The sequence below is a fragment of the Lathamus discolor genome, chromosome 18, assembly GCF_037157495.1.
Source record: "Lathamus discolor isolate bLatDis1 chromosome 18, bLatDis1.hap1, whole genome shotgun sequence".
NCBI classification, from domain to species: domain Eukaryota; kingdom Metazoa; phylum Chordata; class Aves; order Psittaciformes; family Psittacidae; genus Lathamus; species Lathamus discolor.
The window spans coordinates 2318810-2441617 of record NC_088901.1 but is presented as its reverse complement, the minus strand read 5'-3'; the positions used below and the strand labels follow the sequence as shown (position 1 = coordinate 2441617).

Genomic DNA, 122808 nt, shown 5'->3' with positions numbered 1-122808 from the left:
CAGGAGACCCCTCCGTGTGTCTCTGCTCCTCTTGGCGTACCCCTCCTTCCAGCCCATCTCCTTCCATGCTCCCCACCTTTCGCCCGGGACACAGCCGGCTGCCTGTGCATTTTGCTCCCATGCTTCTGTCCATGAGGAAGGGCAGCCCTGGGAAACAGCTCCATCCCTTCTGTCCGCAGTGCCAGCAGCCGCATAGCCCGAGGATGGTGTCCTGGGGTAGAACGGACACCCTGAGCGGTGCGGGAGGTGAGCAGAGGCGTGGGGGTACAGGGGAAGAATGTGGTGAGGAATGAGCCCTTGTTTCCTCCAAACCAAACCCTTCAGAACACAACCCATCCCCATGCACCAGCTTCCCCCCTCTTCCTGACGGACGGGAGGGCCCCACAGTCCCCTGGGACACTTCTCTATTTAAACTCATCAAGTTTCTCCGCATCACCCAATTCCTGCCCATCCTCGCTGATTCCCATCCAAGTGATGTGGCCACATCCCTGAGCACACCACTTCCAAGGCACTTTTACACTTCCTTTTACCTCCCAACCTCCTGTACCGCAGCCCCTCAGCAGCGACAGCCCCACGTCGTATTTCCGTGTGTGGTGTATTTGTTTTGGGGGGCCTGTTGAATGGCAAATGCGAAAGGGAAGGGGACTCCTTCCTGTTCTTTCAGAGCCGGGTGCTGCGCCCTGCTCGGCTTCAAGGGAATAGCCGGCGGAGCGGCCGCTTGCACGAATAATGGCTTCATTAGATTGAAAGAAGTGGACAGTGACCTCACCGAAATGGACTTTCTGACCCCTGCTGACCTCTGGCCCCGGCTCTGACAGCCTCTAAATCTTCCCCCTTGCGGCACGGCCGGGGCAAGGGCAGGCAATGCTCTGCCAAACCCAGCACCGGCGGTGCTGCCCGCGGTCCAGCATCACGGAACACACGGTGCTGCCAGGGAACGGCCTGGCCCCAGCCAGGTCCTGAGCCTGGCAGAATGGGGCCCTGAGCCTGGCAGGCCCAAGGATGTGCAAAGCCTGGGCACATGGGTCACAGCTTTGGCAGAGATGGGGGCTGGTGTCCTCACTGCAAACCCCGTCCCTGGGGAGCTGGAGAGCCCTTGGAAATAGCGTTACTGGGGCTGTGGCTCTGCCACCATCTCCCATCTCGGCACGGTCACCATCACCACATGCCCATTGAGAAGGCACGGACCAGCTCTAAAGCAGCCTTCAAGCCCCTGCCAGGGAATGCTGAGCCCTATCCCTGTGCCTCCCGCAGGCACAGCTCACCTGGCTGCACACAAACCCCCTCCAGCCCGCACTGAGCCCATCTCTACCTCCTTCCCATGGGCAAAGACCCTTCCCTGCAGCCTCCACAGCGCAGGGCACTGCCAGGCACCCAGCGCCCAATCTGCAGGTGGGGAAACTGAGGCACAAAGGGGGTGCCAGAGGGTGCCTGTGCAATGGGAACCCACGCCAGGGTCTCCACAGCAGTGCTCCCCAAGGCTGGCACTTGCCTCCCATGGCACAGCCCCAGTGCTAGCAGTAAGCCCCTTGCATCCCAGTGCCACCACCTCCCTCCTCCCCATCCTTGTACGCTCACTGCTGACCTTTGGCTATGAAGCAATCAATAACAGAAGCCATGGTGCTGCTCCTCCCTCCTCACCAGCTCCCTACACCCCACACACCCCCCATGCCTTTAACAAGGCTCTTCGGGATTGAGGGATGCTCTGGTACCTGCCAACACTGGGGACACGGGGCTGAGGGTGCATTAACCTGCTGGAGACACAAGTGTGCTTGCAAGGATGCCCTCATTGGGCACCCCATTCCCAACACTCCAGGAGTGCTCTCCTGGGGCTGCTTTCCAGCTCCAGGGTGTCAGTGGAGCCCCACGCTTCTGGGTTTGGGGCTCTGAGGTCCCTACAGTGAGGACCATCAGAAATGGGGCTTCCCAGAGCATTGGCACTCACCAAGGGAAAAGCAAAGATTGTGCCTGGGTGGTGACCTGCCAGGATGCTGCCTGGGGCCAGGATTCCCCATGGATTCAGTGCCTTTTGGGTAAGGCAGGATGGGATAAAGACCGATAGGGACAGTCCTGGCCTGGAGCGATGGGCTGTGCACTCCCTTTGATAAAAGCCCTTGGGCAGCAGCTGATTGATCAGCTGTAAAGTGGGGATTGATCAGGATTTCAGCCCCATAAATATTCCAGCTCCCTGATAAAAGGAAATCGATAGCTGAAAGAGAGATTCCCCCGAGGCAGCAGGCTCCGGCAGACCAGGGCTCACAGGTTTTCCCTCACCCCTTAAATCCTCCCACCCCGGTTCAAGCCTTGCTCCTCCCAACAGCGAACTCAGGCAGAGGGAGACAAAATTGCTTTGGGGCAGCTGGGATGGGGAGGGGGCCGGGCATGGCAGGATGAGGATGCTGAGGAGAGGGGGCAGAGCCTCCCCTCCCACCCCTGAAACTCACCTCCCACAGCATCACCCTTGCCCTGCAGCTTCCTCCTCTCCCCGGTGGTCTGGCCCAAACCCTGGGCACGGTGATGCCACCAGCACCCTCTGCTGCCAGGAATCCTGGTTCCATGGATGGTCTGGGGACCAGCGCTGGATGCTGCTGCTGGGAAGTCAGCAACTTCTCTGGGTGCTGGAGGGATTAAGGGGGCTGTGCAGGTCACACACAGCATGAGCACGTCAGGTCTCAGCTCCGGCCCTGTGCTGCTGAGCTGCAGATCCCCAGGAGGACTCGGGGTGCCGTGGGGCTCCCTCCAGGTCTGTGTGCCCCTCCAGGTGCTGTGGCTGAGCCTGTCCCTATCCCTGCAGCCTGCCCCATCCTGCGTCCCTCCCTTTGCACACAGTGACTCAAGGCCCAGGCTTGCCCCAGTGTCTCCCCAGTTGCCCCAGTGCCTGGGGAACTGGTTTGCCCTGGGGAGGACTCTCCCCAGCACTGACTAAACCCTCCCCAGCCAGCCCCGTCGGTGCTGGGGGACGGGGCAGGGAGCTCCCGGTCCCACGGAGCCGTGGCCGGCCGGCTCACCTGGTTCAGCACGTACACAGCCTTGCACGCACTGACACACTGCAGACAGCCCCGGGGCTCCCGTGACCCCACATTGCTGCCCCTTATGGGAGCCCACAGTCGCTGGAGGGATGCAGGGGCTGGATCTTGCTCCTGTACCGGGCACAGGAGGATGGGCAGCTGGGTACCACATGGGTGTTCAGTGCTGGGGCTGCTGGGGACCCCTCCCCGCACTCTCTGTCTCTCCTGCTGCTCCCAAGGGGACTCAGCTGCTACCCACTGGTACCACCATGGAAGCAGAGCTGTGGTTCCGGGCTGTCCTCACCTGATGCCAAGGCTGGGGCCGGTGAGCGGCATCCCTCCGTGATTATATTCAATGAACACTCCTGTCGCCACGGCTCCTCAGTGACACTCAGCTCTTTCACAACCGCATCCCACCGGCTCTGGCAGGGAGGGACAGGGCAAAGTCCATCCAACCCTCTCCAGCTCCCACCATGACCTGGTGCTGCTCCAGCACGTGAGTGGTGGCACCCGGAGCTGGGTGGCCCTGGGCACCCCAGCAAGGACCGAACTGTGGCCACTTGTGCCGGGCAGGTGGTGGCCGAGGAGGCTCCAGGGCTGGGCCAGCAGCCAGGAGTGGTGGCTGCGGGGTGAGGCTGGTACCGATGGGTGCTGGGGAGCAGCGGGAGGGCAGGGCGAGGATACAGGGCGGGTGCTGGCTCTGCTGTCACCCCGAGCCCTGCCCGAAAAGGGCCCTGTGCCCCGGGGTCAGGTCTTCTGCAGTGGCCCAAGGCTACCGTGACCCCCATTGTCCCCCAGGCCAGCGCAAAGCGCTTTGAGAGCCACAGCTCTCTGAGCCCTGGGGCACCTCCCAGCATTAGGAGCCTCCAGGGAATGCGCTTCATTGCTGGGGCTCCACGTGGGACCCCCATGTAGATGGTGAACTGGGTGCAATCACATCCCTGGGGACCCCCAGCCACTCACTGCAGGGTGCTGGGACCCCACCAGCCCCATGGCCTGGCCGATGCCGTGTCCCAGCTGGCTGGAGGTGCAGCCACCAAGCTGGGCACTGATCCCCTCCGAGGTTACCATCACCCTCACCGAGCTGGCTGGAGGGAAGGGGTGGCCGGGCAGGACTCCGGGGGGCCCGGAGCCACCCAGGCCGGCCGGGTTCCCTCCCGGCGCTGCTGACTCGGAGGAAATGGAGGAGCCGAGTGCTGGGGAACCAGCCTGACCGGCTCCCCGGCTGTCAGCACCTGAGGAATGCCAAACCTGCGTGCGCCAGGGCTGGGTGCTCAGGGCTGGGTGCTCCGCGGGTGACTCTGCCGGTCCGCCCAGCCGTGCTGTGCAGGCAGCAGCACCCCCAGCCCCGCTCGGCACGGCTCGGCTCCGCACCCCGCTCGCCACGGCGGGACCCTTGGCCGCAGGTACATGGGTGCAGGTCGGGGAGGGGGGGCACTGGGTGCTGTCTGGGCTCGCCTGCCTTGTGCGGGTGTTGGTGGGGTGGTGCTGGGAGCAGGAGGGCATCGGTGCTCCCATCCCGGCTGCCATCCGTGGGGGCTGCCCCGTGCTGGGCCCCGTGCCCTGGTTTGGTGGATGCTGGGATGGGTCCCTGCTTCCCTTGGGATTGACACTGGCCAGGGAGTGGGGACAGGACCGGGAGGCAGGGGCTGAGCCCAGCTCTGCCCCTCAGACCTCCAGTCCCCAACTGCGGGGGGCTGCTGGGGTTGTAACCCTGCTCCTCCCACCCAAGTGCATCCCCAGAGCCAGCGGGGCGAGATGGGGCAGGAGCACCTCTGGTGGCCTCACGACTCAGGCTCCCCTGTCCCCCCTGTCCCCCTCCGTGCAGGGAGCGGAGCCACCCTGGCACAGCTCAGCAGGGGGGAGGCAGGGGCAGCGAGGGGCCGTGGTGGTTCCCCTGCCCTCCTCATGAACCCCGGGTGCCGCAGCCCCAAAGCACGCACCCGGTTTTCCTGGAGGCGGCAGGTCCGCTCTCACCCGCGGTGATAGGGCTCAGCCCAACGTGGCCGGAGGCTCGGCTTAATCTGTGGTCACCGGCTCAAAGGCAGCCGCAGCTGCTGCCCTCGGCCCCTCCGTCTCTTCTGAATATTAAAGAGCACCCTGTGCCTTTTCCTCGGGTGCTGGGAGACCCTTTGGGGTGATGGGAGGCAGTGAGCAAGCTGAGCGGGTTGGCTTGGTTTGGCCAGCGGGGATTAGTTAGCCAGGCAGCGTGCTCCGGTGTGGCAATAGTGCTGAATCCAGCATGGCATGGCCTGGCGGGCAGGATCTGCAAGGTCTCATCCTTGTGCCCTCATGTCCTTGTGTCCTTGACCTACTGTTGCAGTAGGAAATGCAATAGGTGCTGGGGCAGAGGAGGGCTCCGGGGTGAGCTCCTTTGCCAGGGCTGGTGTGGTGTGCCAGGACCCGGGCGCTGGATCCAGCTGCAGGGATGGGATGGGAAAGACAGACATGGAGACCTTTGGAAATCCGGCTCTGGGCGAGAGGCAGCCTTGATGCTGAGTCAGCACCTCCCGCCTGCCCCCAGCACCCCGGTGCTGCACGGAGCCGGCGTCCCCATCCCGGTGCCACCCCGGGGCCACGGGCACGGCGGGGCTGGGCACCGCCACCGAGTGCTTGAGAAACCGGCGCTGAAGCAAGGGCAGGTGCCTGGCGGCTCCAGATCCAGTGGGATGGGAGCACTGCAGGGCAGAGAGGGCCACATCCCCATGCAAACCACGCTGCCCTGGCACCACTGCCCTGGGCAGGAGCTTCCATGTCACAGGGGTTCCTATGTGCCCCCATCCTGGGGTGCTGGGGCTGCTTCTAGTCTGACCTTGCTCTTGGCCATTCGCTACTCCACTGGTGAGTGCTGTGGCCCTGGGGATCCAGCTGTGGCCCTGGGGATCCAGCTGTGGCCCTGGGGATCTGGCTGTGGCTGAGCCCATGCAGATGTGTGGCCCCACCTATGCTGGTCCCAGCCTGAAGCGGCGCTGGCTGCCCCAGACAAGGTCTCATCACCTCCTGGAAAATGACACAAACTCTTCCTATCTGTACTGGAAAGACCTGCTGGGCCGGGAAGAGCGAGATGTGGAGGGCTGGCAGAAGGGGCAGGCAGCTGCCTGCACCGGCGCCTCTCTGCCTGTCCCCAGCCTCCATGACCCCTTTTAGGGACGGGTGAAGTCCAACATGAAGCTATTAGAGGGAGCCCAGCCCCCGGTGGTGCAGGATGAGGCCCTCTCCCAAGGGGTCCCCCAGGAAAACCAGCCCTGGGGGCTGTGCAGGGAGGTTTCCCTGTCATCAGCAGTCCCTAAACTCAGCTTGTCCTCCAGCTGAGCCCTAAGCCCCATCCCTCCGCTGTCCCCAATAGCTGGGTGGTGACACCAAGCAGCTCCTAATTGGGAGATGCAGAGATGCCGGAGTGCTTCCGGCTCCTGCTGTGTCAGCTGCTTCCCAAACCCAAACCCAGCAATAAAATCCCTTCTGGGGCAGGGACGCAGCTGCGGCACAGCGACGCCTCCACTGGCATCCCCCCCCAGCCACCACCAGCACGGGTGTCCCTGTCCCCTGCCCTGTGCCACGGCGATGCCCACCCTGCGTCCCTGGGACCACAGTGATGCCCACCCTGCATCCCCGGGACCACAGTGATGCCCACCCTGCATCCCCGGGACCACAGTGATGCTCAGCCTGCAGCACCCAACACAAGAGGCAGGAGCTGAGTGCTGGGTACCAGCTTGGATCAGGCTGATCGGTGTCAATGGGGCTGAGAAGCGGATGGAGCCATCCCACCTTTGCCAGGCAGCAATAGGGAAGGCTCAAGAGAAGATGCTGCTCAGGTCCCCACCTCCTCCTGCGAACTCCGTGGCTGCTGCAGCCCCAGCCCTGGTCCTGACCAGGCCCTTTCCCCCCCACCCCCCCGGAGCAGCTTCTCTGTTGCTTTCTGGGCTTGTTTGTTTACTGCATTTGCTGACTCGGCGCAGCCCTGCTGCCCGCCTGACTCATCCCGCAGCTTGGGGCACGGCACCGCTTGGGGCACGGCATGGCCCGGCCGCATCCTGCACACTCATCCCCGCTGTGCCGGCCTGAGGGCTCTGTTGGAGCCCACCTTGGCAGCGTGGCAGAGCTCCCCAGCTGGCTGCGGAAGCAGTGGCATGGGCAGCCAGAGGGGCTCTAGGTTCCTGCTATGCTCTGCACACGCCAGGATGGATGAGATGAGCACCCCGAGAATTGTCCCCAAACCACTTCCTGTGCTCATGGGACCCCCCCTGTAACGTCCTGCAGGGTCAGAGGGATGCCTCGGGGGTGGCTCAGGGTCCGGGGTCGGTCCCTGCTCAGCTCTCCCTGTGTCTCCTTCTCTCCTTGCAGCTCCACCAGCGCCAGCGTGGCAGCGGCAGGGGCTGATCCCGGCAGTGTGGGGTGCTACGGGGCAGTGCCCTCCCTGTCCCCCCGGCATGGATTCATCGCTCCGGCACACCAAGGCCAGGGGCTTCGTGTCCAGCGCAGAGCTGAGCATGAAGCAGTCGGCAGCGGGTGCCGCAGGGCCCGAGGGCAGGGCCCGCTTCCAGAAGGTCTCGCTGGTGTCCCGGCGGCTGGAGAGCGCAGGGAGCGTGCGGGGCCGGGAGGGGAGTCCCTCCCGCGTGTCCCTGCTGCTGCAGGCCTGGGAGCGGGAGATCGTGGAGAAGACGGCGCCCGGCCCCGCCGCCCCGGCCCGCTCGAGCTCCGCCAGCCTCCCCAGGGACTGCGCCGCGCACGGACCCATCTTCTCGCAGGTCTATTCCCCCGCGCAGAAGCCGCGGCGCCAGGACGAGCGGGGCAAGGTGGGCGCTGGCGGCGGGGACGGCATCGCCCCGGCCGGGGGTGCCCCGCGGGACGTGCCCGTGCACAGGGAGAGCTACGTGCACGGCACCCTGCTCCCCACCCGCGCTGCCGAGCGCAGCGCAGCGGGGCCTGGGCCGGCTCCTGGTGCCCCGTGCGCGCCCGGCTGCGCCCCTGCCCTGCCCAGGGCCCGGCAGGTCACGGTGCTGCGGAGCGGCAGGGATGCAGCCGGGCCGGAGCCGGCGCTGGCGGAGGGGAGGGAAGCCCGAGGCGGGGTGCACGGCGCTGCTGGTGCCGCAAAGACGGCGCCGCAGGAGCAAGCGCGCAAGCAGGACAGCAATGGCTCCGCGGCGGCCACAACGGGCAGCGAGAGCTCACCGGGCGCTGTGGAAGCCACCAGGCTCCTGGCTGAGGGATCCCCCGGGGAGAAACGCTCGCTGCAAGCCCAAGCCACGCCAGTGATTGCAACCTTGAGAGGTGGCGACAGGCCTGGGGACCCACAAACCAGTATAACCAGCTCCCCACAGGGTCCTTCGGCCGGCGCCGGGGGCCAGGCTGGCCCGGCTGCTGCGGGAGAGGGAAGCTCAGCAGACAGGGATGGCACCACTTCAGCAATGCCACCGAGGACAGAGAGCCCCCCCGGAGCTGGTGGCATCCCTGAAAACCCCTCCTCGGAGGCAAGCGATGGCCCAGAGCCTTCATCCAAAGCATCTCCAAAGGCTGAGCTGGACTTGGATGGGGGCAAGATGACAGAGGACCCCCAGGGCACAGCCCAAGAGCCCAAGAGCAGCCCAGAGCTCCCTGCCAAGCCCCCCGCCCCTGATCCCCCAGCTGAGACCCCCGTGAACGCAGCCGAGGAGGACCCCGAGCTGCTGGTGGACATGGAGATCTTTGTGGACACGCTACGCAACATGGAGCCCTCAGAGATGCGCAAGGCACCCAAGACCCTGCGCCCGCCCCGGCCGTCGTCGCTGGGCCGCTGCGCTGCTCTGCCTCCCATCGAGGAGGACCGCGTGGCCCCGCGAGCCACCATCTCCCTGCCCGAGGCTCTGCGGGAGCTGCTGGCCCGGGGCCCCGTGGGGCGGCAAGAGGAGATCCCAGAGGAGGAGATTGTGAACCCCTACCTGAGCCCCGATGAGCAGGCGCCAGGAGGGGCCGTCAATGGGGTGCCCAGGGACAGCGCGGGCTGCAATGGCCGGGTGGAGGGGGGCTCGCTGCTGGGGACACTGAGGCAGGTGGGGGCAGAGGAAAAGGGTAAACCGGTGGCTGAGAGGAGCCCGCTCTTCCGAGGGAACGTGCTCAAGGGCATGGCGCTGCTCTCCCACTTCTTGGAGCACCGGGCGGCAGCGGCTGATGAGGGCAAGCCCTACTCGCGCCTGGACAACAGCGTGCTCTACAGCCGCTTCGTCTCCCCCAGCACCGCCCCACTAGAGCTGCCTGGCAGGGATGGAGCGGTCACGGGCTCCTCCAACCCTCGGGACCACAATGGGCTGGGCCCTGGTGACCACCCCAGCCCGGAGATGGCCGTCCTGGAAGCCCCAGGTCCTGTCATTGAGGAGCCAGAGAGCACCACGGCCCTGTGGCCTGCTGATGTCTTGGTGAGTGGACCTCGGGACGCGGAGCCTGGGGAGGTGGTGGGGGTCTGAACCTTGGAGCATCTTTCCCTGTTCCCAGCATATGGCTTGAACGTCCCATCAGGGAGGCCAAGGGGTGAAAGCCCCTGGTGCGACAGGAGGGTACCAGGATGGGCAATGGAAGGGCACCAGGTCAAGGGATGGGAGGGTGCCAGCACAGGTCACAGGAGGGTCCTGGGGCAGGCAGGAGGCCGATCCCCAAGTGCAGGAATGCTCAAGGTGTGGCTGCTCGGGGCGGTGGGAGGGTTTGGCAGACGCCAGACGTGAGGCTGCAGCCACAACCTCCCTGGGTTGCGGCGAGATGGCTGCTGCAGCCGACGTCCCTCGGTGCTCCTCATGCGCCCGTCTCCTTGGCTCTTCACAGCAGGAGGACAAGGAGGGCTTGGAGAAGATCAACACCAGACCCGGCAAGGTACAGGGAGCGCGATGGGGCTGGGCTGGATGGCGACGGCACGGTCGGTGTGGTTTGGTGGGCTATGGCAGCACCTCTCTGCTGTGTCCCCCCCTCCCAGATCATCCTCTTCTCCGAGGCCGGCTTCGCGGGCAAGAAACGGGAGATCTGGGGCGATGTCCCCGATGCCACATCCTGGGAGCTCTCACACACCATCTCCATCCGGGTCATCCGAGGCGGGTAGGGGACAGCTCTGGGGCCAGGACGTGTGGCGAGGACAGGGAGGGAGGGTTTGGCCGGGGCTCCTGCATTCCCTGTGCCAGGAATGGCAGCCAGCTCCCAGCCTGGGGTTCAGGAGTGACCATCGCACCGGTGCTCATTACTGCAGCTGCACCCCGGCATCGCGGCGGTGGCAGGGTGGTGGCGGGATGTCCCAACCCATGCTGTGCCTCGGGGCTCCCGATGGCTGCAATGGGTAAAAGCAGGGTTCTCCCCCTTCCTTCCATCCTGCTCCAGGTGGGTGATGTACGAGAAGCCGCGGTTCCACGGGCGCAAGTGCGTGCTGGCCGAGGGGGACGTGGAGATTGACAACCCCTGGGCAGCCTATGGGCAGAGCGGGCAGCCCCACCGGCCCTTCCGCATCGGCTCCTTCAAGAGGGTGGTGCGGGTGAGCAAAGGGATCCCCCCCGAGCTTTGCGCTCACCCCACACCTCCCAGCACGCAGCCAGCGGGGGGTGCTGACCCCATAACGCTGCTCTGCTCCACGCCAGGATTACCGGACCCCCGAGATCAGCCTGTTTGCGGAGGAGAACGGCGAAGGCGCCCGGCTCAGGTTCACCGACTCGGCTGAGGATACGCGCACACGGGGCCAGGCGCTCACTGCTGCCTCCATCATCGTCCACTCGGGCCTGTGAGTGGGACCATGGGGCTGGGTGGGTGCTGGGTGGGCTCCAGCAGGGGCTGGAATGAGCTGTGATGCTTTCCCCCCTTTCCCCAGCTGGCTGGTTTACTCCAAGCCTTTCTTTGATGATGATCCCTATGTTCTGGAGCCAGGCGGCTATCCCAATTTAAAGGCTTGGGGAGCAAAGGACCCGTCCATCTGCTCCATGCACCCCATCAGGCTGGTGAGTCCCGGTTGCTGGAGCGCGGTTATTGGGGTGCCGGGGCCGTTTCCAGCCCTGGGCATGACAGGCAAGAGCATCTCCTGGTGGTTTGTGACTCACGTCAGTGAGAGCTTGGTGTGGAAATGTGCTGAGCGAGGCTCTGGGAAGTGCCTCTGTGGGTTAGAGGTGAAAGAAAGCAGTGAAGCCAAGTCCGAAAGAGCTTGCTCTTGAATGAAATGGCCCCAAAAGCAGCTCAGGCTGTAAAGGAGGAAATCAGTCCCTGTGCAGCCCCCTCCTGCACCACAGCCTCATGGGGGTCCTTCTCCTTCCAGGGCTGCCCCGTGGTGGAAAGACCCGGTGAGCCGCAGGTGAGCACTGGGCCAGCACCCCAGAGGGACATGGGACCGGGATGGATGTGGGACCCCATTCACCCTGCCCTGTCCCCAGGTGCTCATCTACGAGGCTGTGGGCTTCCAGGGTCGCAGCTTCACCATCAGCAGAGATATCTACGACCTCAAGTGCCTGCCCGGGCCCGCGCTGCCCACTGTGGGCTCCCTGCACGTCCTGGGTGGCTGGTGAGTGGTGTGGGGCCGGCCGGGAACGTGATCCTCACCCAGGGGAAAAGGCTCGGAGAAGCTGCCTGGGGATGCGGGATGGACACAGGCAGCCTGGGGGACAGGGCGGCACTGGAGCAGCGTGGATGGTGTCCAAAGACCTCACTGCCTGCGTCTGCTGTGCCACAGCTGGGTCGGCTACGAGAAGGAGGGCTTCCGCGGCCACCAGTACCTGCTGGAGGAAGGGGAGTACCAGGACTGGAGGCAGTGGGGTGGCTACAGCAAGGAGCTGATGTCCTTACGGCTGATACGGACGGTGAGGGCAGGGCTGGTGGCGTTGCTTGGGGATGGACCCAGCGTGGGCAGAGTCAGCACCCCTGGTCCCGTCGTCCCCCAAAGGGAGCCTTCCCTGCCTGCATCAGGCATGGCCTGAGATCCCCCCCGACTCATCACACACAGGGGTCCAGGTGCCCAGAGCTGCTCCCTGGGGTGCCTGAGGCCGGGCAGAGCCCTGACTGCAGGTGTGGAGAGCGCCCGTTCCCCATCCCCTTCCCCTGACAGACCGAGGCTCGCGGGGGGGCTCCTTCTCCCTGCAGGACTTCTCTGACCCGGTGCTGGTCCTGTTCGAGGCCATGGACTTCGAGGAGGGCCCAAGCGTGGAGCTGAGCGAGGCGCTGCCCGACACGCAGCTGGCCGGTTACGGCACCGTCACCCAGTCCATCCACGTGCTGAGCGGGGTGTGAGTGGGGAGCAGGGGGAGAGGGGGGCCAGGAGGGTACCGGGGGGTGCAGAGCCAGCACCCACGCTCTCCCCGCAGGTGGGTGGCCTACGAGGGCACCAACTTCTCGGGGGAGCAGTACGTCCTGGAGAAGGGGGTGTACCGCAGCTGCGAGGACTGGGGAGCCACCGACTGCCGCATCGCCTCCGTGCAGCCCATCCTGCAGGTGAGAGCGGGACCCACCGGTGCCACCGGGCTGGTGGGGGCCAGGCTGGAGACAAGACCCCAACCAGCCCCATTCTGTCTGCTTCCAGGTTGGGGAACACAACCTCCATTTCGTCTCCAAGGTCGGAAGTGGCAGATGGGGAGGGGGACGTGCCCTCCCAGGGGACACGGACCCTTATGGGGTGGTGACGATGCTTTGCCCCCCTCACCGAGCCCCTCTGCTCCCCTTCCTCAGATCCTGCTCTTCTCTGAGCCTGACTTCCTAGGGGAGCACATCGCCTTCGAGGAGGACCAGGATTCCCTGCCCGCCGCCTTCATCCCACGCTCCTGCAGAGTCCGTGGAGGCAGGTAGGATGTCCCAGGGCCTCTCTGCCTCCGTCTGGGATGGGAACAGGGATGTCACCCCGGCTGGCAGCCCTGCAGGCACCTCTGGGAGCTCCGCAGGAGGGTGGGCAGGATGAGGGTGCTGGGCCACAGGAGGGACGGACGCCAACCACGATGGCCACATCAGCCCGGGCGCGCTCCTCCCCGCAGCTGGATCCTGTTCGACGGGAAGGCCTTTGCTGGGGAGCAGCACGTGCTGTCGGAGGGCGAGTACCCCACGCTCAGCGCCATGGGCTGCCTCTCCTCCACCTCCATCCGCTCCTTGAAGAAGGTCCCGGTGGTGAGTCCCGGCCTTTCCATCCCTTCCCACCGGCTTCAGGGCAGACGCACATCAGGCCCCATTTTCCCCTCCCATGGGGACCTCCACTACTGGTTCTCCAGCCTTGGATCCATTCTGCACCCATGGGCGCTCACTCCTCTCCCGGTCTCTTCCCCCCACCCGCAGTTTTTCTCGGAGCCCTCCATCTTCCTGCATGGGCTGGAGTGTTTCGAGGGGAAGGAGATCGAGCTCAACACCGAAGTGCGGAGCCTGCAGGCAGAGGGCTTCAACAACCACGTGCTGTCGGTGCGCGTCAAAGGCGGGATGTGAGTGAGCCCCAGCCCTGCTCTGCCCTGCACTGGTGGGTACCAGTGGCCCATCCGGGGCTGACCCCGCTCTGCCCATCCTGTCCCTGCAGCTGGGTGCTGTGCGAACACGGCGACTTCCGAGGGCGCCAGTGGCTGCTGGACTGCACCGAAATCACCAACTGGCTGACGTACAGCGGGCTGCAGCACGTGGGGTCCCTGTACCCCATCCGCCAGGTGAGCCCCGCCTGCCGGAGGGGACGGGGCACTGCCAGGGTGAACCCCATAACCTGGCTCACGTGGAGCTGGAGCGGGGTGAGCTCCTTCCACCCAGCGGGGGTACCTGGGGCTGGAGCAAAAAGGGTTTCTCTCTTCTCGGGTGCGAAAAGGGTTTCTCTCTTGGCAGAGACGCATCTATTTCCGCATCAGGAACAGGGAGCTGGAGCTCTACCTCTCGGTGCCTGATGATGTGGAGGACATGAAAGCGGGGCGGGTGGTGGTGTCCAGCCTGAGCGAGGAGAGCAACTCCATCTGGTTCTACGAGGATGGGCTGATCAAAAACCAGGTCAGGGCTCGCGCGTGGCAGCCAGCACTGCGGAGGGGACCAGGGGAGCCCCTGTCAGGACTCCAGCATCTGACCCCAGCCGTGTCCCCAGAGATCGGTTGATTCTCTCCTCTCCGAGTCTTCCTTGGAGATGTGAAGGTGTCTCTGCCTTCCCTGGGGAGTTTGTGTCACCCTCATCATCCCCACCTCTCACTGAGGGTTTTGTCCTGCTCATCCCATGTCCCACGCCAGAACCAGCTGCATTTCCAGGGACACCCCTCTGAGCCCCAAGGCTTTGCGCTGGGTGGATGCGACGGAAAGGATGGGACTGACCCATCCACTGCTGCTCCTTGCAGGTGGCCCCCAACATGAGCCTGCAGGTCATCGGGCCGGCCGGGAAGGGCGCGAAGGCCGTGCTGTGGTCCAAAACCCGGATGCCACGCCAGACCTGGAGCATCGATTCCCAGGGACGAATCCGCAGCCAGATGTTTGAAGACATGATCCTTGATATAAAGGGTGAGACCTCAGCACCAGCACAGGAGCCACTTACCCAGGGACCCCCCAAAATGGGGGGTTTTGCCTTAAAATGGGGCACCCACCCCTTCAGCACCTTCCGGTCTGTGCCCTCCTAAACCCACGCATTGCTCCGCAGGTGGCCGATCCTACGACCGGGACCATGCCATTGTTTGGGATGTGGCCGAGGAAAGACCCACGCAGACCTGGGACATAGAGGTGCTGTGAGGAGGTGACGTGTGGCCCTCGCACCCGGTGTCCCTGTGCCGGGCTGGGTGGCCTCCTACGCCCCCCCCCCCACATCCCAGACTCTGCTCTGCTGGCATTGAGGGACACCCTCATCCCCTCCATCATGAGCAGAACCTCCCGGCTCCCTCCTGGAGAGCCCCGTGCGTGCTTCACGAAGGACCCCATGGACATGACCCTCTGGAGAGCGGCTGAGCCCCCTCCGCACCGGCTCCGGACTGTATTTATGTACGTGTGTAAGATACAGCCCTCCTCCGGGGCCAGCACTGCCTGCGGGCTTGGTGTCCTCGTCCTTGCCACAGCCGGGCAGCGCTCAAGCTGGGGAACTGCCCCCCCCAAACCAGTTCCGGACCTAATCCTGCTCCCAGGACGGGAGCCCGGTGCCCTCTAGTGTTCATGGGCCATCAACAGCACCAGGGCCCTGGGGTTTGAGGAGGGAAGCAGGGGCCAAGCTGTGCCCCTGGGGGCTGCTGGACCCCACCAGCTCCAGGCTGTCCGTGCTGCGGGCTCGGGGTGCTGCTCTCGTGTCGCCCCAGGGTGAGCGCTGCACCAGCTGAAGGGCTGGATCGTGGCTCAGGTCGCTCACGTCTGAGGTCTCTCGGTCGGGTCTCTTCCACTCGGGTGAGGTAGGAGCTCCCCAGGAACGTGACTCAGAGCCAGAAGGGACACGGGGTGAGAAATCCACTCATGGAGCACTCCCATCCTTGCTGCTGGGGAGAGGAAACGGCTGCGGGCAAGGGCCTGGTTTGCTGAGCAGGTTGAGCCCAGTCTGGGAGAGTCACTGACTGCATCGGGGCAGTGACCCTGCCGCAGAATTGGGCAGTTCTGGCAGCGACAGCCTCCCCGGGAGGCTTCTGCAGCAGACTCACGGCACCAAGGCCCTTGCATCAGGTGTCTGCAGCGAGCCAGCGGCTGCTCCGGCTTCCAGCAATGGCAAACGTCCACCCTTATGCTGCCCACAGACCTGCCTGGGCAGCAGGACAGGAGAGCGGCCTGTGCTGCTCAGGGATACGGGGCTCCGATGCGCTCCTCTGCCAGGCCAGCGGGCACGTGGTTACCGTGGGCCTGAGCCCAAACCCCTGCCTGCAGGCAGGGTGGCAGGCACACAGACACCAAGTACCGCAACCCCGTTCCCTTCCCATGAAGAGGTGGTGCAGGGAGGAGGGAACCTCCAGAGAATGGGGCAGGGAAGATGCTGCCACCCTGCATGGCCTGAGCTGGGCCTGTGGAGCCGCGGACGGACATGGATACACACAGGCTCTGTGGGCAGGGATACTGCCGGGGGGGAGAAGCCTCACAGAGCCCCCGGCACCAGAAAGACCCAGCCCGGCTGGGAACAGCTTAACCCCGTCACCCGCTCTTATATACCCACAGCCAGCCCGGGATTGGCCAACACGGGGCTCATGGCAGCGCCGGATTGGTGGGGAGCACAAGCCCCTGCGCGGGATTGGCCAGGACTCGCGGCGCGGTTGAGAGCAGTGCTGCAAGGGGCCGCCCGGCCGGCAGGGGACGCTGTGTCCGCACCGGGCCCGTGTCCCCCCCCTCGTCCCCCCGGTGCCGAGCGGCCCGAGCCCCGCGGCGCAGCGAGCCCGGCGCCGCTACACAAGCGCTTTATTGCTCGGAGCCGCCGGTCCCGAGCTGCCCCCGGGGCCTCGCTCCCAGCCGGGGCAGCGGCGGGGCTTGGCTCCGAGGCGGGGGAGCGCGGCAGGGACCGCGGTCATGGCTTCATGTGCGAGAGGCCGTGCGGGGCGCGGTGCGGGGCGAGGCGGGCGCTGCCCGCTCAGTGCAGCCGCAGGAAGAAGGCTGCGGCCAGCCCCAGGGTGAGGCAGAGCAGGGGCGCGGTGCCGCAGGGCGGGCTCAGGCTCTTCGCGGAGGGGTTCAGCGTGGTGTGCGGGGTGATGCTCAGCCCCTTGTCCACCTGGCTCAGCGCCTGGAACAGGAAGCGAGAGTCAGGCACGGCTCCAAGGGGCAGCGTGGGGTTGAACCCAACTAAAGCCCCCCCCTCGCCCCGGCTGCCCTGGGTGCAGAAGGGAGCCAGGGCGCTCGTCCTCCTGCCGCCAGCAGCCTCTCCTCCGTGCTCGCGTTTGGGGAGCAAAGGGAGCTGCCCCTCACATCAGTGCCCTGCCTCTAGCCACGGGAGGGAAGCAGAAGCTGGGGTGGTCTTTGCCCCTGAGACAGCTGCTGGGAGGAAGCCCTGCACAGAGGATGTAGAGCTGGGAAACACCCGTGCTGGAAGCCAAAGGGAGGAGGAAGGACCCTGGTTCCCCAGGGGTAGCGCAAGTGGGGAGATTGCAGTCAACGTGTGAAATGTAATAGTCGGGATGGTGATTTCAGAGCAGTTTCCTTTTGTTCAGATCAGCACCTTCCAAACTAAGATGTTTGTTTGAATCTCTCCTGCCCCGGATGCACAGAACCACTCCTTTCTAGGGACTCCTGGTGTAAGCAGTTAAAGGTAACTGCAGTGGCAGGTACTGCCCTGCCCGGCTGGAAAAGGGACAGCCATACCCCACCAGGCTGCTTCGCTCCTTGGGTCACTGCGGAGCGGGGACAGGGCCAGGGATGGGACCCCAAGGCCCAGCTCTGCCCCTTCACAGGCACCCTTGTGCAGGGCAGGTGTTAGGCTGGTTTGCCCAGCCGCAGATCCGGACTCTCAAAAGGCAAATGCACATTAGGTAAATGTAAAGCAGCAGGACACAGCCGTGTGGGGTTTGAGAGTGAAAAATTAGCACAGATACATCTGGTCCCGTTACCAACACACTATGAAACAAGCACATCTCCCACCTGCTGCTCTGAATAGCAAGCACCCTCCCCGAAAGCACCAGCACCTTATCCCTCCCACAACACAGTCCTCACTGAGCAGAGAGCTGACAGCCACCAGCTTGGCACTTGACCTGAGCCCCATGGAGGGAAGGAAACTACACCCCAGTGTGGAGAGGTGAGAGGAAACCACACAGCTATGTGCCCACCCGGCATCTCCCCACAGCCATCCTTGGCATCCCCACACCAGGCACAGGCTGGGGCCAGCAGGCAGAGAGGCTGCAGAGTGGGTGGAGAGCAAAGTGCAAAGGTTACAGAAATAAGTGATGCTCTTGAGTAAAAAAAAGACATTTAAAAAAGCAATCTATGGAAATATTTAGACCTTACAGACCACAGCGCAAAGCTGATGGTAAGACAGCGAGACTTGAAGTCAAATAGAATCATAGAATGGTTTGGGTTGGAAGGGACCTTAAAGATTCAGTTCCAACCCCAAACACTCAGGTTGCCAGCTGAAGGCAGAAATTCTCCCCATGGTTGAACCCTACAGCCCCCAACTGCCATAACAGCCCTGGGACAGAGCCAGCTGGACCCTGCAGCTTCTGTGTGCCCCACGCCATGGGGTTTCTCTTACCATGCAGAGGAAAAGCAGGGTGAGCAGGAGGAGCAGGAGAGCGCGCTGGAGGGGCTGCATGGTCAGGGCACGCAGCTCGCTCTGTGCTGTGACACTTCCTCCTCTGCTCGCAGTGATGGCAGTCAGAGGCTTTAAGCACAGTGGTGGCCCCGTCTCATCAGTCACACCTCCTTCCCTGCACCAGCCCCACCACCTCAAAGCGCTGTTTGAAACCAGGGTGAATTGGGGAAGTCACATCTGCTGCCGGCGCTGCGAGGAAGAGGGTGGAAGTCAGCGGGGGGGGGGGGGGGGGGGGTGCTCCAGGCAGCCACACCACCGTACAGCCCTTTCAGCCTCAGTTCTCCGCAGCCATCGATCTCCATCGCCCAGCACAAGAGCAGCTCCTGCTCCACACCACGGCCACGCAGCCACCAACTCCAGCACAAGCAGTGAGCATCTGGCCCTGCCTTTTGCCACATCACGAAACACCACCTGCAGCATGAACCCCTGTGTCCGAGCTCTGCTTCTCCCTGTCCTGTGCCCTACACCCACGAAGGACTGACAGTGGATATGGGTTAAACCCCTTCTGGATCACTGGGAGGGTTCTGCAAATTGTGGCCAACATTTCAACCACAGAACAAAGCTCTTTCCATGCAACTGGGGCAGGAGCTGGGTTCGAGCTCTGAATCTCAGTTACATGCGTGGGGGTGGTCTGATCTGGGTAACAAAGAGGGAAACGCTCCATTGCAGCCCCACAGTATCCATCTCCTCATGAGCAGGCCTCGGAGCTCCCTCACCCACTCAGCTGCAGTAGCAGGAAACAGATGGGATCTGGTTATTTTAAGATGGTTTGAACTAAGGTAGTGAAATGCGCCAGGCTCATCCGGCTGCTGCCGGGTTTTGCGTTGCTGAAGCACATCACGGCGCAGAGGGGAAGGCTCCTCTGCTGCAGAGCCTCACGCAATGTCGTTATCTTTGCAGCTCATGAACACATCAAAAGGAGCCTCAGGAGCAGGCAGCATCCCATCGAGGAGCGATAAACGGGCCTGCTCGCTCCGGCGGGGGAGCCTGAGCTCTCCGGAGCAGCACGGACGCGCTGGGCAGCACCAGCGAGGCAAAACCAGCGTGCGGGGAGCGGGCAGCGCCCGGAGCAGCGGGGATGGCAGCAGAGCGTGCACAGCGAGCGGCGCCCCAGGCCAGGCCCTGCCGCACTTGCGGCTGCGAGCTGAGGCCAAGGGCGTGCAGAGGGGGCTGAGGGAGGGGAGCGCGGTCCTGCCCCGGCACTGGGGGACGTTTGGAGCGCTCCGGGTCCCCCCCCTCAGAGGGGGCACCCCCGGGGCTTGTCCCTACTCCAGGCCCCGGCACGGCGGTGGCGAAGGGGCCCCCGCGGAGCTCCGTGCCCGACCTCAGCAAGAGGGAGGCAGAGCGGTGCATGCTGGGATGTGTAGTCCCCGTCCTGCCTCGCCCTCCACGTGACCAAGGCTGAGCCAATCGCAGCGGCATTCCGTCGCCGTGGCAACCGCCTGTAAACAAGATGGCGGCGGGTGAGTGCTGCGGGGAAGCGGGGGGACCCCCATAGAACACAGCGGGGTGCTCCGGGTGCTGCCACCCGCGTTGGGGCCCCCAGGACCCCCCCACAGGGCGGTACCTGGTTATCCCCGTCGTTTTGAGACCGTTTTTGCTAACGATCCTTCCTACCGGCCTTCTGGGCCCCACAGGGCTGCCCATGGCAGTGACAGGATCAGAAACAACACCGGCACGAACAGAACTCCCCCAGTTCCTTACCTGCTGCCTCCGGGCCGGCATCGATCCCCAGCGGGTACCAGGGGTATTGGGCGGTCAGGACTCACAGCACGTTTGTGCTTCCTCAGGTTCAAGCAGAGCAAAGCTGCTCTCTGCAGCTGCAACAGCGCCTTTTGAACTCCAAAAAGTTACCCCGTTGAGCAATCCTCACGAAGTTCCTGAAGCTGGGCTTTATTTTACATGTTATCCCCTCATACAGAGCTGGCCAAGTTCTTTGCTTCCACTGGGAAGGCTTTTCTTGCCATCCTACATGTTCTGCAATGGTTGTAGCTCTTTTTCTCCTACACGTGTCCAAAATCAGATAAGAAACAAAAGGTTTCCACATCCTCAGCAAGACCTAGAGCACATTAAAGCCTCATCTATTTTTACAACTCTATTTTAGGTCACATCCTTCCTACTACATTTTAGAGCAAAATCCCTCTTTCCACTGCCAATGAAGCTTCTGTTAACCCCAGGGTGTTGGGCTCTTTGTTAGAATAGCTCAATATTACCACTCGGTGCCTCACAGTGCAGGCAGGATGCTCTGTACCAGTGTCACAGTCTCTTTCTGCAAGCCCCATTTCATGTTCAGATTGCACCTTCCCTTGGGTCCTGGCTCATAACAAGCCCCCACATACACTCACTAGGTTCGGAGTGCCTATGGGACTGAATGGGCCACCCTGCTTTCTCCTGCCATCTCCTCCCCTCAGCATAACCCCAGTATTCCTTTACCTGCTTGTGAAGAAGTTGCAGCTGAAACACTGACCTGTTTTCCTTCCTTCATGCTCTTCGTGCCTCTCCTCAGAGGATGCCAGCCTGCCTCCTAGGACAGAGAATCCAGAGCAAGGCAGCCTCCCCTCATGCTCGAAGGAGACAACACTGGAAAAGAACACTCAGGGTAAAAGTCCCTCAATGATCAGGGGTTTCTGGGCCATCACAGTCTGTCAGTGACAGTGTGGGGGGCTCAATACCCCAGGCCAGGGCTAATTCCCCCCCTGTCACATACACTGTCAGTGATACAGCCATCTCCCTAAGGAATTCCTAGCCAGTACCCCCCAAAGGGACCCTTGTCCTACCTGCTCTGGCAGAAGAGGAGTTCTTGCATGGGGTCCCCTGTGGTGCAGAGGATTAAATAACAGATTTGTGTTTCAGACACAGCTCACACTGACATGGAGCTTGAATCCTCCCTGATGCAAAAAATCACTCTGTTGGAACAAAAAATAGCGGAGCAGGCGCAAGAAATCCAACTGAAGGTAAAAATCCTGCCCTTACTGAGCCTGTTTTGTGCCCTACTTTGACGGTAAAGCCACAGGAGCATTACACCTCTCAGACCTAGTTTGCCTGAACCAAGCTCATCTGCAGCCTGCTCTGTTACACAAACAAGCCTTTTCAAAGCACCAGAGCAATTGTATTGGTCCTTGGGTTGGGAGAACAAACAGTCCCAAATGATGACTCTGAGCACGCTGTCACTGGTATCAGCTGTTGGAATTCAGCCTGGGTTTTCCTTTCGCTTTCCGAGACAACAGCTGCTCATACAGCAGAGCCAGCCTGGGGCAGACCCCTCTGCATGAATGCAGCTTCCAATAAATACCCTTTTGTGTTTGGTTTTAAAGAGGGGGCTGCAAAGGTGCTGGTTTCATTTCTAGATCAGCTAGTTCCTATAGGTCAGAGCACGAACCTGAGCAGGAAGCAGGGAGCAGGAGCCTGGGTGTTTCCCCACAGCTCTTGTGCAGATGAAGGAGGGGGAGATCGGTCAGTATTCCCTCACCTATTCTTGGAGCAGTGTATTTATATCCCACACCCCATTTGAGTCTAATTTGTGAGGTGGTACAGCCTTTCTGACCCTGACTCTGCCTCTCTCTGAATGGGGTGAGAGGATGTGCATCACTGACTCACCTAGCCAGGACTAATTGTGCAAACTGTGCCTCAAGGTCTTGAAGGCCAAGGAACTAAATAAGGTCATTATCTGCTCTGGTCCTGAAGGATAGGAGGATTGCTGAGCTTGAAGAGAAGATGAAGACCCTTCAGAAAGAAGAAGGTAAAGATTATTCTACCCTTGGTGCCTTGCTCCTACCTGTGGGAGAGTACAGAGCTCCTGGTACTGCAGCAGAGCAGTGGAGATCTGCTCTCTGAGCCATCCTTACCTTAAAAGCCCAAGAGCCTCTTCAGTGAGTGGTATCAGTTACACAGACGTGGTGCCTTCTGCCAAAGCAGATCCACACTTTATACCCACATCAAGGCCAGGTTGGACGGGGCTTGGAGCAAGCTGCTCTAGTGGAAGGTGCCCCTGCCTGTGGCAGGGGGTTGGAACTGGAGGAACTTTAAAGTCCCTTCCAACCCAAACCATTCTATGATCCCCTGCTCAGCTTTTCTGGTGCAGTGCAAAACACTATTTCCTGACCTATTTTCTGTGGGTTGCTAAGTTTCCATGAGCATAAACCAACCACACAGGAAAACAGCCAAAACAAACCAGTAAATACTGCAGAGTTCAAACAGGCTGGAAACCAGAGCTACTCACAGCTGAGCAAACACAAAACTCTGCTTGGGATCCCAGGGAGGATTCCAGGTCCAGGCTCACTTGTCCTGGGAGGCAGCCTAACTTCAGATTGAGGCCAACTGTGCATGAGTTACTGGAGGTCTTTTCCCCCATTCAGTTCCTTGGAATCCAGCAGCTTCTCCAGCTGAGCCCAGACGTGTTTCCTACAATGGCTGACCTACCTTGTAAGCACGAAGCTGGAGTAAGCTCTCAATTTCCTGAGCAGAGAACACAAATATGCCTGTCAAACCACAAGTATGTGTTTTATACCTCATTGTGCATTGTTCTAGCCATTCAAGCCCAGGTTTCTCAATCCAGCTTTAGTGGGCACCTGCTAATTTTCTTAATAGGTCCCTTAAGACTGAGCAAGCAGAGCAGTTCTCATTGTTTAATTGCCAGCAGCACCACTCACGTCAACCTCCTGCAGCAGCAAGCTTCAGCAGTACCACCCACAACTACTTTAGTCTGGCAGCATCTTTATCAAACTGCTGCAGGTTGAATTGTCAGGGATCAACATGCAGAGTTCATGTTCAGCTCCTGTGTCTGATGGACTTGAGTAGTGATGGGTATAGTCAGGTACTGCTGGAGCATCCATGCCATGTGACACAGGTTATCTATAGCTCTTCTTTAAGGTTGTACATATTAAAACCAAGACTTCCTTTTCAGATGCTCCTGACTCATTCACAACAGAGGAACTGGAAATCAGGTGCCTTCAGCTGCAGTTCCAGGTCTGGCAGATGGAGGTGAGACACCTGCTTCACTTGCTCTAAGCCATCTGCACCTCTGGTTTGAGATCACTGCAGTCCCAGGCTGCACAGTCTTTTTCAAGCTGCCACTTCTATCACCACAATTCACCACCTCAGCCCTCTGAAAACAAAGAACAAGTTGGATGGGAGCTACAGGGCAGCAGGAAATGATATCCAAACATCTGTGCCTCCTGCAAGCCTCTTCATTTTGATTTCTAGGACTATAGAAATACTCTTTGCAGCTACTACAGCCCTGGGAGACTACTGTGCACTACAGATACTTTCATTCTCCCTTTTGCCTACTACTAGTAGAGCTGCTACTACTACTGGCCCCTGCCAGGGCCAAAGAACCCCAAGAGAAACCTTCTCTTTTACCTCTCCTTCTGCTTCTCACGATCTTAGCTGACCACTCTCAGGCTTCCATTTCTAGTTCCGTGAAGCTCTGGTCCACAACACTGCCTTGTGCTTTCCTCTCACAGCGGTTTCTGAGTGACTATGGTCTGATATGGGTTGGAGAGAGACCTGAAGAACTGGAAGATGTGGAATTCCTCAAGGATGAAGAGGAGCTGCCAGGAAGGAGCTTCTGGAAGCCAGGTAAAGCACCAGCACTCCTTGCTGAAGCAGTTATCCTAACCCCCATTGCATGCTTAGAGAAGTTGTGATACTCCCCAGAGTAGATAAGCAGCAAAGACCCAGAATCTGCATCTTCAGAATCTGTGATCCTGTGCTGAGGTCTTCACCTCAGCCCATCTCAGGGACAGAGACACAGAGCCATTGAACAGGAGCTAAGCCAGGCAGAACACTAGTATTTTATACATCTATATTTTGTAAGCCTCACTTCAGGGATGAGGAGAGAACCCAATGACTCAGCCATTTGGAAGGAGACCCTCAAAGAAGGGTCTCCTGCAGAGGTCACATACCCTGAATATTTGAAGCTTGATTGCTCCAATAACACTGACATAAAGTGGGTGGAAAATGGAATCACTTTGTGTATATTGTAGCTCTAGTAACCTACCCATATTGTCTGGTTCCATCAGAGATTACTGTTTGCCTTTCCTCCCAGCCAACACGTGAGTGGTTTAATAGAGACCTGTTTGTGGAGGATGGGGTCCAAGCATATTTGGCAATGGCTTCTTAGGAAGTGGTAACAGAGGGGGGAGAAAAAAAGAATACTTGGGCTGTAGAGCCAATGATACTTCCTAACTGCTATGCAAATATCAGCAAACTGCATCTCCCTCAGATGCAGGAGGGGAGAAAAGGGGGGAAGCAGCAGACATTTTCACTGTTTTCAGCTCATGCTTTTCAAGGACTATACCCCAGCCCTCCTTTATCAAATTGTAAAAAAGCAGAACAGAAACCACCAAAGGCTTCACCCTCTCATTTCCTCTTCTCTGATGTCATTCTTCTGTCCCATCACCACTCTTACTTCTCCACCTTCCCCGAGAACACAGATAAACATCCTCAGCAGCATCCCAGCAAGAGAGTGCAACCTGCAGGTGGCAAGCAGTAAGCACCTGCTCCTGTTTACACTGGCATTTCCCCAGGGAGTCTGCCCTGATCCATTTATCCATCCCACTTAATCCAACCAGTCTGTTCTTCACCGTGTATTTTACAGCACCACATCAAGGGACAACAAAACACTTCGGAAATTACAACCAAAGACAAGGAGCTGAGCGTGGTCTCTAAAGAGCTGCTCTCATCTGGAGATGTATTAGCTGGCAGCAAAGGGCTGTTTCCTTGCTGCCCTGCCCCTGCTGTTTTGCACACACACCCATGTAAACCTGGCACTGTTGTACCACAGCAGCTCAGCGTTGTACCACAGCAGCTCAGCGTTGCACCACACTTTGCAAAAGCGTGAAAGGTAAAGCATGGAGAGGCAGCAGAGACGGCACCACAGTGTCAGGGCTCAAATGCACCTCAAATTCACATAGAGCTGAAAGCTGCTGAGCTGGTGTCCCGTTCCCCATGTAACTCTGGTCCCTCTGTTGCAGGTGAAGCAGTTGTTCCCCAGCACCACATTGATTTTGATTTACTCTTGGAGAAGGTGAAGGATCTGAACTTGTTGGCTGGAGAGGGCATCTCTCACATTGAGCACAAGCCTGGGGGAGCTCGGCTCAGGCAGCCAGAACCCCTCCCTCTCACGCTGTATCAGAATGGGATTGTCATGTTCAGTGGACCCTTTCGGCCCTATGAGGACCCATCCACACAGGTATGGAAGGGGCTGTAGGGGAATTAGACTTAGAGCCATCCTGTAATAGTGTTCACTAAGCACCAGGAAAGGGAACCGATAGGAATAAGACTTGTGAGTTCATCTCAGTCCTAAAGAGGAGCATCTAGCAGAGACCACCAGCTTCTCACCTGCATCCCTTTAAAGGCTAGTATGTCTTTGTGGGGTAGTTTTTAAGAGATGAGATTCTGGGTCTTTTATGTAGACTTTTCTGCACAGCAATAACACCACAAATAGGAACAGCCCAGAAGGAATGTATCAGCCATGAGATAAACAGAAAGCCTGAGGTATGCCCACAAGCTCTCATTTCGTTTCAGCAATGCCTACAGGATATTATGGATGGCTATTTCCCTTCGGAGCTGCAGATGCGTTACCCTGATGGCATCCCATTGCAGGTAAAGCAGTGCAGAACTTGTTCAGGTTTTCTCAGCAGTCTGATGGATGCTCCCCAGAGCAAGTTCAGTTTGAGGTTTCTGGAGGCAGTAAGACTATATACATCAAGATTAACTCTGTGCAGGAAAAGGGTGGCTGGGAACACACCTGCTAGAGCCGTTACAGGAAGTGAGTTTTTCTACATCAAGAGTCAATGATTGCTCTGCCTCAGTGAACCTTGGCTCAGAACAAGACTTCTGAGAGCACAGCAGGCTCTGTAGTAGAGAAGCAGCATGTGCATGTGAAGAGCTGTGTAACAAAGAAGGGGAGAAAAGTTCTCAACTAGTTCCCATGGGAAAGCTTTTAAAATAAGATTGAGCAAGTATCCATCAAGGAGGATGTTAGAGAGTTCCTTTTGCCACAATTCCAATGGGTTTGGCCACCTGAGGTTCTTCTAGGTCCCACTTTTTGATTTCTCAGAAATGGCAAAAAGCCAAGGCCACCTTTCCAGGCAGGAAGCAGGCAGAGAGCCTGAGAGGACTCTGATCTTGGTCTTTACGTGCATCTAGCCAGAGGGGTGCACATACCCTCTGCCACGAAGAAAGCAGGGCAAGGATGAGGTCAGGACAGGCAGGGTGAGCTGTAGGTGCAGTAGGTAGAAAGTCAGCTGGAGTAAGGATTGTGCAAAGCTCTCAGGGCTGTGGTTCCCTATAATCCATGCATAGCTGGCACATCTGGAAGCCACAGGACACTACAGTAATCTGATGTAAATACACACACAGAGTGCACCCACCTGTGGGTTGTTCAGCCAATGTAAGAGGAACAGAAGTGGAACCCAGACACACAGGGCTGGTATTTACACAGCCTGCCCCACTGCTGGGTGCATTCTGCCTGCCTTGGTTCATTGGAGCCCCCTGACACTCCCCACTACAGCCTCTCACTGCCAGATCCCTCTCCAAGCCCAGCCTGCTGCTTCCACAACACTTTCCACCTGCAGAGCCTTTGCAGGTGGGAAAAGGTCAGGTCCAAGCACATTTCTTATAACTGGTGTAAGTGCCTGTGGAGCTGGATGAACAACTACCCTGCAGTCTGGGTGGGCCATCCCAGGAACCTGGGGGATACACAAGGATTTGCTTTGTTAGAGAGCCTATAGGAGCTGAAAATGCATTTCACTTGATCAGCTGGAGCAGCTTCCAAGGAAGCAGCTTTCACAGTTTCACCTGGGGTTTACAGCTCCTGGTTCTCATTGCTGTGGTTTATTGTGCTTTGATGCAGTAAGAACAAACTTGTCCAACTGTTAAGATCTGCTTATGGCAGCTGGCCTTAATTCAACAGGTCACTGACAGAAGGGACATGGTATTTCAGGAGAGACACCCTCCAGGGAGTTTTCCTGGTCACGGCCAAGTGGTTGGCCATTCAAAATCAAGTGAGGCGCAGGAAACCACCCAGATCCCAGGTAAATTCTTAAACCTTTGGTTCTCCTACAAGCTCATTCTGTAAAGGTGGATATCTTCAGGCCAGACTGATCTTTAACTATACTGAATATGGGATGATTCCTCTTCAGGCTTTCATAAGAGAATATGGGACATAAGATCAGGTCCCAAATTCCCTATTTTGCTTCTGGACTCCAGAAGTCTGTAAGCAATACCTGGCAGGGCTTACATCAAATGCAGTCAAGTCGTACAGACAGAAACGAGTGGGTTTGTGCATGTGTAACTAAACAACCCAAACACGTGCACTGCCCATCAGCAACATCTTCCTGTTTATACGAAACTGTACTACTTGCTTGCTCATCTCAAGGCACTCACAGACAGAAGCTGTGCTAAATGTTTCCTTTATCTGAGTAGTAAAGAAAACACAACTGTCCATTGGCACACCACAGAAAAGGGAACAGACACCTACAAATACACCCTCACGAAATGGAACATTTTCCAAGTCTAAAACCTGGCATAGTTTCAGTTTTCCCTGTTCACAGCAGGGAACTGGGTTTCAACCTGTTGTGCATCCCAGCTGTGTGCTGCACATGCTGCACAGCTGCTCACTGCTGAGGTTGACAGTGGAACATTTAATGGGTCACAAAGTGGGACGAACTTCAACAAGGGAGACAGAACCAGCCCCAGCGTGGCTAAGGGAGGTTAGAGCTCTCTCTGTCGGCTGTTGCGCTCTCTCATTGCAAACCCAGCCTGTTCTGAGGGCAAACTGTTTGTCATAAAGGTCACACATGGACACATCTCTCTGCTTCACTAGGTCCCAAAGCCTCCCTGGAACAGCTTCTCAATGAGCTTTCCAAGCCCTTGAAACACACAGAAGAGGCAACTGGTGCCCACAACTCAGCCAGAGCAGCACAGCAGGTATGAGCAGATCCCCCAAACACCTAGAGAAGGTGCCAGCAGTGATTCCATGGGCTCATCACCCTACACAGCACCAGCACCCCTTTCCTTGGGCCCCTCTGAGCTCTGCATAACCTCCTCCTCCCAGAGAGGCTCCATCAGAGCACACGTGGCACCCTGGCACCTTCTCGTGGCTCTGGCTGCTCTCTGTGCAGAGCAGGCAGCAGTGACACTCACCTGCTTTGGTTTCAGGGCTCTGAAGGGGTGCGCAGCAGCAAAGAGATCCTGGTGGAGACACCCAGGCTGCCTGCCCTGGAGAGGTACAGGAACAGCCCCTGCCCTGTCAGGCTCTCATCTTCCTCCTATTATTTCCTACTTCCTCCTCAACACTGTGGGTTTCTTTCAGGGGTTTCAGTTAAGGAAGTATATGGAGTCATCCCTTTTCCACCTTAGAAATAGAAAGAAAGGTCAAGGTTGATCTTTTGGGAAGAGCACTAAATTGTTCATGGCAAACTTGCCATCTTTTACAACTCCAACAAAAAGCTTCTGTTGTTCAGACTTCTACTTGCTGCTGTGAAATAGCTTTCTCAACAGCAAACCAAAGCCTCAGAGTTTGAAATTATCTAAGAAACTGTTTGTGATCAAGTTAAATGGGAGAATGCTGCCAGGAGAGTGATGCCCAAGTGGGAGGTCACACAAACAGCACTTTTCCACTCAGTCTTCTGGCAAGACAAGACCCAAATAGCGAGTGAAAAAAAATAACAACCCAAGCAGATTATTTTTAACCAAAGAAGTAGGGCAAGGAACTTACCAGACAGCCTGATCTACATTGAAAGAGCTAAAAAAGGTCAACAACCCTCTTCTCAAGGCACCTTTAGGCAGGGAAAGCAAAAGCAGTGGTTTGCTCTGTGGGTTGGTCTGCTCGCACACAGTCATCTCAAGGACATTCCTAGATGTGAAGCACCTTCTCCCTGTTGAGGTGACCCAGGCTCTGCCACCAGCACAGCACTTGCTCCTCAACTGATGAGGTTCTCTCACCTCCAGGGTGAACATGGCTGAAGAGGCTGAAGCTCCTGCCCCTGGTGTCTGCACTCTCCGCATCAAATCAGAGAGCGGGGAGCAGACGTACATCGTAAAGATGCTGTTCACAGAGACCATCGGGGACCTGCGCCAGCACCTCGCCCGTGCCAGGTAGGCCTAGGGCTTGCTCCCTTCCTTACCCAGCTCCATAGAGCCCTAGGGAAGGTTTCCAAGCTGCTGCTGAAGGCCCTGGAGCTGTGCTTCAAAGACATCAGCCCTAGCTGAGCAGGGCTGAGGGTTACAGCCCCAGGAGCTGCTGGCACCCCCTGAGACGCTCTCTAGGCAGCACTGCCAGGGTCACACTCAGCTCACAGCATTTAATACCCACCCTTGCCAAAAAGCTGACACAGGCACAGATAAACCTCTTCTGTTCTCTCAGAACTGCCACCTGACCCAGGTCCATCCCTGCCTTTGCCTGCTTCCAGCCAACTATTCCCACCATTCCCAATGTGGTGGTGCAACCTGGAAGCTGAGCTGCAGCCTTCAGTTTGGCTGATGGATCTGCTGCTGGATAAACACCCCACTTTGCTCAGCCAGCTCTATATCCCAATGGATTTAATGCTGCCCAAGGGCTCTCACACCCCTCTGGGAACAGTTCCAGATGTCTGGGGAACCCCTTTGCTCTCCTCTCTTCCCACTCCTGTTGCAGGCCATAGCCCTGGCCTCAGCCTGAGCCCAGGATGAGCTCACTGCTGTTGAGATGCAAAAGCCTTCTTACCACTGCAGCTGCGCAGCCTGGAATGGCCACTCTGTGCCTGGCTGTTGCATTTTGGGCAGGAAGCCCTTTTTTCTGCCCAGCTTCTGCTTATGAAATGGTCTCTCCTCCTTTCATAACCACAGCTGGATCAGCCAGAGGATCCCTCAAAACCTTGGGGATCCTGCCTGTAGGAAAAGCTGTGCTGTTCTTTCCTAGGGGTGGAGACTCCGACTCATATGAGATCATCAGTACCTTTCCCTGGAGGGTGTACACGGACAACTCACAGAGCCTGCAGGAATGTGGCCTGACCCCCAACGCCTGCTTACTGCTACAGAGACCCCTGCCAGCAAGAGGGCTGCAAACAGCTTAACAACTCCTAGCAAGAGCTGCTCACCTGAATTCTGCAAGGGGAAGGAGCTGCCTTGCACCTTTAGCTGTGTTATAACCTCCCCTGGCTGGGAAAAGAGGAGAGGGATGACTTTCCAGACTTAATTTCATTGTGCTGTTACCTGGGACAGACAGAAGTGCTCAGAGGCAGTGGGTGGATGCTCTTCCCCAAGACCACTGGGCTCCTAATGCAGGGGCATTTCCATCAGCTCAGACCCAAGCCCAGTTTCCTCATCTCTGCTGAAGGTTACACAGGTTGATGCCAGCCCAGGGAAGGCAATCAGCTTTACACTGGTCCTGGACAGTGGCTTAGCTCAAGGATTCTCTACCACAGCAGGACAGACAAACAGCCAGGGTCAGTTTGCTTTCCACACACAGCTGCTCCCCAGCGATTTCACCTGCCTTTACACCACGAGATAAACAGGCTCAGTTATATGGTCCCTGGCGAAGCTGAACCAAGAGGCTTTGAGCCGTTGCAAGGTTGGGTCTGAGCCAGGCGCTGCTCAGCCAGGAGATCCTGCTGCTGGGTTTCCTGTGCGCGAACAACTCCTTCCCTTGGACAGCCCCCAGCTCCGGCGGGGCCCCGGCTCGCAGCCACACTGAGCTGCCAGCCTGGCTCCCTCCCTCCCTGCTGCAGCCATGGGCTGGATGCTGCAACAGGACACCATGTCATTGGAGAAGAGCATAATCCCGTTGCTGCTTCCCTGCTGAAGCATGAATAAAGCATCTTCCTCCCTCTCCCGTGGGCTGGGGCTGTGCTCTGCAGGCCCTTTTCCAGGCACATTCTTCCCTTTGCAGCTGTGACAAGCTCCCACTTGACTCCCAGCTGACAACACTCCCACTTGCATGAGGCAGCACCTCCTAGCTGGTTCCCTTTCAGCAGAGACCCAGCCCTCAAAGCTCCCATAAAACCACTGATTTCAGTTGCAGTTTCCAGTCCCATTCTGTTTCAAGGGCACAGCTGCTGGAGGAGGGGACAGGATACACAGAGCTGTTCCCAGACCACTCCAACCAGAGCCAGACCCTGCACAACTCAAGCACAGGAAGCTTCACTCCTCCAAAGCAGCAGCTTCCACAGGTTCCCCATGGCTCAATCCCCACAGCTCCAAGTCAGTTTCCTTCCTTTTCCACCTATAGCAAATATAGGAGCATACAAGGACTCTCCTATAGGGCAGCCTTTTCCACTGCCCCTCTAAACCCTGGTATGTAATCAACTAGGTCATCTTTGTGCCTGGCTAAAGCTGTTCTCCTCTGGGCTGCTGCTCTCACCACATAGAAAAGAACACTTGAGAGAGGTACCTGTCACTACCGTGCTGCAGGATATTCAGACAAGTCCTGTGAGCCTTTGATTAGCAGCAGAGAACTAAGGTGTTAAGATGTTTGTGTCAGGCTGCATCAGTGAGCTCAACTGACTCGACTTCTCTGAGCTGGAAATGACTCAGAATCATTACGTAGGGCGACGTTTAACCTGTAGTCAAAATAAAACCAGATTTAAAAGAAACCCACCAGTAGCAACATGAAAGGTACAGTAACATTTAATAGCATCTCGAAAGACAACACTGGTTATAAACTTCCTTTTGGCAGGAAAACAAAATGCACTTGGTCCGGGTTGCAACAAAAGCCAACTTAAAGAGGAAAGATAAGACAGCAGAGCATCAGCTGTGCTGGAGCAGCCCTGAGCCATTAATTCTCACCAGGGACCTCTGGCACCAGAGCAACACAGGTCCCACCTCTAGGCCCATCCATCCCCCAAGGCAGCCTGCTGAGCAGCTCCAGCCTTCACCCCAGCCCTGGGCTTCTCTGGTGGATGCTCAGACCCCAGCTCTGTGCAGTATTTTTGCATTAAATTAAGACAAACCCCCCAAAAAATGGCTTAGTTGCCATAATCTGTGCAGTTGAGATGAATTAAACAAAAGTAAAATAAAAAAAGGGAAGTGAGGCAGCAGGGTTTACAATTTAACAGCAACTGGGAGAAGTGGGAAGTAACATCAACCCTAAGCCCTTCCCTCCTGAAGCAGAAGCTCTCCCTGCAGAGGCGAGGGCTGACAGATGGCTGCACTTCACACAGCCCTAGAGGCTTTGCTGTGTACAGAGGCACTGGAAGCTGCCGTGAGCCAGGCCCAGCTTTGCTCACAGGCCATGCGCAGCGAGCGTCAGACTTTCTTTGGATCCCTCTGAGATGACACCAGGGTTAGGCAGGAGGGAATTGCAGGCAGCTGCAATGAGTAGATTTGGTCATGGGTTTCCCTGTGCTGGGATATAGGTCATGGTGCCAGGACAGCGCTGACAACCTGGAAGTGAAGGTGGTCGGAGATGAGGGTGCTCAGGGATGCAGGTAGAGTCCAGGACGAAAGGGAAGCCCGGGGCTCAGGCCAACTTCAGGAACTCCTGCAGGGTGTTTTGCTCCACTGCTTCCACAAAGAGCTCATAATCCTGCAGGGAAAAGCCACAAGTCACTCACAAGGCAAGAGCAAGGGGGCTGCTTGCACCAGTCCCCTGAGCACGCAGCGCAAACCAGCTCATGGCACGGGTGCCATCAGTTGTGTGGAGAATGACAGGGTGACATGAGGACAGCCCCACACAGCACAGCCCCACTGCCCACCAGCACCCCAAGTCCCCCTGCCCAGGACCCCTTTTCACAAGCTACTGTGCTCCACTGACCCTGGCAGCACCTTGTCCGTGTGCCTCACAAGAAATGCTTTCTGAAAGGCACCTTGACACCATTTGTAGCAAAAAGAAGGGGACTGGACTGTACCCACCACCACCCAACCTCCACGGTGCTGAGCACAAGCCTCACCCCGCAGTAGTGGTCTCCGTTGACGATCTGGGGCGGGATGGCTTTGGGGTTACCGGCCTTTGCCCTCATCTCCTCCCGCAGAGCGTTGTCCTGGGAGATATCCACCAGCTCGTACTTGATGTTTTTCCCATCGAGGATTCGGGTTACTTCGCTCTGTTGGGATTTGATCTGGAAGCCGGGCGGGAAAGGCGGGTTATGGGGAGCTGGAGAGGAGCCCGAAGGGCGCGCACGCACCCCAGCGTGCCAGCCGCACTCTGCAAGCGCTCCTGGATCCAGACCCCACCCGGCCGCGGGGCTCGGCCCTGCGTGGGGCGAAGGGGGACACCCAGCGCGGAGGGACGGATCCGGTGCGGCGAGAGCAGGGGAGGGGACTCCGGGGATGGGACCCCAGGGATGGGTCAGAGACGCCCACCCCAGGGAAGAGGGGCCCCGGGACGCGCAGCCCTGCCCCGGCGGAGCCCGGGGCGCCGCCGCCGCTCACCTCCCGGGAGCCGGTCACCGAGGTGCTGTAAACCTTGAGGGTGCTCATGCTGCGATCGCGGCCGCTCCCTGCGCTCAGCCCGGCGGAGGGAGGGAAGGAGGAAGAGAACGGGCGGCCCCGCCACCGCCCTGCATGTGACTGCGGGGACCAATGGGGCCGGCGGGCTCGGGCATGCGGCATCGGCGGGGCCCGGCCCCGGGGAGCCACCGTCGCACCGCCCCCGGAGCAGGACGGGTTCGCACGGGTGGAGCCGAGCAGCTTTATTTTATACTCAAAACACTCAGTACAAACAAGTGGGCGAGACAAAGGCCGGTGGAACTACACAGCGCCCGACGCGATGGGGGAGACGCAGGGAAACAGGCAGACGGGGTGAGAATGCGGTCCTGCTGCCCCTCTCTGGGGTGCTCTGTAAAGAAAAGGCCCCGAATTTCCCCTGCCCGGAGAGCAGCAGCCGTGTACAGCAGACAATCACCACCTTAGCCAAACGGGTCCAGTCTGCAGGAGGAGGAGTGAGGAACACACAACCATGGGTCCCCCCCAGCTGCTGGGGCAGGGCCAGAGAGAAGGCTCTGAGCATCAACTGAGCTGGTTTCAGCCACGATCTCATTGCACAGAGGGCAGTCGTGTCTCCGCACAGCACCTGGGAATTAGATCTTGCACCCTACAGCAAGGAAAGGGGGTGGTGCCAAACAGCACCCTAGTGAGAGAGTGACTCACAGCTGGTGCTGCTCTGTACCCCAGTTCCTAAAGAGCTCCCTACAGTCAGGACAAACGACCTTAGGAAATAGTTTTGGCCCACATTTAGCTCAGTACATGGCAGCAGCATCCTGGGAACAGAAACAGCCTGAAAAGTAGTACACCCGATGCAGACAGAACAGGGCAGACACCACTGTGCTCTCTCCCTGTGCCATGCAGAGGGTGGCTCAGGACAGCAAACTAACCACTTCCCTGCCACCATCACCCATGGTGGCCAAACAAAGAACTAAGAACAAAACAGATTTGGTCTTAAAGACAAAAAGAGGAACACCAAAAGCATTTCTCCCAAACCTAGGGCCTGCAGCCCCAACATGAACCAAGAAACAACCAACAGAAGTTTCAGCAGTATTTTCTCTCCTGCAGTACAGCTGACTGACTATCCTGCTCTTAACTCAAGCTGAAAACCAAGTAAGTTCCACCCACAGCACTGGCACAAGCAAGTGCTGTGGAGTTGTCACTAGGTTGATGAGGGTTGTGATAAAACAGATCACATCTCATACAGGTTTATTTAGAAATCCCATTATTTAGCAGAGGAGCAGGGAATTCCCAGAGATCAAGGGGCATGGCTACAACAAAGCCCAAGTGGTCACTGCCTTGCAGGCAGCAGGATGAGCTTTCAGATCCAGCTGCGCCATTCTGCCATGGTAGGACTAGAATGGCTTTCTCCCTAGCAAGCTGAGGGCCAAGCAGAGATGCACATCCCCACTGCCCTGGGCAGGTCCTCCAGCATGCAGAGCCTCTGGATGGTTCTAGAGGCTGCTACAAGAAGCAGCAGTTTCTCCCCTTGCCAGCAGATGCATTAGCATGGGGATAGGAGGTTTCTCATTAAGGCACTTCATCATCAATCTGCTTGCTCTGCAGCCTGAATCATACCCACAAACAGTGTGCTATTTTGGGGGGATAAAAGGCTTAAGGCTTCCGGGGTATCAGTGCCCAGAGGGAGCATTTTCAGAGTCTTCCTTTAGTGTTGCTTTATTCCCCAGCTCCTCTTGACTACTGAAAGACTCCAGATGTGTTTACGTGAGGAAAGCAGGTCCTGCTCCACAAATAGTCCCTGAACACCCCAATAATCCTCTAATCTTTGTAGTCACACAGGATCTGCACAGAGAATTTATCAGGAAAACTGGGGCATACATTTCCTTTTAGTGATCATTTTAACTGTCACATTTGCATGTTCAGCATTTGACATGCCTGGAAGGCAATTCAGAATTCATCTCCCAGCATCAGAGACCACACCAGCTCCAGCAAACACAGCATAAACACATTCCACAAGATCAAAGATACTGCAAAGCCTGACACCAAAGCCCTGAACAATTCCAGTTCAGCAGCTGAACACTTCTGGCAAACAAACCCCCTGGATTCTCATGGATTGGAAAAGTCACACATCTTGTACCCGAGCAAAGGGATGGTAAAGTGCTGAATAGGTTTTGAGCTGTAGGAGCTCTAGACTCCTGAGAGTTTCAAGTCTTCATTTCCTGTCTTACTTTGGGAGTAATTCTTTACTGGGTGATGCAGTTGTCTCCCATGTCCTGAGCATATCTGTCAGATATTGCCGTCCTTAAGTCCTCCACCTCTTTGTGAAGCTGTTTTACCTCCACCAGTTTCTTTGCAAGTCCATCAGGGCTCAGTAAGTCATCCTTCTCCTTAGCAGAGTACTGCACAGCTGTGGAGTCAGAGAAGGGAGTCACCTCAATATGCAATAGTGACCAAGGATAACACACATTTGCAAGTGAGGCAGAAAAAACAATGCAGGTTTGCAAAAGAGGTGCTACTTAACATTTAGTTCTTACAACATGCACCTTCAGAGGCAGCTAACCACAGAAAGAAGGTTCAGAACTCTAGAAAGATGAGAACCTCTTCTGTATTGTGGAAGTGCTATATTCCACACAAGTTTAATTCTGCCACAGCACAGGAGCTGAGGGGTTTGCTCTGTCATCACTCCACATACTTACAGCGAATTCCCAGGAGCAGAGAGAGATTGGGATCCTTGCCCTGGGCCCTCTGAGTGACAATGCTGTAGACAGACTGCAAATCCTGCAGACAACTGGCCAGCTCGCTGTGCAGGTCTTGGGCCAAGCGGGCTGTCTCAGCAGGCAGTGGCTGGGTTATTAGCTCTGCCTGACGGAGCCGTTCCTGAAGGGTCAGGTTCTTCTCAATGAGATCCTGGTTCTGCACTGAGAGCTGAACAAATGGGCACAGCAGGTTAGTGGTGACCTAGTTTGGAACTAGTACACTTAGAACAACTTAACACAAGTGCTCGATGATGATGGGAGCACTGAAGGCAGAAGGATCTGGTTTATATCATGCCCTCCAGACTCTTGCCAGGTAAGCAAGAGTCAGTCTTACAAGGTCTAGGGGAAAATTCTTCACCTAGACAGTGATCAGGCATTGGAACAGGCTTCCTAGGGTGGCAGTGGAATCACCATCCCTGGAAGTGTTAAAAAACCCCCCCAACAAATAGATGAGACACTTAGTGCCACGGTTCAGTGGTGACCTTGGCAGTGCTGGGATAATGGTTGGACTTGATGATCTTAAAGGTCTTTTCCAACCTGGCTGATTCTATGATTCTATTCTAAGGTGTGAGCATTCAGCTTTCCTGGCTCAGACAGGAAGCACCCCATGACACTGCACAATCCCTGCTGGGGCATGATGCAACAAAATAAGCTTCCAGGAGGTTGTTCACCAGTTGCTCACCCCAGCACTGGCCATCCCTTCCCTCAAGGGCTGCCACTTTGCTTGGCTTCCTTCAGGCTTGAGAGTAGGGCTCAGCCCTGCCCTTTAACCGGGGCTGTGGGCCAGGTTGGAGTGCTGCTCACTGCCGTGCTGCCCCCAGCTGGCAAACTCAGCAAATTCAAACCCAAGGCAGGAACTGCCTTTCTCTTCCTGCTTTTGAACAGAGAAGAGCTCCTTTCAGAGCAACTGACCAGCAGGAAGCAGGAGAGGTTGTGTTGCTGACTGCAAATTAAGGGCCTAGCTAAAAGACAATTTCTCGTTCATTCATGCTACACTCAGGCACACAGCACTCCTGCTCTGACCTCTTTCACAGCGGCCCGGAGCTGCTGCAGCGCATTCTCTCTTCTCACTGCCTCCTCTTTCAGAGCTTGGCTTGTCCCCTCTTCCTGGGTCACCTGCTCTTCCAGGTTCTAGAAGAGACCATGGGTAAGTAGTCAAATTCACATCACAACAGATTCTCAAGTTCTAGGTCCCGCCACAGTCACCTCTCACCTTTACTTGCAAGGACAACTGCTCTGCCTTCTTCTGCTGTTTGTCCACAATCTGGAATCAAACGCAGAAGCATCAGAACTGGTCAAAGAAACTCAGTAATTCCACCAGGATTTCTCCTGCAGGAGGACAGCATCCCCTCTCCTCCCTTTTCCTGCCCATTTACGGCTTTAATCACTGCTTCTGTTAGTAGTGGATTCCCCGACAAAAGGCACCTGATAAAAGGCATCATTAGAAGTAGCAGCTAAATACAGACTGGGCAAGTTGCATTCATGCGGTTTTCTTCTCCCCTCTTCTGCATTCTGCAACTTGCCTCCAGTGTTAACTGCAAGAAAGCATAGTTATCACACCAAGAACAGCTTCTAAAACCACTCAGCCTGGAATTCCAGGAACTGCTGCTTCAGTACAACAGTGACTGCAAAAGTCCCTGATTTCATTTTTAGTGCCTGCTGTGACTCAGTGGAAGGGAAAAGGTGTGATTCCCAGCTGGGACACTGTTACCTTCCTGAGCCGGTCACATTCTTTCTTCAGAGAGTCATTTTCTATCTTCTGTCTCTCCCCATCCTGGGCAGGGGCTCCTCTCTCTGCATTCTTCACACACTGCTGCACCTTGTCCTGCAAGCTGCAATTGGCAGAACACCATCGGAAAACCAGATTTAGGGTATTTCCCTCACTATGAGGGGGCAAATGATTTTCATCTCAGGTGTCAGTGTTGCCAGGGCTATGACAGAAGTCTCCCTTCCTTGGACACAGCCCTATCCATGATATTGGCACATTTACAGAGACAACAACTGCAGACTAAGTAGGTCCTTTTTGCAAGGAGTTATGGTTGACAAGAGCAATAACCTGAGAACACAAACAAGCCCAGGTAACAGAACAGGGGCCCCCTTTCTTTCAGAGTGTGGTTCTGCTCCCACCCTCCACTGCTGGCACACAGAATTTAAACACAGCTTTGGCAAGCACTCACATAATCATCACACAGCCATGGTGGCCAGGTTCTGACAGGAGGGACACTGACTGTGCTGAATCATCACAGCTCTTGTGCAGCAGTTACCTCAGTGCTATTCAAATCCTCCTGGCTTTTACCTGCGCACAGTAGAAAGAAGCTCCAGCTCCTTGTGTTTTTGGGTTTCCAGCTGCACCTCTTGCTCCCTGAAAGCAGCCCGGACATCTCCAAGCTCTGTTTCCAGTGCCAGCACTGTTTCTTGCATAGCAGTACTCTTCAGTTCAGATTCCTTCAGCTGCAACAAAGGCCATCAGAACACTCTAGAGACCTCCCAGGGGTTTCACCACACACAGCATGTTTCAACTACATTTGCAATGTCCATTTTTAGTACCTATGTGGCAATTCTCAGCTATAGCTCAGAACATTCCTCCTCCAAAAAGGCTAGACCACAACTTTACTTGTGTAGCTGCACAGGGGATAAGCTGCAGCTGTAGAAAAGTCACCTGAGCAAACATGTGAAGAGCTATCATCACAACTCAACAGAAGTTTTACCTTCTGACTCTGTTTCTGGTGGTCCTCAAGGGTTGGTAGATCAGCCAAGTATCGTTCCAGGGTCTCAATTCTCTGTTGTCTCTCTCTGTTCTGTTCAGATTCCTTCTGGCATTTCTTTTTAAGGTTATTAATGTGTTTGTCTCTTCCCTTTACCTGCAGGGACAGTTATAAACAAGTTTAGTTTATATAATTTCTTATCCATTCTTCAGTCATGTGTAAGCCTCGTTTACCTTTCTGTACAGCACTAAACACCAAAACACAAGACCACCTTAACTCAGCAGCATTTCTGCTTATTTAGCTAAAGACAGGCCTCCTCTCTGGTTAAAAAAGGAGGCACTGAAATCCTTCTAACTGCAGGAGAAAGGGCTTTTGCTTACAACCCAAAGTACTCCACAAGGAGACCAGAAAATACCTGCTATGACACATGCCCACAAAAAACATTCATCTCGGCACTACATGGACTTCCAGCTTCTCAAAGCAAAGCCACCTTCCCATCTTGAGAGCAATGGGATCATACCCTTTCTTCCTGTTTTTTTAACTCCTCTGCATGTTTCTGCATAGTTTCCTTCAGTGACTCCCGGACCAGCTTTGCATCCACCTCTGCAGCAGCCAGTTTTCTCTCCAATTCAATCTTTTCCTTACTGAGGGATTCAGTCTTCTCTGTGAACTGTGCTCGAAGAAATGTGTTCTCCCGCTGCAGCTCCTGCAAACAGAGACAAGCTGGCATTAAGCATCTGTGCTGCCTCAGAGCTGTGTTCTCAGCCCCCCCTAATCCCCAAACATCAGCGAGCCCATCTTATACACTGCAGTATCTGAAATAGCATGTCAATGCCATCAGGCCTTTGCATCACTAGCAGAGCTTCTAAACAAGCCATAATACTTCAGGGCTTGAAACCTCAAAGACAGGTAACAGCAATCCCATACAATGGATCACGCTACTCTGTGTAGCCCTTCTACTCGGAGAACACCTAATAAGAAGTGATAAGGCCATCGGATTCAATACCTATTTCTTACTGACACCCTGCTGCGTCTGCTTACCTGCATTCTCAACATGTAGACATCTCCGTAGGTTGCTGGGCAGCCAAGCAGGGCACTGTGAACTTGTAGTTCACTTTCCCTGACCTTCTGCTCCAACTGTGAGATGTGTTGTCTTTGCCTGTAAAAAAACAATAACTGGTAATATACTGTCCTCAAACACACAGCAGAGAGCAATACAGCATGAACAGTGCCACCACAACTCTAATGCTCCATACAGGGACAAGCAGAACAGAAAGACAACTCTGCAACTCAGAACTGACCTGCAGAGAAATGATCTGGAAGATTCTATGATTCTGTGATATCCATTTCAAAGTTTTTTAGAACCGGTGTTAACTTTTCCTGCCTCCCTTCAAAGCAACCCCCAGCAATGATTATAGATAAAACACACAAGCCTTCCATGCTTTGGAGGATCTGGCTTGGTTGTAGAGCTTGTGTGAGTGACAGAGATAACTCCAAATGAGCAACCAGAAACAATATTTACAGCCCAAATGCTGAAGGTAGTTTTTATTTGGACTTACTTGTTCCAAGAGTTTATGGACCATAGCATTAGGAATGAGAAATGTCCTTGACAGCCCAAATTCAAAGAGCTAATTTAAAATAAAGCTAAGAGCTCCAAGGAAATCCTCAAGCAAAAAGGCAGCAGTTTTGACATTCCAGATAATCATGATGTGAACAGAAATCTTTATCCTTTATAAAGCATAGAGAATCATAACCAAAATTGATTTATTTGATCCCTTCAGGATCATCATCCTAATTCCAAGAGGAGGGGGAGGAGAGCTCATGAAAAATATATGTTCTTCTCAAAGGTCATCATGTTGCTCTTTGCAACAAAAGAGACCCAACTGGGCAAGAGGGACTCTGAGATATGACCTTTCCTTGGTACTTTCAAACCCATCCCTTTCCAAAAGGCAATGCACTGGAGCATATACACCACATGTCAGTAGCAGACTCTCACCTATCAATGAGGAGCTCTTTCTCCTTGAGTAGGTTTTCATTGGAGTTCAGGATATTGATCCACTGAGCTGGATCAGGAGTAGGCAGCGAAGGAGAATACATGGAGGGATGGTGGCAGGCACCTCCATTTTGTAACTGAAAGAGGAGGCAAAATGAGGAAGGAGGTTTGTGTTCCACAGAGGTAACTGCAACGCTGCTAGAGCTATTTTGTGCCCTGTGTGCTCATCTGCATGCCAGGACGGAGCTATTTCAGTCTCTGTTGATGTCCAAGAACAAGTAACTTTGCCCAAGCACAACTGGAGATTAACAAATAATTTTAGCTCACTGGAAACAATTTGTCTCCATTCGGGTACAGCTGGTGGGATAAACAAGCTGGTTCCAGCTAATAAATCTCTTAGTTTTATGCAGCTTTTTTAAGCCAAAAAAGCATTTCCCAGCTCTAGATACAGAATACAGTTATTGTAAAGTGAAGAACTTCTTAGCATGCTTTTTCTCCACAGTTTCTAGCAGACAGGATATTTCCCTCTTGATCTGATCCATTGTGCAGTGCTGTAACATAATACAGAGCTGCTCTCCATAAGCAGCACGTCAAATGATACCTGTGACACCACATGCTGTAAAACCAGATCATTAACAGACTTTCAGTGTAAGACATGGAGAAGCAGCAGAAATTTTCCCCTCTTGCTTTGTAAGTCTGGAATAACAATTCACGAGTACACAGGAAGGGTTTCAAGCTCATATTCACACAAGCAGCTCCTTACCTGCATTTGCTCTACTTGCAATCGCACTTTGTCCAGCTGCTGTCTCCAAGCACTGAGCTCACAGACCCTCTCATGTGGGTGTAGTGTGCAGGTGTCCTGCATCCATGCTCGAGATGGAGGACTTACAGGCTTTGAATAGAAATTGTTGGCCTGGAGTCCCGTTGGCATCAGTCTGTTTGTGCTTGGCCACGTTCCGTCCTGGGGCTCACAGACTCCATTAGCCCCTGCTGCTTGCTTACTCTCTGGCAGCACCTTATAATGGTCCTTTCCTGCCTCAGCTGCCCCAGAGTTTGGGTTGAACTTCTGGAACCTGTGGAGAGGGTCAGTGCACAAATTATCCAGAAAGAGAGACTGGTTAAGTGTGCGCTCAATGGCAGGGGTGTCAAACTTCCAAGTGTCTTCTGCTCTCATGTGATCCGAAACAGGATGCCAGGGTTGCTCAAAGCCATTTTCCCCTGAAGTCCTGTAGAGGTGCAGGAGATCCCTGGGTGGCACCTGAGAAGACTTCCCAGAATTAAAGTCTCCATTCCTCATGAGCCCTGTGTGTTCAGAAGCAGCAAACCCTGGCATAGCAGGTTTTGATGGATTCTGTAAACAGCTCTGGTCTCCTGCAGGACACAGCTTGGAGGGTGAGGCACCCAAAGTAGAAGGCATAACATGGGCTGTTGGGATGGTCACTTGGGCTTTGATAGGCTGGAATGAGGAACCGTTACTGGAACTGCAAAAGTCTGAGGAAAGAAGAACAACGCTCTGATTACAATCCCGAAACATTCCAACATGCACAGCCATTCCTTTGATGAGCTTTCCAGAAGAAATTAAAAACCTGATTCTTTTCCTCCTGAACATGTCCTCCTAAGCAGCAGCAGCAAGACCAAGGCACACCAATGTTCCCCCTCGTTACAAGTTTCAGGAGCCTGCTGACATTTTCCTACCACCATATCACAGGGAGAATCCAAGTTTAATTCAGCAGACATTTTTAATGCCCTGTTATTAAGCTACTCCAGTATAATCTTAAATCAATAAGGTTATCTTTCTATAGGTTTAGAAAACAAGTCCTTTAAATTGAATAAAAAGGCTGGAACTTACTCAGCTGAACACTGAGACCTTGATTCTGTTCTGCCCGTCCCACAGCTCAGCGACTCTGAACCGTGACCAAAGCTAACAGGAGCCTTCACTAAGCCCATGATGAGCTTCAAACATAGCTGAACACTGGATCACCAGCAGTTGACCTTCGAACTCCTCCAGGACACTGCAGCAAAAGAGCTTTTCCTAGAGTAATGGCTGTGCCTTATTGCCACAGGAAATGAGACGGAGTTGGGCACACGCACCCCAACGTGAGCCCGTCCTGGCAGACGGGCACCAAACCTGGCTACGGGGAAGTGCAGGGTTATTCTTAGCAACTCTCAGATTTCAATACAGCAACAGCAAGAACTGAGAAAGGCAAACAGCAAAGTCCCTGTTCTCCTCCTTGTCACCATACGTTGTGTACTGCAGTAATTCCAGGTTTCTCCCAGCTACGCAAACTTGTTTTCTTCATGTGTTTGGCTAAAGGCCCACCCCTCATGATGGCTCTTTAATCCAACCTCAAGACTGCAACGTCAACCTTCCACCTGTTTGTAACCTCAAAGCATTGCTACAGGAAGGAATAAAAGGTTACAAGTTGAATAGGATCAAGACCAGATTCTGCAAAGACCATCAAGCTGCAGGTAAATATCACAGTAAAGGCACAAGGTACTCTCCTCAAAAAATGAGCAGGAGAGGGGGAAATCCCTCAGATATTCATTGGCTGTGCCTGGAATTCCAGAGAACTCCCTGCTACCAAACAGTCACAAGCACATTCACCTCAGCAAACAGAAGGGACAGGATAATTTCCTTTTACAGCCCCTGGATTCGTATCCCAGTATCACTGTCAGGAACTCGAGCCCTCTGAGCAACACATCACATGCAGATGCTGCAATCGGTTCCTTGAGTGTGCTGAGGCTTGTCATAACATTTCCAACACACACAGACCTGACAGGCAGAAATTGAGCCGCAGCTCTTACAAACAAGGCTACAACATAGCAAACATTCCAAAGGGCCATTTCTGAAAGGGCCATCATTATCTCCCCTGCCTTGAATGTGCAGCTGGGTGTTTCATTATCCTGAGAGGCACTAAAGGGGACACTTAAATGTGTGCTCTAGTAATATTTCCAGCAATATTTCCACAAGTCAGACCTCCTAAAACACCTTCATTTCAACTCACACATTACTGAGATCTAGGGCTGCCAATGCAGCTTGTGAAATACACGAATGTGCAAAGTATATTATTTTAAAGAACACAGCAAACTGCCTCACTGCTGAAAGAAGGGTCAGTGAATCAGTAGTGGTTTATGTCACTTTTGTGGATGAAGATATAGGTAGAAAGGACTGCTGGGACAAGCAATTTCACAGAACACACCTCAGCTGAGGGAGAGGCTGCAGCCTTCTTCAGTGAGCAGCACACAGCAACACTGAGGACACTTAGAAAGGAACACTGATCTGAAGCCTCTAAAGGCACCTATAAATTATTTCTTAAAAGAAAGAAATCACACATCACACTTGCTGATAGTCCACTTGGTCGAATGAACCAGCAAATCAACAAGGTGGCTCTTTTAGTCAGTTCAAAATTCTTACTACAGTTAGAAGACACTAGCTTAGAGAAGCAGCAAGTCCCTTAATCACTTCTTTATATTTCAGTCAGCATATCTGTGTGCTGAGGTTTTGAAACAGTCCCCAAACACCATTTCAGATTCTGCTCTCCCCCAGGTCTTACATTCTAGGGTTCAGTAATATCAGGCTATTTAATGCTTTAAACTCTGTTCCTGTGTGACACCATGCTGACCATCACCTTCTGTGCTGTCTGAGCAGGAGGTCCCAATGCCCCCATCCCCGCTGTCGGCCACACTTGAACTGCGGCTGACACGGCTCTGGAACTTCACAGACAACATAGGTGTTTTCCAATCAGTCTCCAGGAAATGACTCTTTTGACTGGCACTGGGATCTGGAGAGAAAAAGCAGGAATATTTATATTTTAGCTAACAGACTGAAAAGCCTTTTGATACACCTAATTAAGTCATATCTAATTACCTATTATACCTAAACCCATCCTTGCTTGGCTGCCCATATTGTTGCTAAAGAAATCTCTTCTGCAAAAGGAAAGGGCAGCAAACACAGGGAAATCAAATATCAACAGGAGACTGAAAAAAAAATCAAAATCAATCTAGTTATGGAAGTCAGTGCAAAAGCAGTAAATTATATTCCCATTGATGAGCTTGGTGATATTACACCCAGCTGATGCTCTGGTACTCAGATGAAACAGAGGAGCAGCAGCATTGGCCCACAGCAAAACTGGTTGTATTAAAGACACATTTTTGCATTAACTGGTAAGAACTTTTCCAGATGTATCACTTAGCACTCAAGAGATAGGTTTGTTATCAAACAGCACTCTCCCCATGCATACCCATGTAATTGTTTTACATGGCAGGAATAAGACATCATTTTCAAATACAAAGCTTCTGGTAATGAACTCTTCTCAAGGCCATCTGTCTCCTCAGGGGAGCTGAAACAGGATCCAACAGCAGCAGTGCTTTAAAGAAAGGACTATTCTTACCCGGTGGATTGTTCTGCTGGAGCCTCAGGTCTGGCTGTTTCTCCAGAGCAGCCATCTTTTCTGTCCAGTGATCTACAGGCAATACATAAAAATCATTAAGTCAGTATAAACCAGCCCCTGTTCCCACTAACCAAGGGGTACATACACACCAGTTACTCTCCATTCACATTAACACAGTATTTCACATTTAATGAGCATCTCCTCCCAAGAATATCTCTGTTCCATCCCCACAGCACAGAGGCCTTAAAAAAAAGCCCTTGCAGTTACTGGAGGTTTTCTTCATGCCTGAGAAATGAGCAGAGTTCCTGTTCGCAACATTCTCCAGGTCTGCAGCACTTCAGCAGCTCCTTTCAACTGGGGCATGTGTTATCCCCATCGTGGTTATTTATAGAGCATCAGTCACCATGGTACCTACACGCTGCCTTTATGTCTACAGAGACCAAAAATTTCCTTTCACAAGTCTTAACTCTAAACCAGTTCATTTCTGCCCTCTGTAGAGGTCACTGAGCAACTACAAGCAGAAATGCAGCCATTCACAACCTGGCATTGCTGCTCCATAAATGGCAGTCGTTATCTATCTAGAGCTTTGGTTTAATTGATCTGCTTATCCAAGTACTTCAGACAGTGAATTTCCCAACTCTGATGATGCAAGTTATGATTTGCAGCTCTCAGGCTTATTATGGACATTCAAGGCCGCTCTCTACTCCATCAGCCTGACTCCATCAGTCAGATACTAAATCCTCAGTTGCCAGCTCCTACAGATTTGTGCTTAACTGATTTGAAGAGCTCGCAGAAGCCATTAACTCTTAGGAAACAGACACAGATTTTACAACACAGGATAGATACTGGAAATACAACAGGCTAATGAAACAGAAGCAGCATCTCATTCAGCAAAGAAATACAACACTTCTAGCTAAACATAGCACTTATTATACTCAATTTAGTTATGTTTCCGAAATTCCTGAGTTGGAAACCCAGTCTCCAGCACTACACAATTACAGCAGGGAAATACAAGCACGGCTCTTGACATAAAATAGATAAAGCAAGCAAAGTGCTCCCACCTCACCCCGAACACCGCCGCACACAGACACAGCACCCACCCCCCAGCGCACTCCATGAGCAGGCCCTGCAGAGGGGGTAGGAAGGGAGAGGTGGGTCACGAAGAGGGGGAGCAGCGCTTTACCCGGTGGAAGGGGAGAGCTTGCAGGGGACGTGCAGTGATGTGAAGCCAGACTGTGGGGGGAACCGCTTCGCCCCGCCGACAGTGATTTGGGTGGGGAGAGGGGAAGGCCCTCCCTGTGGAAAGCCCTCCCTGAGGGGCACCGGCCCCTGAGGGGCGCGGGGAGCGGCACGGAGCCGGTCCCTTTGGGGCGGGGGGAGAGAAGGGGTGGCTTCACCGAGGGGGGAGCGCTGCGCCCCAGGCCGAGGCCCGCCCCGTGGTGCCGGCAGCGGGACGGCTCCGAGCCCCTCACCTGCCTCCGCCGCGCTGCCCCGCGACCGTTACGGCCGGCGGGCGAAAAGCGAAAGGAGCGGCACAGGAAAAGCGACAGAGCCACGCCCCTCCTTGCCCCTCAGCCTATCGGGAGCGCCGGCCCCGCCCCTGCCCGTCGGTCATTGGCGTGGCAGGACGCTAATCCCCGCCCCGCAGTTTAGCGGTCCTCCGCGCCTGCGCAGTGCCTCAGTCCGGGCAGCGCTGTACGGGTGCGGTTCGCGCTGGGGCTGCCCGGGGTGAGTGCGGGATCCGGCGTTCTCAGCCGGCTCTCACCTCCCCACTCGGGGCCCTCGGGGTCGCGCTTCCTGAGGGCACTGCAGTGCCTAAAGGGGCTATAGGAAACGTGGAGAGGGGCTTTGGACAAGGGCCGGTAGGGACAGGACAAGGGCAATGGCTTGAACCTGACAAAGCAGGGAAAAGGGAAGTCCCAACTGGAAATGCTTTTAGCCCCCAGAGCCCCCACCTTTAAACCTGGGGATAAATGTGAGGGCATCTTCATAAATCTGCGCCTACTGGTTCACATGTGTATCTTTGTTGTCAGAAGTGAATCTATAAGCCAGCACAGAAAACATGAAGAGTGTGTGCCTCAGCTTTCCCATGGCATTCTCTGGACTGCCTTCAAACACGGTGCTCCTGGTGGTCCTGAAGGCAATACTGGGTACTATGATTGTCCAAATTTCTCAGTATTGCAGTTTAGCATTTGTGATCCTAATGTCACTACTGAAAGAAAACCATGGGAGAGGGTCCACGTTACCCTGAAAGCCTGTAGGACACATCCCTGCTGTTTGTGCCTCTAGCTGGCCATTGTGGGTCAGACAAGTACAGTAGAACAGAAAAATCAATTGTACACATAAAGTGCACGTTATTGATGAGTAGGGATGAAAAGGTGTTGATATTCATAGAATATTTCCATGATTGAACGATTTTGGTGGTGTTTGACCCCGAGCTAAGAAAATACAATAGAGTTGTTGGAAGTTTTGGGGATGTTTTGCAGCAAACCTTGTATCACTAAGTATTTTGTTGCTAAACACTGAATGTTGGTATGATGGTTTGTATAGCCACAGGTGCAAAATGCTTGGCCTGAGGTAAAGAGCAACACTGGTGCTATAAGACTGTCATGGATGCTTGAATTCATTTCCCCCCCCCAACTTGTCAAGTTGTCATTTGACTGAAATACTACTATAAATGAGCTAATGGAGCCCAGAACACTATGTGCAGATCATTCAGTGTTTGTCCTAGCACCTTTCATAGAACAAGCAGCTCCCCAGCCACCATAGCTCAGTTTCAGCAAACACTTTGGATGTTCAAACAGGCATCTTTGGGGGGCGGGGGGGGTGGTGGGGTGGCGGGGCTGTGGACCACTTCAACAGACAACTATTCTTTTCAGGAATAGCAGAATCATGTTTAGAAACCTACTTTACTCCATAGAAAAGAGAGGCAGTTAGAAACCTGCTGGAAGTACTTCACAGGCTGCTGTAGGTTGCTGGCTTATCAAAATGATCGAATACTTCCAGGCTGTCATTTAACTATGAAATCGGACGTGACCTATTGACCGATCCTCAGCACCCAAATTAGAAGATAATGATTAGCTTTGTAGAGTTCTCAGCAGAGGAAGTTTATTTATCCCATACAGGACACTTGGATCAGGAATATACATTGGCAGGGCACAGAGGAGAATCATCTGAAAGAGCTCTATAGTACTAGATATACTCTACTCATATCAGTCCTAGAGGGGAGAGTTACACATTAATACCAGGCACGCTGCTGCACTGCTAATGCTGGCTCCAAGACAGTCTTTGAACACAAAACGAACATATTTCTTTCCCTCAACTTTCCTTTTCTAAAATGAAGTCTCTTTCCCTTCCCTTTCCCCAACATTTTTTGCAGGCATTTCCTAAAGTTTAGAGTGTTTGAAAGTTTGTTCCCCAGCTCACCACTGGTCCCCCAGATGCACCAGAGCAGTCCAACAGGCTGAAAAATCAATCCAGGTAGATCTGAAGCTCTCTGAAAGAATTGTCTGTGCATCAGCTCTGCTTATAAACTGGGATCTATCCCCCAGTGCCAGGTGGACTTCTTCAAGATGGTATTTACTCTTAAACCTTTATGTAAGCAAAGGAATGAGGGTGATGAGACACACGTTGGCAGAGAACTTGTGAATACTCCATCATTGGAAGTGTTCAGACTCGGGTTGGATGGGGATCTGAGCAGCCTGATCTAGTGGAAGGTGCCCTTGCCTGTGGCAGGGATTTGGACCAAGTCGTATTTTATGGTCCCTTCTAACCCAAACACTGGAATTAGACTGGAATGATAATGACTTTCTCCTGAAAAGAAATACTGAATTATACAGATGGCGAAAATGGTGTGTTTTAAAGTCATTGGTGTGACAAGTGAGACGGCACAAGGAGAACAAACAAGAGATGCAAAATTGAAGAATAGAAAGAGAGATGCTGTCCTGAAGAGGAAATGAGTATGTAGGGGATGAAAGTGGGTTTTTACATGAGAAATGTGGTCCTAAGCAGCTCCAGGAGAATAGACTATCTGCAGGGATTTACAGTGATGCTATTTGGGAGAATTTACCTTCTTCACCACTGCATAGGCAAGCCGAGTGGTTCTGTGAGATAGGGACACAAAAACTTAGAAAGTTTTCTTTTCTTCTGTTTGTCTGAGCTTGAGATTGTTCTTAAAACGTGGAAGGTGCTGGAGAGGTGAAAGGGAAGATAATCTGAAGGAAATTAGAACTGCAGATTTTTCATTTCTGGCTTTTTAGAAAGAGATTCTTTCATTGGTCATGGTTAAATTAGGCTTGGAGCAGTAGCAGACTGAACACTGATTGATTTTCTCCTCCCTCCATCCCTAGCAAATATAACCTCTGTGTGTCAAAGCTTGTGCTCCAGCACTGGCTCCTGTAGCAAAATAAACTGCTTATAATGTGAAGTTTCCTCACAGGGGGGGAAGATGACGGCAGCTGTAATGCGTCACTGGATGCTGAGGGTCTGTAATTTTACAGGGTTTTGTAAAGAAAGGTATGTGTTCATTTTAATTTGCCATTTCTGTTTCATTTCTTTACCTTTCAAACCTGTCTGACTTGCTGCCCATTTGTACAGCAATCTGCAAGAGTATTTTCAGGTTTGATAGGCTGCCTTAACATAAAGTTGCCTCTATAGTCATCGGCATTGCAGGTGTAAGACTGCAACTTCCACTTGATTTCTTAACACTCCTGTTCTACAGGGTGAAAATGAATTCCATTTGAACAGAAAACACTGGGTTTAGTGGTGTTAAAACACCTTTATCCTAAAAAAACCAAATACATAAAAAAATCAGATTATTCTATTTTTAGTATTATTGATTTCTGTTGAATAAGGTGGTTTATTCCCTCTTGAGTTCTTTTGTATAACCAATTTTTGCTGCAGAGAGTCATTGGACATCACTGTAACTTCAGCTGTGATGTGGGGCTTGGAACATCTGAAAAGGAGGACTGGGAAATACTCCTGTACCTTCAGAAGTGTCCTAAGAAGAAACATGCTGCTCTGATACTGCTGTTGGCTCAAACAGACTGCATAATGCTCTTAAAATCCTACAACAAGTCAGGCATCCTGATGTAGACTGAGGGTGCTTAATACTTCATAGTGATGAGCTTATCAGGATGTGTTTTACTGATACATCAGACACAGGGGGATGATGCATTTCTCCGTCTTGTAGATGGGAGACAATACCACCCGGATTCTCAGTGAGCAGTGGGTCATGCACTGTGTTAAGAAAGAACTCTAGCTTCAATGCTTGATACCTTTTTCTCTCATATGTTTTAGTGTTAAGATGGCAGAATAACCATGGGAGACTGGAATTTCCTTGGTGGCATTTTAGAGGAGGTCCACATTCATTCCACTATTATTGGAAAGATTTGGCTAACAATCCTTTTCATATTTCGAATGCTTGTCCTTGGAGTGGCAACTGAGGATGTTTGGAATGATGAACAATCTGAATTTATATGCAATACTGAGCAACCTGGTTGCAGAAACGTGTGCTATGATGAGGCCTTTCCCATCTCTCTCATAAGATATTGGGTCTTGCAAGTTATATTTGTGTCTTCCCCTTCCTTGGTATATATGGGACATGCCTTATACAGACTAAGAGCCTTGGAGAAAGAGAGGCAAAAAAAGAAAGCTCAGGTAAGGGTGGAACTCGAAAGCACTGAACTAGAAATGACTGAGAATAGGAAAAGGCTGGAGAGAGAACTCCGGCAGTTGGATCAAAGAAAGCTGAACAAAGCACCCCTGAGAGGCTCTTTGCTCTGCACTTATGTGATACATATTTTCACAAGATCTGCAGTGGAAGTCGGGTTTATGATCGGGCAGTATCTTCTTTATGGCTTTCATCTAGATCCCCTTTATAAATGTCAGAGAGATCCTTGTCCAAACACAGTTGACTGCTTTGTGTCTAGACCAACAGAAAAGACAGTGTTCATCTTATTCATGCAATCAATAGCAACCGTATCATTGCTTCTAAATATCCTAGAAATTATCCATCTGGGATTCCGAAAGATCAAAATGGGACTTTGTGGGCAGAGTAAAACCAAGGATGACCCTGAAAATTTCTGCATAAACAAATCTAAGAAGTACTCTGTGATACCACACTCTTCTTTGGGAATATCCACCACACCTCAAAAAACTCTTCCTTCTGCACTTAGTGGCTATACCTTCTTAATGGAAAAGCAAACTGGGACCGCTGTCTGCCCACTTCTAAATGCTCCTCCCATGTTTCAACCTGTGCAAAACAACCGTACAGAAAGCAGCAGCAATTACACTCATTGCAATCAGGACACCAAGTCACCAAAGAAGAGGCCAGCTACAAATGCTTTAGGCAATCAGACTCAAAACACCAGCACCAATAATAATGAAGGCTTGCTTGGAGAGCTTGGGAAAGAAGTACATGATGTGCAAAAAGAAGCTGAACAGAAACATTTCCTTGTTGTTGCTCAGAATGCAGCTCTAGCTTCAAGCATGTGCTTGGGAAGCTGTGCTGAAACACCATCTCAAACTTCACTGCAGCCCCACTCAACTTTTCCTGTTACCGGTTTCAGAAGACAACACGGAATCATTTCATCTTGGAACTGCTCAGCAGTGGCTGAGAGTGCAGAAGCTTCTACAAATTCTCTTCCAAAGAACAGCAACAGAAGACAAAGCACTCTCAGTGCAGACAAAGCCCAAGCTCCTTGCAATGCAGATGTAAAGAAGTGCAGCCGACCAGACACTCCTGACTCCACAGGGGAGGTGAGCTCAGGGTCTAAACAAAGTAGAACCTGTGACAGCCCTAAGCCTTTCTCTCTGTCTAGACGAGTGTCCATGTCAAGCAGTGCCAGCAGCAGGCGAGTACCCACTGATCTGCAGATATAGCACCAGTTAACCCTCAATCGCACCGGTCAGTGCTGGGTAATTACTGACCATTGAGACACAAGCAGGACCTATGTGTAAGAGTAGCTAAATTACTGAGCTTGAAACAGTTGTTTCACATAGCTAGAAAAGCACTTTGAATCTTAGCTAAGTAACTTTTAAACAGACTCTTTATTTCCTCTGTAATGAAAGGGTGGCTTAGACCTCAGCATATAAACTTACACACTATCCTTCCAGCTCGAAAGGGAAACACACATCATGTAGTCCACATATTAGGAAAAGTCAGACATAAAATCACAGCCAATACTATTTAAACTGAATAAAACTAGAAGACAAAATTTACAGTCTACTAATGTATATTACAAAGACCAATAAATGAGGCTAAAGACAGCACTGGTGCTCTCAGGAGAAATTCATTATCAGTAAATATAGTTCTACTTAATCTCTCTGAGAATTCACACAGGCATTTGAGCACGGCCGGAAAGCAGAATGTCAAATGTATTCCAGTCTGAACTGTGTTAAATACAAAAAGAACATTTGATACATGTATCACTAATTCGCGGATACCACAGTATACTTTTTTCAGTGTATCACCATTGACTTCCTCCGCCAAAAAAGCAGAGTGAATCTCTGTTAACATTGAATACACTATTACAGTTTTCAAGCGCTGTAAATTCCGGGTGAGTTACGAGCTGTAATTGTGAGATTTTGCCTAAGACTAATAAGTTACCTTTTTTTTTTTTTTTTTAATCTTTAATCAGCAAACAAGTTATTGGAATTTATTAATGAGAAAATTTGGATTTCACAAACTAGACTTACTATAGACTTCCTACTTTCAGTTACTATGTCAAAAAACATATAAAAGCTTTATCAAACTGTAGAATTATTCCTTTTTTGTCTGTCTGTTCCCTAAATTCTGCAAGCTTTTAAACTGAAGAATGCTTATAATTGTTTAGAAGGAACTTTTTATGGGGGTAATAGAGCAAACAAAGGACATTCATCCACTTGCTGCTCCAGGCAAGTTCCATGGAATGGATGGAAAGACAAACAAAATACTGTTACATTTGTAATCGATATGTCTATGAATGAAATACATTTACTTGAGTGGCTCAGCACTGACAGGCTGCAAGTCCTTAGCAAGGTGGCAAATCTGGTATGCAGCAGCGTGTACCTGTGTGGCTTTTGACTTACTGTAGGTGTACTGGAAAGATAATATGTGAGATGTAGCATCATGATATTATGGCATCATTAAATTCTTAATGTGCGTTATCGTTATGTGATATAAATATGTGTTCTCATTAAGCTTATGAGCCAGCCATGGTTTAGATTGGCCAAAGGCTGTACAGTATTAAGGAAAAAAAGGGGCCAGGAAACATGAAAGTCTGTTTTGCTTGCAGCAGCATTAATTTGGCTCTGTCCACATAGGAATACACATTAATACTACTAAAATTATTTGCTGTTTTTTTTCCAACAGCTATTCTCACCTCTAGTATTGCTCTATGTGTAATCATAAATAGAGCCTATATAATTCTGCTACACTGTAAAATTTAACATTGCATAATACACAGCAATGTCTATACAATGTGTGTGTATATGTGTAGTGTGATTTAGCTGAGTTAATCCTACTACTGTGGCTTTAATTCTTGCACTTCTCAATGTGTAAGTTTCTTCAGGTGATAACTGTGCTAATGCATGTTTGGCATTTAATGTCTCTGTAATAAAAAGCCTTGTACTTAATGCACTCTGCTTCTGCTGTCTAAATAATAAAGAAGTAGCATTCAGATGCTCACCTATGGGATATGACTTTTGCATTTCTGATGGTTCAAGACAAGATACAAAAGAATTTGTTTTTCAAATCAGAGGATTTTTATTCACTGTTTTTGTGGACATGGGTCGATCAATCTATTTCATCACGGCACTTTCCCAACAGAAAAGTGTGACTTAATTCCAGTGAAAACTGCAGGCACTGCAGGAACAGTGTGCAGAAAAAGCCTGAAAGGACCCTAACATTACAAGCTTATTCCATTGGTTCTTTTTCTTTCTATTTTTATAGCAAACAGATTTGACCGGTCAGTAAATACCACAGTGTTTCACAAAAATAAACCGGTATAACTGCTTCCATTTTTGTAACAGGCGGAGGTTAAAGACTTTCTTTTTGATGCAAAGTGTTGCCACATAAAACTTTCAGGAGCCCCTTGGGAAGGCAACTCTGCAGCTGCAGCAACTTTCTACTCTGGACATTTTTCAGTGAGGTCCAGTTACTACCCAAGCCCTGAGTTTTCTGACCTGAAAGCTGAAAGCTGCGATCCCAGGTGGTACTTCACTGCTCGGAGACATGGTGAATGCTCAGACGTCACATCTCCCTGTGCTCTGGATGACTGCTGCTGTGGTGATGTACATCACAAATGGGCTTTGCCATGGTGATTACGGTGTCTGGCTTGATGAACACCATCACCTGGAGAAACAAGACTTTGTATGAGCAATACAGTCCTTTCTGACTTACCTTCACCTTGGAAGAAGAGCTAAAGGACTGATAAAAGGAGGACATCTGCAGTAGAAGGTGCCAGGACTGATAAAAGGAGGACATCTGCAGTAGAAGGTGCCGAAGACAAAACAAGGACTAGAAAAGCAGGACGTCAACAAGCCATAGTGGTGATTGGGTTAAAGGGCATGGTGTCTGGGGGAGATGGCAATCACTGACTCAACCCAGGACCATGCACCTTCACATGCTAATTTACATGGCACGCAAGAACAATGTACCCACTGGAAGATAGAGAATTAATGATGTATGTGATAACTTCTGACCAGTGAACAGCAATTTTTTATGCTCTGAAACATACGTAACCTGATGTATGCATGGCTCAGACGTGCTAGCTTTGGGGAGCTGCCGCCTGCCAGACGATGATCCAGCTCGGCGCTGTGCCTACCGGCGGGTAACGGTCCCACTGTCGGGACAACACCGGCTCTGCTCGGCTTGAGGCGAGACCCGAAACCGGGCCCAGGAACGCGGCCCGAGCGCGGGGCTGGCAGGGGAAGGGGAAGGGGAAGGGGAAGGGGAAGGGGAAGGGGAAGGGGAAGGGGAAGGGGAAGGGGAAGGGGAAGGGGAAGGGGAAGGGGAAGGGGAAGGGGCCCGGTGCGGTCTCGGCCCGCCCGGAGGTGCTGCCGCGGGCGTTGCGGCCGTTCGGTCGCTATGGTAACCGCGGGGACGCGCCTGGCGCCGTAAAACACCGGGCGCAGGCGCGCGGGCGCGCAGGCGCGTTGAGGGGGTCGATGGCGCATTACAAGGTAGGAGCGGAGCGAGCCCTCGGGGATGGCGTGGCCCAGTCCCGCCGCCAGCGCGGGGGAAGGGGCCGGCTGCGGGATGGCAGCGGCCCGGCCCTCCGCGGCGGTGAAGGGGGAGCCGGGCGGGCCCGGCGAGCCGCCTCCGTTAGCTGAGGTGCGGGGGGAAGCGCCGCCGCGCTGACCGTGTGGGCGTCCTCCCTCAGGCCGAGGACTCCAAGCGGGAGCAGTTCCGCCGGTACCTGGAGAAGGCGGGGGTGCTGGACGCGCTCACCAAGGGTAAGTCCGCGGCCCGCGCCCGCCGGTTCCTTTCCCCGCGGCGGTGGGGGCCGCCCTCGGGCTCTTCCCCCGCTCCGGTCGCGCTTTCCCCTCGCCGGGTCCGGCCGGGGGAGCCGAGGCCCCTGCTGGGGTGCTTAGGCTCATGGTGTGCGGGTCGGTCGGTTACTAAGAGCCGCATGTGGAACGTGAAGGCGGCTCCTTCCCTCTTACGGGGTGTGTTGGAGACCTCTTGTCCGGCCGAGGTGCTTTTCTGTGCTCGCTTTCGGGCGCAGCGATATTGTTTGGAGGCTGTTATTGAGCCAGAGAGCTCCAGACAAAGGAAATTTTTGAGGTGAAATAACAGCAAATATGCTCTTAAAAACACTTTGTTTAAAAAGATCCATTCCTGACTGGAGCTTAGTGCTTTTCCTGAAGCTACTGAACCTGTGAGAATGACCCCATAGCACAGTGGGGAAATAGTGCTAAACTTGATGCCTGTTTTGGCTTTCTGTATGGCTTAGTGCCTTTTAAATCCTTCTGAAGCCTTTTTGAGAGCCTTACAATAGTATGTGGAGAAAAGTCTGTTAATATTCTTTGCTTGGAAATCACACTGTTGAAAGAGAAATCAGCAGATTTAGCATGTTAAGTGAATAGGTGCCACACGAAGACTCTCGGTCTGGTGTGTGGGTACCATTTGATTTATCACAATACTGCACAGCCTGTGGGATGGCAAAATGAGGACTTCCAAGCAGTGGGGCATCCTAGTCTTGTTTATCACTGAAGTGCTTGGCTTAAAACCAACTTGTCTGTGCAGTTTGGGCATCTGAAACTCGGAGGAGGCATCCAAGTATTGATGAAAGCAGATGTTTTCTGTAGCCACATGTGTGCCCCTTTGGGGAGGAGGGAATGGTTATGTGTGGGACTTTGAGTATTCAGGAATACTCAGAAGATTGAAAGATACATAAAAGTTGAGAACTTGAGCTGAGTTTTCCAGATATGTAGTTGGTGGGTGGCTGGCTGTGCTGGTTTAGTCAAACTGTTAGGGTACTGCTGCTTGTGTCTGACCTCCGTGCATAAACTTTCAGTGTCACAAGTGTCAACAGCAGCCATTTAGTGTTGTAGCTGTAGGTGGTCAGCGGAGGTTTGTTGGAAGCTGTGGAAATGCTGATGATGTCCTGTGTTTCAAAGGTGAAGTGGAAGTAATGGTTTATGACTGGGAGAGTCCCAAAACATTTAAAGACTTAAAACTGCTGATGAAAGCCAATACTATGGTTGTATGTGGACTATATAAAAATTGCCCAGGCTGTTTTATGCTAGAATAGCAAAAAACTGTGGTGAGGGAATCAATACAACTTCTGTCGTGCTGTCACTGGGTGGGATGCTCTGTTCCCTCCTGTACAGCAGATGTGTTTACATCTAAGTATATAGGTGAAAATCTTGTTACTTAGGACAATGTGAATGTGGCATTGCAGCTTGTGTGCCTTCTGACTGTTGGCACATGGTTTGAAAACTTAGAGTTGCATGGAACTGTTGCAATTGTTGAATATTTTCTATTTGCAGTGTTGGTAGCCTTATATGAAGAGCCAGAGAAACCAAATAGTGCACTGGAGTATCCTTTTTCTCTTCTGCTAACTGTTCATAGAGACTTCAAACCCAACAGCGGTACTGCTTCTGACCCGTAGGTGAGCTAGAGAGGTTCCTTTAGAGACTTACATGGGGAATGTGGCTTTTCTGGCTGCATTTTAGCTGCATTCTTCCAAGCTAACAAGAAGCCTGACAGGATGCAAGAGAAATGTGTCTATCAGTGTGTCAGCATCTATAAAGCTAAGTTAGAGACCTGCTGTGCTTTAACCCCAGGCAGAACCATGCAGCTGCTTGTTCACTCCTCTCCTTCTTCCTCCCCCTGTTCCTGGAGGGATGGGGAGGAGAATGGAAAGAATGTAACTCCCACGGGTTGAGATAAGAACAGTCCAGTAACTAAGGTATAACACAAACCACTACTGCTGCCACCAATAATAATGATAGGGGAAATAACAAGGGGAGAGAATACAATTGCTCAGCACCCGCCAGTTGACACCCAGCCCTACCTGAGCAGTGATCTGGGCCTTTTGGGTAACTCCCCCCAGTTTCTATACAGGGTATGATATGATGTGCTGTGGTATGGAATATCCCTTTGGCCAGTTTGGGTTAGGGGTCCTGTCTCTGCTTCCTCCTGGCTTCCCCTCCTCACTGCCAGAGCATGAGACTGAAAAGTCCTTGATTGGGGTAAACGTAACTGAGCAACAACTAAAAACATCAGTGCTATCAGTGTCGTTCCCAGACTAAAGTCAAAAACACAGCACTGCACCAGTTACTAAGGAGGAAAGTGACTGCTACAGCGGAACCCAGGACAAGACCATTACAGACTGTCTTAGACCTGCAGCATTAGATTTGAGTAATCACAGTATCTGTGGCTTCTGAAGTTGGCTGCTGCTTTGTTTTTTAATTAATGCAAGGGGGGTGTGTGTGTAATATTTTTGGTTTCTTGCTGGTTTTAAGCAGCTGCCCTTTTTTGGCTGTTGCTTCTGGGTTTTGGTATTCCTTTTAACTTCAGAACTTCCCCATTTCAGAGAGGAAGAGAAGAGGCTGGTGCAGTAAAACGTGAGAATTTGCTGATGTCTTGTTTTCTTTTTCTTTAAGGAATAATACTAATGAATTTGACAAACTTCCTTATTTTTGCACCTTCATCCCATAGGATGAAAACCACTGTAGTAACTTTCAGTGTTTTAATGCAATTTTGGTCATGTGTATTGCAGCATTAACTTCATAAGTATTAAAATTAAACTATGGTTATGTTATCTAACTGAATAAACACTTAACATCTAAATATCAGCTTTCTGAAGCATCATCTGGGAGCTTTAGCTCCTGAGAATCCAGAAATAGAGGCACTTCGCTTGGAAGTGGCAGAGATGAAAGAGAAATATGAAGCTGTGTTGGAAGAAAATAAAAACCTGAAAGCCAAGGTACAAGTCTGCTTGGTGTCCCGCAGTAGTTCCATATCACACCACAAGAAGAGTACTTTAATACTTCTACTAACTTCCTTCTATTAGAGTAACTGATGAATGTTGTTGCATTGTGTAGGCTGAGGAATACTGATAAATGTTGTAGTACAGATTATTTTTTATGGGATGCTTCTTATATTCTCTAACATAGAACAGTATTGCAAAACTAGGGATTTTATTACTTGGTGGAAGCCTATATTAAGGCTAATCCCATGTTTTTGTTCAGTCCTGTGTGGATGTGTTTAAGTTGTGGCAGCGTGAGCTACATAATATCAGACAAGTGTCTTGAAAGAAGCTAATGTATCTATCATAAAGGCTTCAAAAGGCAAACTGAAGGAGGAATATTCCATGTTGGTTTGTATGGCCTTGCATGTGGCAGGATGTCACCAGTGGAGGCACTTGTATCCATGTGGAACACTCATTTCCACTTTCCAGCTAAACCAACCTGGTGGTCCTCCGGCTGCAACTACACTGGCTCTCAAGTGTTAACTGAGGCAGAGCCCTTCCATAATGGGTCTCCAGTCTGGCTGAAAGGGCTCTGAACAACTTCCCCTTAGGAGAGGGCACTGGCTGTAAACCTAACAACACTGAAGAAGGAGACCTTTGAGAACCTTAAGCTAGTAGCTTATGTGCTGCTGCAGGTTTCCATGTGTTTGTTGGCAGAGGATAGCTGTTACATGTAAACATCCCTATACATGTGTTTAGGGACCTTAATTATGGGAGAAGGGAATATTGGGCATTACCTCTTTGTATATCTCATCTGGAGTGCCCTCTTGCTGTCTCCTTGTAATTCTCCTTCTATTACCTACTGTGAGTCCTTACAGCTCCATTTGTTATTTCTTACCAAGAAATATGGCAAAGAGCAGGATTTTAGGGGGAGTAGCAATAGACCCAGCAGTTCACTTGGTGTAGCTGACTTTAAAGCACCCCATAGTAAGTAGTCACATGAAAGCAGAGTAACCTGGGTTGTTGTTTAAAGACATCTTTTAACAAAGTCAAAACTTCTTGGAGGAAAGCCTCTTTCTGTAATCATGGGTTTACTTGTGCTTTCACCTTCTTCAGCCTTCAAATGATAATTCTTACTGTATGTGTTCCAGTATTTGTGTTTGGTTTTCCCTTTCTTTCCCTTACTGTCTTCTGCCTGTCATTGGGACATACTGTAGAACTTCCCAGGGACAGAATGTGGGGAGAATATTACAGTTTAGCAGTCCTCTAGCACAAAATACATGCCTTTGACTGTGCATTTAGTGGTAATTTGAATTGTGTCTAAATAGGTGGTGGTGGCCTGTGCAGGTCTGTGCAGATCTGTGCTTTTCCTTACATTTACTGGTCAGAATGTCAGGTATTAAGGTGGGGTAGGGGCAGGAAGACAATAGTTAGGCCCTTTGTGGATAGGAAAACTCAGTTTGGATTGTGTACTGGCCATCTTCTGTGGTTAAATCTATGAGAATGCTATTTTATTGGTTCTTGTTGGGAACAGAGGCACTGCTGTAAGTTGGAGTTGCCATGAGGAATATGGGGTATTGGAATTTATGTACTTTGTTTAATTTTACCTACTCCACAATTTGCAGGAGAGGGGAAGAATCTTCATTGAGGAAACTGTACTGAGATTCAGTCCTAATGCTTGAACTGGTTTTGAAGCTTGAGTTTATCTTTAGTGTAACTGAGGTCAAGTAAACACTTTTATTTATTATTATTTGGGAATAACTTTGCAAGTAAAGGTCTTACTTTAGTGCATTATTCCCTGGCCATAGTCTCCAGAAAGCACAGTGAAAGCTGGAATGATGACAGGAAATGTTAGTTTGGGTTCTGCTGCTATGAGTGATTGTTTCAGTGAAATCAAAGCTTAGAGGGCACTGATCATCATCAGCTGCTATTTGAGATGAAAAGTACTTAATGAGACCTAGAACAAGGAAGAGGGCACAAGACCTATATGTTTGAAAGGGTATTTAAACCCCCTTGTTATAACTTCATGACTATACAATGTGACAGGCTGATGTTCTGAAGGATGGGATACTTTGTTGCCTGACTTGTATAAATATCAGCGATGGATTAAAACGCCCAAAGTAAATGGAACGCTTCCAGAGCAGATGTATTCCTGCGTTTCTGAATGTAGAAAGTGTCTCTGAAATGTTGCAGCTAACTAAACTCCTCTCTTTAAATCCACAGCTGGCTCAGTATGAACCACCTGAAGAAGAGATGCCTGGTGAATAGCAGTAGTTCCTCCTTTAATATCTTGACTTAATAAAGGGCTTCCTGAGAACTGCAGTCTTTTTTTTTGTGTGTGTGTGTGAACTCTGTCTATTTTGTTACTTCATCATCTTAAAAGATGCAATATTGTGAGTGTGCAGCTGCAGCAACACATGAGTTTAAGCAAAATGGCCAACTTTCTTGCTTTCTGTGCTTCAGGGAAGGTGGTAGTTGTGATGAATGCGTAGATAACTGAGCCTTCCAGGTTTGTGTAAGCTCTGCTTCGTGGTCAATGGTCCTCTTAAACTGCTGATCTCTCTCTTTGGTTTTCTTTTAACTGGAGGGGATGACATGACACAGATGGACCAGCTGTGAACTAAAGCAGGACTTCCAAGGTATGTTCCAAGTTGATGCTCAGCACTGAGGGTGGGCTTCTGCTGAAGCTGACAGAATAACTAACTACTCATAGGAGCATGAAAAGAGTGAGTGGAGTTGTGCTACATGGTGAATATAGTACGATGTTGGAGGTGCAGTACCTTGCAGTTTAATTTGCATGAGGTGTATGTGTTTCCATGCAGTTCATGTCTCTAACCCTGGGGATTTGATGCAGGTATACCTGGACAGTTCTGAACAGAATAAAATGTTGTTACTCATAATGGATGTCCTGTGTAATTAGTGGCACGTGTTAAATACAATGTGGGGAGTTCTCTTTTCAGATTCATCTAATGTGGAAAAGAAAATGCTAATGTACCTTTTGAAGAGCTGCATTCGTCTCCTAAGACTAGGTACTTTAAAGGCAACTGATGGCAGGAAAAATCAAAGGGAGGGAGAGGTGCAGTAGCTGTCTTGTGTATCAGATCTACTGGCTGTTAGTTATAACTTTTTTGTTTCTAGGATGGGTTTTGCAGCTTGTCTTAGAGGTGTGTGGGATGGCTCAGAACTCGTTCTGAAGGCAGTGTAGGAACTGAAATCAAGGGCTAAAGAATGTAATGGGTGTTTACCTTACTAGTGCTGCTGTTACTGATTTAGAGACCAGAAGAGAGCTAAAGGAGGTGAAAATACTGTGTGAAACCTCTAAGACAACACCCAAAAGCCCTGCCCTGAACAAACAGGAAAAAACACCCCACCTTCTGCAGCAAAGGAGAGAAGAAAGCTCACTGTAAGTTAGGACATAAAATAAGTTGTAGCATGTGGAAAGAGGGAGAGGATGATGCTGTCAAATGCTTTGTGCAGCTGCATGTGTGCTGTGGGTAACACAACTGGAGGAAGACAAACACTGCATGGGGCAAGTCCTGCCAAAGCAGCAGCAGGCAGGTAAGGTGTTGGGGTGATGCTGTCATGGGGTGGCAAAGACTCTTCTGAGGGCTGTAGTACACATTTACACTGTTCATAACTGCACTCCCTTCTCTCTGGAAGCAGCTGAGTCGTGTGAACCTTCGCTTATGACTGGAATGACTTCACAAATACTTGTTGCAGCCTCAGTGCAGCTGCCTGCTCGTACAGATGGTGACTGTAGAGAGCTAATGACTGTTTAATGGGCATGAAGCCCCTTATTTCACAGAGGGGGGTGTCTCTGCAGCAGCCCCTCTGCCCGCCCTAAGTGTGTGTCTACCCCGGAGGCGGGGCTGGCCGCGCCATGGGAGGAGCCCTCCCGCCCCGCAGGGGGCGCCAAGGACCGCCCTCCCCGCCCGAGCCCCGCCTCGCCCGCTCACGTGCGGTCGCGCCGTCAGGTGACTCGGGTCGTCTGACCGGAGCCATCCTACCTTGCTGCTTCGCTAAGCCAATCAGCGTCGCGGAGCTCGGTGCCAGCCAATCCGCGGGGAGCTGTGTGGTGTCGGGGTGGGTTGACGGCGCAGAGGCGGCGCTGGGCCGGGCGCTGGCGGACATGGCGCTGCAGTTCGGCGGGGCGGGCGCGGCGGGCGCGGCGGAGGAGCCGCCGTTGGTGGGGGGGAGCTTCGGGGCCGCGGACTCCTTCCCCAAGGACTTCGGCTACGGGGAGGAGGAGGAGGAGGCGGAGCTGGAGGGAGGCCCAGGGCCCGGCGGGCCCGGCGGCGGCGCGGGAGGGCCCGGCGGCGGCGCGGGCGGGGCGGACTCCAAGCCGCGGATCCTGCTGATGGGGCTGCGGCGCAGCGGGAAGTCCTCCATCCAGAAGGTGAGGGGCACCGGCGGCTCCCCGCCCCGCCTGCCGCGCTGCCTCTCTGGCGCCGAGCTCTTTCTCCTTTCTGCGTTGCTGTTGAGGCGATTTCTGCTTTTTAACGTGGGCGAATGTGGCCGAGCTGGAGCGAAGGGAGGCTCCGGCTTAAGGACGCGTGTTTCCCAGGACGGACACCGATCGGCAGCTCTAGAGAAAAGGGTTGTGTAGCGTAGGTCGTAGCCTTTGTAGTTCTTCACTTTTTAACACTTCAGGAATAAAAGCGCCGTGTGCGGCTCAGGTGCGTGTTTAGCGCTTCAAGAGACTTGAGCTGTTGTTTTGCCTTTTGGTCCTTTGAAAGAGACTTCTGCTTTCGCATCAGCAGAGGCAGCTTCTGGCTTCCTTCAGTATGGTCGACTGAGCAGAGTCACTGAGAGAGGAGGAAATAAAACAGTTCCAGTGCCTTAGATTTGTTGGTAGCTGTGTGAAGCTGTGTTTCTTAATAAAAAGAAGACAAAACTGACTGTTTTCACTTGTGATGTAGCTCAAGGCAAGGGTAGTGCTGAGAATGATCCTTGCTCCTCAGTACACGCTTTGGATTTGCAGTCTGTATTATGAAGGTTTAAGGTGACCTGTTTTTTAGGGAAGGGGTTACTAGTGCATTGAGGTGGTTCTCAAGCTCCAGGCTTGGGGGCCTCAAGCTTTCTTCAAATGCAAGTGTGGAACCTTCAGATTTCTGCGCAGGTTTTATGCAGAGGAGCCTGTTTTGGACATTGCAGTGTAGCAGGTCTGCTACACTACTGCTTTTAGCAGTCTCATGCAGACGACTTGGCACTCCATAGACTACTAGAGTTATGGGTTCTAAACTGTGATCTGCAGACCTGCATCTTCTGCTATAGGCTTTTCTGTCTTCAAAGTTTACAGGAAGTACCACATATGTTAGTATTTTTCTCAGGAGCAGACTGGGCTGTTGTTGCTTTTCAGTCTTTCCAGTTATTCCCTGTAATTTAGGCCTAATGCCTGCACTGTATGTGCAAATGCAGTGGCTGCACTGATAGTATTTTTGTAAGTTTTTAGTTATGTGAACAGCACCAACTGTAGACCAGCAGCAAAAGCAGAGATCTTCCTGTATTATTCACAGTTGAAAAAAGTGAACCCTAAAAGAGAGAGAGAGGGGAGATTGAGGTGAGACATTAGGCAGAAGCTCTTCCCTGTGAGGGTGCTGAGGCAGTGGCACAGGGTGCCCAGGGAAGCTGTGGCTGCCCCATCCCTGGCAGTGTTCAAGGCCAGGTTGGACACAGGGGCATGGAGCAAGCTGCTTCAGTGGAAGGTGTCCCTGCCCATGGCAGGGGGTGGGAGCTGGATGACGTTTAAACTCTTTTCTAACCCAAACCAGTCTAGGATTCTATGAAACATTAGCCTTGAGGAACTGAATATTTTTCCCTTGACCTTAAAAATGTAGGCTGATGTCCTACTTTGAATCTCACCAAGCAATCCATTAGCTATGCTGGGGGTGGAGTGGTTTGTCTTGCAGTTTTTTGATAGTAATTGTTGCACTAGAGCTCTTTAACGGGTGACTTCTGTAACGGTGGAAAACATTAAAGTAAGTAAGTTACCAAGCACTATATAGGAAACATCTTTCTTTTTGCAGCCTTGGCATTTGAACACCTTACACATGTAGTAACTATTATAATATAAAGTTGAGTTGCTTGAGCACAAGGATTGCTGCTGACCCTGCAGTAGGCTGGGGGGATACGTACTAGTTGTGTTTGTTCAGGGAGGGGCTAAAATCGCAGCGGGGCTTTTTGAGTAGTAGCAGTGAGTATGTTATTCACCAGTGCAGCTGTAGTGTTTATCAACTGGAGTGCAGGCTTTCATCCTTTCTTTAGGGTGCTTGAAAGGAGAGGGTCAGCAAACATAACTCGGTTGTTAATAGACCCAGCTATTTGGGTCTCTGAGATGTTATTTTTGTACACTTCTATTGTAGTTTAGGATCAGGCTGATTATATTGTGTTGTAACGCTTGACACCAGACTAAAAGCAAAGGTTCCTTTAGGAATTACCTCTCCTCTCTAGTCTTAAAGCTCACAGTTGCTGCATTAACATGGTGGCTTTGTATTTGGCTGATACAGACAAATTGGAAAGTCCTGTGTTAGACCTGCAAGGATGAAACAGTAACCGGGATGTGTGTGTCTGAGCAGCAGTGTTATTTAGACTTGTGAAAAGGTTTTACTCTGGTTGCTTGGTTCTGGTCCAGGGGAAGTTACTGCCTCAGCTGATGCAGAAAGTTCTTTACCAAAAGGCAAATGTACACTTTAGAATGAATAAAACTCTTTGTAAGATTCAAGTCACAGGACTTTCATGGGTCTCTTCTAACATTCTAAAGTCAAGACTATTATTTGTGTTCTTTTACCAGGTGGTGTTTCACAAAATGTCTCCAAATGAAACTCTGTTCTTGGAAAGTACCAACAAGATCTACAAAGATGATATTTCCAACAGTTCATTTGTGAATTTCCAAATATGGGATTTTCCTGGACAGATGGACTTTTTTGATCCCACATTTGATTATGAGATGATCTTCAGAGGAACTGGTGCTCTAATATATGTTATTGATGCCCAGGTAAATGCAAATCACTGAGAATCACAAGGGAGTTTCCTTTTTGCTTTGTGTGAGAGAGGTATGGAGAAGCCAGTAATTTGTATTTTTATCTAAGTTTAAGACTGTTATGTATGAAAGGATGCATTGGGACTCTGACTTTGGGTGTGTGGTTTTATCTCTGTGAAGTGACTGGAACATACACTCTGGAGAGAGTGGGAAGGGGCGAGTGCTCTGAGCTTACTCTTCTACAGTAATAAAGAGAACCTGCTGTGCTAGATGGTCTGACTTAGCCCTTCCCTCTGCTGTTGACTGCTGTGGAGTTCATTTAATAGCAGCACACTTCTGGCCTCGATTTCAAGTCCTGGTACTATTTGGTACCCGGTAGCTTCTAATGAACTTAGGTAATTGTACCATGGGAGATTATCTGGTTGGCAGGACCATCTTGGGGATTGCCTTTTGCTGGAGTTGAAGTGTAACCTGCCCTTTTGTTCTGAAGCCTATTATGTGTAGCTGAGCTTTGTATAGCTAATGCCACTTAATGTACATAACAGAACCTAAGCTACTTGGATTTCTGACACTCCAAAATATTCTACTCTCCCATACTTCTGTTTAGTTACAGAAGGGAACTTCTTGCACTGAAATACTTTGTCCTTGTGCAGAATGGAATAGTTATTGGAGATAAGCCTTGTCATTCATTCCTGCCAAAACTGATTTACAGGATGACTACATGGAAGCTTTAACAAGACTCCACATTACAGTTTCAAAAGCCTACAAGGTCAACCCAGAAATGAACTTTGAAGTTTTTATTCATAAAGTTGATGGTTTATCGGATGACCATAAAATAGAAACTCAGAGGGATATTCATCAGAGGGCAAATGATGACCTTACGGATGCTGGGCTTGAAAAGCTTCACCTTAGGTGAGTTAAAGGTTCTGGCATGTGTGATTCTACTGCTGCTGATGTGCATACAGATGAAGGTCTTTTAGATGTACTACTGGATAGGCTGGAGCAAGGCCTGTTAGTTTCTTAATATTGCACAAACTCTTGTTATAAAATACACTGCTGAATTTATGGCCAAGCCTCAGCTGTTGGGCTGACTGAAATAATGCAGACTACTGGATCACATTCCAATCAATGGATTTATTCATCAACTCGCCAGTAATTCAAGGGCCTTTTGCATACTTTTAATTCGGCATAACAGGCTGAATTTGTACATGTGGCCTGGAGGGGGCAGGGGAGGGAGACGGGAAGCTGCCTGCCCTCTGATCCTGGCTGGCAGTGACTTTTGTTTGGGTTTAAAAGCTTAGTCCCTTACTTGATGTTTGGCTCACTTTTAAGGTGTCTTCTACCAGCACCTTTTAAAAGGAGCTATCTGTTCTCTGGTTTTACTGCTGTTTTGATTCTCTTGAGGCTTTTAAGAACTGCTAGTATTTATTGGTGAACAAAGTGGAAGACCAGGAATAGGACTTGAAGAAATCTAGTCAATCATTTGCCTTGTGATAAGCATTCTGTAGGTTAAGCCTGTTGTGAAGCATATTCAAATCTTTCTGTCTGTACTCCAGTCTCCCAGGGACAGGGGAAATCTGTTTGATGTTTACTGTAGGTGCTCAGCAATGAGGTTCTTGATGCAGTGGCCAGTTATATCTGTGATAAAGGCATTCCAACTATATCATCATGCCTGAATGTTAGAAAACATAGCTTTAACATTTCTGTTACAGTTCTGAAGTACTCTTGGATCTTTGTTCTTTTTTTTAATTCTTTTCCCTCCCTCAGCTTTTATTTGACCAGTATCTATGACCATTCAATATTTGAAGCCTTCAGTAAAGTGGTACAGAAGCTTATTCCACAACTGCCAACGCTGGAAAATCTACTAAATATCTTTATATCAGTAAGTGTTAATCTAACAGAACTTGGTGTGAAATATGGGGAATGGTAAAGTGAGCCCCTCTGTGCTCTGCTATCCCAGTTACCTGTATTAGAAGCTCCTTCCCACAGTTAAATTGTACTGGTGTGTGCTTTGTGTGGGTTTCTCTAAGTACTGCCAAAGAACAGTCTGGCTGGTTAGAATTGTTGTCTGGAAGTTTTCTGCCAGCACAGTATACTCATTAGTCTGCTAAGGCACTTAGTAGTCTAACGTAGATGTACTTGACAAGAGACTTTTGTCATAATATGAACTTGGCCTTGAACTAAATTATTTCATGTGGCCTATGAGACTTTTGCCCCTTTTCTGTTAATGTTTGCGTTTCATATAGAATTTGTGACATAGAAACTTGCTGCTGTATACTTTAAATCAAATAAAACATCACCCTAGAGACAAGGCTGCAGTGGTCTGTCTCATTTAAGTTATGTCTGTGAGGCTGTTGCAGGCATGTGGACAACATGATAAAACCCAGTTATGATAAAGGGGAGCTGTGTGGGTCAGATATGTTGCTCCACACTACTGTATAATGCTTTTTTTTTCCTGTATTGGTAAAGGACTGTCTGTAATAACCTAATAATAAACTAAAAAGAATTCTATCAGAGTCCCATCCCCAGTTTAATTTTTGTCAACTAGAAGGTGATGTTGATACATGCTATAGCAACAAGGGTACTGTATTTATTAACTATATGCTCTAATTATTGATTCTGTCTTAAGCCTCTCAGTTATGTTGAAACCATTTCCTGCTCTTAAGAATGTGAAAGTGTTTGAATTCTACTTGAGATGTTAATAATGTAGTTATTTTAAAAAATTAATTCGAATCTGTTCTCTTTCTGAAGAATTCAGGCATTGAAAAGGCTTTCCTCTTCGATGTAGTCAGCAAAATCTACATCGCAACAGACAGTTCCCCTGTGGACATGCAGTCATATGAGTTGTGCTGTGACATGATTGATGTAGTGATAGATGTTTCCTGTATATATGGGTAAGTGATGAGCACTCCTTGGAAAAAAAGTGCTTAAAAGTTGTAGAGTAGGCTGCACACTGCACAAGTGATGCTGGCTTTGTCCTCCAGCAAGATGCACTCCTCCTCTGTACAGCACTGGTTCTGTAACTAACTAGAATAAAGCCAAATAATTTGGCAGCTGGATCCAGCATTTGTACTCTGTTTCCCTCTACTCCTGGTTTTAGACAGCCATCTGACACTTGTAAGTCAAGTGTTTAATGTAAAATGTGAATACTGCTGTGTCTCATTTGGCATGGTGGGTGTAAGGCTGTTAATACCTGCATGTAACTGGGGCCAGTAGCATGCTGTACCTCCGAAGTGTAACTTACACTCAGCGTGGCTTTGAGATGTGCTGCTGTTTTGTGAGGTCAACTCATTTCTTGCTGCCTGTCTCTGAGCGGTGCACAGTGCTTGTTTCTTACAATTTACCCCTGAATTCTACTTCACAGTGGATTTCTGAAGTGGCTCTGGAGAAGCAGTAGCTTATTTTAGAACTGTGGTTGTAGCCTGGAAAATACAATGCTGCCAAGAAATACCACAACACTTAATAGGCTGTCTGCTGATGGTCAGCCCAGGGTTGTGTAACTGTTTGGTTTGGGTTGTTTTTCTTTTTTTCAGGAGTGAGTGCTTAGAAGTAGGTTATCATACATCATTTTGCTTTACAGTATTTAATTAGTAACTTGCAGATAGAAAGCAGCATCCTAATCTTTTCTTGTAAATACAGGTTGCTTTAGCTTAAGACCAAACAATGTCCTGCTCCTTGTTACACCCATGCCTCAGCCTCATGAAGGAAACCTTTGTAGTAATTTACCAGAAGTAATTTTGCTGAGATGTCTCTCCATTGACATTTCTACATAGAAGTCCTGCATTAGAATCTTCAGACTAATTGCTTGATACCTTTACTGTGGCACTGTAAAGTTTGTGAGACAGTGAGTGAGTAGCAGTGGCTCTGGTTTGAAGGTAAACTATGCCATAGTTTTTGTTGTATATAATGTACTATATACTACCTCCATTAAGAATGCTCAGCTGTAAGCTCAGTATCCCCTAAACGTCTATAGCTCTTAGTTTGATAACAAAATAATAAATGCTGATAGCTTGCTCTTAACTGCTAAGCTAGTACAGTGTCTGGTGAATGCCTCTACTCTGTTTAGGTCTAGCTTTCCAGAGAAACTTAAGGTGTGATAATGGTCTTACTTAAGACCTGCACTGCAAGTTCTTCACTTGCTCACCATTCAGTATGAGCAATATTCTTTTAACTGCATTTAACAGGTACTAACATACTAGATATTATATTAACATACCACATTATGTATTGTGTTAACTTATTCTTTCTTAGGTTAAAGGAAGATGGTACTGGAAGTGCTTATGATAAAGAATCAATGGCAATTATCAAGCTCAATAACACAACGGTCCTGTACTTAAAGGAAGTAACAAAGTTTTTGGCATTAGTTTGCATTCTTAGAGAAGAGAGTTTTGAGCGCAAAGGTAAGGACTTCCCCCCATTCTGTGGCTTTTATCTAATGTTTTTTATCAACTATAAAATACATTAATATGACTTTGTAAGTCACCTTCATTTTTGTGTAACTAAATATGTTTAATTTCTTCTGGGAGGAATTTTCCTATCTCTTTTCCTAGAGATAGATAGAGATCTTATTTTTATTCTCATGAGTCATTGTCCTTCTGCTGAAACGACTTCAGTAGCTAATGTGGCCTGTATCACTACCATCTGCTATGGTACCTAACTATATAGTTACTTGGACCTGTAGGAGATGATGGCACAAGTGGTCTTGCATATGTTACAGGGTAGAAATGACAGTGTAATTTCAAAGTATGATTTGAATCATGCCGGTCCTTCCCTTGGTATTTTAAAAAGAGAAAAAGAGGATATGTTCTTTTAATAACTGTACTGTATTTGATCTCAACGTTTTCCTTGCTGCAGTTACGATGTGTATCAATGTCATGAAGTGCAAGATAACATTTAAGTGATGGTTGTGCTGTCCTAGTTGTTTTTAGGGGGTAGTTTTGTGTTGTCCCCTCACCTGCTGTTTAATTATGAATATACTCCCTGCATCCCAAATGAGTACCTTTTTATAAAACTGAGACAGTCTAAATAAAAACTGGCATCAGCCAAACTTTGTTAATCTGCTGAATCCAAGTTCATACTAAAATAAGTAGCAAAATAGCTGGTGGTTAAATGAAACATGCTCATTTTGAAGCTCTGTTGAGTACGTAAATGTGCCAAGCTGAGCACTGCTTTTCCTCTCCCCTCTTTTCCTTCTTGACAGGTCTGATAGACTACAATTTTCATTGCTTTCGCAAAGCCATTCATGAAGTCTTTGAGGTAGGTGTTGCCTCCCACAGAATCTGCAACCATCAGTCAAGCACCTCAAATATGAAAGCAGTGACTCACAATGGCACACCCAGGAACGCCGTCTAGAGGAGAGCGAAAGGCCCTGGATAGACTTGTCAGCTCTTCACTCCAAATTTTTGTGGAACAAGAGAAGAGTAGTCTGAAAGCCTGAAGTAATGTTTCACAGGAGAAGAGTGGTGCGAACTGTGGAGCAGCAGCTTGTAACTCATGTTGGACAACTGCAGCTACTGTAAAAATACTTTGAGGCCAGTGGAGTGAGAAATGCCGGTTTGAAACCAGCTTTATTGCAAGAGCAGTGGGTTTTCAGTTTGGAGTCCTGTTTTATAACAGTCTGAGTGGTTGCCAGGTCAAAACTTACAAATGAATGATTTTTGGGTGAAACACTGAATGGTCACTTGCACAACTGTTTGATTTATTTCTTTTTTTAGATTAATCTATAAAACATCCACTTTTGCTTAAGTTTACCCTTTTGTCATGAACAACAAAAGTGGTGGCATTATTTAGGCTTGTGAAACTCAAGCTTTTTGTTTGGTGGGGCTGGTCTCACAAATCATTCCATAAAATAATTCTTGTTCTTACCAATGTGCTCAGAGTATCCTCATGGATTCTGTATTTGTTCAGTGGATGCAAGGTAGAGCTCTGTTCTAGTGATTCTGTGGTGGTTTGGAGAGCTGACCTGGAGCTTCATTTTAAGAGATCGTGATACTTTGCTTTCAGACCACGCTTCTTGATATGTCCCCTTTGAAGGAAGGGAAGTATTAAAAGCAGAAATGAACTACCTGCTCTCTTCTGCAAAAACATAGATGTTATAAATCTGTGTGATTAATCCTATTCACAAAAACAACTGCATGGCTAACTAAACTGGAATGTCTGCCATCTGTTGGAGTAAAGCAACCACTTTCAGCTATTCCCAAGTGGAAAAATATAAAGTTAATGGCTTCTGATGGTGGATCTCTCTCTACCCTCACTGATAACCAAGACAATTCCTAGGAAAATGTCTGAGGGCATTATCCTTGCATGGCAATTAAATTTCAGTGGGCCACAACTTACTAATAATACTGGACCTCGAAAGTGTGTTGATTCTGTACTGTGGCAAACACCTTTTTTGTTGCCATGCAATCCAAATAGAATAGTGGTTTGTTTTTTTCCTGATTTTGTGAATGCTGGCTTTCATACTATGGGAAGTATATCTGAATTCTTTTAATCTAATTTATTGGTATTGGTATTATTACTGCAGATGTCATACTGTACATGAGCCTTGCTATGCAGTAAGCTCAGCTACTGGCCCGTAAAGATCTCGCCTCTTTTTACCTGTCCCTGTGTGTGTATCGGTGTTGCGAAGCCACTGGACCAACTGACTATATAAAGTGCCACTATAAAAGTTTCTGCAAGAAGATCTGTACCTGTAAGCAGTCTCTGCAACTGGTGTGTTTATGTGGTCACAAATAACCACGGGATTGCTTCTGTGCTTAGAGAATGGATTTTCATCAAAATATGTAAAAAAGAATATACATTCATTAACATTAGGTTGTATGCACATGCTGTGTAAATGTTTTTCCTTTGTTTTAAAGATGTTGTACGATACTAAATACATAAAGGATCTGCTCCTAGAGTTACTAGGAGACTTGGGAATTCAAGTGCTCTCCTTCAAGTCTCTTAGTAGCAGTTGTGGTTCTGAACTGAGGCTGAGCCCCTTTTTGGTAACGGAACAGCAGGGTTTTTTTTAAAGGAAGTGCTGCGGGCTTGGAGGATCAGGTTTTGTGGCTTGCAAGCCCCATCCCAGTGTTCTGGTACTCAAGGTGAGAGGAAGTAACTGGCAAGATCCCAGGAAGGAAGAAATCATTCCCATTTGTGCAGTGAGTTTTCCATGTTCGAAGTACACGTGTATGTTCCTTTCTTTGTCTTCACTCTCTACCTGATTTTGTGCTAATAAAATGAAAAAAGGTGAAACCGTTGCACTTGTTTCTGTCCAAGGGGGAGACACTTCAGCAGCAGGCTATAGGGGCCTATATGCTTAAGCAAATTTTATAAAGCCATGTTATGTTCACAGTATTTTTAAATACCACCTTCCCCTATGAGGCTTCAGTCCACCTAAGCTTTCCGCTCAGTGAGAGCTGACCCCAAACTCAGTACTCAGTTTTTAGAGGCTGACTTTAAAGGCATATATTAATTTCACTATTGCCAGCACAATACTAGCTTTAAAAGTTCTATTTGTTTCTACTAAACAGCACAGTAGTTGTTGAGTTTACTAGAACTAGCTGTAAGGTCCTTCCTAACACTAATGCATTTAAGTCATGCTGCTATTCAAGCAGTGTCACTTAACCTGTTGCTGCTTTAGTGACAAAGCAGATTTTGGCTTCTGCTGAAATCTGCTGCTGGGAAGGGAGGGGAAGGATGGGAATCGTGCTTTGGTTTCTCCCCTGTCCAGGGACCTGTTTTCCCTTCCTGTACTGAGACAAGGTAAGGCAACATCGCAATCTTGCCAATAAAAGGATTTAAATTGTAAAAGAAAACCATCAACTAGTGCTTCACTTTCCTGCCTGGTTTTCCTTCTGAACCTGCAGTGGTACAGATGCTCTGCTGTCTTCCGCAAACAAATCAGAGCTGATGCTGCTAAGGAGAAAAAGGTGCAGAAAGGGGGAAAGGGAATAAAACCCTTTGAGGAATTGAAATCCTTTAAGAGATAAGTAAGGGATAAATAAGATTGTCAAGGGATAAATTAGATCTTGAAGGGGTAAATAAGCTCTTCAATGGATAAATAAGATATTTAAGGACTAAATAAGATATTTAAGGACTAAACGAGGCCTCTGTTTGACTGCAGCACTCCCTTCTGTGGTACCTCTCAAAGCCCCAGCTGGCTCCTGGTCTTTGGGCTGGGTTTCCAGTTCCATGTTGCAGTAGTGAGGAGGAAAGGAGGGAAAAGCCAAGCCTGAGCTGAGGGGGCAGAGCAATACAAGATGGTGTGTGTCTGCTGGCCTGACTCACTGAGTCAACCAGGTTGGAAAAGACCTTTAAGTTCTTAAAGCCTAACCCCAGCACTGCCAAGGCCACCGCTGACCCATGGCACTGAGGCCTCGTTACACGCCGTGTGGGCCCTTGCAGGGGCGGTGACCGCAGCCTTGCCCTGGTGCCGGTTTAAACCCTCCCGTCGAGGGGCGAGCGGTCTTCCCGCCTTTCCCCTCAGCCCTCCCTCCCCTCAGCCCTCCCTCCCCAGCGGTCCCGGCTCACTCACTGCGCACCCGCCGGGCGGTCGCGGCGGGGTCTCGCCTTCACGCAGCAGAAGCGGGGGACCGAGGGCAGGGTCCTTCCTCCTTTACCCCGTCCCTGCGCTGAGGAGCCGATGGCGGCCGCTGGCCGAGCCCCGCGGTCGGGCCGAGCCCGCCTGACGCGCCCAGGCAGCAGGGGGCGCCCCACGGCGCTGAAGGTTTCCCGCCCGCTGCCGTTGCTCTCCACAGGCGGCGCGCGGGCGATGGCGGCCGCGCTTTACCTCAGCTCCCCTCACGCCTCACCTCAGCTCCCCTGAGGGCAAGCTCGCTCCCTTGCCACCGCCCGCGGGCCGGCGCGTTCCTCCGGTCACGGCAGGTACCTCCCGGCACCCCTTGAGCCCTTTCTCATGGAGATCTCTCAGAGATTTTGCGTTCCCTCAAGCGTGGAGCGGATGCTTTCCAGCTCCCGGCACCTGCTCGCGGTAGATGGCACTCTGGTAACACGCCTGTGAGAGGGGTTTTATTACTGTGCTTTTCGAAGTCGTCTTACTCGCTGTCTGTCTTAGGGCTTACCTGGGACAAGAGCACATCCACTCGGTGCTGGGACGAGGCCAGAGGGGTTTGCAGCTTGGCCTTGAAGACTGAGAAAACTTTAAGCGCAGGGCAGTTGAGGAAAAACTTCTTTAAATCTGCTTTGTTGAGTGCTGTGGCTGTATCTCAGGTAAAGCGTTTCCTTTTCTCTTACTTTATGTTTCCACTCACTCCTGCTACTGTGCATGTCACAGAAATGGTGACAAATCACGGAATGTTTGGGGTTTGAAGGGACCTTAAAGCTTTTCCAGTTCCAAGAGCCTGCCATGGGCTGTGAGGCCATCTTCTGCCTTCCTTTCCTGTCCCCACTATGTTTTACCTTTCTAGCACAGGTTTCTACCCTGACCATTGGAAATGGGTAGCAGGAGAGAAGTAGCCTTTAAAAAGTAGTTCTAGAGGTGTCTTTTTCTGAATGCTGGAGTTCTTTTTGAGTAAATTTGGTAAAATTATCTAATATTGTCTGGATAAACAGCATTTTGTCCTCCAGTCAGTTTGTTCAAGTGCAAAGTAAATATGCGGAGTAAAAGTGTGAAGTTTTCCCTCAAGATCCATCATGTTAGGATTTTTTTCCTCTGTGTTATGAACAGTATTTTTCCATGTCTAGAACTGTTACTGTATTTCCTTCTTTCCAATATGATCGTTCATCTTGGTTTTGCAACTGTATTGATACCTTTTTAATGTCAAAGAAAGGGTACAGAGATGATGGAGAAAGCTGTTCCTGATAGTGGCTGATGGTATGATGAGAGAGAGTGACGTCAAGTTGCAGCGTGGGCACTCCAGAGTACGTGCTAAGGAAGGAAGAAAGGTCTTCTCTGAGAAGGTGACGCAGTACATGGAACAGGTTACCCGGAGAATTATGGGTCTCCATCCTCATGCTTTCGAGCTTCAGGTAGGAAAAGCTGGGGCTGATCTCATCTAGCTTTGAGAGAGCGCTTGGATTTAATGACATTCAGGTGCTTCTTATGTTGAACAGGTCTGTGAATGCTGCAAGATATTTCTAGCTCTGCTAGCTGTAGAGTATAAGCAACCAATAAAAATATTCTGTTTTGCTCTGGTGTTTGTTTTGAAAGCTTTGACTTTGCTGGGTATAAGCAGCCACTTTTTGTTGATGTTATTCACCTAGATGGTTGTGTTTAGGGTGAAATATTAGTTAAAGAATTATTAACAATGTTATATATTCAGCATGAAAAGAAATGTCACTGAAACAGCAAATAAGATGTGCTTTTTAAAAATTCAAGTTTCATTATTTCACAAAGTTGTAGATCAATATTCCATCCTTTAACAGTTGAGTTTAAAACCTGCTGTGAAGTGAAGCAATAGATCTTGTATTGGATATAAGCTATTTGATGTTAATTCCCTGGTTTTGTGTCACTTAGGGGCAAATAAGCCTTCCAGCTCCAGTCATGACTCATTATGTCAGGCACTTACTGTACCTCCTCAGCTATGCAATTCATACACAACAAAAAGCATGACAGCATTTTTAGCTACTTTGTTATACTACTAATTTCTTGGCTTCTTGAACAAAATATCTTTTATATCTTCAAGCAGAGTGGTGTAGTTTGAGTCTATAACATTGATTGTGCCTGCCTGGAAATGGTTATAATGATATTTTGAGAATGTAAATAAAGGTACTACTGTTTTGTTTTTCATTGCTGCTGTGACAGCATTGATCCCAGAAAGAAAATGTTAGCTGTATCAGATAAAAAAAACCCAACTCCCTCAAAAGCTCCTAACTAAACCCCTAAATGTTTAGTGATAATATAAATTACTAGGCTTGTCTTTCACTTTAATGAACAAAAAATACAACGCCTTAATCCTTTGTGTGGTATGGATATTGTTTACTGGGCTAAGAATTTCAGTGCATCATTTAGAAAACATTTCGCTTGGCATATTCTTGAACTCTACCATCATGAAGGGTTCATAGGTGTAAGTGTTAGGGGGAGACTTCCAGGTTACTGTCTTAGAGTTATTAATTGTATATTATTTCTTCATTACATCTAAGAGGTATCCTGAAAACATGTTCATATGGACTCTAGGATCCTAGACAAATCTGATTGGAGTAAATCAGAAGCAGACTGTTTAAAACAAACCTTTGTTCTGTGTTATAGGTGAAAATACAACAAAATGCGTGCAACAAACCCCACCTAAATACAATAAAATACAAACTGCAGCACTGTGTACAAAGCATGCGCAGTAATAAGTCAATAAAAGCCCTTACTTTCTTGTCCCTTCACCTGGGCTTAAATTTGGTCCCAGGCACAACAGGTACAGCTTGTTAACCATCTCTTGAGGGAAGTGACTGCCACCACTTCCTGAGTGAGCCATTTGTCTTTCTATTAATGCAACTGAGGCAGGTTTTCATTTCCTCCTGCTGTTTTAAGAGATGAGTGTCTTCAAAAGTTCTAGCTTGGATTATAAGAGAACCTACTGTATGGGAATATATTTTCTGTCTTTATTTCTTGTTTCAATTTCATTACCTAAGAGATTTTTTACAGCATAACCACAGAATTCTGTAGAAGTACATTCACAGCTAGTGTTTGTAAATCGATCCAAGCTAAGTCAGACCGAATCTCTGAAGTTTCTTGTAGTTTGTTACAGGGAAAATAGGTTCAGGTCTGATGAAACCTTCTGAAGACTGGTTTGCTGCTTTCAGTCTTTTACTGATGGTGAAAATATGATGGTGGGTCATATTCTTCAGATCACTGAGGCTGCAACCAGTGGGTGCTGCTGGGTATTTAGGTTTTCCAACAGAAGACTTGCTAATTAGGTTTGTGAGCACCTGATTTGTCTTTGGTAGAAGGGAATATGACCGTATTTACTAAATTCATGGACTTGATGGAAGACAAAAGTGTGTTCTGACCACCCTCTTCCTTTCTGACTTTTATTTGTGTGTTACATTAGAAGATTCCATTTACCTTCCTGCTTTTTACCTTAAGATGTCACTTCTTCAGCCATCAGCTGGGTAATTCAGAACTAATTACCCTGATTTACCTCTCAGACACCTGGTGAGGCAAGTGAGAGGAGCAGCTGGGGACCACTCTGAAGGAAAAGGACCAATTAAAATAAATCTGTGTTTAAACAGGAGGTTAGAAAAACGCTGGAGGCTATGGCTGAGGCATTTGAAGAGGGGAGTGTTTGCTAGATCCAGACTGAAGAATCTGAATTGTGACTTTCCCAGAAGCTGTTTTTCTTTTCAGGGCAAAATATAAAATGTTTCAAATGCAGGAAGAGGGCTCAGACTCAGGAGACAAACTCTTCCTTTTTTTTTTTTTTTCTTTTTTTTCCCCATCTAGACCTAGAACTCATGCAGCCTTTTCTATAGGTTTGCATAGTTACTTCTAGTAACTACAAATATGTAAAGTTACACATTTCGCTTTCATAATGGAATCTTCTCTGAAGTCTCTTGCTTCCTAAGGTAGGACTTACTTTGACTAAAAAGTGGTAAATGTGTAAGTTAGGTGGCTGTTGATTGTTTAATGTTGTGTTTTTCTTTCCCACTTTGAGAGAAACTGTGCCACTCTGGCTGCATCTCACTTTTCACTTGGATTTTTCATGACTGTTTTTATTGTTAATACTGTGTCCATCTGCTTCTCTCTTCCCCTCCCCAAATATCTTTCAACTGCTTACTCTTTAGCAGAAATCTGTGAGAGAAAAGCAAAGAGGAAATATTTGCATTGATAAGCCTATGTGTTTGTGTTGTGAGAGTGATAATTTTGATTAACATTGAAAGCAGGAAAAGCATCTCACTTCCACTCTTCAAAAATTCTGTGAGCCTGTATGCATCACACTTCCAGTCCCCAGAGTCCTGAGGCTGTTGGCTGGAACTCACTGGGTTAAAAACATGCTCCACGTGATAGTGATTGTTCAGAGCTGTCTTCTGAGCTGTTGCAGTCACTTCTCAGGTTTGAAATCTCCTTTGAAGATCAACCAGGTGCTGAGCCAGACAGTTTTTGACCTGGAAGGCGATCTGATGTGCAATTTTCCCTCCACTCTTTCCGTGTTTGTTGTTTGGGGATTTGGTTGTGGTGGTTTTCTTAATTACTATTTTTTAATAACCTGGATGGTCTTTGTTACAAATCCTGGTGTTAATGTCTTTTGGAAAATGACACTGTGTAGAGCAGGGAATATGTTACCATTTTAATCTACAATGTGATGAACAGGAATGTTACCTTTGTGGGATGAACTGTATGTTAGACAGTTATCTTAAGGCAGTGTCTTGGGCTGAGCTTGTAATTTCAGTTGATGGTACAGGATTTTTTTTTAAATACTCTTCAAAGATTGCTAAGATATTAAGAAAAAAACCCGAAATCCCAAACCATTAAAAATCAAACAGAACAAGCCCTAAAATCGTTGTGTTTAAAATGGAAAAATTTATTTAAAAAAATATAAGAACAGGAAACATCCGTCTTGTCATCCAGGTACAAGGATGTACCCTTTACCAGGCTGGCTGCTGAGGGCATGACTCTGCAGCAACCTTCCATTAGCTGATAGATCAAAAAACTCCCTTTTATGGCTCCTGTGGGAGTTTAACTTCTTCCCATTAAAAGTGAATAATAAAATTGAAGCTTTCATCATAATGGGGTTAGAAGAAGGTGTTTTACTTTTTACAGCTATACCAGTGATTGCAAAGCCAGTTGAAACCCTTGCCAAAACTAAGGAAGAGGTCATCATTAGAAGAACAGTGTAAAATGTCTTTAAAGAACGTATTTGGATTTAATTCAAAGATTACTACTAGCTGCTGCCAGTAATTGGCCCGCCCGCATGTCGTGTTGGATAGGAAGCAAAAGGAATGTGTGAAATGACTCAGGCTCAGCCAGAAATCTTGGGGATGAGGTGCTTCAGTGTGAAGTCTTCTGTAGACTTCCTAAATTGGTGTGCGGTAGAGTTAAATGTTCCTCCACATCCCATGTACACCCCCAATTCCTGACCTTCCCTAACTCAAGAGCTTTACTCCATGGTGTGGGAATGGCAAGAGATACTAGAGAATTTTGTATGCATTTGTCCCTGTACAGTGAAAGACCTGTCAAGTACCCCAATAGCTTGAGAGCTGGCCTGAAGATGTCACAGTGGAATTACTAAGTTAGGAATAGTGAGATCTCTGATAGGGTAGAAACTCAGACCAACAAAAAGGAAATTGGTCCAGTCAGAGAAAAGCGTTGCTGACCATTTGTTTCATGCCTCAATCTTCTCTCTGCACAGTCTGGAAATAGATTTTTCTTGGACTTTCTTCAAATGATAATTTGGTGGTTCTTTACATTTTTGTCTGTTTTTCTCCATGCGTAACATTTGTTTCAAAACAGTTATGCTAATAAAAATGCATTAGACTTTCCCACTGCCAGGAATTGATCTGAGTAAGCAGTTAGAATTATCCAGAATCCTTTCCCACTGGGCTGTAATCCCCAAGTTTATCAAATTCTCTGAAGTACCAAGAAATAACTGCTTATACTGGTGCTCCACTTGGAACTCAGACATCTGTTGACTTCCTGTGAAGGTTTACAGCTTACCAGTTATGAACTGCTATGGGCATTGGCAGCCATAAATGCTGTTTTATGCTACTGTAGTAAGGAAGCTCATTGCTAGTTTAGTTGCCTTTTTGTGCTGATTAGTTCTGCACCAGACCCAGTTGGTACAGGAGAAGGAAATGAGTAATACAATAATATATTTAAGAAGCTGGACAGAACTGACATCTTTATCCCTGATTATGGATCAGTGCTTTTAATTTCTTAGACTTCTGTGCCATATAGTGAAAATCATTTCGCTTTCATAAAAATATGTACTTTCTGTGTAAGTTATCATCCTAAAAGGAGGGAACTGTCACTTTTGGGGTTCAGGGTTGTAGATTAAGCGAGTTATATTGAAATAGAAAATTAAAAGAACCCCCCTACTGGGTACAGTAACGTGGATTCTTTTCACTTAGATTCACGTCTCTTTGGACTGTGTCTTTTTTGGTTTACAGTGAGCGAATTGGCCATTCAGTGTTCCCTAGTGATGTAAATAGAGTTTATTTTTCTTCCCCTCTAGATGGCTGTCTTGTTCTCTTGTAAAGAAACTGTTACACAAAGAGAGTCCAGTAAAGCTGTAAGGGAGAAAGTTTCTTTAAATAGTCACAGTTTTTGCATGTTTGCATATTTGCAATGCACTTTGCATTCAAAGTGTTCATGAGCAAAAATGTTGATATGTGACTATATAATTGAAAACCTGCTGTGAACAACTGGGAGCTGATGTTTTTTGCTACTGGGCAGGAGGAGAATAAGTACTAACTTGTTTCAAAGAATTGAAAATATTTCCTAATAAGTTTTTCATTATATCAAAACCCTGCTAATTTATTGTGGGAAGAAAAATTCTCTCATGGTTCTAACAGGTATTTTTCCATCTACTTAATTCTGTAGGAATTTTGCTCAATTCATTTATCTTAAAAACTTCTTTAAGTCTTTTGACTGTAAATCATACAGTAATTGTCAAACAACGGCTTCATAAAATCCAGTCTTCAGGAACTCTGAAGGTAACTCCATCAGTGGTGTGGAGTAAAAACTTCCTGAGGTTTTCAGCTCTTCATTGGTAATAAAACTAAAATTTTTGTTTCTTGAAGTTCTTCATTTATTAGGTAGAGCTGCTCAGTGCAGGGAGGAGCAGGTCAAATGTTTGCTTTTCAGTTGGCATTTATCTTTCTTTGTTAAGTGAACCAACCTAGAATACGACCTTAGTATTTGCAGTGTTTTAAGTACAGAGAGGCAGAAGGATCCTTTTTAGCTTTCTGTATTGTGTTGAAGGCATTTAATTTTTACAGAATTTCCTTTGTTTCTACATGTCTTTATATACATATGTTTTTTTTCAGTAAGTGGCACCCTGAACAAGTGGTGCTGTCCTTTTGTCTGCAGCAGCGATCCTGGGGTGTTTAGAAACAACTGTCTACTTAATTGCTTTTAAAGCTATTTGTTAAGGGATGATAACTTCTATGCTTTAGCATTGATTAAAATAATAGCTTTCTGGGAAAGACTCATCTAATAAGCTAATGCTTCTGAAGGGCTGATGTTAAGATTATTAAACATCCTTGTACTGTCATGAGGAAAGATGGCAGCTTCCTTAAGTGACAATTAGCACAGCCTGATAGAAATTTTGGTTAGGAGGTGACTAGCTTAATCTCCCTCTCCTGCATACAACAGGTCATAATGTGATAGATACGCAGTTATGCTTACTCCATGATTAAGGATGAATCTCATTTGAAAATCATGATGTAAAGCGTTCAGTGATCTTATCAGTCATTCCTAACAACTCCTGTGTCATGCAGACTTTTTATGAAAAAGAGCAAAGTAATTGCTATCCGTCACATGCACTTGTGTTAAGAATCGCAATGTCTATGACAGTACTGCGCTTTAATAGAGTCTGTCAACTTGGCTTAGCCTGGAATGGCTCAGAGCACATCACTCTTAAAGAATACATGAATCTATTAGTGAAGAAGTTAAGTGTAATTGTACATGAAATTGTACCACAGACCTTTCTTAGGGACAAAAAGTTAAGTACAGAGGAAATCCAGTGCAATTAGGTCACACTATTGCTCAAGTAATAGGATGAAGATAAATGGTCAGTTCACTTGAAGAAAATGAGAAGCAAAATAAGAGTCTTTTGAGGTTACAAAAAACCCATCATGAGGTTTACATTGACTTTATTATTTTTTTTTTTGTAGACTTTTCAAGGCTACCTAATTTAAATATATTTCCAACCAAGTAAATGCTTTGGTAACAATCTTAATAGTCTTCAAAACTTGCATTTGTTTTGAGTTTTAGAAGTGCACAGTCATCTGAACTATTTGTTATTGAAACAAATGAGAAAACTCAAGGAGCAGGAGAAAGGTTTAGTCATTGTGAAGCAGTGTTTGTATGGGAATGATGCATCAGCAGTAGTGACAGTGACACCGATCATGTTTAAAGATAGAGGAGGATCCTGCTTACTTCCTTTAGCCCACACCATGTGCTACTAGTGTGAAAGTATGCTTGATATCTAAGTGAAGAAAAAAGGGAAATGTCATGGGTGCAGGAGTACCTACAGTTTAATGGCTTTTTTGGTGGCCTGCATCCCCAGCAGCAGGTTGAAGGAGGGGATTCTTCCCTTCTACTATGCTTGTATGAGACCCCTTCTGCAGTCGTGTGTCCAGCTTTAGGGCCCCAAACACAAGAGGGATGTGGAGCTGTTGGAGCAAGTCCAAAGGAGGCCACAGAGATGCTCTGAGGGCAGGAGCAGCCCTGCTCTGGAAGTAGGCTGAGAGAGCTGGGCTTGTTCAACCTGGAGAAAAGACATTGTGACAGTCGAGTGGGGCTGCAGTTAGAAAAGTTTAGAAAATACAAATGTATTGGGAAAATGCTAATATTCGTCTCAACTATGCAGTTGGAAGTCAGCTTAAGTAAGCTTGATTGATTTGAAGCTAGCTATATCCCAAGGAAAGATGCATGATTAAAACACCTGAGGTTTCCAATCATGTAAAATTAGGGAAGATGTGAGGTTGTGCTGTCATATTGAGTGTTTCTGTAGTGCTGCTGTTCTCTGATGACATAGGAATACTTCTTGAGGTCATTGCTAACTTTTTTTATTAATCCTAGATGCTAAATTGGAGCTAAACAAGTGAGTCACCACTTTTGTTTTATTTTTAATTTCACATAATACCATTTATGAATGGGAAGTGTGTAAAATATTTTACCTTTCTTGCTTGGAAGGAGGATGTCTATTTATGATGATGTAATAGAGGACTGTATCTAATCTTATTCTTCTGCATAATACTCTGCCTTATCTTAAGTTTTATGACTACCTCACACCAGAAGGTTATACACATGAGCATATGGCTTCTGTCCTGGTGGTAGCACTAAGTACTCTCACTGAAATGCACCAAGCATTTAGAGAAAGGAAAAAGGAATACAAAAGAACAAATAAAAAAAGCAAAAAAAGCTGTAAAATGATAATGAGGCAGCACGCAGCCCCTCTCAGCAAGCGGCTCACCAGAGCAGAAGTGTGGCCTCAGTCACGGCACTGTGACTCATTATTAGAATCCTTTGCCTAAAGGCTTGGAGCAGTGATGCAGGAGAACTTCACGCTGCGAAGCTGATAGCTCCTTGGAGTGACTGGGAGACTAATCAGGCAGCCTCGGCTGCTGAGGGCTCGCGCTTGTTTCCTGACAGACGTATTCAGAATCAAATGTTAAGACTCTGAGTTTCTTGCATTTCTGTGAGGGCACAAAGCATCCCCAGCTTATTCGGTGTGAAATGTTGTTGTTGTTAACGATAAAAAAACTGATTATCATTATTACCAGCATCAGTTCTCTGGGGAGTAAGAAAATGTCCTTCTGGAACTGCTGCAAGTCTGACATTCAATTCTGTAAAATATTTCTCCGACTTGGACAGGGCAGGATGTTAATTTTCAACATTAGAATAATATTTGCCTATTACCCTAGGAAAAGCATTACTATAATGAATATTCTTCCGGTGCTGCTCTCCATTATTATAGTGACAGCATGGGAATTACATTATTAGCCTAATCCTAAAAATTTTCTACCTTGTGCTCATTTTCTGTTCCTTACTGTTTCAGCACCTTTGTGTAAAATGTCTGCCACACAGCTCTTCTGTAGTGATCCAGGTATTCATCCTTGGTCACCTCATAACATTTCAGATTCTTTATTGTAGTATTTAAAAGCCTGTTGCAGTTTGAATAGCATTCAGATTTCTTTGTGTTCTTAACTGTTGTGGGTTTGTAGCTGTATATCTGTATCTGTAACTGCTCATAAAGATAGCAAAATTTGAAGTTAAATGGAAGCATGGGAGGCCTACAGGGAAGGGCAGAACAAAGCCTGAGAAAGCCAAAAAGGCAGGTTGCACAGTTCCCATTTCTTACGTCTTATGGCAGAACATAATATGCTGTCAATTTTCCAGTGTTGAAAAGGTTCTTTATTTTGACATGGAGAGTTCAGTCTTAAGCATCTCATTTTCATTGTACCATATAAAGGAAATACCCAGTGCCCAAATCTGGGATCCACAACAGCGTGCTTACGGAATTGATTTAACCAGGAAATAGAAAATGCCAAAGAAAACAATGGGCTCAGGATTGCGCTGTAAGGATTCAGATGCCTGACTTCATTAAAGAACCAAGGCAAGTTAGTCTTCTTTTCATACGGAATACAGCAAGGAGAAGTTTCATTTCTACCTGGTATCGATAGGCAGGAATTCAAGTGCCTTAAGAATTTGCCCAGTGGAAACAGATAAACAGGGAATTCAGGTACCTGTCAGACCTGACTGGCTCTGAATACCCAGAGTAAAGAGCATTCAGGAATTAGGCTGAGAGATCCCACTTGTAAATCTGTTGCTGAATGGTTCTTCTTGAGTTTTATAATTCCTTTTTTTTGGTGAAGGTCTTTGAGGAGAACACGTGGTTCTTTATGCCGATGTATATGACCAAACTAATAAAACTTACTTGTGCTTACAGTGATGGTAAGAACAGCAGTTGTGGTTCTGGGGATTTTTATTGTCTTGCTTAGAAACACGAACTGTCGAGAATCAGAAAATGGTTTTCTAAACCAAGTGGTCACAACATATCCTTCTGTCATCTCATTTCCTCCATTGATTATATTTGAAATGTATTTAATCTAGGAATGGTTTGAAGAAAAGCACTGTAGATCGAGATGTGATTAAACTGGAGATGGTGTAAAGGGGGGAGCGTTCGATGCTTTAGTTTGCCTTGTCTAGCTGAAATGAATTTGAATGTAGGATAAACTTACACCCTCATTTGTTCCTGTGACAACCTACTTGACATAAACAGGAGTTACACAGAACTATAAATGTGATCTCCTTGCAGCTGGCTTTAGATATAGTTTAAAATCTGCACAAAATGAAGACCTACATTTGGATGCATTTTTCTGAATTTCTGCCATTGCATTATAACTGTGGAAGCAAATGGACTGCACATGCCCATTCAGATACATACAAGTGTGAACCTTAAGTATTTAAAATAGTATTGGATGATAATTTTAATGGTATGGAGGTTGGAAGATATTATTTTGTCTGTGTGTACTTTGTTTTGTTTGATAATTTAATCATGCTTTGATTTACCAGGTCATTATAGCTGGCTAAAAAGTATTTGTGTGTCTGGGCTTATTGACTGATAACTAGCAAATTCCAAGCGGGATGGCCAGAATACTACCAAGGATTTGCAGCTCACAACACATATACTGGTGAAATTGATAGAAAATTTTAAATTCCAGGATTTTGACGTAAAATGCTTTAAGGAATTGCCTCTGCTTCAGATGTAGTGAAGCTGCTGGTTGGTATGGTACAAATGGCATGTTGGCAGCACCAGGTAAAAGCACATTTTGTTCAGCACGGAATAGTTGCAAATTGTGCCCTAAAATACAGTTTGAAACCTGGATTAATACAAATACAAAGAAACTGTGTAATTCTGTGTAAGTTGGGAATACAAAATTTACCAAGTGCATTTTCTAGGTAAATACTGTGAGGCTGCTGTCAGACCTTGTGTTGTGGTGCTGATCACTGGGGCAAATTCTTGTATTTTGCTGATCTGTTGGTTACTTGATAGGGTCTGATCACTGCTGACCACAGCAGGTAGATGAGAAATTGTTCTTTATCTGCATGTTATTCTCAGGCACATCTACATTGATTTTGTTAGGTTTGTTTTGTTTTAATTCTCTAATCACTCAAGTGAACAGTATAGGCAACATAATTATGGTCTGTGCTGTTCTCATTTTAAATGTTGTTTGTTTCCTGAAGGATTGCGGTGCATGTTGTTCGTTGTTACTGACTTCTTACAGTAGGAGAGATGGGAAATGCACCGTTTCCTGCCATCTCTTCATCTATTCCCTCATTGAGTTTTCTACTCAGCCTTTCTGAAGAATTCCTTGTTTCATCTCTTAAAAATAAACTTTATAAAAGATGGTTTAAATGTCCTTACAGTGCATCTCTTAAGGCTCTAAATGGCCAAAGCATTATTTAGGTCTTCTTGACTCCTCTTCTATTTATTGCTTTGGGCAAATAACTTGAGTGAAAATAGGAATGCTTTAGTGAAGTGTAATACTCTGAAAGAACATTAGCTCTTAATTTTAAATATATTCTGAATACAGGTAGAATGTGAGCCTTGTTTAACATAATATTCCAGTTTAGTTGTTGTATAACAGAATAAGAAATCCCAGAGGAATTTTGTTAGCAAGGTAAAATAGAATCACATACACTCCTTATTATTGCAAAAGTTTCCTTAATCACATTGTTTAAACTTTTCAATACACTGTAACGCTTATTAGTGGTTTTTCATTTTCAGCTCTCAGATAATTCCTTTTCCTAACTGTGGATAAATAGTACTCTCAATACTTTGGGTTTAGTTATAGATGATTTATATATGACCAGACAGCTGATATAATAAAGAAGTATTGTGTTTTCCACTGTGTTGAACTTAGAGGTTCAAATGTGTTAATGCAATTGATTTGATTTGTAATATTTTATAGAAGCTTCTTCAACTAAAATACTGTTAGAGATTCTTGTTGTCAAAGGTTATGAAAGGAAATTAAATGTACTTTAAGCTGTAATGACAGCAGATGGTCAGGGTCTAAACCAGAGGAAATAGAAAAGGTCTCTTTTTGTTCCTATTTCCAAGTGAAAACTTTACATTAACAGAAGTCCTTATATTAGAGGCACTGAAATGTATCTTCTTTTAAATGGGCATGTGTGAGGGAATAAATGAAGATTTTTCAACATCTGGAATATCAGTTTGCTCTGCAGGTTCTAATGATGATTCCCCTTTTTGGCTGTTTTCCTTTCATTTGTTTAGCAATTTGAACTTGGATCTGTGTTTGAGCTGGAAGTATTCTTAAGTAGTCTATGTCATTCTCTTTCCATGAGGGCTCTTAGACATGATGATGAAATTAGTTCTCAGAGTCTTTTCATAAGCAGAAACACTGAGTTCTGCAAGTCTGTTGTACTGGTGAAGTTCTTTTCTGTAAGTCTTTGTTATCCCTTTCAAATGGGAACACCAGAAGAACTTGCGATACGCTTGCTTTGATTAATTGACGCAAACGGCAATAATAGCATAATTTGTCTTTGTATTCTCTACTCTTACATGCACCCAGTTAGTGCTTTTATCTGTTTTTCCCCCCAGTATTGTAATGGAAGTTTAAATTGTGTCTGGAGCCTCCTGGGTTTATAGGATTTTAGGTACTGAAGTCATTACAATTTCTTTTATATCATAAGCTCTGTATAGTAAGTGTTCTTGATCAGCCTTGGGATACTGTGCTGGGTTTGGCCAAGTAGAATTTCTAGATGAATATCAAGTGTATTCCTTGAAAATATATACATATGCAGAATATGTTTTTCCTGCAGAAGATATGCTTCAATTCTTGGTTCTTTTCCTTTAGTGAGTGTGGCCAATGTTGTTGCATGGAATGTTAATAAAAGTACCATAATTTCAAGATAGAAAATACAGGCAAATGTAAGATTGGTCTGAAATTACTGAGGATAATTTCTAGTTTTTCTCTGGCCAATGGAAGAGAAAGGGGTGATCTTTCCTGTCTGGTCTGCATCCTTTTACCTTACTGGTATAAATAATTGCCATTAAAAGACGTTGCCTTCTTTCAGAGTATTTTGAGGTAATGAACACTTTAGTAAATGACAAGGGGCAACTTATCATGTGGAAATTGGAATTACTTGGCTTTTATTTAGGTTCTTTTTATTCCCCTTGCTTAAAACTTGGATGACTGGTGTTTCCATGCTCCTCCAGCTTCAAAATGCTTACAGCAAATGAGTGACCGCTGCATTTGAAGGCAGAGTGTGTCCTTCCTGCCAGCTTCAAACTGTGCCATCAGTGGCTAAAATAGAATTCTGCTGGAATACTGAGTCACGAGGGCTGACCCAGCAGAGCGCTCTGCCTGTGACACATAATGAAAGGTTGAACTGGCTGTCTCTGAGGTGGCGTAGCAGATCAAATCACAGAGGATCAGGCGGAGATATGTTGCCTTGCTCTGAGTGACAGAAGTTAATAATTAGTGACAATGATTGACAGATACACTCCATCTGCCGCTCTGACGCCTGGGAGCAGTTATTCCACAACTGTCTGCAGGCACAATGAACTCCTCTGGGAGAGAAAGATGGGCTGTGATTGACAGCTGCCTCCGAGAGAGACAGGCCACTGACAGCAAAGTCACTGTCAGCAAAAGTGTTGAAGTCTCCCCCTGTTCCCTGTAAGTTTCACGAGCTGTATACATTTATTCTCTTTCATTTAGCATGTCAGGTGGGGGTTTAAATCTATTACTAGCCAGTGTTTGCTTAACTGCTGGGTTTTCTCCAGTGGTGCTGTAGAGCTTCCACATACAGTGAGACAACTTCACCTATCTTTGGCTGAAAGCAGTAGTGTGTCCCAGCATACTGACATAACTGTGTCTAATTAATCTGGCTGTTGGGAAAGAAGAAATTTTGTGTTACTTTCTCTGCATGTTGATATTTGAATGTTCATCTAACAAAATGCTACATTTTTTGCACTTCCAAATGCAGAAAAAATATTTGGAAAGACTTTGTAATTTAACTTCAGTCATGTGGTGTTATCCCATCAGATTGGCAATATTACAGCAGAAATCTGGGTGGGTTTGGACAGAGATTGTAATCTGTAGTTTCTAGATTTTAATAACAGGCACAGCAAACTCATAACTGATTCATAATGTAAAACCAATAAAGTCAGCCCAAATTTAGTCTGAATTCTGTAGGGTAGGAGCACATAAGAAGATGTAACATTCTTAACATATGTACTTCATCACTTTAATTATAGATATTTGTTCTATGAGAATAATTGCAACTGCATTAAGCTTTTTTGGGTCTCATTTCTTAGCATGATGCTAGCAGCCTTCAATAGTTGGGAAGATTTAAGAATGTAATACTTCTAGGTTGTCTTGGGGTTTTTTTTGTTGCTTTTTTTTGTTAATGTGTTGGTTATGTCTGAGCAGTTGAATACCTTCATTTTAAAGGAATGCAGTAACATGAAGTCCTCAGAATGTTAAGCAGGCACATCTTCAACAGGTAAAGAGCGTACAAGTTGGGTTTGTTTATAATTGATCATTTCTTTCCTTAGTTTAAATGTTTGGCATGAATTTTCATTTTAAGATTGCATAATCTGTTTTTGCCTAGGACTAAATATTGTCATTGCTGGACTTTTCTTTTCTTAGTGGGTGTTGGCATCTCAAATACATGTAGGTGTGATGATACTGCGTTTATAAGGGAAGATTCTAGCTGATATTTAGTGACATGAAACAAAACATGAAGTATCACGAAACTATCAAATAAGGTTTTGTATAAATGAAAATGACTCAATTTCCAATTTCCCAAATAACAACCTCTTGGTGTCAGACATCTGTTCTACATCAGGCTCAAGTAAGAGAGGGTAATCCTCAATTGTTAAGATTTTTGTTAGTAGCACCAGAACACAGGAGCACTCTGAAGTGCCATAACAAGTCTGGAAAAGGTACCTGATGATACAAACTTTCCTCTGTTTGAAACTGCAGCTTGGTTGTTGGTTTTGGAGTACTGTAAAACCTTGAAAACCTTGATGATGAGAAAGGGTATCACTGCCTTCCTGTCTTGTTTCTGGAGCTTTTAGTATTCTTTAGCTTTCTGCAAGAGAAAGAGGTTTATCACAGAAATATGGTTAGAAGGTAGACTGAGCTGGAGAATGGCAAAGACTTTTAACCCCCAGCTGCATATCGGTATGACTATAGGTAGCATGAGATATTAATAGATGAAATCCTGTCACTTCAGACATTTGAAACAAGTCTGCATGAAGAATTCAGGAATTTGGCAGTTGTGAGACTACAATTGTTAATAGGCAAAACAAGATTTATAGTGTCTTCTAAGGCTAACCCAATGTATTTTTTAGAGGGAGTAAGTAGTTATTTGTAATTATTTGTTTTTATTAATAGAGCAATCACAAATCTATAAAGTTAGAAGTAGTGAAGAGCGATATCAACCCCTCAAGAGCACAGATTAGAGCTGCAAACTCTTGATATAGGCTGTAAAAGGGGATGTCTTGTTCTCTGGCACAAACCATCCTTTGTGTAATGTTTTTGGTGTTGCCATCAGGTGGTAATTATACAATCTGTATTTTTAAAAGCTAAAAAATTCTGATTTATATTTTTTTTATATTAAATTCTCTTCATGGGAATCTCATAACCACAGTGTCAAAGAATAAATGAACACTAAGTGGGACTGTAAAATAACTTCATTGTCAGTATTGAATTTAAGCATAATGGCAGCATTCCAGCAAGCCAAGTGTTCTGGATAGCAAATGGAAAAGAGACTCAGCTTTATTCCTTTTTTGCTTCATTTGTATTAGTTTCTTAATATCTCAGTCAGTAAACATGCCACATTTCCTACTTATATGCTCAAGAAAAGCAGCCACTCAGTTTGCCAGGGAACGTTACCCTTCCAGTTCTGGAAAACAGTCCTTGACAGTCTCTCTGCTTCTCTTCCCAGTCACTACTTAGAATTCCCTGGTTAATTTATATTACTATAAAAAAATCAAGTTCAACACCCGAAGTTATTGCAGTTATTCCAAAGTCTTATATGAAAAAGCTCTTATGCAGTGTAATGGTGTAATATTGGAAAACTAAAGGAAATCTGTTGTCTGTATTTTAAGGGAGAATCACATTACTCTTCCATTAAACAAAAGCTATGTTGATTTTCCAGAATGTTACGTTTTTGACTGTCAGTGGTCAGGTTGTGTGTCTTCTTGCGTTTCAAATCTTCCCTTGATTCACAATTAGAATTAAAGATCTGGAAAGAACAAGGCTAGCTGAGAGGTGTCTCGATCAAGATGAGAGACAGAGACTACAACTTGGAGTCTGAAGCTTTGGGCTTTTTGGACACATTCTTTCAGTCTGAGGCTTCATTTGCAAAGTTCAGTGTCCGTGCCTGTTAGCAGGAAAGTCAAGTCTTGTTGAGTGTTTGCTAGCACAGCAGGAGGGACATCATCTGTCTTTGAGTGGGGCTGCTGTCGTTTCAGCTGACATGTACAAGAAGCAGCATGCCTTGCAGAAATAAGTGTGTGATAACTATACAGTGAACAAAATATTCTGAAGGCATTAGGAAACAGAACATATCTCACTGTGTTATGCTTCATCTTCACGATTCAAAATGACACATTTTTAGAAGTTCAACAGTCATAACAGAATACATGTGTCTGGCCCTGTGAACGTGACCCTTTAAAAACCTTTCAGTTTTATGGACTGCTTTGCAAAACAGACCTCTGGAGAGATGGTTTTCAGGGAGAGGGGGGGGAAAACTCTAACCTGCTGAAGTGTGATTAGAAAGAAGCTCCCCCCAGCGCTGTAGTTAACTGACAAGTTAATGAATGAAGATGTATCAGCTGAGATCATCTCTTTTTCTATCTTCATGATTTTCTTTCTTTGTTCAGGCCATCCCTTCTAGTGTGTGCTACCTCAGCATTGCTATTTCTGGGTTGATGTCCTCACCAACAAGATGTGCCTAGCTGTAATGGTTGTCTCAGCAGCAGCAGCCTGCTGTGAAGCTGTTCTTCAGTTGCTGGCCATTGACTCAGTAATGTTCATTTCCTCAGTGCTACTCTTCCCTCAGAGTGTTATGACTTCCCATTATAGAATAATTAACCCTTTTGACCAGTATACTGAGATCACCTCAAGTGCTACACAGAAGCCCTGCAGGGATGTGGGAAAACAGATGCTACCAGTACTTTATTGTTTAATTATGATTACACATGTTTTTGCACTCAGGAGACTTGTCTGTCTTGGCAGTACATTTCCCACCCATTTAGTCAACAGAACATGAAATAACATCTCTGTGTTGCTTTTGCAATGCAATACTGGGTTACCTCCCAGTAGAAGAAAGAGATAACTTAGTGGCATATTACTTTTGCAGAAATCTCTCTGGCTTAAACCATGACACACTTGTATGGACACTACATTAGGTCTTTATGCTTCGAAGAGAAAGTCTCGGCTACTGAGCTTTCAGTTGTGGTTGTGCAATTTATCTGGAAGTGAAACAGATAATACACAATATGTCATTAAGTTTTGCCTAAGAGATGTTAAAAGTAAATTCAGGAATTCAGCAGTATCCCAGCAGTTAGTGCTTTTGCTTATCTTGTTGATAGCTGGAGAATGGATGGTGGTTAAATAGTTCTAGGGACAGATGCTGCAGTCTGCAGGTATTCTTAATTTATTTTTTATTATATCCTTATTGTTATAAATAATTTCTGATGATTTTTGGCAACTCTCAACAATAAAATTGTTTCTGACCCAAGGTAGATTTTCTTCAAATGCTTTTGTTTGAGAAAAGTGTGTGTTTGTATAATAAAATCAATTGTGAAATCTGTAGCCTCTATCTAAGGAAGGGAAATAAAGAGCACTTCCAGACTAATGTTTTTTATTTGATGAGGATGAGAGTAAAAACAGAAGCATTTATTTATCCAGACAGTTGAATAAGGAATGCCTATTAAAATCCCTTACGTGTTCAGGTGGGACATGGGAGATTTTTCTTTGAGATGAAAGGCCTGGAGCTTGCACCAAAGCTGCTCCAATCGAAAATGAAGCTTCACATGAATCACATCAAAGACCCCTCTGCTATTGTCAGCTGCTCTGTGCAGGGGAAGTTTGGCGCATTAGAGGCAGGAGAAGCTCTTTACATAAGCCCAGCCCGATTTATAGCCTACAGTGGCTGCCATGTTTATACCACCTTGAGCTTTCCTGCCACAGGAGAGCACTTCGGCTATCATGTGATAGCTCCTTTGAAGGTGTGTTTCTTGCAAAAGGTTGCCTGTGATTGTCCTTGTTCACTTCCCAGTCACTTTTCTTCTCTAATTAGGTGTTTACAGATAGAGCACCATTTAATAAGTTGAGATGTAAACCAACATAATTCTGTCTGCAAAATTAGCTTCACAGCCGGGTTGATTAAGCTGTACTGTGTTAGAAGCATTGTACTACATTAGGAAATCCTTGCTCTTGGGGGACTTTCAGACTTTTGATCATTAGGCCAATGTTTGTCTAACTGCTGGTGATGTTTTTATAGGAACTGTGTGAAAGTAATTGTGGTGTAATTATGATAGAACCTGTTGTTAGTGTGAGGGATTCTGAGGGCAGAATGTTTATACATGAAAAATATTCCTGGTCTGGGAAATACAAATCTAAATTGCATCTTATGGTGTTGGTTTTGGTCATTGTTGTGTTTCTGGTTGGTTTTGTCCCTTAAACTCTCCAGGGTCTAGCTGTCAAAGGGAAGTGCATGGCTCCATTGTTCTTCATTAGTGTAGCAATGCAGGCTAGAAATCTGGAGCCAGCCAAAATTGTTCTGCATGGTCTTCACAATAAGTTGTCAGATCTGAAAGCTCAAGTACTATGGCAGCATATAAATAAGTACTTAATTCTATGTGAGTACCTAAAATACAAATCTTAGTGTCCAGAAAACATCATGCACATGAGAAGTAATTGTGTTCGCATGGATTGTTTCCCAGATCTTTGAGTCTGCTGTTGTTGCTCTTGTTGCTCATGTGTGGTCATTTTGATAGGCTTTATGAAGAACTGAAATCTGATCGATTTGGAATGAATTTCTTTTCTATGTTGTTGATTTGTACCATCAACAGTAATGTTCCCAAGAGAATTGCTTAGTTATGTGAACTAACCACTTGTTAACAAGCTCACAATCCTCTTGAAGATACAAGTATCCCCATTCTGTCATTTATAACGGACAAGCCTTGTGTTGTGTGGCAGGTCAGTTTCCTGATGTGTTGGTTGAACCTCTGTAATATCTGGGTGTCAGGCTTCTATTTTAAGAACTAGTTTTAGCTGTGGATTTGATGAGGTTCCTGCCTGCTGAAGCTGCTGACCTTGCACAAGCAAGATCTCTTTCTGTCTGGTAACTGGAGCTTGTATCTGGCATTTTAATGAGAAACACGGTGTCCACGGTGGTGGCTGGAGCCTGCTGACGGCAACCTTTTGGCAACCTTTTGTCTCTCACCATCCTGTTCGAAGCCTGTTGGAAGAGCAGCTTCCTAATTTATTTTTTCCACCATTTTCTTTGAATTCTTTCCTGGTTTGCAGAATCTGCAGTTGCTTTTGCAATTAAAGTGATAGACGCAGTAAAAATGCAAACCCTAACTTTGCTGTAAACTGCATACTTTGGTTATCATTTGTCAATCCCACTTAACTTGATCAGAATTTCAAATAGGAAGGCCATGGGCCTATTAGGTAGATTGAGCTGATTTTGGGGTGAGAGTGGAGAGAGGGGGTGTTGAAGGGACTCTTTGGCTGGACCAAATAACTGATGCTCATTAGCTTCATTGAAACTTTTTCTCTTTAAGGCCACTCAACTGCAATATGACCTGCAGGTTTCAAGTTGACTATAGTTTGTTCATAATTACAAAGCTATCTTATAGTATCACAGCCTGCCACTTGCCTTTTCATACTTGAAACTCCCTAAGAAAGAATTTAAATATTTGAAATATTCTGTACTCTACTTCCAGATTTCTGCTTTTACTGTATAGATATTGTAGTTCTGGTTTACTGGCTTGAAACCCAGAGTAGGAGGCTTTTACGAATGTAAAAAAGAACTCTTTTTATCAGCCCTTTTAAGAAAGAAGAGCCATGAGGTGCCTGCGTATGGTTCCTGTTTCATTTGCAGGGTGTTGGCCCTGCTTCATTCAGTGTAAACTGTAATGCAAAGGTCGTGGAGATTAAATAACACATTTAAAAATGATAATGGTGCAGATAAGATAATGGGGCTATGTCACATTGTTAAAATCTAAAATTTGTTACTAATGAATGAATCAAGAACTGTGTTAGTTAGAAGATAGAGGTCTGTGACCTGCCTTTGACTTGATTAACTGAGAGTTAGGTGGTAATTTCCAAATTGATGGGACTGGTGTTTAATTTCTTCCAATGCTTTGTTTATAATGAACCTGTAACTCTTGGAATGGCCATTTTAATCAGCCCAATCTGAAAATCTACTGTACTTTTCCAACCAGCATTTCAAATGTTGGTACTTGTGCTGTAAGAAAATACCTGTTTGAGTTTGGCACTTGTGGACCTACTTGTAATGTTGTTGAATTTGCTGATGTTGCCAATTGAATTTGAATTACAAGTTGAATTTGCCAACTTGTAATGTTGGAGACTTTGCTGATACCAGAATGAAGCAGCAAGGCCAGGAAAAAACATTCTAAGATTAAATTCAGAGGGCTTAGTATTGGCAGGCAGGAGATTCATAAGTGATGTTCACAAAAGCATTGCCTGCCATGTTGGCTGCTTTCTAATGACAACCAAACTTTCTGAATATGACAGAAGCAATTCATTAGAAATGAGTAAGCAGTGATAACATGTGAGATGTGTATATAGAACTCTTATTTTCCAACTATGTAGGTGTGAACAGTTGGATTCAGTTCTCTGAATGCCAACTGCTGGTGGAGTTTTAGGTACGGCCACCAGCAGCTAACTCTCCAGAAGGATATGGCTCTCCTCTGCCTGTATTATGTTTGCAAATTGTGTGGTTACCCAAGGAGTTTGTTGCATTTCTAAGTACATTCTAAGATACACTTCCGTGTTTACATGCTTGGGGTGGTTGTGGAGGAGCAACGTGGCAGTTTGGAGTTGGGTGCCCCTGTGCTTCTTATTTCAGATTGGTCACATCATCTTGCATGATGCTTTTCTGTATTGAGAGCCTCCATCAGTGGGAAGCTGAGAGGTGCCACTGGACCAGTTTCATGCTGTGATTCAGTAAAGGGGTTTCATATGCATTATGTGAGCTTGTGGCATTTAGGCCCTCCTCACCTTCCTCATAAGAATGCATTGACTGAAACATGTTTGCCCTTATGGTTCTCCTGGAGGAGCCATCGCCTCACCTCTGCTCTATCTTCAGTCACCCCTCTTTGGCTGTGAGGAAAGTTGTTAAAAAGAATGTTTCTCCCTGTGCTGTTACAACCCACTTAGTGACAGGAGAAATGTCACTCATGATGATTAACATTTTAAAGCAGTAAATCTTGAAGGTCAGTCTGAAACAGAGGACAGGGAATGCTCATGGCTTTCCTTTCCTGCCTGCCTCCCATGAGGAAATGGACTGCATGAAAGTCGTGTTGGCAGGGTAATAACAACCCCTTGTTTTTCCATTGTTTTATATCAATAAAAAGAGTAGAAATTATTTTAGACACACTTCATGTAAATAGAAAATAAATAACTGTATGTCTTATAGAAATTGTGATACTTTGACATATTCCTGTGTTCTCAGGAAACAGCAGCTGCTTAAACCAGTACACCTTCCTCTAACAGTGTCAAATTACTCTGTAGAACTCCTTAATTGGACTGTTGAAATGATTCAGTAAACAAAGAAAACAGGAACAGGGGATTTTTTAGTAGCAAAAGATGCCCCTTCTACAAACCCACCCTATCACAGGACTCCTCCCTCACTCTCCACTCCTCCTGGTTTCTTCCTAAGTGCATTCTGATGCCAAGTTGAAACATAAAATAGGTAGAATCAAGCAGCCACCAACGGCTATTTATATGCTAATATATATCCCCCAAGCTGAAGTAGGCACCTAAAGCCTATTGCTGCTACTAATGATGGCTATGCTTTAACCTCTGTGGAAAAAAAGGAAAGTATTTTTCTGTAAGAAAACAACTCAGTTTCTTTAAGATGAAATGTAATTATCTATTATCAGATGTCCTTTAAAATTGGAAGGCCTATTTAAGCTGCTAAAAATATTGAAGCCCTAATTCCACCATAATAGCTTTTTAATTTCAGCAAATCACAGCTCTATTGTTACAGGACACTTTGCTGGAGGAATGAGGTAAGAGGTCCAGCTTAGCTTTTTCAAGAAACATTTCCCTTTCTTTTAGACATTCAATTAAATCTTTGCAATCATCTAACCTTCTGTGACACAAATTTTCACTTACTGAGAAAACAATGGCCATTAGCATCTAAAAGAATTTGTTTTAAAAAGTAGTTAAAGTTTAATTGCTTCACTTATTCTCATCAGAATATTTCGTGGTTGTTGGCTTCATCATTTACTGTTGAAAGCTGGAATTAAATTCATTTCTGTCTTCCATTAAGAATACTGACTTGAATTGCTGGAAAAGTTGGTGTAAACTCTTGCTGTAACTGGGTCTGAATTGATGCTGATGATCATGTCAGTGGCAGATGAAGGGTCACAGTTCTCTGTCACCAAGTAAATTCACTTTTCTCTTTAAAATTGCTTATTTATCAATACTTTACAGTTACAGTGCATATATGTGGGTGATACAATTTTATCATCCTCATTCCTGTTGATGGTTCTCTACTGTCATGAGAGTAGGTGGCTTATACAAAGCTATACTGTTGATAGGTACCTCAGAAGGCTTTTGTAAAACAGTTGAGCTTTGTTTCACCTTTGCTGCTGTATGCTGCTCCTGCTTATCTTCAGAACCCCTGTTCTACAGGATCAGATGGAAAACTTTTGTGTTCTGGCTTCATTATGGTGTCCAGTGTGATTAGAGAGATTCTTTTTTTTTCCCAGTGTTCCATGATATAGGGGTTTCTGATACTGTGGAACAGTTTTATTGGCCCTGGAGCTGAGCCTTAATGGCACTTGCATTTGAATGCCAGAACAGACACCTTTCTCTTGTATCTGAGAACACAATGATATATAAAGCTATTTCCCCACCTGTTTGTCTCAGCTGAATATTTTATGGGAGTAAGATCTTTTAACTTCAGAGAGTCTGCGCTGCTTTAGTATGGAATTCTTTCTTTAATAGGTTATTTGTTCTGAGTTTTCACTTTGTGGCTTTTCACTTTTAATCAAAATAAACTGGAAAATATTGTTTGGTTACTAGTAATGCATAATGAGATTCTAAACCTCCTGCAACATGCTTAAGAACATATTACTGTGCTTATGCAGTCAAACAAAACTCAGCTGTGTGCGATTTGTTTTCTGTACTGAGAAGTGCATTAATGAAAGCTCTTTCATTGTCAGGACTATATAGGTCATATGTAGTGCAAACACTTCTGTGTAGTTCCTGACTAATGATATTAATACTAGGAAAGGAGCAACAACAACAGAATTGTTACATTTGAGGCAAGCTTTGCTGCCTGTGGTGGAAAAGCAGCTTTGAGAATTACCTGGATGTTAAAGCTGGTGCCATTGATGAGGTGTTTCAGCTTTATTTTCATTTCAAGAATTTTAGAAGCATAGTGATGGAAGCTGAGCAGCACTAACTGCATGAGTTCTTTGTTCAGTAGGAGAGGTTTTGCTATTTGTTTTTTGTGCATTTCTGTATTCTTACCTTCCATTCACTTTTTGCTGAGCCTTTGTAGTTTCATTTGCTCCATACATAATCTTCTCCAAGTTAAACTTGAGTTTTTTAAACACTGAACTACATGGATTGTATTCAGACTGTTGAAAGACTTCAGTATCTGTCATATTGATATTAACTGAAGCAAAATGTGCTTATACAATCTCTTAATTTGTGTGGGTTTTATGGCAGTAGGAAAGATGAAGCCAAAGGCCCTGAGAGGAGTTAAGTGTGCTCCGATCAGAACTCTTTCATTATCTGGACAGTATTGTGCGTCTGTTGGGTACCAAATTAAAGGTATCTTGAAATATCTAGGTGTCTTTTGACATATCTGCATGAAAGAAGCCTACTTTTTATAGTCTACAATTGCAACTTTGCCGGCTGTCTTCTGTAAAATTGCCTCTAGAGAGTAATGGGTTTTTTATTCAACAACCTATGTTAAACTTGAAGCTGAAATCCACATCCAATCTCTAAACAGAATACAAGGGTTCCCGCTACGCAGCATGTGGAATTAGTACTGTCTTTGCAAGATATAATAAACAGGAGGCAGTGTAATACATACACAGAACAGTTATAATTCAATTAAACTCCAGTTATTGTAGCCCTGAACAGGGGAGCAGTGGCAGGCCTGGGTGGCTGTGCCTTATAGTTCTATGAAACAACCTATTTAAGGTAAATCAACTCCTACTTAAATGAATGTAATAAGCATTCACCAAGCAGCTCTACCCTGGGGGGCTCATTTATCACAGTGTAATAGAAAATTGTAATGAATAATAACATCTAGCTCTTCTGCAGGAGCTTGCATGTATTAGGGGAAATGCAAATAATGCATCCAAGTGAAAAGATGAGCATTGTAGTGTTTTGGAGTTGGTATTTTTTTGTTTTTTTCCTTCCTTTATCTCTCCCCACCCCTTTAAAATCTACCTGTCTGTAATGTGTGCAGAGTACATTCTCCTTACCTGGAGAGGTAAAAGTTACTTCTCCGTCATTCTATTGTATGTCTCTTTTCTCTGCAGTGTGCTATGTGATACTGGCTTAGGTACTATTTACTGAATAGGAAAGTGAAGTAGAGGAAACTGTTACTCTGTGAGGAATGTGGGCTTTGGTCTGAAACTGTAACAAATCTGCTAGAGCTCTAACCAAAATTTTGCAGTTGCTATTCCCCTTAGTGCTGATGGCTCATTATCAGTATTCTTTCTTGTGTCAGGTACCTAAACCCCCCTTTCTTTACACTTCTCTGTCAATAGAGATGACCCTGGAAGTGATCTTGATATCATTACTGATCTATGACACTAAACATTGGGAGGGTTTAAAAGGTATGTTGGAGGATCTCTGATGCTGCTGTTAACTTGCTTGTCCAGGGATCTCTGTGGAGAGATTGAAGATTCTGGGAAGCTAAGTGCTTATCTCCAGGGCTGGGTTTTTGAAGGGCTTTTGGTTTCAAATTCACACTATAACATCCCATAGTAAGTTTGGTGCAGTTTCTGCATGGCTGCAACTTCTGCTTTGTCATGAGTGTAATGGACATCCCATCACCCAAGATGTGCTAATAACATTCACATAGTTATTAGTCCATTAATGAGACCATTACAACTATTGAATAGAAGGTTATGTTTCTGAAGGAGCAGTTATCACTTGCAAGTGGCCTTTAAAGCTGAATAAGCAATTTCTGAAGTTCATAAAACACTTCTACTGGTAATACTTCAATTCTTGATGATGAATGAAAAGCATAAGCCATTAACAAGCCCTGTAAAAGCTACTGACTACAGTAATACCTTCTATAAATGGAAATAGCACTTTTTAATCAAGTATTTAAGGTTATATACTCACTAGTAAGTGCTGTTTTGTGCATTAATATTGAATCTAAATCTGTGCTGTAACGAAAGGTAAAAGTAAGAAGATAATTTCAAATGGCCAATGAAGCTATTTTCTAGGCCAAGTTATTGAAGCTAAATCAATGTTAAACTGCCTTTTAAAATTATATTTTATGTATTTTTTCCACTTTAACATAAATGGGGCCCACTGCTAACATTTTTTTAGGAGGAATTTAAAGAACAGAAGTGAAATATTAAGGAATTATTTTTATATCTTGCTCAGAGGACCAGTACTTTGAGAGGAGTTTGGAGGGTTGAAAAAAACCATCACTGTTGGGATGTGTATTTTAGTAAAAGCAACCCTCCCTGGTGCTGCAGAGTTCCTTAGTGTTATGAGTGAGTTACTATGAAATGATCTTTGTAATAAAATAGGCTTGGGATTATGTATGCAGAATTATACCATCAAATTATGTGGGTTTGAAAGAGTTTTAGGGCTGGGAGGTGGAATCCACTGGGAAACTGTAGTGGTCTGCAGCAAACAATAGCTCCCATCACCTCTAAACTGAAGGTTTTAAAGGCTGGTGCCAGTGCACTGTGTGTGTGTGATGTCGGTTTGGTTGTGTTGGTTTATTTTTAAGTTGCACCTTGGTGTGTGTTTCCTAGATAATTATTTCACATGCAGATCTCTTTGAACCGTGTCTCTATTTCAACCTGCAAATCAAAAAGCCTTTGTCTCCTTAGGGGACCCTGATTTGAGTCCTGTTCTTTGTGCACATTTAACTCAGATGTGAGGGAGTTTTTACTCCCCTGATAGTATATCATAGATGAGTTCTATTCTTTTATCTTCATATGTTAATGGTATCAACAGCAAATAATGGCAGGAAGTTCAGAATAGGGGTTGCTGTTTTAAATGTTACTGCTGAAGATGTATGACACCTACTTTAACCCTTCTGGCACATTTGACATGTAGTTCTCTTTCTGGCTCCCCTTTTAGTATCCAAGCTTAGCTCTTGTACAAGAAAAAGCGTTTTCCAGTTCCTTCTAATCCTTTTTTTTTTTTTTTTTTTTTTTTTTTTTTTACCTGGGACACCCACTAAGCAGCTGGTGCTTATTGGAATGCTTTGATTTTATATTACAGAAAGCAGAGTACTTGTTAATCACTCTTTAACTCTATGAATGAATGTTTTGTGATTCTAAAATAACTTATTCTATAGGGAAAAGCTTTTTATTTCTGTTGACAGTGTTGCCTGAAATCTACTATGTTTTTATTCTATCTTTGGATCTGCATTTCCTGTGTTTGAGTTGTAGGATGTAAAATCCATATTGAGGCAAGCTGCAAGAATTGGGATGTATTATTTTATCCTGTTTATTGCAAGATTGTTAGAGAAAATTTATCAGTGTACAGAAGATGAGTTTAAGAACTCCTTAACAAATAAGAGATCAAAATAATTGGAATGAGATTTTATTGGCAGTGCACACACATGGATCAGCTCCAGTGATGCAGTGTGGATTTGCAGGGGGTTCAGTGCAGCTGCCAAAACTGCGCCTCTTGCAAATGATGCAGTATAATAAGAAATTTAAGCAAAATCTCACAAGCCTAAGTACAAGTGGTCTCTGTGGGACTGGTTTGTAATGGGGAGACAATCATGGATGCTCTAGAGTTTGGATTGCTCCACTCCAAAATAGAAGGACATCTAATGAGAGGGTGGGAGTTTAATGCGTCTTCTCAGCCCAACTCTTCCCAGAGATACAGTGAAAGGACAAGTGGTGAGGGTTGCAAGAATGAAAAACTCTGATTTTTCCATAAGGAGTATAATTGAAGCAATAGTGGGATGGGTTGCCCAGAGTGCCTGTGACATCTGCATCAGTGGCTGTTAGCAAAACCCCTGTGGAAAACTGAGCGATATGATTTAACTTTGAACTTAGCTCTGCACAAAGCAGAGTTTTGAATAGGTGACCTCCTGCAGCTCCTTCCAGCCTAAGTTGTTTGAGGGTTTTTTTTGTTGATTGGATGGCTTTTGGTTCTTTGGGTTTGGTTGGGTTTTTTTTTTTTGTGATTCTGTGAGCCGTAGTTTGCATTTATTGAATTGGAGTGTATGTAAACTTCGGGAAGCTTCCTGATATCCCTGATGCTCATCTTCAATAATTTCCTAAATTTCCTTTCTAAAAAGGTGGGAATGTTGTTTCAGTTTGTCTCAACTGCACCCCTAAAAGGAGGGGAGAGTTTGAAAACTTAGAATAAATATAATAATAATTGAAAAACCCCAAAGAACCCTACTGAATATGGTGATCTGGAAGCAGAGGGGAGAAATGGAGGCAGGCAAAGTAAATGTTCAGATGTAAACAAGTTAAGTATATTTTACAGCAAGGGATTGGAAGAGACACAACTCAGAGTTACAAGTGCCAGAATGATGTTGTTATCACAGCGTGGTGATAATGACAATTTAAAATCAGATTGTCTTTGTGATGAGGGTCATTTGTTCCCAGAAGTTCAAAAAAGAAATGGCCCGGTTTAATGCTGTTGCTACTAATAAATAATTGATTATACTGAGACTCCTGGGCCTATAAGACATTGATTTAAAGCTGCAGCTCACAATAATTCTCACTTTTAGTAGGGATGTGGAAGTTCAGTACTGAGATGCTTAAAAAAAGGGGGGAAACCTTTTTTGCACAGCAGCAGTGTGCATTTTAAAGGAATTTCTTACGCCCCTCTCAAAATAGGTCTGATGCTGCCACTTCCTAATACAGGGATGTTTTCCCTCTTTTACAGAAGGTGATAGACTAGATTTTTCTCCCATGTTTCCCCTTTCTTTAGGGATTAGCGTGAAATGTGGCCAAGCAACAGTGAACGTACAAGAAACTGCAGCAGAAACTCTTGTAATCCTGAAATAGTCCCACTAGTTGGTCATTATTTATTGAGCAGAAATAGATGAATGGAAGATGGAACTTGTTCTGCCAGCATAGGATTTGTGTTCGTGGACCTTTTAAGATTTTTTTATCAAAATAAGTCTAACAAACAGCAGTCTCATAACATTACTTTGAAACAATAAAATACAGTTTTGATAAATTATTGTCTATACTCAAGTGCCCCTCCAAATTTAAACCTTTTCCTTTCCCTCTCCCTACCGGATGCGCGAGCTCTTGGGTCCATATATTATTCATTACAATCAAATAAGACACAGTGGTGGCTCAGTAAACTTGCTTTTCATATAAGAATTGATTTTATTGAGTAACACACACTGCAGACCCTAGCTTCCAGCAGCCAGGACTGAAATGAGCAATTCTCTCATTGTAATAATGTGCCTCTGTCATCTCCTTATTATCAGCATGATAAAAGATGAAATATTCACAGCCGCTGCCCTCCTAACCTGATCACAGCTTGATATTTGAGCTTTGGAAATGAGTTTTATAAGCTTTAATATACTCCTTGGCGGAGTGACCCCTGAAATTAAACATTATTACAGAGCGGATATTTAAAAAGCTGGGGCCACAAATTACATCAGAATGAAAATATTAAGGAGTATTACGACTGTAGCAAGTGGGGCCTCACTGCTGTTGGAGCTGTGAATGCCACAAAGCTCAGCATTGGTGTCAAAAACATCAGAAAAATAATAACAGCGCAGGCACCTGACTTCAGTTATTTCATACGTGGGGCTAAACTAAGTTACTGGAATGGGTTTTTTTCCTATAGGCTGCCTTTCCAGGAGGAAAAGGCACATTATTCTCAACTTTGTAGTGCTCTTCACAATGCCTTTAAAATGCACATTGCTGCTTTTCTGTGCAAACACCAATAAAAAAAAAGAGTGTAATGAAACCAAAGATTGCACTTAAAAAAAAAAATAAAATAAAATAAGGCAACGTAAGTAGATGAAACATTTTGATTCCATTTCCATCATAGCAGTGTTCTGATGGGCAGCTTTTGCCCAAAATCTGGGACGTGAGGAGCTAAAGAAGTTTCCTAAAGGTGAAAAGAGAGGAATGTACAATGTCTGTTGCAGATTACAACCTACATATTACATCGGTGTGTTAAAAATAATAAAGAGCCAATTGTAAGTGCCTGTAAGGGTGATTCTAGCAGAAAGAAACACATGTAAGATAGTAATTTCCATCACTTCTTTCATGCTCCTAACTCCAGTTTACCAAAGAAACATGTTCTGCTGTTTGATTTTAAAGAGAAGATAAAGTGTTTAGAAATGTAGACTTTTACAAGAGATCAGACTTGAGATTTCCATATATTCAGGTGAGATAGAAATAAATTTCCTTCTTTTTTTTTTTATATATGTATATGTTGAAATTTCTTTAAATTATTGGATTATGGGATATAGCAATATTTATTTTTTTTTTTTCAGGAAAAAAAAGTCATGCATTTAAAGAGAGCCCTCGCATTTGGATGCATGCAGCATTAACTTTCCCCATGAACATATTTATGCACTGGCTGTTGTGTAGGTTTAGAACTATGCCAGTTCTATGTCACTGTATGAAAATTCTTGTGAATGCTAAATGAAATGTGGTATTTCCTGCTTCAAATCCTTGCTTGATATAAAGGATGGAAAAAAAAAGATAAATTATAAGGAAGGGGATGAAAAATTTTGGTATGTTTTGTTAGGTTTGCTTAGATATTCATAAAGTAAAGAGAAGCAATCTCACAAAAGAGATACATTCTGTATTTATAGCCATTGACTTTCTCCTGACTTCAGTGATTGTTACTCAGTTACTTAAGGAAACATGAGACTGAAACAAAAATCCTGTGCAAGTCCTGCAGTGAGATGGTGCTCGGTGTGTTCAGAAGGCAGGGTGGAGAAGGGAAAATGTTTCTTTCTATCATAGAAATGAGAGGTCAGGGTTTTTTTTTTTATTGCTGTTTCGTGGATCATTTTTGCTTGTTTTAAACTGAGGCCTTTTTGAGGCCTTCTGAGGCTCTTGTTGTATTTAGTATAACTTAAATGCATGAACTGAGTCCTTTTATTCTTGACTCGTAATTAATGATGCCCTTAAGGCCATTATTTCATCTGTATTTACATCTTAGCTCTTTAAATCTGGCTGCCTACTGAAATATGTAGAGCTTTCAGCCTATTTATAGTTTGGAGTTAGGTACCTGTGGTAGTTTGGCCATCACCAAGTCAATGTGATTGTAATATTCTCTGCAGTGATCTAGCCAAAGCTCTTGCTAAATTGAGCTCAGCAGGAGCAAGTCCACTGACCTCATAAATAGTGGAAATGATTGCAAATCGGAATTCATGTATGTTCCTGGCTCAGTGGGTAACCGTAGCCCCCACAAAGGAAGCAATCATCTCTTTCAAATTTCTGTTTGCCCTTTCCCTCAGCTATGTTTGAAGATAATATGGAGAGGGAGATCTTGCAGTGTCTGCCAGAGCTCTTCCTGGGAAGCTAAAATAAACGGCCTGTATGTAACATTCTTACTTAGAGGTGTACATCTCAGGCATCACCCCTACTGCAAAGAACTTGAGGCATGGTATGTTGTAGGTCCCTAACTGGGTTGGGCACTTTTTTGCATTTGTGCTTGTTTCCCTAAATGACCTTTTTATTAGAAAGATTTCCTTTGCTTTTCCTCCCTATTCTGTGATCTGAATTCTTGTTAGTATTTGTAGTTTGCCATTGAAACCACATAGATTCATCTGCAGTTCTCTTTCAGTAATATCCTACACAGTTCTCATCATTTCAGTGGATTGTTTCTTTGCCAGTCTGCTGGAAGCTGAAAGTAATGACACTTTTAGTATTAATAATACAAATAGTAGGAATTCTTGCCTCAACTTCTATACATTACTTCGTGAAGCTTGTGAAACAGGAATTCAGTTCCAAGGATTCTCTTTTCTTTGTCTCCATGAGAATTCATATTTGTGAATCTCTGTTTGTGCCTTTATATTTGTGAATTGACTTGAGAATGGTACCTTTAATTGGCATTTATTTCATGTTACCTTTAAGTTGATTTAATTGCATCATACTCAGATTGGGAAGGTTTTACAACTGTGTAATGGAAAGAGTTAAGAAAGCTTTAGTTAAACTGTGAATTTTTGCATTTTTACTCATAAGGTAGCTGATTAATAGTTTATTTCCAAGGTGTCCTTATCTTAAGTCTGTCATTTCTTCTTCCTCTTTTGCTCATCTAACTCTCCTTCCCCAGCCCCCTCCCTCCCAAACGATTTAGCATGTGGATGAAACCATTTTGTATTTCAGCGTGATCGATGCTGGAGATCCCATTATGTCCAGCATCAAATGGTGTTACTGGCATATTTTATGGTTCTCTGCAAAAGTGCTGGGATATTTTAATTGCAGTCTGTCAATGAGAAAGATCTATAATTTGTTGGGATGAGTGATAGGTTTGACACTTTCAACCCAAGTAGTACAGTTCCTTATCTGTACTGTTCTGTACTATTAGTGAGAGGGTAGAATGTACTGCTTAACTAGGAAACACTACATGAAACAGTCCTGTAGTATTCCTTGTAATGATGTAAGGAAAATATTTAACCATTGTCCTGGGTTGAGCAGCAGCAGTCATTTTTCTCCTTCTTAGGAGCTAGTACAGTGCTGTGTTTTGATCTTTTGGCCTTGGAACAGTGGTGATAACGCCGATGTTTTCAGTTGCTGCTCGAATGTTTGGTCTGGCCAAGGACTTTCTGAGCCTCATGCTCTGCCAGGGAGGAGGGGAGGCCGGGAGGAAGCAGAGACAGGACACCTGACCCAAACTAGCCAAAGAGGTATTCCATACCACAGCACGTCATGCCCAGGATGTAACTTGGAGTGACCCCGGAAGGGCTGGGGGGACTGCAGGGTTGGAGGAGGTATCGGTCGGTGCTCGGCTGGGGGGAGTGGGGCGAGTTATTGGTCGGCTGGTGTTGAGGTGTTGTATTCTTTCCTCTTGTTATTTCCTTTAGCATTATTATCATTGGTGGTAGCAGTAGTGATTTGTGTTATACCTTAGTTACTAAACTGTTCTTATCTCAACCCGTGGGAGTTGCATTCCTTTCGATTCTCCTCTCCGTCCCTCCAGGAGCAGGGGGAGGGCAAGAAGGGGGGGAAGTGAGTGGACGAGGTTTGTGGTTGGGTTTAAACCACGACAACCATATAAATGTATTAATGGAAAGTTGTCTGAAATCTAATTTAGCAGCTGGGAAAAGGAAGCTTTGAAAACATCCCTGGACCAGCATGAAACACAGTGAGAATTCCAGGTTTTAATTTCCAAATCTATTTTTATTACTGATTCTAAAATCATGGAGTGTGTTTCATATTATGGACCGTAGCAAAATAACCCTATTTCATTATACCCCTTGTGTTTGTTAGAATATATGGTTCCATACCACCATGATTAGTGTTAGTCTTCAGCTAAATTCCAGCTGTAACTGAAGTGGATTAAACTCAGTTAAGATATGTCCAGGCATTATGGCCCTTTAGTGAGATTCCATTTCTTATGTGTGAAGGGCCAGGCACTGCTAGCAGCAGCAGAACTGGAGTGATACCTTTGCAAAGATACTATTTGCCTGTATTTCCTGGAGACACTGGTCCTGTCTCACCACCGAGCTCGTGGATGATGCAGTGCTGTGTTCTGGGTAGTTGTGAGCAGGAATAAAGATGAAGTTTGGTGTTCACTTATTTTCATATGTCTGCCTTTGCATATCACTTCTGTTGGATTATGTTTGTGCCCTGGTCCTTGGATGTTTTTGCAGATGTGCCTGTGTTATTTAGCTGGAGCATCCTTTGTCTTGTAAGGGAGCATAGACTGTTTTATTACTGTGTGTCAGCAATTTGTGTGACAAGTGTCGTAAAGCCAAAGCTATCTGCATGTATTATCAACTATAAACAGGGAAGTTGAGTGGAGGATTTTTAAGCCTTTACAAAATGTGCTGCCACTATCCAAGTGTTTCTCAGCTACCTTAGCAGCAAGGGCTTAGCTGAGCATTTCCTTTCCCTGTCGTTGTAAAAGGCTCCTGGAGGTGGTGCTGCTTAGCAAACACATAGTTCAAGGATGCTTATGTGCCAGTTCACTCTAGCTGAAGCAGTAGCAACACTGCTGAGATTCAGAGCAAATTCTATCAGCTTCATTATATACTGGCAGATGTTGAGGAAGGGGGTGGGGAGAGGAGGTTTTTCCTTTAAAATACGGTTGGAACTGGTTAATGAAGTAAAAACCTGAACCTTTGATCCTGAGAGCAGCTTCCAGTAGCCTTCAGGCTGGTGTGTGAAGATTGCTCATCGTAGAGCTGCAGAAGGAATAGCTGCTGCTTGTGGAATACAAGTAAGAAAGGCGCAATTGTGTGTGAGGGGTTTGTCATGGTTTAACCCCAGTCAGGGACTAAGTACCACGCAGCTGCTCATTTTTTCCTCTCCCTTCCTGGTGGGATGGGAGTAGAATTGGAAGAAGGAAAAACCTGCAGGTTTTAGGAGCAAAAAAATTCTTGAGAATACAAATTGTGGCATTTAAGAGGGTCTGTTTTGCAGCCTGTTAACTGTAGGCAGCTGTTGTGGTTATGTGTAGGTGTATTCCTATAAAAATAACATGCACTTCCTAGGTGGAAATAAGCTCTAGAAATCAAATCCCTACTGACAAGTTGAAATTGTTTAATTGAACCTAATCTGTATTTATGACATTAAGCACTATAGCAGATCACGGTTGGTTTAGTCAGTGTGAGATTATTAACTGCTGAAATATCAGACAAGAAGGCTGGTATCTGGGAATGCCTCTAATGTAAAGAAACCAATGGAAACATGGTGTTAAAATGACAGTATTAGATTAGTGGCAATTTGCACTAGAGGGAGCCAGTCTTCAGGACATGGTGCTTTAATGAAATAGAGTTCCCAGGGGGGTACATTGGAGTAGAAACATGTAGGTGCAGAAATGCGAGCATTTAGGTGCACATTTTTTTCTGGTTCACTGCCCTTCTGTTAGAAGAGGCAGGTGAACAGTTGTTTGAGCAGTGCATGATGCCCTAATGGGAGAAGGAGTCCCACTGTGACCGTTAGAATCCATCAGCGTAGAGAACCAGCTTGATGCCATTACATCCCCCTGAAATTCTCTTCCTCTCTTCATGTGGATGGCAAGGAGCTGTTAAAGTCATGCAAAGGGTATTCCCAGAACTGTGAGCTGGTCCCCAGGGCTGTGAAGTTGGACTGTTGCCCATCTTCACAGGTAAAGCTTGGCATTATTCAGGATGCTTCCAAAAGACATTAGCATAGGCACTGGAGATGGTAGAGCATAATATTGCATTTGAGCACAACTGAAGTAGTTTTAACTGTGTTACCCTTTTATACTGTCAGTGCTGAGTTTTCTTTAATCAGATTGTCGCTCTGGTGAAAATTCAGATACTTTTAAATCATTCATCACATACAGTGCCCCCCTAAAGGGGGCCTGCAAGAAATACGGGGAGGGGCTTTGTACAAAGGCCTGTAGGGACAGGCCACGGGGAATGGCTTTAACCTCCCAGAGGGGAGATTGAGATGAGCTCTTAGGCACATGCTCTTCCCTATGAGGCTGCTGAGGCACTGGCACAGGGTGCCCAGAGAAGCTGTGGCTGCCCCATCTCTGACAGTGTTCAAGGCCAGGTTGGACATGGGGGCTTGGAGCAAGCTGCTCTAGTGGAAGGTGTCCCTGCCTGTGGCAGGGCTTGGAACTGCATGAGATTTAAGGTCCCTTCCAACCCAAACCAGTCTGGGATTCTATGATTGCGGTGTTACCCTTGAAGGTGATTATAGGTCTGGTTGAAACGTGTTGAGCAAGAGAAGTGTCAGGAACAGTAAACCTGTCAAACTAAATATGTAGATCTCTGGCACTGTGCTGCTTGTTTTTAAGAATGAGTTACAATATCACTTTAAAACCATCTTTTAGTGTTGTGGGAATTTGTGATGCTGAGCTCGTGTTGGCAGTATGATAGCAGTGCTGATCTCTGGGAAGCCCCGGCTGTGTCCAAGAATTTACAGTGCAGGAGAGACATGAAGCAGGATAGAAGGAAAAATCTGAAATTGACTACTGTGCTCCACCAAAAACAGAAGAAGAAAAGGTACCACTGAAGAATTTCCAAGTTATGACTTAAGCAACTCAAAAGTCAACTTCGTATTAAATTTAGCTGTGGATTCTTGGGTGAAAGGCTAATGTGTTTGCTTTTCTAAAGCATGTTCATTCTTTTTCTTCCATTGCTGCAAGCTGGTTCAGCTTAACTCAGGATTGTAATTGGCATATTTGGTCCTTTGGCTGGTGGAGACTTATTGCAGAAGTGACAGTAACAGCTTTCAGGGAGGATGGAGCCAGACGATGGACACAGCTGTCAGAGCCTGGTGGAGCAGAAGCTGCTTTCACTCTGCAGGCATCACTTGGCCATCTTTGCAGCCAACAGGGAAGTAACCAAGGGCAAGACTGAGCCTTTGGTGATGAAAGGCAATAGTAGTACAAATTCAGGCCTTCTAGTAATGCAGAATCGTTGAGAGGAGAAGATTGAAAAATGTTTGTGAAATGAAGTAACACACATGGAAACATAAGGATTTTTTTTTTTTATTTACAGACTGAATTAATTCTGTGGAAAATGAAGATTGATTCTGTACTCCCCATTGTCTCACGCAGCCTGGATGTGATTGTACATCAAATTAACGTGCAGGGGTTCACTTCCGAGCCCTTGCACCTCTGAAGTCTGGGATCTAATAGTTGCCTGGATTCAAATTTTGGGTTATAGTGGGAAAACCCTCCAAAGAAAGTGACCTGGTTGTCTCTATTGCTGATAAGATTAATGGGCACTAATCAGGCAGAGGGGCCCAAGACTGCTGGTTGGTATTGGTTTGTGAAGTTGCAAAGCCACTGTCCATCATATTTGAAAAATCATGGCAGTCAGGCAAAGTTCCTGATGACTGGAAAAAGGGAAGTGAAAATGAAAGGAAAAATGAAAGACCCGGGCAACTACAGACCAGTCAGTCTCACCTCTGTGCCTGGCAGGATCAGGGAGCAGATTCTCCAGCCAATAAATCTGTCTGATGTCCTGGTGTTTGGAACACGTACTCTAAAATGGGCAGACTGGAGTTCAAGGTTAGTCCGTGAGGATTCAGACTCCTGATTTGTTCCCTGAAGTGCCTGGAGGCAATAAGCAATTCAGAGTTAAGGCATATTCTGACTCCTGTTGAAGCAGCAAAGAATGCCAAAATTGTGTGTTATAGGGGTGTCTGGGGAACTGGCCCAAAATAGAGGAGACCTGGATTCTGATGCTTGGTCCCTGGACTATTTACTTTCCATGAGGCTGTACCTGGTATTAGAACAAGGATGTCAGCAGGAGTGTTAACAGGAAAGCAGAGAAATGATAGACTCAGAGTTTGCATACTGGTGATGGTTTAAAAAGTTCTCTCTGACTGAGACAATTTTGGTTCAAATAGAGTTGTTAGAACTGAAAATTTTCAAGGAAAATTATTGATATTCATCAAAATGTTCTGGTTTTCAAAGCCAAAAAGTTGATTTTTTTTTTTTTTTTTTTTTTGTATATCCGTCTTTCATAGAACCAGACTGGTTTGGGTTGAAGGGACCTTAAAGCTCATCCAGTTCCAACCCCTGCCACGGACAGGGACACCTTCCACTGGAGCAGCTTGCTCCAAGCCCCCGTGTCCAACCTGGCCTTGGGCACTGCCAGGGATGGGGCAGCCACAGCTTTTCTGGGCACCCTGTGCCAGCGCCTCAGCACCCTCACAGGGAAGGACTTGTGCCTAAGAGCTCATCTCAATCTCCCCTCTGGGAGATTAAAGCCATTCCCCTTGTCCTGTTCCTACAGGCCCTTGTCCGAAGTCCCTCTCCAGGTTTCTTGTAGGCCCCCTTTTGGTACTGGAAGACTGCTCTAAGGTCTCCCTGGAGCCTGTCAGTCTTGCCTTTTTCCCTTTTCAAAGGAAACAGAAGATGGAAAAGGAAAATTCCATCATGTCTCTTGAATTAAAAAAAAATAATAAAAAAAAATTGCATGAGAATTTAAATGAAGCAAAGAATTATTTTCAAAACCTGGTGAAACTTTGGGCTCTAATTAAAAGGAAGCTCCTTGTGACTGGAGACCCTCTTAAGTTTACTGTGGTGCTGCTGTAAGTTTGGGTTGAACTCAGTAGGAAAAGGGACTCTTCAAGTGGCTTCTGCTCTACTTTGCAAGTGGAAACTTTCTTGGGCAGAGAACACAGGGTTAACAGTCAGTTGGGTGCTCTTTCCTTACAGATCTGCTGTGTCCTTGTGGAGTTTGCCTGGAGCAGTGTAGCCCTGCCAGCAATCACTTGCATCCAGTGTCAGGCTCATGATTTATAGGCCTGGTTAAGTGAAGGCCATGCTTGCTCCCAGCACAGCCATTTGTTTCAAATCTCTTTCCTTATTTCTTTTAACCACTTAAGAAGTGTGTAGTTTTGGACGAGCAAATATCTAAAACTTGCTATCGCTGACAGGTATTTGGGTTTTTTCTTTGTAAATGAGGACAAGTTTCTCGCTGATCAGACCTGGAGAGCAATTCCAGTGATACAAACAGCAGTGTAGATTCAAACAATGATCACATTTTTCTCTCTCTAATAGTCTTCCCTTATATTTAGGTAGGATATTTTAACAGCAGCTCTCACTGTAACTCCATTCTGTAAATGGGGAGCTGGTTATTTTAAGGTCCTGTTGAAGTTGGCCTTAGACTAATACAATCAGGAGGACTTTATCCCTCTTTCTAGTAGCAGAGCGGTACAGGACCCTTTTACTGTCTTCTCCATAAAACCTTCATTTCCCTCGTCTTAATTTGATAATTTGCAATTAAAAAAATTATAACCAACTAAATGAACGTAATACTGAATTTTCATTGCAATTATAAGTTTCACTTGGGTAACAAATGTCCCTCTGTTTTTTCTAGTGAGTGATGCAGTTATTGGTTTTACCTCTAATGGACTGGAATTCTTACAAGTTGTGGCTACCTGTAATTTGGGGTGATCAGAGCACTGAGAATTAAAAAGACAAAGATTTCCCAACTTCCTCAGACCATCTGATACTATGATTTGAGCCATTTACCTTTTACCTTGTTCACATTCCGCCTGTGTTCATGGGGAAGAGCTGATTTCCTCTTTATCTACTGGCCTTTTACAGATGTTTTTACCCCTCCATCTTCTCTGGATTTTATGGTCCAGTTATTTCAGTTTTTCCTTGCAGATTTTGTGTTCCACATACATTGTTGTTGTTCCTTTCCTGTGTCTGTATTCACTTTATACGTGTGTGTGTTCACCAAAAATTAACGAACACAGCTTTATTTCTGGTGTTTCAGCTAAGACCTTACTGAAGAAAATAAGGCTTTATGAATCGACATATCCTCCTTGGGGAGGCCCAGTGTTAATCTAAGTATCATTCAGTTTTTAGCTGATGCGACATAAAGGCAAGCATACAGCTTTATAACTTGCCATGACAGTGTGTGTACTTGTACTTGCCAGCTATGATAATATAACAGGGAGCCTCAAACTGAATGTGCTCTCCTTGGATGTGCAACAATGAGAGAGAACTCTTTTCTGCTTGAACAAACAGCTTCCATTTCACATCCTTGTGAGTATGGTTGGAAGTACAGCTGTGGAACGTGCCCTTTTGCTTGGCTAAAAACATTAAAACCCCTTCATTTTGATGAGGAGCTGTCAGTTAGCTCACTGCTGAAGTTCTAAAGCAAAAAGGGAGAGTTAGTCATGGTTGTATGAGTTACTGTGTACATGTGCTTGTAGTTGCTATGCTGGCATCCTCATCTGACTTTGCCTTTTAGCTATAGTGCAAGTTTCTGTGTGGGCTCTGTCAGATCTAATATTGCCTACAAGGAGAGCTGAATTTATTATGCTACTTGTACCTCTCTTCTCATTCCTACCTGTGGTGACCTCTGTTCTCTAGGTCAGATGGCTGAATTCTTTAAAGTCTTTGATTCTTGTCTTTGGACTTAAAGATATTTGAAAGTTTCTGTAGATCTTTGCTATAGAAAGCTAAAATATACTTGTCTGGCTGTGGAAAGCTCTGGAAAGTTTCATGAAGAAACTCCTCTTGTGTTCCAGTAATGGAAGCATTCTTTTACCAAATTCCAACTAGTAGAGCAGGTACTTGACTGGCTTCTATCAACTTCACACTCCTGTCATCTTCAAAATCCATGGTTTCATGGTGTACACTTTGTGCTTGGTTTGATTGTGTGACAAAGGCATCATATCCAGAGGTGTAGGATACATGCTAATCTAGAGAGCTCTCCCAAAGGTTGTTACATGATTTACATCTTCGATTTGAAGTCTGTGGTCAGGATCCTACTGTGCTGAATGTGTACATTAAGTCCTTTTGTTTAAGGAGGCAGTTCCTGTCTTGGAGAGCCTATTATCTAAAAGGAAGACAAAGGAGAGCAGTTCAGTAAAACACAATGTTAGGGAGGTAGAGAGGATGAGCGACACTGCTGCTCAGAATGGCAAGTTGTTCCTTCTGACTAAACCTAAGAACACTTCCTGGATTTCTTTTCATTCCATAGCGCTTTCAGGTAAACAACACTCCTTGTGATCAAAGATAGGCTTCCCCTGCCAGCATCCTGCCTAAATGGCTTCTAGAATGATTTAAAGAGAAAATTCCAGTCGGAGAAGCTTAAAATTAGAAAGTTACCAAATTTGAAGCACACTTTGACAGGACTTGCCTCCAGAGAGAAATTACCACAAGTTACAGCAAAAATGTCCACTGTCTCCACTTTGAGCATAGCAAGTCTCTGACAAGTCTCAGTGTGTTGTCTGGTTTTACCTCTGAAGCTCTATATGGATGAGTATATGTAACAGCAAGCAAATCATCTCATTTTGAGCTTTAAACAGGGTTGCCGGGACTGTAATCACATAATCTGTGTTACCAAACCTTCCTTTCAATCTAGGATTTTATGGCCACAGCTTTAAATTCATCTTTGTTACCTTCTCTGAGTAAGAAGGGGTCTGACACACAGCCATTTGCAGAGCTGTCCCTGTTCTATCTGTTCTTTACCTGTCTGCTGTTCCCTGCTGACCTTGTTGTGAATTCGGTTTAGAATTTCTACATTTATCTGCACTGTATTTCCTCACCTTTTGCCCTGGCTTTTTCTGCTGTGAAGAATTATAAGCCATCTTGAAGTCCAAGTACATTATGTCTGTTAGTCTGTCCCATCAGTTCTTATTGTGACTTTTTCCCAGACATTAATCAGATTTGTTCAGCATGACCTACTATCTCCTGATTTTCCGTTGTACCTCTCCCTTTGCATGTGTCCCTTTATCATTTATGTCACTTACATCCCAGTTGTAATGACTGCTTCCAACATACAAACCCATTTGCCTTCAGTGTTAGTCACCTTTGCTTCCCTTCTGTTTTCTGTACTGCTGCTAATGCTTTTTCCTCTGCTATGCTAATTTTTGTATTTGCTACTACTCCATCTGTGTTACTTATTCCAGCTCAAGCCCAGCATAGATTAAGTGAATAGGATGTGAGTTCGTTCTGAATATATTTCTTTTTTTAAAGTAGGAGGAGTTCAGTCTCTGTGTATAGCACATGTGATCCATCAAGATACATTAAATGTCCTGACAGACAATGGCAATAAGGAAACCCACGACCTGCTAGTTAAACATAGGCATTCCCTAAGACAGCACGAATACTTAAGAAATATTTTGGTTTAGAGTTAGAAAGTTGTTTTTTAATCCAGGGGTTCTTTTAGTTCATGGGAGGGGTAGTGGGAAGAGAAATGCACAGGAAGCCTCTTTCTCTGCAATTGTCCTGGTCAGACACTGGCTGTTTATATTACACTGATGTCATTTTCTGTCTCCTCATTTACTAGCATTCCATGAATAAGAAATTATCTGAAAGAAGTCACCATAATAGTGACCATTCTGAAGGAAATCCTCATCAGTTCTTCCATTGCCTGCACCAGTATTTGCTAGACAAAATAACAGAGAATTGAAAAGTTGCTTTTTTTGGCTACTGAGTGCTAAATGCAGATCCGATTTGACAGCAATTGCCTACTCCTTTGTACCATCAGTCGTGATGCTTTGTTGCTCATTTAGATAGGGTTGCTTTGTAAGAAGATGCATTTAACAGAAAATCAGTCATCGTCTATTCAGAGCTTATTTGTAGTGTATTTGTCAACAACTGTTCTTGAGTGGATGAGTACAGAGAGATGTGGAATCTGGAGAACTTCCCCTCTGAGGCATTGGCTCATCAGTTCAAAACTTCCATTGAACGTACGGGAAACCATTTGTGGCAACAAGAGTCTTCAGAACCTGTCAGATGGTGTTTCTGAATGTAAGAAGGACATGGAGCTGTTGGTGCAAGTCCAGAGAAGGCCAGGACGATGAACAGGGGCCTTGAGCACCTCCCATATGAAGACAGGCTGAGAAAGTTGGGGCTGTTCAGCCTGGAGAAGAGAAGCTGCGTGGAGACCTCAGAGGAGCTTCCAGTGTCTGAAGGGGGCTACAAGGATGCTGTAGAGGGACTCTTTTATCAGGGACTGCAGTGATAGGACAAGGGGTGATGGGTTCAAACTGAAATAGGGGAAGTTCAGGTTAGATACAGGAAAGAAGTTCTTTACTGTGAGGGTACTGAGACATAGATTGCTGTTTTGGCACAGGTTTCCCAAAGAAGTGGTGAATGTTCCATCCCTGGCAGTGTTCAAGGCCAGGTTGGACAGAGCCTTGGGCAACATGATCTGGGGTGAGGTGTCCCTGCCCATGGCAGGGGGTTGGAACTGGATTATCTTAAGGTCCCTTCCAGCCCTAACTGTTCTATGATTCTGTCATAGAATCAGAGCATTTCCTAGAAAACTCGTCTGGGGACTTCATAGAAGCCAGAGCGGGTTGTGGACCACTTGCTCTGTGTATGAAGCCCCTCTCTCCTTTTAAACAAAGTTAAAAAAGAAAGGGAAAAAGTAAAAAGGGCAAAGTGAGTGATGGAAGCCCAAGATAGGATTGTTAACCTGGGTAACAGCAACACAGATTGCCTTGGAGAAAACAAGGCTTTGATTTCCCTCTCCACTTTGCGGGACAGAATAATATTTGCCACAGATGTTATACAAAAATAAATTAGAAAATAGGGTTGCAATAAGAATCCAATATTAAGGTTCCAATTCCCATTATAAATCAAATTAAAATCTGAGACTAATTCCTCAGTTAAAGAACGTGGCACAAATGTTATAATGATGCTGTCTCCCTCAGTCAAGAGTCATTTCTCTTTGGGGAATGGCAGATAAACAGTGATGGTGGAGGAGATAATGCTACCTGAACTGGGGACTGACAGCATCTGGCTCAAAATCTACCATAGAATTATAGAATGGTTTGGGTTGGAAAGCACCTTAAGATCATTCAGTCCCAGCCTTGTGCCATGGGCAGGGATGCCTCACACTAGATCATGTTGCCCACAGCTCTGTCCAACCTGGCCTTAAACACTGCCAGGGATGGAGCATTTACCACTTCTCTGGGCAACCTGTTCCAGTGCTTCAGCACCCTCAGAGTAAAGAACATCTTCCCTGTATCTAACCTGAACTTCCCCTGTTTCAGTTTGAACCCAGCAGCTCTTGTCCTGTCACTACAGTCTCTGATGCAGAGCCCCTCTCCAGCATCCTTGTGGCCCTCTTCAGACACTGGAAGCTGCTCTGAGGTCTCCATGCAGCTTCCCTTCTCCAGGCTGAACAGCCCCAACTTTCTCAGCCTGTCTTCATATAGGAGGTGCTCAAGCCCCCTGATCATCCTTGTGGCCTCTTCTGGACTCCAACACATTTTGGTCCTTTCTCCTGAACAGGCTTAATTTACCATTTGCTCCAGGTTGTTGGCAAGTCCATAAGCTGCAGATAAGAAAGGACAGTTTGCTGCCAGAGTTGGAGCTGCCGTTTGAGTGTTTCTCTTTTTGATCTATTGTATTTACAGTAAGTGCGATTTTTGAAGTTCTTTCTAGCAAGCCCTTTGCATAGGGGTTCTATGGTCTTGTGCATTTTGGTGTTGTTTTTTTCTCACTGCTTTATATCAAACTAGCAAGATGCTTCTCCAGCTTCTTGATTAATCTGAGCTGGAATACATTTTTCTTCCTAAAAATGCCACCGGAGGAAAGACAATTGATTGTTGGATAATTCCTGTCAGGAGAATTCAGTCTGTTTCACTTCTTCCCGTTGCAAGGTAATTTAAAAATCAAACCAGCAGATAAAAATAAATCATAGCTCCAATGATTCTGCATATTTAAACTCAGTATTTTTGTCTGCTTGATCAGTAAGAATGCTGATAGGAGGGTTTGGATTTGGGTTTTTTTCTACCTTGCTTGAGTATTTTATTAGAGGGGGTAAAAAAGAGTGAAAAAAGCGCATCTCTGTAATTTTTCTCTACCACAGGTACTAGGAAAGAAGAGACAAATGATGGAAATAGTGAAGTCCAAAAGCCTTGGATGTGCAGCAGTGAATACTGTGTGTGAAACAGTTCAGACTTTTAAGCAAGCAAAATAAACACATTTTCAGATTGCAGTTATAGATCTAGAAGGCAAAGTTGAGTTGTTTGTTTGTTATCCTCTCAGTACAGGACAAGTAGTGCTGCAAGAAAAGCCCAATTGAAGTTGACAGATCGGAGGAGGTGATGGGAAATGGTTTAGAGGAGGTTCCTTTGGCCACAATTTCTATAGGAATATGTGCAGAACCGGGGAGTTAACTGCAAAAGATTTTGCCTCAAAAACATGTCTAATTTCATTTTTAAAACCCTTCCAGTGGAGGTGAAACTGTCTTGTATCTGTGTAGTGTTTAACCCCAGGAGGGTTTCATAACAGACATCGAAATAGATGAGTTGTGACAGACACTTCCTGAAGTCTGCAGTAGCCATTCACACTCCGGGACCCAGTGACCATCACCACTGCAGGGAGCTTCACGTATCTCTCTTCAGGTGTGGGATACCTTTGGTACCAGTGATAAGAATGGGCTATTATGCAAACTTCTTGCACCTTCTCATGCAGGTTGATATTCCTCTTGTATTTGTTGGTTTACTGTAGGGGTTGGACCTTTTCATGTTGCCTTTTTCATCACATCTTACTAAAAAAGTGGATTTTTTTGCCAGAATATTGCCTAATTCTGTACTTTGGCTTCTTACCTCAGCTGGGTGGAGTGGGTGTTTGCCTTCCTTTTTGCAGTATTTTCATTCTCTTACATATATTTTCTTTCTTCATTGTCCTTCAGTGGTCAGTTCAATAAGCAGCAGTAACTTTGTCTTTTCCCCATTGTTGTCACTTCTGTTTCCAAGGAATTTCAGTCCCTGTTCATGAGGTGATTAATGAACAATTCAACAACTCTTTTACGATTCCGGAAGCATTCCTTGGTTGCAGTAGTGTGTTGCTGCTGTGTAAGATCTCATGCTTTTTAAACTCATGTCAGGTGCCTGTGAATTTTATTATTCCAGACACTGCCTGGCAATCACCATGACATTCCCATGCCAAGATCCATGTCCCACTGCAGTTATGAATAATGAAGTTGCTGTGATTCTTTTTCATTGGTTGTTAAAATAGCTGTTGTTAGTATTATGATGTCAAATCATCTTTCTACTTAACTGTGAATTACAGACAGGACAGTGCTTTTATAAGGTTGTTAAAGACAGTCTTTCACTGTTTTGTTGGAGCTCTCCTGTGACAGGTACTAGTGCGCATTCTTCCTTCAAGGTGTTTTTCTCATGCTCTTTTTTTATGTCTTTCACCACCTGATTTTCTGCTTTCCTTTCTCCGCCTCTCCTTCAGTGCTGTCTTTCATTCTGTTGAGTATCAGGTCTTTTCTGAAAAGCTGGTGGATCCTGTACCTGAGGAAGACAATGCAACTTGTATTTAAAGGCTGAAGGATGAAATGCATTGCTGATCTGAACTGAGCTGCAAGGGCTGGAGCAGCTCTGCTCTGGAGCCAGGCTGAGAGAGCGGGGCTGGTTCAGCCTGGAGAAGGGAAGGCTCCTCAAGGGGAGACCTTAGAGCAGCTCCAGTGCCTAAAGGGACTACAGGAGACCTGGAGGGGGGCCTGTAGGGACAGGATAAGGGGGAATGGCTTTAATCAGCCAGAGGGGAGATTGAGATGAGCTCTTAGGCAAAAGCTCTTCCCTGTGTGAATGCTGGCGCAGGATGCCCAGAGAAGCTGTGGCTGCCCTATCCCTGCAGTGCTCAAGGCCAGGTTGGACACAGGGGCTTGGAGCAAGCTGCTTTAGTGGAAGGTGTCCCTGCCTGTGGCAGGGGTTGGAACTGGATGAGCTTTAAGGTCCTTTCCAACACAAACCAGTCTGGGATTCTGTGAAAGAATTCTGGAAGACTTTACATGCTGCACTTTGATGGACTGTTAATGTTAGAGTTCTCAAAACAGTTACCAAGGGGCCCAAGCTGTCAGCAAATGGTGACATTGCTTGACCTGCTCAGCAAGCTGTGCAAAGTTAGTCACCATTTTCTTTTTTCCACAATCTGGACAGGATTTGGTATGTCAGCCTGAAATCACCCTCTCAGAAGTGTTCAGTTCTGCAGTTTACACCTTCCAGTTCAATGACAACTTCTTTTTCCCCTTTCTTCAGAGCTAACGCAGTATTAGTTTTGTGTGATGGGGCCCACTTAATATGCAGTGGAGAAACAGAACTACAAAGAATAGAAGATAAAGTGAGAATGTTGAATATTTATTTTTCATGGTTGGAGGGTATTTTTCCTGTGATTCATTTATTCATATTAGCTTTATATTGTAACTCCTATTTAGACAAAAAAGACTTAAAGGAACATAACAAATTACACCAGTTCTGTGACCTTTCCACAGGAAAAACAACTTTCTAAGGCTCTGTGAGGTCTAGTATTTGGTGAAGGTACTTGGGAATGTTTATTTGGAGATTGTGGTTCTTTTCTTTTTCCACTAGCAGAGAATCATGTACTATAGAAGTTGGTAGGTTTGATTAAGGTTCAGTAGGTTTTGAAGTGAATGGCATTCTTGTGTGTATGAGTTTATTCTGCACTGAGATCAGCCAGGGAGCCCAGCTTCCTTCAGCAGTCCCTACATGACCAGTTAGTTTTAGGATAGCTCTTTGAGGACTGGTAGTATTTTCTAGTTGCACTGCCTTAAGAGATGTCTCTTGCTTTGACATCGGTAAACCGTTTCCCTCTCTGAGGATATTTCACTCTAAGGTCAATTAAAGTGCTACAGTATTGCTCTTTAAGGAAAATCTCCCTGTATTAATTTTCTACGTGCCTTCTCTGTCTGGAAAAAGTCTGCATCAGAGTGCACCTATTTGTCTCTTCCAGTTTGTCAGCTGCTGCAGATCTGACCACAATATAGAAAGGGTTTTTGCTGTGTATTTTCAAATCTATTTATGCTTTTCTTTCATAGATTACTTGCTGCCTTCTCTGTTTCCAGTGAGCAGTTTGCTGTGACAGAGCCCTTTTCTCCAGTTCAGCATGAGATTGATTACTCTGGGTGTTCTGGGGACTGCTTGTGTCTGCAGGCATAAATTCTGCTCTGCATTTTCTCATGCTGCTGCTGCTGGCACTGTGCTGCAGTGGTAAGTAATAGCATGGGGCAGGGCTTAGCATGTCATGCATGCACCGTATGTCACAACAAATGGCTTTCCAAATGCCACTGATACGAGCCACAAGGCAGAATTTTTGCTTGGTGAAATTTCTTCCTGGTAAAGGAAACCTGGCCATGGTGCCTGGGCCAAGATACAAATCATCAGGCTGTTGTATCCCTAAAGAAGTCAGAATAAAATCTGTAGGTGCCCCATTTGGATGGACACACTTCTACTGCAGTTCCCAGGTTTAGTGGAGAACAGGCAGGATGGGTCTTCGGGTGTCCAAAAGGGATAAGGGAGCACCCACATCACCCAGATGTGAAGATCAGTCACTGTTATACAAAGTTCTTAGTCTTTTGCCAACCGTGTGTTTTGTTAACCAATCTTTGTGCGTTTTTTACCTCATTTCTAGCTGTATGG

General features: G+C 46.8%; 7 protein-coding genes and 3 long non-coding RNA genes across 16 annotated transcripts; 6 read left to right on the top strand and 4 right to left on the bottom strand.

Annotated features, from left to right (window-relative positions):
- The first annotated feature begins 7435 nt into the window (after positions 1-7435).
- Positions 7436-14665, top strand: CRYBG2 (crystallin beta-gamma domain containing 2). Its single transcript, XM_065697582.1, has 19 exons — positions 7436-9397; positions 9798-9845; positions 9946-10064; positions 10341-10491; positions 10595-10734; positions 10822-10948; positions 11260-11295; positions 11375-11502; positions 11671-11797; positions 12078-12220; positions 12299-12425; positions 12514-12546; positions 12660-12772; positions 12959-13088; positions 13254-13393; positions 13486-13609; positions 13779-13937; positions 14273-14432; positions 14569-14665. The coding sequence occupies exons 1-19, from the start codon at positions 7436-7438 to the stop codon at positions 14655-14657; spliced, it is 4056 nt and encodes a 1351-aa protein (XP_065553654.1). The 3' UTR covers positions 14658-14665.
- Positions 14666-16269: 1604 nt separating this feature from the next.
- LOC136023286 (uncharacterized) lies at positions 16270-18352 on the bottom strand. Its single transcript, XR_010616539.1, has 2 exons — positions 18064-18352; positions 16270-16605 (listed from the first exon to the last, which is right to left on the bottom strand). It is a non-coding gene; the product is annotated as an uncharacterized LOC136023286 (long non-coding RNA).
- Positions 18353-18867: 515 nt separating this feature from the next.
- On the bottom strand, positions 18868-31689 carry LOC136023287 (uncharacterized). Of its 4 annotated transcripts, none has more exons than XR_010616541.1 (6): positions 31499-31689; positions 28273-28483; positions 20901-23227; positions 20591-20703; positions 19828-20126; positions 18868-19565 (listed from the first exon to the last, which is right to left on the bottom strand). It is a non-coding gene; the product is annotated as an uncharacterized LOC136023287 (long non-coding RNA). The 4 variants fall into 4 exon arrangements; XR_010616540.1 differs by lacking the exon at positions 18868-19565 and adding an exon at positions 30322-30524 and having other exon boundaries at positions 20001-20126; XR_010616543.1 differs by lacking the exon at positions 18868-19565 and having other exon boundaries at positions 20001-20126; positions 20901-21846; positions 21969-23227.
- UBXN11 (UBX domain protein 11) lies at positions 20633-31840 on the top strand. Its single transcript, XM_065697591.1, is given in 14 exon segments — positions 20633-20665; positions 20667-20696; positions 20698-20728; positions 20983-21077; positions 21808-21862; positions 23027-23103; positions 23586-23700; positions 25098-25315; positions 25651-25728; positions 27041-27161; positions 27953-28056; positions 28288-28370; positions 29089-29226; positions 30029-31840. Coding segments are annotated over 14 exon segments (1332 nt in total). The 3' UTR covers positions 30183-31840.
- SH3BGRL3 (SH3 domain binding glutamate rich protein like 3) lies at positions 31719-33752 on the bottom strand. The gene is made up of 3 exons (XM_065697588.1): positions 33478-33752; positions 32997-33164; positions 31719-32632 (listed from the first exon to the last, which is right to left on the bottom strand). Exons 1-3 carry the CDS (start codon positions 33655-33657, stop codon positions 32567-32569), a joined length of 414 nt encoding a protein of 137 aa, XP_065553660.1. The 5' UTR covers positions 33658-33752; the 3' UTR covers positions 31719-32566.
- Positions 33723-55246, bottom strand: CEP85 (centrosomal protein 85). Of its 4 annotated transcripts, none has more exons than XM_065697585.1 (15): positions 55054-55246; positions 54500-54668; positions 45335-45406; positions 44573-44725; positions 41707-42434; positions 40947-41080; positions 39992-40109; positions 39471-39656; positions 38954-39106; positions 38542-38696; positions 37957-38077; positions 37459-37509; positions 37269-37376; positions 36186-36414; positions 33723-35896 (listed from the first exon to the last, which is right to left on the bottom strand). In XM_065697585.1, the coding sequence occupies exons 3-15, from the start codon at positions 45387-45389 to the stop codon at positions 35733-35735; spliced, it is 2355 nt and encodes a 784-aa protein (XP_065553657.1). In that variant the 5' UTR covers positions 45390-45406; positions 54500-54668; positions 55054-55246; the 3' UTR covers positions 33723-35732. The 4 variants fall into 4 exon arrangements, with proteins under 4 accessions (XP_065553657.1, XP_065553656.1, XP_065553655.1 ...); XM_065697584.1 differs by having other exon boundaries at positions 55059-55246; XM_065697583.1 differs by lacking the exons at positions 54500-54668; positions 55054-55246 and adding an exon at positions 46807-46866.
- On the top strand, positions 50535-52274 carry GJA9 (gap junction protein alpha 9). Its single transcript, XM_065697546.1, has one exon. The coding sequence runs from the start codon at positions 50654-50656 to the stop codon at positions 52214-52216; it is 1563 nt and encodes a 520-aa protein (XP_065553618.1). The 5' UTR covers positions 50535-50653; the 3' UTR covers positions 52217-52274.
- Positions 55247-55392: 146 nt separating the features above from the next.
- MYCBP (MYC binding protein) lies at positions 55393-61054 on the top strand. The gene is made up of 5 exons (XM_065697590.1): positions 55393-55498; positions 55699-55771; positions 57311-57359; positions 58623-58752; positions 60961-61054. Exons 1-5 carry the CDS (start codon positions 55484-55486, stop codon positions 61003-61005), a joined length of 312 nt encoding a protein of 103 aa, XP_065553662.1. The 5' UTR covers positions 55393-55483; the 3' UTR covers positions 61006-61054.
- Positions 61055-62851: 1797 nt separating this feature from the next.
- RRAGC (Ras related GTP binding C) lies at positions 62852-72952 on the top strand. Its single transcript, XM_065697587.1, has 7 exons — positions 62852-63133; positions 65528-65731; positions 66429-66628; positions 67484-67598; positions 68468-68610; positions 69968-70116; positions 70917-72952. The coding sequence occupies exons 1-7, from the start codon at positions 62867-62869 to the stop codon at positions 71066-71068; spliced, it is 1230 nt and encodes a 409-aa protein (XP_065553659.1). The 5' UTR covers positions 62852-62866; the 3' UTR covers positions 71069-72952.
- A 1371-nt stretch (positions 72953-74323) lies between these two features.
- LOC136023288 (uncharacterized) lies at positions 74324-76924 on the top strand. Its single transcript, XR_010616544.1, has 3 exons — positions 74324-74584; positions 74775-74929; positions 75486-76924. It is a non-coding gene; the product is annotated as an uncharacterized LOC136023288 (long non-coding RNA).
- The last annotated feature ends 45884 nt before the right edge of the window (positions 76925-122808 follow it).

What these genes read in the sequence shown, in the direction of transcription:
- CRYBG2 (XM_065697582.1), top strand. Translation starts at nt 7,436, where the DNA reads ATGGATTCATCGCTCCGGCACACCAAGGCCAGGGGCTTCGTGTCCAGC. An exon ending in ATCCGGGTCATCCGAGGCGG is followed by an intron (nt 10,065 to 10,340) that starts GTAGGGGACAGC and finishes ATCCTGCTCCAG; the next exon opens with GTGGGTGATGTACGAGAAGC. An exon ending in ACCTCCATTTCGTCTCCAAG is followed by an intron (nt 12,547 to 12,659) that starts GTCGGAAGTGGC and finishes CCCCTTCCTCAG; the next exon opens with ATCCTGCTCTTCTCTGAGCC.
- SH3BGRL3 (XM_065697588.1), bottom strand. Translation starts at nt 33,657, where the DNA reads ATGCCGCATGCCCGAGCCCGCCGGCCCCATTGGTCCCCGCAGTCACAT. An exon ending in CGGTGACCGGCTCCCGGGAG is followed by an intron (nt 33,165 to 33,477) that starts GTGAGCGGCGGC and finishes CCCGGCTTCCAG; the next exon opens with ATCAAATCCCAACAGAGCGA. An exon ending in ACGGAGACCACTACTGCGGG is followed by an intron (nt 32,633 to 32,996) that starts GTGAGGCTTGTG and finishes TTTTCCCTGCAG; the next exon opens with GATTATGAGCTCTTTGTGGA.
- CEP85 (XM_065697585.1), bottom strand. Translation starts at nt 45,389, where the DNA reads ATGGCTGCTCTGGAGAAACAGCCAGACCTGAGGCTCCAGCAGAACAAT. An exon ending in CTGCTCAGACAGCACAGAAG is followed by an intron (nt 42,435 to 44,572) that starts GTGATGGTCAGC and finishes TTCTTTCCTCAG; the next exon opens with ACTTTTGCAGTTCCAGTAAC. An exon ending in TCCGGGCCGCTGTGAAAGAG is followed by an intron (nt 36,415 to 37,268) that starts GTCAGAGCAGGA and finishes CCATTTGTTCAG; the next exon opens with CTCTCAGTGCAGAACCAGGA.
- GJA9 (XM_065697546.1), top strand. Translation starts at nt 50,654, where the DNA reads ATGGGAGACTGGAATTTCCTTGGTGGCATTTTAGAGGAGGTCCACATT.
- MYCBP (XM_065697590.1), top strand. An exon ending in GCTGGACGCGCTCACCAAGG is followed by an intron (nt 55,772 to 57,310) that starts GTAAGTCCGCGG and finishes TTCTATTTGCAG; the next exon opens with TGTTGGTAGCCTTATATGAA. An exon ending in ATAAAAACCTGAAAGCCAAG is followed by an intron (nt 58,753 to 60,960) that starts GTACAAGTCTGC and finishes TTAAATCCACAG; the next exon opens with CTGGCTCAGTATGAACCACC.
- RRAGC (XM_065697587.1), top strand. Translation starts at nt 62,867, where the DNA reads ATGGCGCTGCAGTTCGGCGGGGCGGGCGCGGCGGGCGCGGCGGAGGAG. An exon ending in GGAAGTCCTCCATCCAGAAG is followed by an intron (nt 63,134 to 65,527) that starts GTGAGGGGCACC and finishes TTCTTTTACCAG; the next exon opens with GTGGTGTTTCACAAAATGTC. An exon ending in TATATGTTATTGATGCCCAG is followed by an intron (nt 65,732 to 66,428) that starts GTAAATGCAAAT and finishes ACTGATTTACAG; the next exon opens with GATGACTACATGGAAGCTTT.